The 144179-nt window shown below is 43.3% G+C and overlaps 1 long non-coding RNA gene across 1 annotated transcript; it reads right to left on the reverse strand.

Moving 5' to 3' along the window:
* Positions 1-9988: 9988 nt before the first annotated feature.
* Positions 9989-68505, reverse strand: LOC106037275 (uncharacterized). The gene is made up of 10 exons (XR_001207917.3): positions 67933-68505; positions 60452-60566; positions 59633-59813; positions 54037-54164; positions 47368-47644; positions 40588-40805; positions 38549-38722; positions 28331-28622; positions 26822-28216; positions 9989-14431 (listed from the first exon to the last, which is right to left on the reverse strand). It is a non-coding gene; the product is annotated as an uncharacterized lncRNA (long non-coding RNA).
* Positions 68506-144179: the final 75674 nt, after the last annotated feature.

Raw genomic sequence — 144179 nt, forward strand, 5'->3', positions numbered from 1 at the left:
ACATACATGTTCTAATTAGTGATGAGGAAACCTCAGCAGGTTTTGAGTCTGGCTTCAGTTTAAAAAAGGAAAACTCTGGATGTTTTTTGTAAACCGAATGAGGACAAATACATAGGAAACTGGAAAACTTGTCATAAGAACAAGGTTTCTTGTAAGACCGTTTGCTTGTTTCAGTTTCATTCTGAGACAGAAACCAGAAATGACAGAACCTCCCTGGACATTTCTGAGCCATTATGCAGAGATGGTTCTAAAAGAGAGATCTTAGAACTGAATTGAATACAGATTAAAACTATTCTTTGGTTTTCCTGTTTCCTGGCCTAGACAAAACTCTTCTTGACCTTATCTGTTTATAATACTACTGAAAAATAAATAAATAAATAAATAAATAAATAACAAGAAAAAAAAGAAAAATAAAAGGAAAAACCAAAACAACAAAAAACATTTTCTTGTTGCACTTCTACCACTAGGGCAAATTTTATTTTTCCATGAGAATATTGCTCCAAGTAATACATTATGTGTGTCTATATATATATATATATCTCTACACACACACACACACATAGTGGAAGAAAACGAAAATCTGTCCCAAAAAAAATGTTTTTGTGGATAATTCCATTTTTTGTTTGGGGATAAAAATCAAGCTATTGTGCAAGGTTTTATGTTATTCTCCAGGGAGTGGAAAGATGAATGGCCAACAGCTTTCAAAAAAAAAAAAGGGGGGGGGGGGATTTGCAGCCAGATTCAGGAGAAAATGCAGAAGTTTTACACCTCCTTATAAGCCCGTATCTCTCCGCAAATCCTGGTTCTATGGAGGCAGAAGTAGAGGCTTGGATCTCAGGAAGGAATTCTGGGAAAAGTAGGCACGGGACACGGATGCCGAAGTTTGCTGCATGCCTTTTTCTGGTGGCGCTGGCTGGGAAAGGATGTTGCCCGAGTATCCTGCGTCCTGCAGGCAGGGTGTAAAATTGGCACAGCCACACCAGCCTGCTACCTGCCAAGCCAAACAGATTAGCTTTTGATTTTCCTGAGAAGGGTTTTCTGGAAAGACTATCATATTTAAAAAACAAACAAACAATTGACAAAAAAAAAAACATTGTTTTTTGTTGTCTGTTCCTGTACAGTTGGATTAAAAAAAAAAAAAAGTAAAAAAGTCATTGCCGCTCTCCAACCAGCTCTGCCTGTCCTATTATCCTATGTATACCTGACTGGTTACTTTCTTGCTCCACAGCATCCCACACATTCTCCTTGCCTTCCTCTCTTAAAAGCAGTGTCAAGCCACTGAGACATTGACACCCCCAGCTCCCACCACACCCCCAGCACTCACCACCCCCTCACCAAGTTTCCCAGAAACATGCACAATGTTTATCCCCAGATAATATTTTATTCCTGTCCTACATGAAGAAGCCAGCACGCCATGGCTAGACCAGTCTTCCCTTTCCCTCCTGCTCCTCCTTTTTGCTGGTGGTGTCCAAACACTGTCAGTTGCCTCCTACCCAAAGTCAGAGCACTCAGGGAGGAGGAACCCTCTTTTTACTACATTTTACACCAATTACGGTGAAGTCCTGATTCCTGGCTTGAGCCAGTAGGTGCTGCTATGTTCAAACAATAAACAATAACCATTCTTAACCACAACCATTTAAAAATAATCATGTTTTGGCTCCTGAAGCACTTAGCTGCTTTTATATTTGAATGCTCTCAGTGTAACCCATGTAGGTTTTGCAGTGGTACTTGTTGTTCTGGGTGGTTAAAAACATTTCTTCTGAACAGGAGGATGCCAATCAATGCAGCTACACCACTGAACAAATACAACTCCCTGCTCCGATCCATAATCTGAAGAGTTATTTCTGTATCCACTTACAGAGGAAAGTCATTTTAAAGAAATACCACGGATAACAAACACAGCCTTCGCCAATATTACAATTTTCACACGTGGATGAGTTTGGGTGATTGTTCTTGGGCCATGACACTGGAGGAAAACAGTCAGCATGTGAATTTATGTAGTGTATTCCTTTTATTGCATTTATACGTGGAAAGTGTGTTCATCCAAACAAGCACATCCTCATTGCAGACTCTGCTCTCTGGCTCCCCTTTGCAGATTATCCCTGCAGCTAGCCAAGGAGAAGATACTGAGGAAGCTTCTTAAAAACAAAAATTAGGTAAAACACACCATTGATTCAAACAGGCAAGAGGGAGAGCTCTATCCCTTGGCTTCTGGACCTGTGAGGCCATCAGTGGCTGTTGCTTTTTCCTCCAGGTCTGCTACTGGTCTACGTTGAGACTCAGTGCAGGGGTCTGTTTGTTACCATCTGTTTTCTGGCTCTTAATGATGGGGTCTGTTTTGGTACCATCTCTGTTTTCTGGCTCTTGATGATTTAGGTGGGAGAAAAGGTACCTGCAGCCCACTGCTTCATGTAGCCCATCACCACTGGGACATTTTTCTGCTCTTTCTGGGTCAACCCCTACAGCATTTTGTTGTCCATCTAGCCAAAAGAGCCTCAAAATCTGCTTGCTACCGTGAAATGGAAAGTTTCCCCATCTCAGGTGTGTGCTGTAGTACTGTGGGAGAAGAGCCACCTCCCCATGTGTTTGCACGCACAGGTCTCCAGTCCCTGCCCACCAGGGACTGGTCCCTGCTTGTCCCTGCTCCCAGTGAGCCCAGGCAGGATGGTCACTGCCCTGAAAGTGACTCAGAAAGCACTCAGGCATATAATTGTGCTTATTGCCATGGAAAGAGCGGAAAGCAAGGGTCTCAGATTTCACCACAAGCCTTGTGTTATTAAATGCTTTAACCATGATAGTCTGGTTGCTATGAGAGGATAGTTGGCTGATTTTATTTTTCTCTCAGACCAAAAAAAAAGTTAAAAAATTACAGCAACTTTCCCTTTGAAACAGTGTCATTTCATCAAGGGACTAGACCAAGGCAGAGCTGAAAGAGAGGTGCAGAAATTGCGTTGCCAGTCAGAGATGGCAGGACTCAGATCATCCCCTAACTCCCATGCCACTAGAAAACTGAGTCAACCTTTCTTTAAGGTGGAACATCTGTATTATTTGGTTTTATTGTTACAGAAAAAGGTGCTGTGGGGGGGTGATTCCCAAGGTCTTCTCTTCCAGCCACTCCCTTATGAATCCTTTCCTCCCTCTAATGACTGTCTCAGGAAACTTTGGACATCTGTACCTAATATAAGCATTCAGCTGCTGATATTTAGGTGTTGGAGTGGATTGCCCTTGGAAAAGAGAAAAACACTAGCTCTGAGGGTAGGGAAGCTGCTTAGGATGGGCATGTCCAAAATCCTGCTCCCTGCTCAAAATCCTAGAGAAATGCCCTGGCCACCAGGTTTTGACATATTTTAAGTACAAGTGTGCATTGATCATGTACTTTGAAAACTTCTGTGTCGTTCACAAGTCAGAGTGGTTTTCTGACACCCAATTTCTAACTTATGTCATTGAAGGAAAAAAAATCCATTAATACAGTTGCCAAGCATCATTTCAGAACTCAGAGAACAGAAGGCAGATGACTCTGATAATTGGCTTTTCATGACTTCCAAGGCAATCACAGGATTTTCTGGAATCCATCTAAGTTTTGAGGCATTGGCAGTTCTGTGAAACTGCTCTGTGATAGCCACATGGACAACAGGGGAGATGGTGCCTCTGGATTTTGCTTCAGTATTAAGCAGGTGCAACTTCATTGCTTATGGTGTTGGCTGTTTCATCATTATTCCAGGCTTCTACCAGCTTTGCCTAACTCACCAACCAATGCACTTCACACCTAAATCACCAATAAATACACAATATTCATGGGCATTAATCTTATAAATTGGGCTACAATAAATAGAATACAACTTGGGAAGGGAAGTGAGGTGCAAGTGCTTCACTTTCCTTCTGAAGGGGGGACAGAGAGTGGGTACCCCGGGGGTCTCTCTGCAGCCCCCATGATGGGTACTGGTTGTTCAAATCTGTCTGTATAGCCCCACTGGGACCCGGCTCTGATTCCACAGAAAGCTATACTGCTGTTTTAATTAAGCCACTTCATGCCAACAGCAACAAGTTATCCTAATGAGAGCAGATGTATCCAGTAAACAGTGGCATGTTTTTAGTTTAATCTACTTAAACCTGGATATATACTAATTCCTAAGTAAATACCTTAGTGGCCGGTAAAATGAGGAACAGATGATAAAAGAAGAAGTTTGCTTGTGACCCTTGAGACACGACTATAATGTTTGGCTTGGCATCATTAATCTTATGGTCAAAAGAATACAGCCTCAGCATGTTTAATGTGAGAGAGAGCTGCTCACAATGAAGTTTCTTCTCTACAGTGCCCTCTGCAAACAGTAATTTCCACATTTTTCTCTCTTCCCTCTAATTAGGTTCCCTTTGGCCTGACACACTCTGAAAGCATTGCCAGCTGAAGAGACCTATCCATCTCCTCTCTTGAATAAAAACATGAGCTAATAGAGTTGAAGGTATTTAAGCACAGAGAAATGTATAAGGTATCACATGCCTCAAGATAACTGATTCTTAAAGAACAGCACCTTAAATAAATCCTTTCAAAATGCTCTCTCAGGCTGATGGGTAAATAATTAATTGCTCTCCAGAGTGTCAATAAAAATCCATCCTCTGACATGAGGTTAAATGAATGGGAATTTTGTCACCAGTTTCGGTGGGGGGCCAGCATTTCACTGTACATAACATGGTTAGCTATGATATAGACCAATTTTTTTAATTTTGTAGGAGAAAGACTCCATCTCAATCTGACAAACTTCTGATGTCAGCATCTAACTGAAAAAAAATGAGTTCTATGAAAAACATAGATGGCTTTGATTTCCTCCCTCCTCTGCAACCAGTGAGAAACAGCTCTTGATACTTACTGATCAAAACACTCATTTCAAATAATGCATGTTATGAATTTTGCTCTTTCTATGGTTAGTGAATCATTGGCAAATTGATCCTGATTCCTGGAAATGTCATTCTTAAGCAGACTATGATTAGTGACTAGTATCACACAATATTTTCTCATCAGCTGCCTGTTTGCAAGACTGTAACCTTTAGGTATTCAGTATCCAGATTTTATAATTGGTGACTTCAATCACAAGGCTTATTCTCCCTGATTGGATGATATGCATTTCAAAATAAAGTCTTCCCAAAAGATAAATGAAAACTTCTATCCTACATATAACACTTGCAGGATATTGAGGACACACAAATATCACGACAAATAAACAAAGCTATTTGTACAGAGAACAACTAATTTACATCCCCAACTTTGTCAAGCTGGAGGAAGTACTTTCACTGAAAAACAAAATACACTGTGGTATTTGATTTTTTTAATGTATTTATTTATTTATTTATTTTTGATTCACCCCATTCAGAAACATCCCCATGTCATCATGCTCCATCTACAAATCCCTACTTGGGGTCCAGTGGGACCCAGAATCACGCTTGGGTCTGACACAGATCACAAGCTGCCTTCCCCTTATCTATGCAAAATATCTCATTTAATGGTCCTTCACACCATGCTAAAACTGAAAGGAATTTGACAGTATCACAAGCAGTTGCTGTTATATCAGGAAGAAAAAAAAAAAAAAACTCAAAGTATGACTGTAGTTAATTTCATTAAGTGGTTTCCTATCTCCTGGGCCGACACATGAGGTGACTAAGAATGAATCATGCCAGGTTGCCTATTTATTGATAGATTTGCATAATAGCTGCAGTACAGTGCATTGAGACTGGCCATTTATTGGTTCACCAAAAGTTTGTGACAAGCCGGGGCTTATTCTGTGACTGATCCATTCCCTTGCAGATAGCGCTGTTGTAACTTGCTATGGAGTGACGCTTCCTCTTAGTAATGCTAAGAGGTGAATGTGTGTGAAGCTGCTTACTTAAACAAAAATATTTTTTTCCTTCTACATGACAGGGAACTCAAGATGCTTTTCCAGATTCCAAACGGAAAGTTGAAGACCATAAATCACTCCTTGTGAGGAATCTTTCCTATCTTTTATATGCCCCCCCAGGTTTGGGCTCAGGGAGGAATTTGATGTAACAAACACAAATCCTTGGAGAAAAAGGAAGATAAATCTTTAAAACAGTTGTTGAAAGTTATTCGTACAGAAGTGATTAACAAATAACAGGATTTGTGCTTGTTCTCTTTGCAGACCACTAAAAATTCTCCCCTCACCAGGCTGGCACATTAGCAAATCATGCGATTTGTACCACTTTCTGGGCCTGTTCTAAAGAAATGAAAAAAAGAACAACAGGGAGGCAGAGAAAACAACTGCAAGTGAAAACAGTCATCTTCCCCACTGTACTTTCCATAAAAAGATTTCCTCCCCTCTATTAAGGTGAAGTACCTTGTTAATCCTCATGCAGCCAATGAGTGCTTTTTTCCCCCCTCTTCTTCAAAATGGGATTATTTTTTTTTTCCTTTTTAAATATAGGTTATTAGAAATAGAAGAGCTGCAAAAAACAGTCTCAGACTGAGCCTTGTTCATGTTCACCTCTGCTTTCTGGCCAGCTGCACCATTCTGCAGCCAAACCCCATTCAAGCTGTCCATGAAAGTCGCTGCCTTTAAGCAGACTCCCCCTGACATAACACAACAAAATTACTGCTCCACCAACACAGGTGCATTTACTTTGTCTGCCCTATAAATCTGGCCTAGAGGATGACTTATATAAATAAAGTGAATGATTTTGTACTTGTAAGGACTTGATAGGGGTCAGCGATTTGCTGAACACTAGCAGAATTTCTCAGCTCAGAGTGGGTGAACCAGGAGGGCTTAATGCAAAGTGTTAGATTATCCAGGCGTGATGGCTTAATACGAGTGGGAGTAAGGCATAATACAGGGAATCATTACTCAGACACGTGCATTTATGAAATCATTATTGGGCTAAAGCAGTTCATTTGTCTGCCTTTTTAACTACAGACCTTTGGTTTGAAGAAGACCAACCATGTATCCACTAGTAGGAGCTCTGGGCTGAACCCTGATCACCTGTAAATGAGGATTTTCCATTAACCACTTGATGCCCCGAGCTTGCTCCTTCTGGAAAGGTGCCAGGCTCATTTCTGTCCCTCTCCAGGTGGAGGAGAGATGCCAGAGGCATCTTGTCTTTGTTAGGTTAATTTGGAGAGGCTCTGGGCTCTCAGGAAAGCTAGCTCCTGATTGAACGAGACACCCTTCAATTTTCACTTATTTCTTCTATGCTTACTTTTATTTGAAAAGATTTTGCTGGGCTTATTTGAGGCCTTGTCAATACTCTTTTGTGACCAAAAGATCAGGCCTCCTCTGGCCTTGATTAAAAAGGCATAGAGGCAAGTATTAAAAGGCTTTGTCTTTTCCAGTTCAACAAGCCCGTGGGTCTCATTTTCAGCTGCCTTCCTTCAGCTCTCTCACCACAAAAAGCAGTTTTTGTAGGCAGCCATTTGCATTGGGTGATGTGTGGGAGATGGGAGAGGAGAGCTTTGTCTGTATGAACACCTCTTTGGCCCTTGGCTTCACCTCAGCTCTTCAGGGACATCTCTCCTCCAAGGCACTGCATGGCCTGGAGCAGCACGAAGTAGCGGCGAGGAGAAAACAACCCCAACCCCTTCCCACACACCCCACCCTCCCTCACCTTCAACCATCATTGTGAGGACACGAAGAGGAAACACCAAGCCCAGCCCAAATGAAAACAATCCTTGGCAGTATAAACCGTGTTGGAATGATTTTATATAATACTGCCAACAGAAACACGAACCTTGTCTTCCAATCCTTCTCCTGTTTGTATCCACCACTAGGCCTTCCATTCCAACCCCAGATTTGAAGTCTTTCTTGGAAAACATAGGGGCAGGGTGTTCTCCCCAGGCGACCTTATTTCCAGCTATCTCTTGCCTGTCAACTGTTTCAGCTGAAGTAAGTTTAGAAATGAGTTTGCTGCTTGCAGAGATGAAGGACAGCAGGAAAGGCTCTGCCCAAGTCAGCAGAGCGTCTGTGTTTGAATAAGATCAGGGTCAAGCACTCAGTAACTCTGAATAACACACGTGAAGCACCTGATCATCACCAGAGTTAGCATTTTCTGCTTACGCCTGACCTCTGGCAGGTTTGCTTTTATCCCTACCTTTTCAGTAATATCGTTTCCCAAAAACTGTTGGGCCCAAGATGATATGCTTCCAATCACAGATCAGCCATTACACCAAAAATACAGGGCCTGGTCACAGGAACTTGGAGCAGCCATGATATTCATTTGAATTCTTTAAAGAATTTGCCTCAAACTTGCTGTTTTTGTTTTCCATGTTTTACCAATGTTAGCCAAAAAGCAAATCTATTTCAAACAAATTTTGAATATTTCAGAACACTTTTTCAGATTATCAAAATTCAGATATGGTATTACTCAGAACAGAAAATATATGGTATTACTGGTATTACTCAGACCAGAAATTCAAACTTCAAGAGACACACTCATCTACCAGGGAACAGATCCTACCAGGGAACAGACACACCTAATAAAAATAGCTCAAGTTGCAAACTTTGAATGTGAAATGCTCCCAGCAAATTGCTCTCCAAGAAGCTGCCAGAGAAGAATGATTTCCAGAAGTGATTCAGCAAGCAGCTCAAGAAAATTACAATCTCTTCGTGGACGAGTCACAAATGGAAGATGCAGTTTGTTGAATGATATTCATTACAAACAATTCTTCTGCCTATATTTATCCCTGTGAAAACAGTCAGGGCTCTCAGGTGGGCCCTTTAACATTTACAAAACCTGTAATGCACAATGTCTCCAGGCCAGGCAATTTTATGCAGAACTTTTGCACAAAGTAATAAAAAAATTATGCCTGATGTCTAAAACCAGATATGGTGAAAGATTTTCCTCTTTTTCCTGTTTTTCCTGTTTTTCCTTTCCACACCGTATAGCGATTATTGCACAAAGGGCAGTAATAGTACCTTAGATAATGTAATGTCATCCTGAAGGACTGCATTTTTCAAGCAGTGCCTTTTTTTGGTGGCAAGGGAGTTTTTGCTTCTGTGTGGCAACACTGACAGAAGCTGGACTATGGGGTCATTTCTGTGTGCCTTTGCCAACATGATATGCATCTTTAGCAGTTTCTACCAGAGAAGCATTCTAAGTTTATAAAGCATGTCCGGAAAAAAAAAGTAGGAAAAAATTGATTTTCACATTGTTTTTCTCAATTCCCAAGGGCTGGATTCACTTGCAAAGTAAGAAGTTGGGCCATGAAATCAGTGGGATTTCTTCAGAGCCTCCTTCTCCAGCGTCTGGTGCTGGCCTCACGAGAGCCCAGTGGGACACCAGAGAGAAAGGAGAATCGGGGAAACACAAGAGCTATTTCCTAAAATGCACGTCATTCCTTGGTGCATGCTCCTGTCTTGAAAAAATAAAAATAAATAAAAAAAAATGGAAAGCTTAATATTTTTATTATTACTGTTATTATTTAATGACAGTTTTATGATAACTCGGTTTGTTTACTGTTTCCTTCTTGTGGGAATGTCAGCTGTACTGGAATTATATTTATATCAAAAAGAGGCAAACATTTTCTGCCATTCTCCTGCCTTTTCTGGTTATTCCCTCACTGCTAAATCCCTCGGGAAGCAAACAGAAGCTTCAGGGATTAGCAGCAAGGCCAGCGGAGGCTTCGCTGCTCAGCTGTGTTTGCCCACTGAGTCACAGCTTGGTCTGCCTGGGACAGGCAGAAAGATGGGGCTGGGGAGACCTCTCCCTGCTCCTGCCTGGACCTGCCACCTTGGAACATGTGGTACGTGAGCTCCCGAGCCGAAAACAAGTGGTTTGCCAGGTGCTGGCAATAGCAGCGCTCCTCAGGGTTTGCTCCTAGTCATTTTTTTTTTTTTTTTTTAATTTCCTGGGGTGCAGAAGCCCATGTGCACTTGCACTCGTAAATTCTCCCCTCCCAGTTCACAACCCCCGAGGTGGCCTGAGTACCCTGTGCTCACCGGAGGGCGATTGGCAGCACCACGGCGTGATTCATCACATCGGGAGGAAGACATTGAGACAAAGAGAGTCTTTTATTCAAGGGGGAACTCGAACAGTTGTCAGTGCTACAAAATCAAGAGAAGGTTGATAAACAAAAGTTCAGTTAGGTCTAACAAGGGCTGGGGTACCTCCGTGCTGTCAAAACAGAGACACCACTTCAGCTGCCTCAGAGCACAGAGCATCTTTAGCACAAAACCTGTAGATAACAGAATGACATATATTTTTTCCTTTATTTTTTCAGTGCATTATTTTAATAGCTTTATTATTATTATCATTAAAATACAGATGGTATACCCAAAATACTTTGGAGTATCTTATTCAACTTTTAAAATCTTCCTAGACTCAGCTGGCAGGCTGACACAGGGCACTGACAAATAAGAAAGTTTTCTCCTCTTTTCTTTCCACATTACTTGACACAGCAGTGAGGCTAAAGTAGTGAGGAAGACACAATATCACCCAAAAATGTGTTTCAAAAGAGGTGTCAGAGGGCAGATTAGGGATGAGGCATTGCAATACATTGCAATGACCTGGGAAATGACAGTGAGGAGCTGAAAGCCACCAAGAGCTGTCACTGCAGAAAATCACTGAAACCATGATGTAGGGCAGCTCTGGGGCTGAGCATAGCCTGGCACTCCCCCAGAGTCCCGGTGATGCTTCTTGGTGGTGACTGTGGAAATCTCTAGCACAACCTCGGTCTGAACCAAGACGATCGCCCACATAAGATGACATCAGCCAGCAGACTGGCAGGAAAACTATAATCACGAAAAAGAAGGGACAGAGGGAATGAGGTCCTGGGAAGTAAAAAGTCAGAAAGAACGAGCGTTTAGGATCAAGGAAAGGTCATGTATGGCATAGACTTGAAGGCTGTCTTCCACAGAAGGGTCTCACGTCTGCTTCTGGACTCCACAAGCACTGAAGCATCACAGCCCACAATCCCCTAGATGGTTTCCTGTTTCCATGGGTTTCATCTACCATGGTGTATCAGTCTGCTGTCCCTTATCTTAAACTTTAGATGTACTTTCCCTGAAACTGGTCTTGAACCTGTTATCTGAGGCAACGGCAAAACAAGCGAGGACAGTCAGATTGATTTGGAAGTAAATGAACCCATGCTTCCTCATTGCACTCTCTACAGTCATAAGCCTGCCTTTCCCATGAACATTTGAAACTTGGCAGCTCGGTTTTGCTTTGCTTGTTATTGGGAGTGATTGCCCTGGCAGGGATCCTGAACCAGCACACCACATGCAGTGGGACATTCTCTGCATCTCGTTCAGAGCCTTAGGGAGCCAGGTTTCCACAAAAGAAATTGGGTTTGGAAATTCTTCACCCTCCAGTAGAGTGAATGCATGAATATTTCTCTTCCTGACCTGATTTTCCATCAGTTCCAGGGGTTTTTTCAATTTATTTTTTTTTCTCTTGATTAGTGGAGGAGAGACTGCCTTGCTTTGCTGTTTCTTTTCCAAGTTCACTGGCTAGCTGTTTCTGAATGTCCGGGGTGTTTCCCTGTCCCCTCCCCAGTAACCCTTTCCGGAAGTTTCCTGGTTAGGATTTTGATCCGTTTTGAATAGCCAGTTACTCCCAGCTGGTTTCTCTACCACTCCCTTCTGAGGTCAGCCTGCCAGAAGTCAGAGGAGGTGGAAATCACTCCTTTCAGCTCTCAGATGCTATTCCAAGAAAGATAGAAGCTGACCAGTCACAGACGGTGATGCTTTCTGCTCACACGCCGGATCCACTCAATCACAGCCTTTCCCTGACTCACCGAATTACCTCACCCATCCTTTCCTCAAGTTGGGTCCCTAAATCACTAGGAAGATGACAGACATGCAACTGAGATAAACACCATGTGTCTGTTGGTGAGACGTGCCTACTGCCATGCTCACAGCAGTTCTGCGAGCAAGCTGAGTCAAAGCATCCTCCCCATCCTCAGAGACAAATTTTCTGCCCTTCATGCCCTTCTGTGACTTCCATGGCTTTATGGCAGGGCCTGAGGCAGACTGGGGTCATCTCTTTGCCCTAATGGACAAAGCAAGGTCTGGTTTATATCCAGCTATACACCAGAGCTCACTTCCAAGTCTCACTTGTGTGACAGTCCAGTTTGATCAGTTTGGATGCTGGGTGAGAATTGGCTCAAAGCCGTGTGCAAACTGATGTGAGCCCATACCCAAGAGGTCTTCTGAGCCCAGCCTACCTCCGGACAGTGTGCAAGATCCACCTGGGGTGATAGAAGAGGGGAAGCCACCTTTTGTGGCTGCACTGCCTCACCCCCAGGTTGGGAGCAAGCTCATTGCTTCCCGTACCAGACAAATTTCATCCTGGTTGTGCAATGTTGTCAGAAGCCACAGTGAGGAATGTTTCAGGGAGTTTTGCTTCTTTTGCAACTGGCGGCTGGCTTTCAAGTTACCTCCATGCAGCAAAGCTGTAGTCACTCTGCTAATACCTATCTCCCATGTAAATGCAAGCTGAGTAATTACTGTGTAGCAGGGAAGGTTTTTTCAGTCATTTCTCTGTCCCTGAGATGTATGACTACATCCTGTCAGCAAGTATCACAAGCACATCATTCATGAGTTATTCCAGAAAAAAGGAATAAATTACTTTTTGAGTCCTATAACAAATAATTGTAAAAAACTTCCACCTTGGTGCATTTAATTCCCCCCAAAATTCTTGATTTGCTCGGTCAGTCTCTCCTGGCAATGCAACTTTGTGTATCTGTGATGTGATGTGCGGTATCAGTCTCTCCAGGTTCTTCTCTTTTTTTCTCCTCCCTTTAATGTATAACTTGCTCCTAGCAATCAATCTGAAAATACCAGCTAGTGTGAGGGAGCACACTGTCAGTCCAACAAAGAAATAAAAGCTCTTCTATCAGATCCATGTTTTTCACAAAATTTACAGTTATAAGAAACTGCTTTTTACAATCAGATTATTCAGGTCATGAAGAAATAAGGATGAAAACTGTCCGCTGCATGTTTGAAAAAAAAAAAAAAAAAAGGAAAAAGATTTATCTCTAGTGGTTTCCACCTTATGGTGAAATCCATACCTACAAATTAAAATATTAAGTGATAGTTGGTGTTTTATCAATAGAAACTGATTTAACAGTTGCCTATTACTCTTCCATTACAGGGCATGCACTACGAGGTATAAAATGTTTGACCTTTTATTCATGGGATTACAGCTCTTCTGGGACCATGAAATCCCTGGGAAGGGACCTCTGGCAGTCATCTGGTCCATCACCCTGCTCTCACGCAGGATCAGCTTGACCTGCGCTGTTCCAGGAGGTCATTCTTAAGGACCCCCAGCGGCAGATTCCCTGGCCTCCCCAAGCAATCTCACTTTCACTGAGGACTTCCTCACCCAAAGCATTAGCTGCTTGTTTCTACTAATGAGCTGCACTGGCTGAGGCAGCCTCACACACATCCACTGCCAGATGGGCACGTTCACCACGGGTTATGTGGGTATCTCTTTAGCTGAAATCTCAGGAATCCTCACAGTAAAGAATTTGACAGTAAGGGCTTGACTTAAAAACTATTTATGAAGGAGGGAGCGGTTTAGATGAATACAGATCTATCCATCTCCTATTCATGAGGCTCTTTAGACATGAACCTTGAAATTCAGCTTGCCTGTGTGCTTGATGTTAGATGAATGTTAAAGTACTTTGATGAATTGAGCCCAAACATCCATGTTTCTCTTCCTTAAGTAGCTGAAGCAATATTAGTTAAAGAATTTGGACAGCACAAGAAACCTTAAATTGGTTGGCAATCAGTCACAGTAAAGTTAATCCCTGTGCTCGATTTCCTACCTCTATGTGAGGGTAAGTGCAAATAAAGCATTACCACAAGTGAGTCTGATGCCATCTTCACACCAGTACAAAAAGACAGGCCTTTAACATCAGGCATGTAGTTACCTCTTCCATTTCAGAGTCGGACCATATATTAACCCTTAATTTGCTACCATTGCCTATTATTTCATAAGGATGTCTATCATCAAATGCAATACACAATTCTAGGTTTAAAAAAAATAAATAAATAAATCATGGCAGGCTTCATCTACAACACCATGAAGCAGCCTCAGAAAACTTCCCAGAACAGGAACGCTTTACTTAGATTCTGACAAAAGCGAGGGATGAAAGATCCTGGGAGATTCAGCCACCACAGAGTGGTAATAATGCATTACTAGATATCCCACAATGATTTCAAGTTCTTGGCAAGCTGGTCATGTTTTCTGGGTTAGTGTAAACTTGTCTGTTCTGGAGCTATGAATATCTGCAATACTTCTTCACATAAGAGTAACAAATGGGAAATGTATGCAATTTCAACAGTGACGCTCAGTTACTTTTACTTTTTTAAGGAGAAATTAACTGTCTTATTGCAATCTGCATTATCAGGAACCTGTTGGCAGTCAGGTCTTCCTCGGGAAGCCTTCATGTTTCCTAGCTCCAGAGCTCCGTTGTTCAGAAATTTGACATCTGCAAAGACACATGCAGTTAATTCCTTAAAAGTTTCAGATCATTTGCTGATTTATGCAGTGTTCCAGCCAGCTAAATTTGTCTCAATAATTAATGCATTTACACCAGCAAGCTGCCTTCCTTTTGAACCATCTTCAAAAATTGTCACTAGCCTCTTCACGTATCCTTCAGCAACCAAATAGAAATAAACGTGTATGTTCAGAGTCCATACTGTTGTGGTCCAGGCCAAACTCTAATTAATGAATGGTGTTTCAACGAATTACTTCTGTCTTTCAGTATTGATTAAGGATGATTACTGGCCAGGGGATGCCTTCAAGCAGTTAGCTTTTTGCAGAGAACTGTTTTTTTTTTAACTTTTAAAATTGTGTTCAGATACTGTAGAGCACTATGACGTGAAAAATACAAGGTCAAGTCACTAGCTTGAGACAAAGCAGGATTTTTTATTTTATTATTTTTTTTTTATCCTATGGAATATGTGTGCTATGCACCATTGTTCATGTAAGTCCCAGAAGCTGCTGGCTAGCACAGAGCTGGTAAATTAGCCAGAACAGAACTGCTCCTATAGAGCTGAATTAGCATGGCCACCTCTATTGTACATCCACTGTGATGGATAAAATCCCTTAATCTCTGCCAGAATAAGCACCAAAGCCGTGCCCTTGCTTTTCACCATTCTCCTGCCTTCTCTCTCAAATACCAGCCAAAATCAGTCCATAACTGCAAAACAGTCCAGCAACACAAACCATAGAGGAAAACTGTTCACCAAAATGCCTTCCAAGCAGCTGTGGCTTGAGCAATGGTTTGGCTGGCTTTCCTCCCAACCCTCAAACAGGAGCAAGGCAATTACACTCAAAATATCTCAAAAGGAAAGCTTCTGTAATTGACGATCTGCTTTTCACCAGGATATAGTGACTGGCTGAAAATTCCTTAGATAAGACCGGAGGGCTTGCCAATAGTGACTGCTCTAATTAAAAGCAAAACAATGTTAATTACAGCCACTTTGCTTCACACAACAGCAGCTTCCTGAAACGGTCACCTTGTTAGCCTACGTCTGTCACTGTAAGAGAGGCCTCCATTCTGCAAATGTTGTCTGCTCAGGCAATGCAAACAAATAATCTCTCTAGAAGTTTAGAAGAAAGCTGTAATTCCCCATGACTGAGATGAACACCCACGTTTGGTGTGTGCCAGGTCTCCTCTCTTTCCATGTAACATTCTCCCACCTGTGGTGAAATGAGATTTCAGCCACCAGCTCTGAAACTCCAGCCTGGTTCACAGTCAAGCCATGCTCTTTTTGGCATTGTGCTTCACGACCTCCTGTCCTGACCCAGGTGGGATAGATGATCAGTAGTGAAATGCTGGTAGTGCCTTGACTGTGTATTTTAGGGTAAAGCTTCTGGAACTAGGGCTTATTAATTGCATGACTGCTAGCAGAAAATTTTACTCTTATCTTCCACTGCTTTGTCACTTCTGCAGCCCTCAAGGATTAAGGGAAAAAAGGTTTTGTTTCTGAAGAAGCTGGAAATGGCTGATCCCCCGCAGAGAAAAAATCTGGGGGAACAAAGGACCAGGCTATCACTATTCTCAACACAGAGAATCCAAAGCAGAAAACTGGTTGCATGTATGTGCAGAGGAGAGGATGCTCAGTGTGTGGGTGCCAGGAAATGCAGTTTCTCGGTTCCAAAGCAAAATCAGCTTATATTCGAAGCATGACATGACCGCAGCTCTCACTGAGGGCTAGGTCCTCCACCTGCCATGGGGAAATTACCATGACTCTAAAGCTGACATGATGGCTTGTGCAGCAAAATGCTGCTCTAAGCAGCAGGTGAAGCTAGTCAGCATCTGTAGGCTCAAGAACAAGCAGAAGCTCCTAGTCCCATGCTGCAGAGCACTGGACTTGGGCTGAGAGATACCAGCTACCTTCACTTCCAGTTCACTTTCAGTTCACAGTGTTCATTTAGGATGCTCACTGTTTACATTAAAAAGCAGATGGGGAGCTGGCTCATGGGCCTGAGCCAGCTGCAAAGCAACCACACTACTGTATGGTAGGGTTAATCAGGCAGCATGAACTCATGGATGAAGCAGGGATGAGTTTGAGGGTTGGGTTGGGATTTTACTTTCAAGCAGCTGTGCAGACTTATATTGACCTTAACCAGCCAGGAGAGATCTCGCCCATGCTGGATCCCCAAGCTTGGTGCAGTGTCTGCCAGGAGCAGGCAGAGGGGCCTGGGAGCTTATAGTGTGTCCATCTTCACAAAAGCCATGTTCTTCCTCACCAACTTCTGCAGTGTTCAGCGTGGGGAGGACTCCTGCTCAAAGGTCCCAATTCAACCTCACTCATCAAATGCACCTCGAGTCAAAAAAGTACTAGAAACAATGAAATGAAAACGATTACAGCTTAAATCCCAGCAGTCAGGGAATGAGAGAGGTAAGATTTCAACGGTAAAGTTAGCTCAGCTGTTCTGTCAATAGAAAGTATTTTCCACACTTGCTGTTTCCACTAACCTTTGTAGCAGCACCATACTGATGGCGCCATCAAATACACTTCCAGAAGAGCAGCCAGGTCAGAACAGCAGCATAGGTGATGTTTTCTATCACTCCTTCCCTTTTTCACTGAGTGAACTCAAGCACACGGTCTCGTGTTGCAGTCAGAAGGGCTTGTTTTTCTCATTTTGTCATGGGGAGACCGTTCCTGTAGACAGCTTGGAGAAAGCCTGGTGTAGCTGCTCTCAAAGGGATGCCAAGCTCGTATACTCTGCTCAGGTTCAGGCTAGGTATCAGTGAAGGCACATTCACTGAGCAGATCCCACAATTTCCTCTGGAGATCTGAGGTGTACACATGTGAAGGTTTGCATACTCATCAAATCAAAGGGTTAAATGTGTCCCTGTGGAACAGCTTACCTCCCTTTGGGATGCACAGTGCAGTGCCTTATCAGGATCTCTCAGATCTGCTTGGTGACTGCACTCTCCTTTACAGGGAGAGAAGTTTTCAGCTGTGATATAAAACCTCAAAGCAAGGTATTTTGCATCTTTGCTCCCATTTGTTATTTAAGACACAGGGATCCTCATGCTACATTGACCATATATAACAAATCGTTTCAAAGGTTGTTTTAATATCTGTTCCACAAATCTGCATGGGCAACCTCTCTGACACTTTATTAAAGCCAATAAACACATGCTTACAACCAAGAACTGCTGTAGCAGCACTTGGCTTTTTGACTGGGGTATCAATTCCCCCTTTGTGCACCAGAAAAGGGGGTATTTATTTAGTTGTGCTTACTTCTCCTGGGCTCCACAGTTCATGCCGTTCCCAGTCATGCTCCACGGAACCTGGAGGATGTCAGCTTCACCGCAAATACTGCGGGAGCTGAACCTTGTCGGGATCAGCCAAGGATTTCATCAGTGCAAGGTCAGTGCCGACACCTCCCTCCCTTCCTGTGAGAAAACTCTGCTGCGAAGCAGCTCCCCGGCCCTGCACTCTGCGGCACCGAGAGTGCTTTCTGGAAGCTGCGGATGCCATTTCAGGGCTGGGAGGGCTATCGAGATCAAATCGCAGCCACCTGAGCGTAATGTGGGGAGCACTGCACACCGCTGAGCCAGCAGCGGTGCAAGGAGATGCACACACGGGCTGGGCTGAGGTCTGCGGTGAGCCTCAGCAGCGGCTCTGTGCAAGAGGAGCTGAGCACAGGCAGGCAAAATGAAGGAGAAGAATTACTCCTGGCACTTCTCTTCAGGAGGAACATAGGCACAGGGGTCTGCATCCATGCACAAATGTGTCCCTGTGCACAGGCACGCACACTCAGCAGGCAGGCAAGCACATGAAGATATACATTAACCCAGGCAGCGTCCTGTGCTATTCCTGACCCTCTTTCCGTGTTGCTCTGCATTTTCCTTGGAATTTAGCAGTGTTCAGCTCTGCAAGAACACAGAAAGCCCTTTCAGCTTAGAGGCCTGGGCAGTGTGTTTTACTGCATGTTATTTTCTTTGGGGTTCCTGCTTCCCCAAAAATCCTGCCTGCCACAAGCCAGTAAGAGCAAGTCAGTTTCCCAAAAGGAACAAAGCTTTTGGGGTCCCCACACTTTTATGTTAAACAAACAAAGAAAAAAAAAAGATAAACCCCAAGTGCTTCATTTTTTGGTCAGTAAGATTTGTTTCAGATATGATTCATCAGCAAATGGGACAAAGAAGATAATCATTTTCACAAAGTGGCTTCAGAGGACAGAGCCAGACTTCAAATAAACGGTCATGTTATTTAAAATGTTGCAAAGTATTAGAATCAGAACATGTTCCTCTCTAAGAAAAATAATAGGACAAAAATAGAAGGTAATGAAGGAGGCATTAAGAAAATGTAGCAGCATGAAAGGCACTAAAAGCAGTTACATGGTGCAGATGGATGTATCAGGGGAGTCCTCTCCCGAGTCTAGAAGACTGGGCTCCAGAAGAGCACATGCAAAGAAACAAATCTTTACAAGGATGAATAGGGCAAGGAACTCACAATGAAGTGATTTCTAGGAGGTGGAGTAATCCTGGCTTCCAACTATCCCCTTCAGATAGGAGTTAATGTACAGGTAATTGCTTAGCTTAAACAGTCTGAGTCTGTTGAACTGGTTGCCACTGAGCAATGTTGAAGGTCGGGTCTTAATCTCCAATGTGTCTAAAAGAGACGCTTCCATTTATATATTTGCTCAAATCACTCAGCAATACGGGTCCGATCTAAGATGCTTTTTCTTGCAATTTGCCAGGTTTTCTTTTTATATGATATTTAGAAAATACTACCAAAATGTTTAAAAATAGGATGAAACAAAACTTTTTAGTAATGTTTGGAGAAAATAAAAAAACTTTTCTTCATTTCCTATGCTATGCTCATGCACTGCACCAAAATTAATTAATAGTTTGGAAATCTCAACCTGTATCTCCTAGTCGATGATAGAATGAGGATAATATTTAGCTAGTGATGGCCCTACAGTAGTTCCTAAGTAATGAGAGGGTAAAATCTTTATCAGATGTGTGTTAACAATAACAGCTTTACTATATATGTACCACTGATAATAGACTTACTTTTCTGGGCATTTCTTTTTCAAAGCCCCTTGGAGGTAGGCCTTAGAAGCCCTGGTGTTCATGGGCCACACAGGAAAAAAAGCACCTCCCTCAAATGCGTCACCACTCTCTCTTTTGACTTCGTGGCACCCTAGACTTGTGAGCGTCGCTGAATTTTCATTTTCTCAGAGCCTGACAAGCAGCTCCTAGAGCTGCTGACTGTTAGAGGCACTTCTGCCGAAACACACTCTGCGCGCAGGCACCGCGAGCTGTCAGATCCGGCAAGGACTCCGATGGCGAGCCCTGCCACTCAGGAATGAGTGACTTTCAGGTGCTCGTGATATCATATCTGTTGACAGTCTGTCTGATTTATCCTTACGTTTCTCAGCCCACTTCTAACAGCTAGTCTGCAATAAAGGCAGCCCACATATGCACCAACACTCAGGTGAAGTGGCTGATACAGACCGGGACCTAAGTGTGCAACTCCTGGAAAGCTCCAGCGTGACCAAAAAGACATATCACCAAGCAAAGTGATGATTTTTTTACATGAAACACTTTGGTGCATTTTGAGCTGCACTTATGTTTCCAATTTTGGGTCTTTTTGTATTCCCTTTTTTTTTCTAATTTTAAATCCATAACCCTTATTAATATGAGGCAGTATCTAAGGTACTTTTATTGCAGTTTGAAAGTACCGCAGCCCAGGTTCATGCCACCTAAACTGCACTGAAGTTGCTGTGCTTAAAGTTTTCCATTGCTGATCTGAAGCCTTTAGTTGTTGCCAGCTATTATGTATGAAACTCAAGGCATAGGGACAAATGCTAAAGTACGAATCTAGCTTCAGTTCTCCTCTGGAAGATCACTTCATAATAAAGTTAGCACTAAAAAGAGCTGAAGAGATAGGACAAGTGCCTTTGGACTGATGCAGAAATAAAAAACCTAAAAAAAATAAAAAAATAAAAAACTGTGATTTCCCTCTGCGCAAACATTTCCTCTTAGATAGAGTATAAGCATAGGAATCACAAACCCAAATGGTCTATGCAAAATGTATGATCAATCAAAAAAGGAGGGAAGGAAGGGAGACTACATGGGGTGATGGAAGGCTCAAAACAGAAATTGCTGTTATTTCCACTGTGATACTCTGGATGGTAGCTATAAAAACCACTTACTTCTCTTAAAGTAAGATGCAATTTGTACCTAGCATGGTTGTCGTATCAGCCTGAGGTATCTGCAAACTATTGACTAGAGGACTCTGCATCTGTTACAGTGATTCACTGAGGTTTAACATTTGCCATCCTTTATCATAGTCTCATGCATCTGTATTTCTCCTTTAAAACAGTTATTAGAGCTATTAAACCAAAGGCGCTACATTCTGCACAAATTCAGAGCGTAACTTCTGCTGTAATACACCCGTGCAGTCCCATGACAGATAGTTAGGTAGATAGCTAGATAGACAGACAGACAGATGTCAAAAGACAATGTGAATGCATAATTAGGCAAGCAATGAACCTAGTAGAACAGCTTGGATACCTTACCCTGGGTGTACCTATGCATGTGCATTCAGAGTGTGGATGTGCCTATGTGTGTGTGGATATATGCAAGAAAACACACCCTTTCTAAAATCAAATGCAGTTTAATATCAATTGCATCAAATCCTATCATATATTTCCTCTCAAAACTGTATTAAATGTGACAGGTTGGGCTGTAAAGATAGCAAACCACTATTTTCAGCTTTCTTTGCAACTTCTTAGGTTACCCAAAATGTCTAATTTCTGTGGAAAATCAGATGGGTCTGGAAATTTGCCCAAAACAGTTGCCAACTCAGTATATCTCTAATACTTGGAATCCTCTAAATATAGGCCTTTTATTCTGCAAGAAGCAGGCGCGGAGGACACTACTCTGCTTCCCGGAGCAGTGGTTTCATTTTCCTTCCGAGACCCACAGTTCAAACTGAGGGGGGAACAAAGCAGAGGCTGTTCTCCCTATTCAAATTAATTTATTTAATAAACAACGTAATAATTTCTCCTTTGTTACAGGGATTTTTTTTTAGGGTCTTTATTTTGGAAACGTATTTTCTCCAGAGGAATTGCCAGGGGCCCATCTAGTCCAGTATCCTGTCCCTGACAGTAGCTAATGCCACGGAGAGTTATGGACTAACCTATTTATAAGGGAAGTTTCTTAGCCCTGAGGACTTTGAGGTTGTCTGTGCCTGGAAGCCTGTGAGTTTATAATGCTTATTTTTATCCATCCATACATAACCACAGATGCTCTCGCTAGCCCTCTCCAGCTCTAATCCTTCCTGCTAGACGCCCCGGCTCGGTGATGCCTAATGGCAGTGATTTCCCACAGGTTACTTGTGTGCTGCATTGCCAAGGGATAAATATGCCTTTCAGTGTTACTGGAAGTCCCTGTCTAATGAGGAGGGGGAGTAGCGAAGCCTGATTTGCATTCCCTGTACTATTTGATAGAGGGCGGGTGTGCTTTTGGCAGTCTTTTTTTTTTTTTTTTTTTAATTTTATCGCATTGCCTTCCATTTCTGCCTTCCCACACTTCTAATTTTTCACTGTCTCTTTTCAAAGAGAGCTTGCTGTGTCTTAGCACTTCTGTTATCCCACCTATAGCTCTTTTTCCCCCCCACCCATATCTTCTTAGAAACGTAGGACTGGAAAGACCCAGGAGACTACTCCAAATCCATCCAGCTCCTTCTTAAAACTAGTCTGCAACACTCTCCCTCTCACTCGTGCAGGAGTTCGTGGCTCTGATGGCTGGAAACCCCCACGTGCTAATGTGGAGACTGTTTGCTGTGGCCCAGCTTACACCTTTTTGTCCTTGTGACTGTTCAGGAGGTTTTCCACCCGCCAGATGTGTGTGTGGCTGATGTAGAGGGCACTCACCACCCCTCACATGGTGAACTGAATTGAAAAAGAGATGCTTTTCTCCTCTCTTCCTGAAAGATACCTTCCTCTATCCCCTTGTTCAGGTAGAAATGTCAGTACTGCTGATCTGTGAAATGGTGAAACCTTCTCAAGGTTGTGTGCTAAAGGATTTCTATCCCATTTCCATACATCCTTGAGTTTTATTTGCTCTCCTAGCTGACCCTGCCCAGCATGCAGGGAATATCGCAGCCTTCCACAGGGCAGTGACAGCTGACCATGCACCCAGCAGAGACGTACCCAAACCTACCAGCTGTCTCCACATACAGATCCAACACGGAGAGGCAGAGCAGGATTGATGTCTCAACTTGTATCAGTGGCATGGATGCTCTGCAGATGGTACCCTCACCTCCTTCGGGTTCTGGGAACAGATGGTGCTGGTGCTGGCCAGAACCTGGCTGGGGAGCTGATTGTTCCTAAGAGCAAGAGGGCACCAAGGATGAGACTTTCCCAGCATGTGAAGTGGTGCCTCACCTCTTTTCCTCTTGAAAGGCTGATCCAGGGTCAGCCACTCACTGATAACCCGATTTCTAGTGCTCAAGGATCCATCCTGCTAAGGAAGAGAGCAGGAAGGAGAGAGGGGTGGACAGCCCTCGTGCTCCCTGCAGGGGAGGTTAGACATTTAGAGACCTTCATTAGGCAAAAGACTGACTGGAGATACTGCCTCACAGTCTGAGGCAAGGATGGGAGAGCCGATGTGCTCGGAGGGGACCTGGCAGAGCAGGGTAACCTATGCTCCCTTGGCATCTCCCACGTCCTGCTGGAGCTGCAGCCCTCCATTCTGTGGGGCTGATGGGCATGGGAGGGACGGGTCTGCCACAGGCAGAGCAGGATGGGGAGCATCAGGAGGTGGCAGGAGGTGGCTGCGTGAAAGCAGTGTGTCTGGCCAGGGCAAAACCACAGCTGATGCCACCTGGAGGAGAGGTAAGAGATGGAAGAAGGGGAGCTGCCTACACGGATGCTCTGCTGCGAAGGGCAGGGGTAGGAATGGGCAGGGACAGCTCTGCCAGAGGGGACAGAGAGGGGACATTTGCTTCATCTCACACCATGAGAGAAGTGAAAGCCAGCAAACTGAGGTGCACTTTCATCTTGGTGCTGTGTGCTTTGCTCTTCACCAGTAGGAAGCTCCCACTTCTAAGATTAAAGCTTCAGGAAGGCTCCAGGGTCCCAGCCTTCCTAATGCCTCTGTCCAACTCATGGCAGCAGTAGCCAGAAAGCCAGAAGACTTCAATGACAGCCCCCCAGCTAGAGGGGAAGACCAAAGGCCAAATCAAATACCTTGATTAGCAAATACGTGTAGCCAGAAACAGCTAGATGATGCCTGCAGGGTGGAGAGAGTCCCACAACTGGAGAAGGACTGGAAGGCAGCAAGGAACAACAGCAGCATCAAAGAAGGGTTTTGATGAATAGAGAGGTAAATTTTACGCAGACAAGGGAAAGCACTGAGCTTTCTTACCTGTGCCACTGGGAGAAGGAAAGATATCAAAGGACATCAGGACAGAACTGAATGAAGCAAATAATTAGGCAAATTAAATACTTGTCTTCTTTGCACTCACATGCTGAGGCCATCAGTCACAGAGGGACCTGATAAAAGCCAGCCTGTTCGGGGAATGCAGTCCACTCCTCTCTGCACAGAGCCAGAAGAAAGCAGCCTGAAACAGCTCCACCTGAACCACCCCAAACAGATGTGCGTCTAACCGGGGTTAAAATCCCAGGGCGGGAGAGTCCACCCTCTCCCTAGGCAATCCCTTCTAGCATTCAACAGTTCACTTCCAGAAGATTTTTCCTAACAATTAATCCATGTCTTTCCTTGTTCTAATTTCAGGACCTTGCTTCTTTTCCTATCACCTGCAAAAATGGAGAATGGATTTCTTTCTCTGTCTTTGCAGCCACCTTTTGCATATTTAGAGCCAGTTACTGCATCTGCACTTTCATCACCCTCGCTGTCCAAGGCTCCTGGAAGGACCCCATTAGCACAGAAGCCAACAGTCTCACGTCTCTAATTTTGTCATCCCATAAACAACACCCATTTGTGCGTGGCCAGGCCACTATTCCCAGTTTATGGCCTAAATCCTAATGAGGCTACGTGACTTTCCTGAGGTCAGATGAAAACCCTTGGAGAGAAATAAGCTGAGCCTCCCGCTCTCCCTCACTTCCAAGCCCACCTGCTGGGCTCTCCCCCTCCTGCTCCAGGAAGCAGGGTGAGAAGCGAGTGCTGTAGGCTGCGTTCCTCCAAATGACTCACTTTCTCAGTGTTTTCATAACGTGGCAAAGAAGGTGACTCAGAAACAGCTCCTCAATAAATAAATCATGCATTGTTCACCAGGGGTGAGCTGCAAAAAGGACAGCGAGTCTTTTCAGCGCTGCACAAGCAGCTTGCATTGCACCTCCCGACCACTTCGTGGCTGGAGTCTCTCCAACATCTGCCAGACCGTTTAAGATAATCTGCCTTCTTTATCTTGCGAATGGCGCTGTGAGATTGTCTGGGGGCCCTGTCCAAAAGGCAAGCCCCCCGTTTATAAACAACTACTATTGGGCGGCCTCTCCTCGGCTCCCCCGCGGGGCAGCAGGTCGGAGAGGTGTGATTTTGTAGACAGGGAATGAGGCCCAGGGAGATTTGGTGACGGGCCAAGAATCATACAGGAAAGCCATGTCAGCTCCAGGAATTAAACCCCACTCTGCTGAGCCCCAGCCCGACCGTGCACTTGAGCCCGGCTCCTGACTGTGACCGCAGCAGTGGTTCGTGCTGAGTGTGCACAGCTCCAAAGCTGCCCGTGGATCTCTACCAGAAAGGGGCTCGAGACAAAGTATTTGGAACCACACTCCTGGTTACCTGAATTTAGACATTTGGTTTTTAACCCTTCCACTGAAAAAGAGAGGACTTTCAAAAAGAATGAGTTATTTTCAGAAATCAGAGTTTTCCCACTGAGGGTCAGGGTACTAGAAATAAGGGTGGATGGCTCCAGTCATTGACTTGTTTTTAATTTTTATGCTGTTCACAGGGATCTCCTTGCACTCCACTGTATTTGAATACAGCAGCTCCATAGGGGTACTTCATACACCTCTGCCCTGCATTGCCAGAGTGCCTCAGTATATTAAAAAAGAATGATTCTTTTTTCTAAATTCTTCATGGACTTTTTCGAGGTAAAATATTATAAAATTAAAGCCCTGAATCACCAAAGTCCTCATCAGGATAACCACGCCCTTGCAAAAGAGAGGATGGTGCTCTCAAGGGGCACCATCTCATCATGCTACAGAGGATGAGCACAGGCAGCAGCCAGCCCTGAAGCATCACTTACAGCACTCTGCCCATTTTCCTGCTTGGAAAACTGCCTTCAGGGCTTTTCCAGTCTCCTCTTTGGTCCACTGGGAGCCTGAAAGTCCCTGAACTACCTCCAAAGCTCTGGGGTAATCCAGGGAATTTCAGGTATTTACAAGGTGAGTAATATGGGAACACTTCTCTGTGCAAATGCCCATCCCCAACCTGTCCCAAAGAGAAACCTGGGTGCACACAGTCATCCTTACCAGATGCTTGTTTCCACGGAAGGAAAATCCAGACACGCAGCCAAGATGCATACCTGATCTAGAAAATTAGGAAAGCAGGGCTGTGGGATACTCTTAGCCCAGCGTATAAGTGCAGTCACAGCCTGCACAGGTTTGAAATATGTATATATATATTCCAAAGATAAAAATCTAAAGTTGTCTTGATTTTCACACTGACCTGTCCCACTCATTTACCTCCTACTCCCAATCTGTGGGAAATCTTGAAACGTAACTTTGTTGCATTTCATAATAATACATATTTTTCCTCCCCAAATTCACATTTCTAGTGAGCTCTGCTCATCAGCCCACTAGTACTATGTTAATAAGCAAAGGTTATTTAAGCAGTGTTGCTCTTACACTACCTGATCTTGTATCGGTGTCTTTTAAAGAGAAGTTTAAAGGAAGAAGTCCTTTGAAGTTGTAAAATTCCATTTTGAGTGACCAGGAAAACAGACCTCAATTCACTATAGAAGTGTTTGGTGCATTTTATGTAATCCCAAATTGTAGTATTTTGTGTACCTTATTTACGAGTTCGGAGATTGGTAAACAACCACTGTATGTTTGGAATAGAATATTGATGTGATTTCCCAGGTGACAGGTTTAATACTCGATATATTTGATTCAAGAACTGACAGCTGCAGTTTAGAGCAGGAAAGATTTGATTTAACAAGAGATATATCTAGCAATTGGCAATTTGGTTAACACAGGAAGGATTTGGTGTGCAACTGATCCCTTCCCTTCATAAAAGGTGAATAAGCTTCAGCCAGCAGTGCCTGTGTTTCAGCACCCTGAATTAATTCCTCTCTATGCTCCATTTCAGCACACAAGATATGCATTTCCCAATTAATAAACATCTCATACTTGACTTCTTTGGTGTGTCAAGTACCTGCAGCATTTCCGAATGCAGAGCAGCCTTCCAGCACCTCACCGGCGAGCAGCGGAGTGACCCAAGCACCCGAGGTGGACGCTTCATCATCCAAGCAGGAACCGTGCAGGACCAGGGTCAGAGTGGGAGGCGAGAACTCTTAAATCCTATGCATCTGCAAATAAGAAAGCAAGCAGGGAGGCAGGGCATTTTGGAAAGACAAAGGAAATGAAAATATATCTTCAGGACAGATTTACCACCTCCTGAAGGGAAAAAGAAAAAAAGATCAGAATTCACGGGAGGACAGAACTACTTTAATTTTGAGGCAAGACAGATGAGCTGGGCTGAAGTCACCAAGATGTGGACTCGTACCAGCAGACCTTGAAAAACCACAGCTTCTGTGTCAGTGGAAGGGGAGTGTGAAATCACGTGTAAGGCACATGTTGGGGTATTATTCCCAGAGCTCTCAGCTCTCACCCAGGGCAAACAGGGTGGAGGAGATAGGAGAGTGGGGTCTGGTCCCCGAGCATCTACACAAGAACGGAGAGATGGCTGGTACCAAGCAACGTAGGGAGGAAAAGTTGTACTGCATTTACTTACTTTCCCCAGAATAATCAGAAAAACAAAAACAAAAACAAAACATATGTTTCTCTTTTTCTTCTTTCTTTTCCAATGAAAAATTAGTGGTTTCCGAAAAAGGTGGACATTTGCCTTATTTCTGGAGAATATAAACACATACTGTTTTTTTTTTTCAATAAAAAATATTTGTTTTCACACTTGCCTTTCTTCTCAGTCCCCTTGCCCCCTCCTTCTCCTTCAGGAAATGACACCACATCTTCTCAGAATCACAGAAAAGGAATGTTTATTTTTTAAGTGCAAGTATAGCAAAGATGACTATATATTTATATTTTTCTCCTCTCTTCCTCCGCTAAGGAAGTGCAACGTGACCTTAAAACACCCGTGTGACAAGCCCTGCAGAGGAGAGCCCAGCAGTGAGCAATATCTGAAGGCAAGAGGCTCATGGGGTCCCACATGTGCTGACCCCCCCCCCATAGGGAAGATGGAGAAGGGGGTGTCCATGTCACTCAAAAGGAGAAAAGGGGTGGCAGGTCCTAGAAAATGTGACAGCTCTGCAGCACAAGCAATGGCCGCCGTTGGCTGATGTGACAAGGGCAGCTACTGGATGGCTGTGGATGGCTTCAGCTCCTTGCCTGTCCCCATGTGTAATTTATGCAGGGCACTAAATCCAGCCTCTCACCTGTAGCGATGCCCTGGCTCGTGCACACATGATCTGATTAACTCAAGTGAACATGCAGAGGGTAAGGGGTTAACCTCTTCATTCAGAGTTTGGCTCCACTGCACACATGAGAATTGAGTCCACTGACACTTGCTCTCTCTCCAAATCACATTAGTCCTCTGGGTTCCACCGGGAAGGAAAAAAAAAAAAAAAAAAGAAGAAAAAGAATGAGAAACCCCCAGAGCCTGCTCAGACGGCGCTTACGATCTAGTTAGAAGGGTTTAGAGACTCACCGCTCCTTCGCTGCGAGGCGATACATGGATTTACTCGACTGCAGCAGCTCATCGGACTGTGTCCTGATGACAGACCCCATCCCTGCAATTAGCAGTGCTGTGCCTGGCTGTACTCCCTCCCGGAAAGCTGCAACCCACCGGAACACACCGGGGCTCAGTAGCTCGTCTGCCAGCACAGGGTCAGGGTTGTCCTCAGGGATCAGAGCAGCCCCATCCAGGTGCCAGGGACACGGCCGGGTCCCCGAGGTGTTCAGCCAGAAGGGTTTCATTGCTACTCCTTAACCGCAAGCCCCTTTAAAAACACAGGCACAGTTTTTAATTAAGCCTTCGGTGTCTATTTTCAACACCAGATATCTTAGTGCTGCTGTCCTTTCTTTTTTAATCTAATTTGATTGGGAGTGTATTTGGCCATATCCTATACATGACAAAAGGAGTTTTTTTTTTAACTCATTGCCTCAAATTATTTTTCCAGTCATGTTCTATATACTGTGCACAGGAGTGAATTATAAGGAGTTAGGCAACATACATGGTGCTAATTAGATAGGGGACGTAGAAGGCAATTTTTCCATGACTCCAGGGAAACCTTTCTGTTATGCTTATAAAGCAAATGCAAACGGCCACGCAATACAGAGTGCTTCTTAAAAATCAAGTTACACACCGAAATAAAATACTAAGAGCAAAATTAGTTTCTCCAATTTAATTCAGTAAAACTTTAATAGCATCTGACTGCTCTCTGCAAAAGTCATTAAAAAAATTATAAGGAATTCACAAATGACTGATAATGTAAAAACACGATGGCTCCGATTCTGCGTCTAACAAAGGTCCTGATGCAGCACAGCGCTGGAGCCCACACCTAATCCTGCGCTGCAGGAATGTGCTCACGGGCCAAAGTTAACAGCCAAAGTCGCACTGACTTCAGCAGGAGACTGATGTGGCGCGGAAGGACGTGGGAGCTTTGATCTAGAAGGAAAGGTTCAGGGAACATTCACAACCCAAGCTGAGCCTTACGCACACATCAGTAATTGCATGTGCTAATCAGGTAAACACTTCTGAAAATAGGACAAGCTTGAGCAGGAGAAAGGCAGGCGCAGTGAATTAGGCGAGCCACTGGGTTTCTTTAATCTCCGACGCCACGATAACCAGTGGAGGATGGTGGAAGTTTCGTGGCAGACACAATAAAATACAGATGGAAATTTTCCTAAATGTCATTCAATAACTACAGACAATAGCTCATTCTTATGAAAACTGAACTGTTAGTAGCAGGAAGATGAGAGGAGGCAGAGCTGCCATGCACGCCTTTGCTATGGTGGCTCAGAAGAGCAGAGTGCTATGAAAAATACTCTCTGGAAGTGCAACTTTTCCAGTAGGGATTTACAGAGTTATAACCCACCTACTGTATTTTTTTATTTTCTTTTGTTTTACATGAAAGGCATAATGCATGACTGATCATACACGGAACTTTTCTTTCCTGCTAAGGATTTTTCCACCATTTTTGTGATAATTAACACTCCTTCATTAAAATGCTGGGTCCCCCCTGGCCAGAGCAAAGCTGCGCATGCCTTATACCCTGCTCTTAATAATGTTTCTAAGGTCATAAATCTTATCAATTAATATTTCAGGGTGATTCATACCATTTCTAATATGCAGTAGCTGGGCAGGATCTTGCAGATAAAAATATTTTCTGAACAGATTCAAAATAATTGCTTTTTGAAATTGCTGATGGGGGTTCTGCCGCTCAAGCGGTTAAGCCTGAAAATGTGCTTAAGAGATTAAACAAGGAAAACTGAGCTGGTCTGGAAGCTGGCCCCTTTCCATGTGCTGAAGAGTTGTCACTACTCCAGCTGCAAGGAGATGCGTTAGGATTTGCTTTGGTTCATCCTGCACACAAGAGGTACAAGGTACAGAAGTTGTTGTGTTCAACCAGGCTTTGCACAGCTTTTGCACGCAGCCACTAAGGCACTGAGGGATTCAGCCAAGGCAAATACATGTGCCAGGGAGCGATACGGTACTTGGAAGAGGAAAACTGCTGCCATCGGATCCAAATAGGCAGCGTGCAGCTTCTGCAGCCAGGTTTGCAGGACGATAGCTGCAGCCCCAGCAGGACCAGAGATGTTTCACCACCGTGCATCCAGCAGGAGGGGACCTTTCCTGTCCTTCCCACATGTGAAGTTCCCCAACCTGCTTGTTCAAAAATGCAATTTCTTATCAGGGTGGTACTTTCTGAGGAATTGTGCCCTGTGTTCAGGGCTTGTTTACTACATAAATAAGTGCTGGACCCATCATCAAACTATAATTTAATGTATGTGTGAGTGTATATGTACACACACACACCTCTCTGCTGTTCAATATTGTGTATTTGTACAGTGATATACATGTTTTTATACATTCATTTATAAAAATAAACAGTGAGGATGTCTTTGAAGTTTCTCTGTATGCAAAACAAAAAGCAGATGGATTTTTTCTCTCTCTCTTTTTTATATAAATAGAGTTGAATCACTGCATATTTAACACTCATTTCTTCTAGAAGGAAAGCCTGGTGCTCAGCCTCCCAATGTACTTGTGAAGCCAAAATATCAGGTAATTAGAGGTTTTGGCTGCTCCCATATCAGGTGCCTAAAGACATGTCAAAGCTATTTAATTTCCCTACACTGCTATATCTAATCTTTCATATTCCCTTTTCAGCAATTCTAGGTACTGCAGTATTAAGAGAAGTGAAGTTTCTGGTCTGTCCTTGACATCTGGTTAAATGTCCTCATTTCACAAGCCTAAAAATCCCAAAGTAGCCAGGGAACCTGCATAGCAATGGAGAGGATCTGATCACTTAAACTTTTCTCTTTTTCACTCTTTCTCTCCAAACCCAGTCTGTTTTTCAGGCTGACATTTCCGAGGATGTCTTCCAGAGCTCCATGCTTCATCTCCATGGGAAGTCTATGCAAAGAGTAAAGAAAGGGGGCAGCAAGCAAGTTAATTCACTGTAAGCCATACCACAAGCCTAATTAACCCCCTGTGAAGCTGAAGAGATGTAGCTGAAAAGCTGTAGGTGAAAGCTGAGGGAGGTGCAGGACAAGGAAGCGCATGCAAGCAGGTCTTTGCAAGCCAAGAAGGAAGGCAAGGAAAGTGATGGCCAAGAGGCCCCAGAGGCAGAAGGCAAAGCCCAGAGCTTCATAATAATTAACTCACAGGCTCTCCCCAGAGGCTCCCAACTTTGCATTCGCAGAACTGCCCTACTTTCCGCTCTCAGGTGCTTTTGACTTTGCAGCACAATTTCATTATGTGCTTTCCAGCAAGACGGCTCCATCCCTCCCTGGCGCTGACTTCATGAGCCAGCCACTCTCCTTGCTTTTACACAAGCTAGAAGGACAACACTAAGTCCTTTTTGAGGTAACTTTGTGCCTTCAAATAAATAAATAAATAAATAAATAAAGCATTTCTGAGGAAAACGCCAGCCATACCACACTAGTAGAGATGATGTATCAGGCAAAGGGGAAAGGTGAACAGGGCAATTAGTCGGACAATCTAACGTCTGAGCTACGAGCAGAGGGTTTGTTCTTCTGAAATTAAGCCCTGAATTTTATTCTCCATTAATAATGCAAAATTTGACTGATAAATAAAACATGACCAGTGGTGTGGAACAGAGATAATAACACAGGAATAAACGCTAATAACTATGCCTTGCTGTTATACAGCTGGCCTTCTAAATGCGAAAGGAGGAAAGCTACCTGTGATAATGGTAATGTGCTGAGTTTTGTGAATAGCTGAGTTTTGCTTCTGATCTTGCTGTACCCAGTAGCATCTTCAAATTCTACATGGCATATGTTGTTTTTCTGAACACTAGACAACCACCATACAAAAACGGATCATAAGGATGACACTATAAACATAAAAAATGTACATGCCTCAGTCCTTGAGACAATTTAATGCATGCTGATCTCCTACACTGCATAAATCTGAATTTTTAGAGAAATATATGTGGCAAGAAAAATATCAACTTTTATCTCAAAAAAGTTGGATAATGCTTGAAACATCTCATCTTTGCCTGGATAGTAAATTTGTTCTAATAATACCATTCATCAAAGAAAGATCATACAACCTTTCGTCCCAAAGACCCAGGTACTGCACAGAATAAACTCCAAAAAAACACTACTTCTGATTACTTATTGGTAATTTTAAATTAGGTCAGACAGATTCAAAGAGCCCTATGAAATTCCATTTGAAAATAAGACAATCCAGAAAACATTTCACTGCAATTAATATGTATTTTTATCATAAGTGAATTTTAGGGAATATACAATACTTTTCTCCTCATTTCACGTTGTTTTTCTGTCATCTAGAATCCAAAACTTTCTGAACATAAAGCAGAGACTCAGGAAGTATCTTAGAGGTATCAAACTCACACATCTTGATTAGTAAAGAAGCAAGTGCAAATTCTTAGCTGGGATAGAGTTAATTTTCCTCCCCTAGTAGCTGGTATGGTGTTGTGTTTTGGATTTAGGATGAGAATAGTGCTGATAACACGCTGCTGTTTTAGCTGTTGTAGAGCAGTGCCTACACTAAGTCAAGGACTTCTCAGCTTCTTGTGCTGCCCTGGCAGCGAGGAGGCTGGGGGTGCACATGGAGCTGGGAGGGGGCTCAACCAGGGCAGCTGACCCTAAGTGGACAAAGGGATATCCCATTCCATGTGGTGTCATGCTGAACAATTAATATGGGCTGGCTCTGGACCCTCTCTAACAGGCCTTGTGCCGGGAGGGGTGCAGAGCTGAATTCAGGGCTCCAGGTGGGGTTTCACGAGAGCAGAGTACAGAGGGAGAATCCCCTCCCTCAACCTGCTGGCCATGCTGCTTTTGATACAGACCAGTATATGGTTGGTTTTCTGGGCTGCAAGCACACGTTGCTGGCCCATATTCTTTGGGGTTTTTTTGGTCCACCAGTATGCCCAAGTTCTTCTCCTCTGAGCTGCTCTCAATCCACTCATCACCCAGCCTGTATTCATGCTTAGGATTGCCCTGACCCAGGTGCAGGACCTGTACCTGGAGGACTGCACCCCATCACTGCCCAGGCTCAGGTCATCCTTGTCTGGCTGAGAAATAACTTTTCAGAAAAATCTTTAGTTTTGTGCTTTCTTCATGTCTTCTAAAAAAGGAAAACGCTGAATTTGAAAGACATTTAATTAAAAACGAAAGGGGATTACCACTTGGTTAGCTGGGACTGGTTGAATGAGGGTATCCAAGGTAACGTGTTCTCCACCAGAGCAAAACCCTTTCCTATACAGCTACCCCATCACTTAAGTAGACCAATTCACAAATTATTTCTGAGACCTGACAGACCCCGGTCTAGCAATCCCTTGCATGGAGAAGGGCCTCAAGTCTCCAGTATGAAGGTCAGCAATGCCAGCCACTGAGTGCCCAGAGTGCCAGGCTTCCCCGGTGCTCCTATGGGAAAAGCATCTGTCTCAGGTAGAAGTACTCACACGGGTAATAAACACATCTTGAGGCCTTTCAGCAGGGCACAGCAGAAAGCAGGTTTCCCAGCGCTAACACAAGCAAATCTCACACAAGGAAGCTAGCAAGATTAAGTACAATATTAGGCTGCTGCCATGAATGGCTTTCCAACAGTGGTGCTATACTATGGTTATTTAACTAAATGTGTAGAAGCCAGCTCCAGGGAAACACTTGAGAAGAGTGCTTGAGAAGAGAAAAGTACTTGGGAATTGGAACAAGGCCAGAAATTGCTGACTTTAGTTTTTCTCTCTTGCTCTGTTAAGTGTTGGACAGAGGTGTTGGGTACACTGTAGGCACACGAGACAAGATCTAACAACAACCAAAACGAGGCATCCCCATGCACACCTTCACCCACCACAGTCCTAACTTTGTGCTAAATCCAATGCCCATCAGATCCCCTCGTGAGCTGACTTGACTCACTAAAATGGAAGGAGAAACTTAGTCAGAAAAAGCTCTAATTCACAGATCTACACAAACCCCCAGATCAGCACCAGCAGCGCTGTCAAGCTGGGAGAAACTGGGAAGAAGAGAAAGAGGGAGAGACACATGGAGTCACTCCTGTCACCACACCTTTTGTCATCAGCTGTTGGCCCATGGCCATACACAGCTGCCAGATGGGGGGGCAGCATGAGAATATACTGCTGATCTTTGTCTCATGAAAGTGTTCATAAAGCCCTACCAAAATAACAAGGGTGCATAAATCAGGCAATCAGTGCACTTTCCTTATGGAGTGGAAAGAAGAAGGCTGGTCTGAGCCAAAATCCGTAAAAATCCAGGATCTCTTTCAGCTATTACCCCAGGCTTGTGTTGGAAAGGTTTAAATCCTTCCTGAGTGCGGAAGAGGGGAGAGTGAATTGAAATGGGGTCCAGCCGAGGACATGGCTTTCGGCACAAGGCCTCAAGTTCCCCGGTGGGCAGCCGCCCCAAACCTCCTCTGCTCAGCTCTGTTTACCTTGCTGTCCTCTCCATGGGGCTTCCACCCATGCAGGGCAGGAGGAGAAAGAAAGCAGAAGGGTTTCTGCTGAAAACTGCAAAGTTGCAAAGTGCGGAGCATTTCACAGACTGAAGAAAACACAGTCTCTCGGATGCAAATTGCAGCATTGCAGAATTTCCACAGGGGATTTGGAAAGGTGTGAAGGGCAGCAAACCAACAGCAGGCAGTAGATTTATTTGAACAAGTTTCAGGTGGCAGTTTAAGTCTGTATTTTATTATAGACTCTGTGTTTTAGCTGCCATTTTCTCCCTCTTTCTGAGAGGCTGACACTGTTTTGATAACCTTTCTTCCAGGAGCCTGCTGAGCCACCTAAGTGACACATCAAAAAGAGCTCAAATGTCAAGATCTGGGTGCTCTCTGCACTGTGCTGAGCCCTGTGGACCACTCGTAACACCAATCACCTCTGCCCAGGTGGCCTGGCTTTCCTTTTGGTTGCTCTGCCCTATTTGTTCCCAGATAGGATCCCCACTTGAAAATCTTTTCTTGCTTGCTCAAGCTTTTATGCACGGGTCCCCCGCATTCAGATCTGCCAGTGCAATAGCTGGTCTCACAGCCATTTTCTGTCTTGTCACTGCCTTCTTCCTCCAAAAAACCTTTATCCCGGAGCTGCAAAGGAAAATTTGTCCATAAAAAGGCAAGCTTCTCAGCTTAACTCCCATCTCTGCTGGAGCCGAAGGGAAATTTGCCAACGACTTGAACAACACCAGGAGATAACGCTCTTCCTTTATCTGCACATTAATGGTCTTCTGCTGCCAATCTCCCCAGCGAGACAGTCTTGTCAGTCCCGACACAGTGCACAAAGGCACTATTACTTATGTCTCTAACACAAGATAGGCCCATTAGACATTTTTCCGTTGCCTTGGATGGAGTTACTGTGTGCTAATACACATGTAATTTGAACATCTGCTTTGGTTTCACAAAAAGACAATAGCTTTTTGAATGGAGGGAAAAAAAATAAGGAAACCGTAGAAGCAAGCATCCTTGCACTAAATAGGGTGACCAAGGACAGCCTTCACCCCAGGCTAAGGTGTGCAGCTGTATTGCAGAACATCTCTTCTGCCTTGGACCACACAACCAGACATGGGGCTGAGGAACCCAGCTCCAACTTCCTACACATTTATCACTGCATGGGGAGAGAACAGCCTGCCAGGACGGCAGCCTGGGAGAGGGAAGCAGGGGGAACTGGGGACAAGATGGCATGCGGAGGATTTTGACCATCCCCATATTTCAATAATCCTCATTCACGCTACATATGAGGAAGTTATTCCGTGATGCATGAGATGATGAACACATTTGTTTGCAGGGCCAAATCTGAGACCTTAGTGCAAGCCAAATTCCAGGTAACACTCAGTGACCAAAAAGTTATTTTCAAGACTTTTCTTCATTATTAGTGCGGAGAACCAATAAGCCAAATATACATATACAAATATATACATTTGAGAATATATATATACAATATATATATTTGAGAAAAAGCAAACAGATGGATTACAGACATTGGTTGCCTATTATTTCATGCTTAAAAGACAAGCAAGATCTTCAGAAAATATGCATGGTTATTTCAGAAATAAAATTAGAATTAAGTAACACAATCTTTATGGGTTTTACTGTTGGCTGCATATAGCATGTCCAAAGCTGTGGAAACAGAAATAGCCTACCTTACTACTTTAATTATTTCAATATGTAGCGATGTTAGGCTTCGGCAAGCTATAAATACACACATGTATACAGGCACTGGGAGTGTTGCACACCTGGATGCATATGTACTATTTATCCCAGATCTGTTTGGGATAAAATAAAATAAAATAAAATAAAAAATAAATTATAAAATAAGATTAAAATAAAATAAAATAAAATAAAATAAAATAAAATAAAATAAAATAAAATAAAATAAAATAAAATAAAATAAAATAAAATAGAGGGATATATATCAGAGTCATTGGTTATAGAGGATTTCCACGTTGTGTTTACCCAGTCACTGTACCAGTATTATCTCTCCCTTCGCACAATGTCCCCTTAAACTTTAAAGCATCCTTCCCAAATGTGTCCCAGAAGCTTGAGATCTTCCTTTTGATCCAGGTTTGGCCTCAGGTGAATATGATTTGTCAAAGGAGCTATGCCAAGCATCAGCCCCCTAGTCTGCATGTCTACCCACACCTACATGTGGCAGAGAGAGGTGTTACCACTTACTACTAAATCGCTTTACACTGCCTACACGCAATACAACCCTGCTCTCAATTGCTGCAAATTTTGCTAAATACTAACTAAAGGAGATAAAGTTTCCTATGAGGGTGTTCTCTTTCAGTTGAATTTTGCAATCCTCACCTAGGGGAGAAAAAGCAGGATTTTTTTATTTTTTTTTTTCACCTATATTTCAAAATCCTGAGGAAATCCTTGTTTGGAGCTTACGTTTTGGGGCAGGAGCTCGGCAGCAGTAGCTGGAGGGATGGGGTTTAATCAAGGACATGTTTCCCACACCCCCACTAGATTAAAAAACCTTGCCCATATTTAGCCAAGTTTATGCTTGAAAGATAACCCGTTCCAGAGGCTCACGCTAGCTTTTCAGAGCCTGCCCTCCTTGCCTGGTGAACCGGGTGTGAAGCAGTTTTATGCAACCCCTGTAGCTGCTTCCTGGGTCTATACCTGTGCTGAAAGCAAGGACATTGTTTGTCCCCCTCATTCTCTCATCTGCATTTTTATGAGTAAATTAAGCAGCGCCGAGGCCCGTAGCACAGTCTATAGCGTTCAATTATTAGCATGCTCCCTGGCACGGTTTTGGCTTGTCCTAGGGAGTACTCTCAGATACCATGTCTGGGCAGGGTTCAGAGAGCAGCACTTGCCAAGGGCTGTTCCCAGTAGGCAAAAAGGATAAAGCCATACTGTTATGGGAGGAAGAGAGTTTAGATGTATGGACGTGAGCCAGACTGTGCCACTTGCTTTTAGTGCCAGAGAATGGGCTCTGGCCCAGTTTAATTACAATGAAGACATATAATCAGCAACTCCTTCTCTGTCAGGCGTTGGCACCGAGGAAGGGGGAAAAATCAAACTGCGGAGATGGAAAAGCTGAAGGCACTGGAGGGGGAGGGATGGTAGAGGGAGAGGGTAAACTGAGAGCTGGAGTTTGGGGTAGGAGAAGATGGGAGTGGGAGCTGGTGAAAGGGAGAAGGTAGGAATGGATGGGAAGAGAGAGGTGGGAGGTCGTGAAGAAGGACTTGGAAGGTGATGGGAATTGCTGTTTATTAAGTGGAAAAAAAAGAGGTTGCTGGTCAAAAATGGAGAAAGAGATGAGAGAAAAAAAAAAAAAGATGAGGGAAAAATGAGATGGTGGGACCTGATGGCTCAGAAGGATGAGGCAAAAAATCAATCAGGCCCAAGCAGAGGCTGAGAACAGTGAGAACTTCTGTACTCCAGAACACACGGCTGGTTCTAGAAGAGAGCCCAAGCTTCATCATATTTTGTGTATTGCACACACATTTCTGAATCTCTATCTTTGGCTTTCACCTGTGTCTGATCTCATTCTTACAGGAGTAACTTAATCCTCCCATCTCGGCAGCCTCATGGTCAGACAGAAGAAATGTCAGAAACAGTTAAGGTAACCAGCCTGTGTGTAGCCCTGAGAGAAAACATGGAGCAGCAATTTCCATCAATAACTCCCCACGGAGGTTTGGAATGGCTCCCTGTTCCCTTAAAGGTATCCTTGAAGAATCATTTTAATTAACCATTTACCTGCTGTACGTTGCCTGAGGCTTTCAGCAGCTAACACTGCAGTCACTTTAGCATCAGCTTGTCACTAGTCATATGAGCAGTCTAGGCAGGACGCACTTGCAGTCTTTGATTTCTGTCAAGAGAAGTACAAGCTCCACTAGGGTAAAAATCCATACTGGGAACCATTCAAGCCACCTGAAATTTGAGACACAAGGGGAGACCTCAGATTTCCCTCTCACTGCTACTGTTACATAAATATATCTTTTCTCTTTTTTTTTTTTGTGTGTGTGTCTTTTTTTTTTTTTCCTTTGTAACAGAATATTTTACTGACCCTGGAAAAGAGAAAGTCTCTTACCATGATCACTAACGAACAAAAAAGCAGAAAGCTCCCACTGCTATTGTGCTTGGAATATAATAGTCAAGGTTAGCACATAATAGCTAAACAATATGCATTTGAAAGCCGTCAAGAGAATAGCGCTTTGTTCTAATGAAAAGGATTGAAATGTTTTCTACTGTCTGCCTTGACACCTCATGTTACAGTACTTGGAATTACTTCAGTCAGGGAAACTGTCACATCACTCATAAAGTGCCTATAGAGCAGCAGCACCACAGCAGCAGCACCGAGCCAGGGCAGTGCACCCACAAACAGGGGATCATTTGTGTCTTGTTACTGCCAGAACCGCGTTTGCTTGGTGAACACCAGAAGAAAGTGTTTTTGGGCTGCGCTGGTATTTTGTTTGTTTGTTTGTTTGTTTTATTTTTGGTTGCTCCTTTGGCACCACACCAGTGTATCTTGTGGGCCAAGACTCAGCACTTGGCAAGTTCAGTGGGAGCATCGCCCATGTCGGTGTTTGCTTATTCACAGCCCTGTCCATTTCTAGCCTGCCTGCATGGATTTTGCCAGTTATTTCAAGAAATAAACCAAAGGATAGAAATTCTGGTTCTGACCATATCAGGAGGGCAGGCAATTCCAGCTACAGGCTCTTCCTGGGTTGTTATCAGGCAGGTGTCCTAAGACGGGGCTAAATAAGGAACTCCCCTAACTGTGGCAAGCCCAGTTTTGTAGAGGGAGGAGGTGTATTATGAAGCTGGATGAGATGCTGTTGGGTTTTGGAAATATATAAGCTCAGAGTCAGGAAGCAATTACCCTTTCAGGTGTAAACCAGTTCCAGAAGGACATTCTGGCTTGTGGAAACAGCTCTGAGCAAAAACCTGCTTGGTTTGGAGGGTAATTAGTGAGATCGGCAATTAAAGGAGCACTGAAGTCATTCCTCCTGCCCTCCTCCCCCACCAGTAAAGGACAGCCATGAACATAGTCTCATAGGATTAATTCATTCACAGTAATTGCACGAAATTGTGTAATGGGAAAGTATAAAAGCAAAGCTCTCTAAACCAAAATGAAAAAGAAAAAAGAAGGCAATGACACACAAAAATATTTAGCTAGTTCTTCTGGGGTGAGGCTCAGTTTCAACTTTGTTAGTTTCGTTCATACAAAGGTAGAGCTGCAGTCTCGTGCTAAACATTGCCAGGGAACCTAAACTGCATCCTTCTCACCACACAGTACCAAGGCAGGGCAGCCCAGGGCACACAGAAGCAGTGAACTAGAAATGTAGAGACCTCTGATGTCAAAGACAGACAGATACTGAACCCTGACACACGCTCTCAGCTGGTTGATGTTACAGTTTTGGCCTGCAGGACCTAATTTTACCTCTCTCCTGCTCTGGGTACTTAAATCCTCATCTGGAACAAGCCTTAGACTAAACACCCACTTCCCTGGAGCAAAGCATCCCTCCCATTTTCATTTCTACCTGGGAACCATCCACCCCCTCTCCCTATCTAGCCTGGAACTAATCAGCCCCACATGTCTTTGCTATGCAGTAGTAATTACCCTCAACCTCAAGGCAGGGTTTTCACGCCTAAGCCAAGCATAAGTCAACAGAAAAACCTTTGCATCTATGAGCAGCAGGCATTCTCACTACTGGCTAGCAGGTCAAAGCTCCAGGGGAAATCTGGTAGCCAAAAGAGAGACACAGTTACACGGTCATTAAATGGTTCCTTACCGTGCTTTGGCACGTCTCTTTCATGTGCTTCCATCCAGCCCACTGGATATCCCCCAACCATCTGAATGCTATTTTCAGTACCTCCCTGTGTTGACTTTAGGTGTTTTCCCAGCAAACAATCCAGCACCGATATCCTGAAGAGTTGACAGGGAGGTCTGTCAGGGGGCAATTACTGAACTCCATTCTTCAAAATTGAACAGCCTTCAGGACAAGGTAGCCTGTGACAACAGGGAAAAAAAATCCAGTGTGTGCTCCACTTTAAGTAGCTCTTAGAAATGCACAGTTTTAAGAACAAAACACTCCTCACTCATCTAAGAAAATGAAACTTTACTCCTCAGCTCAGTGAAATAATATTTTTATTTTTTTTTCAATGCTGAGGATACAGTTGGCATTAATTAAAAAAAAAAACTGTTCATGGTAATATTTTAAATGATCTTTCTTTAATTTAGCTGAAATAAGGCAGTTAATTAAGGGATAATATTCACGGTGCCAGAGTATATCAGGCAATAAATGGTTTTTGCAGGTAATTAAGAACCGAGTCTTTCTGATAACCACACAAGTGTATTGCAAGCTTATATTCCAATGCAATGAATATAACTCCTATTTTTAACTATGTAAAATATGATGATGAAGGAAGGAACAATCTTAAAAATACAGTACAAACTACATTGCTCTTCATTCTTCACCAGAAGAAGGCTCGTCCTGTGAGAAATGCCAAAATATTCATGAATTCTGTAACATTTAGATTCAGGAATTTTAGTAGGGTAGGGTAGGGTAGGGTAGGGTAGGGTAGGGTAGGGTAGGGTAGGGTAGGGTAGGGTAGGGTAGGGTAGGGTAGGGTAGGATAGGATAGGATAGGATAGGATAGCATAGCATAGCATAGCATAGCATAGCATAGCATAGCATAGCATAGCATAGCATAGCATAGCATAGCATAGCATAGCATAGCATAGCATAGCACAGCTCAGTGGAAAGGGACCTTCAAAGATCATCTAGTCCAACTGCCTGGCCTCTTCAGGGCTAACCAAGAGTTAGAGCAAGTTGTTGAGATCATTATCCAAATGTCTCTTGAACACTGACAGGCACGGAGCATTGACCACCTCTCTAGGAAGCCTGTTCCAGTGTTTAACTGCCCTTGCGGTAAAGAATTTTTTCCTTATATCTAGTCTGAACCTCCTCTGGCACAGCTTTATGCCATTCCTGTGTGTCCTGTCATCAGTTACCTGGGAGAAGAGATGGGCACCTCCCTCTCTGCTTCCTCTGCTCAGGAAGTTGTAGAGAGAGGAAGCTGTATTTTGAAATATTTTGTTACCAAAGATAACCAATAAATTAGCTATTAAATTCAGTGGCAATAACAAGTATTGAAAATTGTGAAAAAGTAATTCTGACATGAAGAAAATACTATCAGAAAAGTAAATAGTGTTTTTTTTTGTTGTTGTTGTTGTTTTGTTTTTTGATGCTGTTGCTTTTTCTCCAGGAGTTCACAGGCAAAAACTGGATTTTTAGGATGTTGCCATTTTATTGACCACATAGTATCTGAGAGGGCACTGCTCACCAGGCCAGAGACTCTGGGTTCAGTTTCTACCTCTGTTCTTCTATGGATTGTTTATATCACCTCAGGCAAACCATTTAGCATCTCCAAGCCTTGATTTGATCTCAGTAGTCAAAGTAATATTTATTTTCCCCTGTCTTTGCCTTGTTTGGTTAGCCCGTGTGCTCATTGAAGAAAGACCTGCCTTTTCCTCATTTAAATAGCACCTCCCAAGAGGGCAAAGAGGAATAGCTTCATCTTGGTTATACGTACAAATAATGAATGACATTCACCTGAATGGGTTTGCAGTCACCTCCAGTACTTTGCTGATGTGATCCTGTGCTGTGGAAGCAACTGCATCCCTCATGAAACTGTGCACTGCACTCTCCCAGCCCAATCTTTTCCCTGTTTCGATAAAGCAGTTTTGACAAATGGGATCTTACTAGCAAAACTAGCAGGAGCAAAATGAAAAATAATGAGGCTAGGAAGCAGCGAGAAGCACAGGAACTAGAGTCTGAACGAAGGCATGGTGCTGCACGCCAAGGGCAATGCCTTTCTGATGTTAGCCCTAAGCTGCCAGCGTTGCTGAGCAGCCATTAAGCAAGGCTTACAGCCGGTCCGTAGGGATGGCACAGACACTGCTCCTGCTGTGAAGCATGCAGGACAGCAGATGCAAAAGTGGGATACCACTTCATCACACCCTCTTCCAGGCCAAATAAAACCAATTGAAATCCATAATGATAGTACTATTGTCTTTGGATAGAGCATGTGGGAGAATGGTGCAGCCCTCAGCAAGGCCGCTGACAGCCATAACCACTGCAGGCGTCAGAGGAGTTGCACGTCAGTGTCTGAGCTTTCAACCTTAGCTCATTGTTTTAACAGAAAGTTTAGCTAAATTTGGCTTATTTTGCTGACAGTAAATGGGGGTAGAGGGACAGTGAGGAAGATCTCTGCTGTACCTCAGAGTTGTGGCAGGACAACAGGAAAAAGTCATGAGCTGTCCTTCACCAGTTCTCCAAAAAAGGTATTATTGTTTTGGAGATAAAATGTCATAGCTTGGATGAAAGAAATCACTTTTTAACATCTAAAAGTATGAAAATCCCTCCTTCAGCAGAGCCAAGTTCCAGGGGCAGGGTTGGGTAGGGAGATGCATATAACAAAGTCAAGAACGATGGGTCTCTGGGATGGTCCTTCCCTTCAACTGAAGTTTGTTTGAGGATCCTGGGTCTTCCTCACATCTCCCTCCACAGCACAAACTGGTCTGTCACCCAGAGCAGCCTCCTGAGCTAGAGCCAGCTGAAGTGGCATTAATACCAAATCCACAGCACAGTGAGGGATTCACAGCAATACTCCCAGGGTACACGTCTGGTCAAGGCCAAAAACAGACACTGTGGCAGGAGCTTGCTTCACGGTGACTGATCAGAGGATTTTTCCATCTCAAGTGATGGCCAAATCAGACAATGAACCACTCAATAAAAACAGCTTAAAGGAAGCAGAGACACTAAGTGCAGGTGAGCCTCCAGTATCCAGACCAGAGCTCTGCTTAAAAACAGAGCCAAATTTTATTCAAAATTGAGATAAAGATCTCATTCTAAATGTCTAAGTTCAAAAACTTTGTCACATGTCCAGCTGCAGGAAAAATAACCCTTATTCTTGGGGCAGTACAGTTTAGGTACTTACCAAGGGGAAGTTGCATCCACACCATCAGACTTAAAAACTGCCAATGGGACAATCAAAAATCATTTTAACTTTCAAAAGCAATGGATTGTCCAACAGCTATAGAGTCTACCCTCTACCTTCTTCTTAATGTTAAACCAGTGTAACTTCATACACCTTAACAGAGGTGCTTTTGTGCTGGGTTTTGTTTAAGCTGGTGTGGCTTAATTCACCAGCCCCTCAAACAGCTGCCCTTAAAACTTGTCCTTTCTCCTGACCCCCTTCACCCTTTCTAAGACAACACCAGAGGTTTTTCAACATGCATTTCCTGAATGCTGTCCATCAAACTTGTCCCATTCATTTTCTTCATTTGGCTCAGCTCTGCTTTCCTGTGGATGTGCACAAGCTACCTTTAAGAAGCTAGAGAAGGGCTGAAAGAAATAACACACAGTCAAAGGAAGTCAAAAAATGATATTTTTTTTTTTTGGTTTGATTATTCAAATGTTCACAAGTTGTCAGGAAACTGGACAGGTAATACCTGGTCTAAACAGAGTCCTTAATTGTAAAAAATACTAAAAGCTCAGCATTTCACTCCACTGAGATATGCCTCTGGCCACCCTTTTTTTTTTCATGCTGTGTTTTCTGAAACATTACATTCAAGAGAATATATTCCCTTCAAATCATGTACACATGCATGTTTATTAAGTCATTACCATAGCCTTAAGTCCATAAAATCACTGTGGACTGCAATACCACATGTGCATCCAGCAATTAGATGAATAAATTAACCCTGAAAATTTTCTGCTTGGGGTGGAACAGAACAAGCTGTACTGTGAAAGTTGAAATAACACTCCAGAATGGAGAAATCATTTTGTATTTAAAAGACTGGTACCTGAACTAAAGCTCAGTGGAAAAAAAAAAAAAGGGGGAAAAAAAAAACCCCACACCACCTAATCATGCTGATGATTACCGATAGCTTGAAATTTCTGAAGTAAAAGGAGGAAAAAATAGTAAACACGGAGCTGGCAGAGCACGCAGTTCCAAAATGCATTACTTCGTCAGTGTCATTTTCTATGCGGCAGTGTTCTTTCAATTATTTTTTCCCCTCTCTTCCTCTCTGGAAAGAAAATTGGCAGAAAAAGTTGCCTGCAGGATCAGAGAGGGGTATTTTTATCAACCTACGACTAGATTAAAAATCCTTTATCTGAAATGCAGCAGAGGACTGGCCTAAATTAAATCCCATCTCCCTTTGCTTCTAGGCTGCGAAGGAGTATCACACAAAGGGCATTTTGCTTAATTCATATTATTTTTTAATTTCTCTTGTTTTTACTTCGCGCTTGCAGAAGTTACCCATGCAAAAAGGAGCAAGGGGGGGAGCAGAGAGCTACATGGTGAATGTCCAAGGGGGGATGCCAGGTGGGGGCTGCTTGCAAATACACCTGGTGGGCCCAGCAGCTGAGGGCACAGGGGTACGTCGAGCCCAAAGCTCTGAGGGGCAACTTGTAGCCAGCACATCATTAGCCCGGACATCAGCTTTCTACACTTGCTGTCATGCCCTCTTTATCTCCGCAGAGACTGTTCACATGGCAGAGCATTTGCAGAACCTGAGCTTGCATGAATTTTTAATGGTATTAATAATCACTGTTTGCAGTTTTGCACTGCAGCGTGACTACCAGAGAGCCTTTCAGTAACTGGGTCAACAGAAATGCCCTTTGTCACCATGCCCACCATGTTACTGACATAATCACCAGGTGTTAATTGTACCCACACACATGTGCTCGCTTAATTACGCCCATTTGATGCAAGCCTCTTTCACCTGCACAGCCCCAATGCCCAGGGGTGTTGATGTTGCAACAGAGATACAGTTGGATAAAAATGGGGAAGAAGACAATAAACAAAGTCAGGAAATGGAGGCAGGAAAAAGGAGGTCCCAAGAAGGTGAAGGTGTCATCACCACCTAACTTGTTACCTTCTGTGTGTGAATCCCTGAGCTTTTCCAGGAAGGGCTGCAAACATCTGGATCTCTTCCCTTCTATATCTCTAAAGGACTCCACCACTGACAACAGGACTGGGTGAAGGAAGAATCAACAGATATCCTGGCCAGGATATTTGTGGGTGGTTGTGCCAATTTCTGTGCTGCTGGCTTCGCTGTCTCCATCTCATGTCAGAGTGTACAGGAGCAAACAGCTATTAATTTGGCTCAGCAGCGATTGCTGTGCACAGTGGCCTGGGCAGAGATTTTTCATTTCATTTTCATACATCATTTACAGCTTGCTGCAGCCATTCCAGAAAGTCAGCACCAATCTCCATAAGTTAACATGGAACAAACAGGAAAGGAGATAGAATTCTTCTGTTGTTATTTAAAAGTCTTGTCATGTCTGGGCACATTTGGTGCTACCACTGATTTCATTTTCAATATACTTCACTGATATAACAAAGTCATTTCCTTGAGAATACACAGGGGAGGCCTGGACAGCATTAATGTAGGGAAAAAAAAAAAAGGCAAACAAACAGCCAATTTGCTCATAAGAAACCTATTGTCTGTATTGCCCTTTGCTTGTTGTTGGGTACTTTTTCCTCACATTTTATGTTAATGTGATGGGCCAGATTCTTATTTTCAACATTCCTGTAAACCCCTTGTGTGTCCTCAAGGAGCAAATAGAATTTCTCCAGATTTATAAGTGTAACAAAGATGAGGATAAGGCCCTGGAGCTTTTCTAAAAGTAGCTCACAAAATTTCTCCTGCTTATTCCTCAGTCGAGACTGCTAAAAAAAAAACAGGTGAAGGGTGCTCCAGAAATGTCCAAAAGTCCTTCTGCACCCAAGTTCAGACAATCATTATATCTGTTTTCTTTAATCATTTATCCTCTCTGCTTCAGTTGCACACTCTTGAAGAGAAGTATAATAATAATTCCTTTGCAGCCTCCAGTGGCTATAAGGAGGATTAATTAGTTAATGTTTGCACAGTACAGAGGCCAGACCCTGTGCTGATTTATGCTTGGTGTGTGTCAGCTGGGGTGGATTAAGATGTGAGCCAACACAGAATTGAGCCTCTCACAAAGAGCACACCAGGTCCAATGCTACTAATTTGCCATTTGCTGATTTTTTTTTTCTGTCTTTATGATGGTTTCATGGAACTGGCATGGTACCTCTAGTACCTCTAGTGAGCTCTGTGCCTCAGCAGCTGGGTATTGGGACCCAGCCTCGTGGTGGTCTTCAGAGAACATCTGAGTCTGCAGAGGTGAAGTTATAATAAGCGAATCCCCAGAACAAGGAGTGGTGGCACAGAGCTCTGATTCTATGAACAAGAGAAGAAGCAGACTTTGCTTTAAAAGAAACTCAGGCAGTGGAGAAACTTATTTAAGGAGGAAAGTGTTTCCTGTATCTCCTAGATCTCTGATTTGCACAGGTGCAATCAGTACACTTTGGTACTTTAGTGATACTGGTGAAGAAGCAATGGTGTATATCCCCAGAGTAATGCAAAGCAAGCAAAAATTACTCTTTTTTTTTTTTTTTCCAAATGCAAAGGCTTCTAGGCAGTGATCGCATTTTACTGCATCAGAGCATATGGCACTATTACTTGATCCACTTACCAAGGGCAACATTAATGATTTTCCCTTAACCCAGCAGTGTAGTCTGTTGAATGGTTAAAAGGATGTTCCAGTAAACAAAATGCTCAAAAGCCGGAGTCGGCTCTGTTATCCTTCTCCCCTTTGCCCTTTGAAACCAGGCCAGGAACATCTCATGTATCATATGAAAGGGCTGTCGTAGTAAGAGCGCAGTGAGGGTCGTACTGATAGCAGCTGCAGCAGTGAGCAGCGGTGTGCAGAGCAGATCTGCTGCTGAGCTCGATTTAGTGCCTGCCTGTTCCTGGAATCATGAGAAAAGACAAAAATACAGTATTATTCCCCCCATGCAAACTCAGTCCCAGTGTAATTTTTCCAGGAGCTGCACCCAATAGATTTTCTACAATATTCAAAGAATAATATTTGGATGAGCTTTCAAGGAAACAGGCCAGATTAATTTCTGTGAAGGAATAAGAAGCTTTGACGCTTAATGTTGCCATCTATGTTAGCTGCCCAAAACCAGACAGTGTAAATAGCACTTGTGAAATAATTGTAGTACTGAAATCAACTTAACGTGCGGTATACAGTAATAATCCTGATCATCCAAACATCCTGACAGATACTAAACTTCAGAATGTATAAAGCAAAAACATGCCAGAGAAAAGAGGGGAATAGAATAAAAAACCCCTCTGTATTTAAGACCACCATGACTTACGCAGTACCTTTTGTCGGGATCAGCTCTCAGGATGTCTGCTAATGGAAGAATCTTGCCAGGGAGGGTTCTTTGCCTTGCTGAAGTTAACTATTAACTGAATTCAATGGAATAAAATTCCTTCCTCCCTGTGTGCTCAGTAGAATACTGCACTTGTTTAGTCCCTTGTACTTGGTCCTACTGCCCTCTGCTACATGAAACATTACTGCATTCCCAGATAATTTTTTCTCTTTTTGTTGCCTCAGTCATCGGCCCATAAAAACAGCTTCAATTGATAGAATTGTTAATTACAGGAATGGGGAAATAGATCTGCCATCAATGTTAATGTTCTTTGATAAGTAGCTGTCTAGAAATCACTTCAAAGTAAAGGAGAGACATTGAAGTAATTTCCATCGAGAACAGTGCTTGATAGACAGACACATGAGCAGGTAAATAGAACCCTAAGTTAGCAGGATGGCACATACATATTTATATATAAATGCATACTGATGTAAAAGGGCGCTTTCAACAGATACAAAGAGATGCGAAATATTTTGGTGAGTCACTCTATTAAGCAGGCTCAAGAGCCATTAAACGAGTCAGGAATTGGTAGGCTAGAAGAAGACAACAAGCTCCTGGTGACCCTCTCACAGGAAAAAAAATGAGGGAGTATTTCCTGAAATTGCAAGGACAAATGAAAGGACAAAACAACTATGACAAAGAGTCAGAACAAGAGTGACAGCCTGAGAAAGGTAGCTTGAAATACTGAAGTAGACATGAAGAATTCCAGTCATGGCTTTGAGGAGACTCTGAAACAATCAGTCACAGACTGGCATAGAGTGAAAGTGAAGAAGATTAAAAGGATTTAAAATAGAATGTGTTAATAAAAAGAATAGGAAGTCTGAGTAGTGAATAAACAGGAAGGAATTTAAAAGTATTTGTTAAAGTAAATGTATCTGTGAGTAAAAATAAATAAATAAATGAATAAATCAACTTTTTATGAGCCTTAATTGAAGATGCTCCAAAAGCAGACTGATGTAGGGGCAATGATGAAAGATTTTTAGGGACAAAAACTCCAAAAACAAATCCAAAGGAAGAAGGAAGCTTGGAAAATATCCAAAGGGGATTATCACATAAGAGATAAAGTAGGAACACTGCTTCTTTATTTTCCTCTTCACATTAAACTGCTAGTAAGCCGATGTTTTTCAAAGCAACCACAAAAAATTGATCATCAGAATGATGTGCATATGACCAGTCTGGAAGCGTCAAAGTAGGAGTTCACCAGTATGATCTGTGTGCAGTTAAAAAAAGGATCATTCATCGCAGTATTACAGTGGTGTCTAGGGGCCAGGCTATGATCTCTTTGTTCTAGGCTCTGAACAAACAGTGCAGAGAGAATTTGCTGGAGAAACTAATGACCTTAATAGACAAGACAAAAGGTTGGGGAATGAAAAAATCCAAGAAAAATGGACTACTCTCCCCACATGTGCCAAGACAGGTCTACATCCTTGTATCAGCTAGGGCCAGCTCCCAAGAGCAGGGTAGAAGACCCCAGTCCTTTGAACATACAACCATTACTTGAGCATGTTTGTCAATGGCACATTGCCATTTACCTTTGATTTGGGGGCAGGGGGGCATAAGACAAAACTTAGACCTCCTAGGAAGCTGCAGGACAAAAAAATGTAGCTTGTGCTTTTTGTAGCTGTGAGGAGGCCGAATGCAGCATATGTGAAAGATTAAAAGAACATCAGGCAGCTGTTAGAGGTTTGCAAGTTATGAACTCAGCTTTGGCAACATCTTCTGTGAACAGAGAGGTAGACAGAACTGGATAAAATTTGGTAGCAGATCCAGCGGTCTTGGTGGATTCACGGGATTTCTGCCCCTAAGAATGCCATTGCATAGCTACGCCATACATGAGACCATTATTCTGGCCGTATTTATTAACCAATCACATTTTCTTAACCGTTTGACCTCACCCACCTTTATTCCTTAGACAACACTGAGCAGAGGTCTGTGCTTCCCTGGCATTTCTCTCTGTGACCTGCTGCTTACCAGAGCCCAGAGAAAGAACTGAGTCCACTTCCAAATGAAAAGGTACCTGGAAATTAAACAGAAATGGCAAGCACATACTGTGCAGAGCTGAGTGTTATCCTGGCCTTTATAAGTATCCAAAAGAAGGAAAACCAAATATAAATTACTGTTATCTTCCTGTGTTACCTCTGCCCATGACCTGGGAATCATTTTGGAGGCACTGTAAGCTGTAGTACACTAAAGTCCTTGGTTTGTCACTGGACATGGGGTCACAGAAGCAGCCCTATAGACTACAAGTCCATCTTGCCTCAAACAATGGCCAAAGGCAGATGTCTCAGGCAGGACATCAGAGAAAGCCAGCAGTGACATTTCCTTAGAATAAACACTTCGCCTTCAACAGCTGAGTCAGAGGTGCTGTCAGTAGTCTTCACTAGCTGTTTTCTTCCATCAATCTCTCTGTTTTTGGGGTTGTTTTGTTATTGTTGTTGTGAGATTTTGTGTATCTGTTTTTCTTTTGGTTTTGTATTTGTTTTTAATCTATATAAACAAGCATAGCAACATGTGGCAAGAAGAAATTTCACACAGCTACGTGCTGTGTGAAACAAAGCATTTCTTTCTGCCTGCTTTGAACAAACTATCTGCCAGTTTCTCCTGATAACCTCTTCCATTCCCTTAAATGGGAGAGGATAATGAACAATTCTTCCTTATTTACCATCTTTATGATATTCTATGCATCAGTATAGGTACCGTCATTTATCCCTTCTCCAGCTTAAAGACTTTTATTCAGGTCAGTTTTTCCTCAGACAGAAGCTCTTCCACATTCTGTTCTTGCTGCCCATCTCTGAACCTTTTCCATTTGTGCTGTATCCTTTATGAGATGGGATGTACCAGAAATGCACACAGCAATAAAGAGTTGCAAAGTGACACAAAACTGCTCCGTATTGTGTTCTCTCTTCCTCTCTAGATTTTTTAACATTTGATTCGTTTCTTTATCAATATCACTGATGATGTACCAAGTCATTAAGGAAGGAAATTTGAGAGAAATAAATACAGTTTCATAGATACAGAAGCTACTACTTGCAGCATGGCCAAACAGACTTAGATGTAATTGCCAACAAATTAATTCACCAAAGAGTGCTGAACCACTGATGCTATTTTAGGCTTCGTTTTGGTAAATAGCAAGCACATTGCAGGAGAAGCGATCAAAGAAAATAACCTTTGACTGAGCAATCACAAGTTGATTCAGTTTAAATTAAATGGAAGAGTAAACAAAAATAGGTCTGTAATTAAGGTTCTACATTTCAAATGGGCAGAATTTGAGAAATTAAGCGAACTAATTAGTGAACTCAACTGGACTAAAGAACTGAAAGTCCTGAATGTGGGAAAGGCCTGAGATTCCTTTCAGCCAAAAGTATAGAAACTACCTCCAGCATATCTCCCAAGCCAGGGAAAAACAAAGCCTGTAAAAATTACTCTAAATTTAAGTGAATGAGTAAGCCACCTCAACAAAGGATAATAGCAATCAACCAAGAGCCAGCAAAGAATGGAAAAAAAAGACAGCTCAGCAAAGTGAAGGTACTTTAGAGGTCAAGAAGCTTGAGAATAAAATGAGAAATGCCAGAAGTTAAGCAGAATGAGGCCTTGCAAGGGGTAGATTTAAACAGAAACATACCTTTCAGCCCTATGAATAAAATAAACAGTGGGAAAAGGAGTGGGGTAGCTAGGCAGAACTTAAAAACATGAAGGTCCCTGCCCCAAAATTAAATGGATACCTTACACTGATTTTTCAGCAAAGATAACAGTGATAAAGAATAGTAGGATGGCTGATGATGATAACAAAAAGATGACAAGGACCAAATCTGAGAGAGAAGCTGAGCTCAGACAGCTCAGTGTCATCAGTAGCGTCTCTGTCTTCTCAGGGTTGCAGCTACCAGTGTGAGCCAGCATACTGAATCAGAGAGTTGGTAGGTGGCAGAGTGCAGAGAAAGGGAAGAGAAAAGGAAAGGGAATGGGAGATGAGGGGAATGACGTGAGCTAAGAAAGGAGTGTGTAAGATGAACTGAGTGTGAAGTACTGTTGAATTGTCCCCAGGCACTTGTCCTCGCAACTCCAGAGGCAGTGAAGACCCCAGTGGGACAATAGGCATTTTCACCCCCTATACCTGTGCTTGCCTTCTTTGAGAGCAGATGCTCAGCTCCAAAAGCTTCCTTCACTTCATTCCTTCTTATGGGAGAGCTGCAAATTTGAAAAATCTTCCAAACAATCTTGAGAAGAGCTGGAGTGGGCTAATGTAATTCTCCTATATAAATACTGGCTATTGGTTAGTCTCCAAAAATCCTTGGAACAAATGGGATGACCTTTTTGTTTGGGAGAGCTTAAAATGTGAATCTCCCTGCAGGGAAAATGCAAGAGAAAAGCCTCTAGGCAATTTCTCACTGCTGAATTTCTGTGTTAATACCATTCTAAATTTGAGCAAAATTAAGTAAATTTTGTTCTGCATGGGGAGGGCTTACAGGTGGGGATCTAGTCTACCAGAGCTACTAAGTGAGACAATAACTCACTTAAAGAATTATTTAGGTATCAGCTGGGAAACACATCACTCTCATTTGGCAGGGCATGCACAACTCGCAAGACATTAATCAGGTATCCATTGGAGAAGAAAATAGTGATACTTTTACAATAGACTGTAATTTCAAGGGTGGTTAATAAGTGAATAAATAAAACAGCCATCAGTACCAGTAGGTGCATTTTTTTTTCTCTAGAGTTCCATTAAAAGAGTCACACAGCACTTCCATCACATTGAAGTCAGACTGAAATATCCCCCTGACCCCAGCTGCACTGTGTAGCCTTCCATCTTGCACCATATTCTTCAAAGAGCCTCACAATGAAGAGCTTTGTCACCTTTTCTTGCTGTACTCAGGACTTTCACATGCAGCATCTGTCCTACCAAATATCCCCATCACGGAGTCCAAGCCGTGCTCAGCGTCTGCTCTGGAAAATACGCTGAAATCAGCAGCAGCTGGAAGTCCAAAGTCCTTTGAAAATTATGGTCTCAGTCACATTGCAGAGCATCAGCCATAGGGCTGCCATATTTCTGTCCCAGGTTTTCAGGAAGCATCGGACATCCTATGCCTACATTTCACAGATGGTCTGTGCATGGAAACACATGGCATTTATTGTGCATATATAGACCATCTGTCCAGTGTAGAAACCAAAGGCCCATGGCTCCTGCAAGTGCTGGACACACCTCATGTGCTCTATAACTTATCTGGGCACATGCAGGGAACGTAGCTGAAGTTTTTTACTCTGCCTGAGCAGTCAGAGCCTCTGAAATCCCAGTCAGAGGTAAACTGCTTAACTTCAAATTCCTTGGGGAAGAGGGTGCATGTTCACAGTGTACAGTTACCACACTCACTGCCATAGGGATCAACTGGGGCTGCTGCCACATGTATCCCAGGGTCAATGTTCCTGGAATGAAGGAGCATAAAGATCTAACGGTTTCCCCTACGGTCAAGTTCCCCAGCCACCTCTTCCCACAGCTCTCTCAGAAAGGTGTTGCAAGAAGCATGCACGACTACCACGCACAAGCTGGTAAAGCTTAGAAGAAGGCACAGCTTCTCTGGGGTCACTCTAAGTCAGTGCCATCAAACCTTCTGGGAGGGTGGCAGGTCCCTTCAAAAATTTCAAGCTGTAATGCTGTCATTTATTCAGAAATACAAGTCTTCTCTTTACTGGCTAGGCAATCTCAAATGTATGAATACCACACTGAGCTGCAAGGCATTCCTGGACCTCCTGTAAAGGCAAAAAGTTGCACAGGATCTGCTCCAGCACCAGGGAGATACACCCACCTTTCAGGAGTCACACATACATGTGCAAATTGCTGCTCCTGGTGGGAAGCAGTACACCCACGTGTGATTATAATATACCCCCTAATAGAAAGCAAGTTGTATAGAGCTGATCGGTATATTTGATACCTGGATATTTCAGGCAGCCCTGCCCTGAGGTTCTTCTCTGAATCGTCCGATCCCATGTCACCTCAGCTGTAGCTCGGTGGGTGGAGAGGAAGAGTGATGATAGCGTATGACTTCTCCAAAGGTTACACCTGCCAGACGGAAAGGCCTCCTGAAGATGCAGTAGCAGCTAGAGGTTACTCAGCTGCTCGCCACCTCTCACTTTCTGTTCTCCACATAAAGGGCAGCCGAGCAATTACTGAAGGAAAGGAATGAGCCACCTACGCCTGCACACGTGAGGATCCCATCACACAAGCATAAATCCTGAGTCGATGGCATTAAAATGCAGCCTGAAAAACACCGGCTTTGACAAAGCTCGACTAGCACTGTTTAATCACAGAAAGGTCCCTGGGTGCTGACCAGATCGGGAATACCTATGTGCCGCCACCACTAGCTAAATAAAACCATGGAGACCTGCCAGGCAGAGCAGGAGCTGCAGGCAGGGACACCGCTGCGATAACAATGTGCCCAGCAGGAGACAGCCTCATGTGCTTTCAGCAAATACCCCCTCACCCTCCTCAGACACCCTGCCCAGCACGTGCCCCTTGGGGCAGCAGGGAGGTGGAAAGCAGCCCTGGATGGAGGACGCCGGAGTGGGAGGCCTGTTGCAGAGCCTGGGACAGCGCGGCCTGCGTCCTGAGGGAAGACTGGTGGAAGGGCCTCACGTCCTGAGGGCTGGGCTCACCCACACCCACAGAGCACGGTCAGAAAACCACCAGATCTTGTGAACCATAAGGAAAAGAGGCATCTGCTCAGCTAAACGAGGAGCTAGCAAGGCGGGGACCCACCAGTGCTGCGTGAGGAAGAGGAAGGCAGCGTGGCAGGACAGCCTGCTCGCCAGCTGGGAGGAAGAGGAGAGCCATGAAGGTGAGCCTGGGAGAGGGGAAATGAGTCAGGGCTCGAAGCGTCAGGCAAATGGGAGGCATAAATAAGAACAGACACCCAGATGCTTAGAGCCGGGCGGCCACAGGAGATAGCCAGATTAGAAAAGGCAAATAAATGTGTGTGGGAGTGGATATGAGATCAGAGAAGCAGGGTCAGGCGAGTTCAAAAACAAGCTCTGGAAGTCCTTTGCATGCTACTGAGCTCGATGGTGAGGAAAAGAAGCCTTTGAAAGTGGTGAAGGGACAGGGTGATATAATACCACAGCCTGCGTGAAGAGAATAGCATGGCTTCGGCATAATGAAAATCTCAGTGCACTATTCTTCTCTCGCTTAGCCTCGTTTAAATCATGAATAATGACATGGCAAACTACAACAGGTTAAATTCGGTGGGAGGGAGAGAAGAATCACATCCCTTTTGTTTAGAAGGGACTCACAGAAAAAAAAAAAAAAAAAGCAGTAGGAGATTTACAGCAGTCAAGAGGAAAACCATGATGGATGACATGAATAGGCATTGAATCAGTGGAGCTGTGACTGTGTAAGGTCTGGAGGAGGAAGCAGAGTAGACTGCAGGTGCTGGAGGCAAAGCAAAATTAGGGGCAAGCAAAATTCAGTATAGTTTCAGTTAGAGATATAGCTTTGTCACATGCCCCATAACAAGGCTTCCTTTTCTAACTACAGATGTGAAGCAAGGAATGATGGTGCTAGCACATATGGATCCACGCTAATCTCTTCAGAGGACTTGATAAGGGAGGCCAGTGCTTCCGCCACCTCCTTTTCTAGAGGCTGAACTACTTGAAAAAGACTGCTAAAAATATACACGGAACCAGCCATTACTTTGCCATGAAATCGGTTGTTCTGGCTCCCACATGACAGCTGTGCAGCTGTGGATGTCGGAGAGCAAGCTGAGTCGGAGGGGTGCGGGGACCCTATCTCTGCTTTTGAAACATGGTCCTCACATGAGAAAGGAATTACACATTGAGAGCCCTTGCTTTGAACGTGACTTGCTCCCAAGTCACCAGCTAGACACCCTATTTTGCAGCCACACACTTACCAGAGAGCTCCAAACATTCTGGTGCCTGCGACAGTGTGTGTTAAACCAGAGGTAGGCTGCAACTCAGTTTATCATGCAGAGAAAGCTCTCCGGAGATGTTGTCATTTTAGATGGAGTTTGCAGGGCAAGAGGTTACATGAGATACCTTTTAAGACAGATAATAATTGCTTCATTCGTCACAAGGAAAGAAAAATGAGTTTGAGACTCCATAAAAGAATAGTTTGGGGGTCATAATTTTGTGTTTACACACTTCTGATGTAAAAACAGAATTTCTAATGAAGAATGAATATGAAAAATCCTTGGGGATTGTAAGTGAATCTCCATACTTTAAACTGGCCCTTGTACATAGTCTTGCTGTGCACCATCAAATGCATAATATACATCCCACTACCAATGTCTTATCAAAAATGACAAATACTGCCTAGCCATGTAGTTTCTGCAAGAGATGCAGGCTTCTGTTTATTTCTCATTTGGAAAAAAATGTCACTGATAGCAAGCAAGAGATTAGCGTGTGTTCCTGGATACGAAGAATAGCAGTAGTGGAAAATATCCCCTATTCCCAAATGATAGGGATGAGTATATCTAATTAAAAAGTAATCTTTTATTGTCTGCCAACTCAATCTAAGTTTCAATATACAAACCAGCAATTACAGGAAGTAGATAATCAGTTATGCATTTAAAAGACTTTCTGCTGAATTACATGTCCTTTAATTAGATGTACATTTTTAAAAAAATGTATTTTGGGGAAGTGAAGGAGAAACAGTAGCTGTACTAGGAATGGACTTACTCTATCCATGGCCAACAGAAACTATCTGGAGTAACAAAAATGAATCATCTTATTTTAGATGATTTTTATGTGTCACAAATACCACCAAGAGCTAACTTTCAGTGCCCTAAGGCACCTTGTATATCTATGTCATCCTTCCAGGTTTTGAAGCACAAACATCGCTGAATTTTAAGATATGAAAATGAATGCTAAATGCTTTAAAGTTGTGTCTGGCACATGCATCTATGCAATGGTGGTACTAGTTGCATCCACATTTTTCTCTCATATACATGCTTAATACACAACAACCGCTACAGAGATTACGGTGCAGTGGTGCATCCTTTTCAAACTATGTTCAGGATGCCAAACCTTCTGCAGATAGTAAGACAGAGAATGTGAATGTCAGGCTTAAAATATTCTGGGTTATAAGCTGATGCAGGCATCCTCTTACTGTAAGCAAGACCCAGGAGTGACTGTCATTTCAGCAGCACGTTTCTGCCATCATCACCACCCCAGTGCTCATTAAAGCCTGCTCAAGTGTTCCTCACAAAAGACAGTGGAGGGTGTGCTGGTTTGGAGACACACTACAGGTATGAAGGGGCAAGGGGAAAAAGTGATGGGGTCTTACAAATTGTTTCACAATTACTGATACCTTTTGGTATTTTCATCTTTCAAGATGCACTGCTGAGCACTGCTAGATCCCCCACATCTTCTCTGTTTGCTAGTGTGTGCTACTGCTGTTTGTCCTATCACACAATTCCCTCCAGAAAAACTTGTAGCCCGCTCCTTTAAATGTGACCTTTTAACAGTGACGGGTATCATTACAACTTCCTCATAACAAATTTTTGCTACAGGCACAAGCTCTTCCTCCGCACCTGGCAGTCCATGGCACTGGGTAGCTATAAATCTAGCTGTAATATCTATGGAGTTAAACATCTGATTGGGTCTCCTCTTTTTAGAATTCTGGGGGTGTTTTGTTTTGTTTTAACGCAAAATAACCCGTACAAGTGCAAGCACCACTGGAATGATCCCTAGGCATGCAGGGGTGACTCTCCCAGTCTTAGCTTAGATGAAGCTTGCTTTTCCATCAGCTCACCAGCATGCTCAGAAAGCGTGCTCCCTTCCTGCAGTGTTCAGGACTGAGCACATTCCTGCTCTCCAATACAGGCTGTAAACTGCAGGTAGTGAGGCTTCTTCAGTGGCCTAAAAAGACACAGGAGTGACAAGATCCTGGAGAAGAACTACTTTGGCACAGGAACTGCAGGCAGGGCTGCAGGCCTTCCTCCCACATCCACCGGTGAAGAAGATGGGGGCAAAGTGCAGACTCTGGGCCACAGGGTTAAGCTAACAAAGTTTAAGCTGATTGATAGTTCTAGAAGGAGGAGAGGAATCTGTCTGCTTCATCTCCCTGTTCTCCACCTTTGAGCAATCACTCCAACTCAGATGTGAGCAGCTGCCAAAAAAATTCAAAACCATTTCTTTTGAATTGCAGGGTAAGGGACTACCAATTTCCCAGTCATACTTATAAGCAGATTTATGTTCATCCCAGATTGCTAGAGGAAAAAATGTCACTGGCATCCCACTGCAGCTGTGTCTGTCCCACTCAAGTGTGAGATACCAGATTGACACCAGCCCACTTATCCTGACTAATTGGATAAAATTATTGACTTCCTGCAATTTAGTGTTTTATCGGGATTTTGTTTGCAAGGGAACCTTGGAATTGCCAGGTTTTAGCTGGTAGTGCTGTTATGCTTTGGTGTGCCTAGACAGCTGCTAGGTAGCAATGCTCTTATCAGTCTTTGCATGACTATTTTGTGAAGGTGAAGAGATTCAAAGGACATGTCTAAGAAGGGCTTCATTTTCAGCTGTTGCTGATGCATCTTATTTACATGGGTTCACTGTTTAATAGGAGGGCCATTAGTATTTGGCCTTTATTTACTGGCTATTAATACCTCGTACATTAAAATTATCACCCAGATGTATTTTAATATACAAAAATCTCATTCTCTCAAGCCAATATCTATTCTTTAAGCCTCACTCCTCTTAGCTTTTCAGAAGGTATTGATTATAACACCTTTCACCTCTGAAGTACGCCTATATATTGCATTCTATGTATAGCTGCAACAGCCATTTTAAGGCGACAAACAGAAAAGTTAAACCTTACCTCAACAGATTTTATTCCAATCAAAAAAAAAACAAAACAAAACAAAAAAAAAACAGTTGTTTTTACCTTAAGGTTCTTTAGGCTTATTTTCTAAGAAATTAGAAATTTCCAGAAAAGTGCTGGTATGCGTTAATGAAAATGGCTTTGTTGATCTCTGTTAAGGCCCCTTTCCCAACCCTCTGCTTAGGAAGTACTGTCCTCCTTCTCGAAGAGTTTCCCCATTGTCCCCAGTCATCGTGCAAAATCCTAAAATATGCAATTAGCTAAGCAGGTCACAGATAGAAAAAGGACATTCCAGTTTCAAAAGGAATTTTTGGCAACACAATGCTCAAGTAGTTTGCAAGCAGACTGAAGCTGTGCTCGGAGCCAAGGGAAGCTATGTGGACAGCACTGGCAAGTTTGGCCGGCGCTGTTGCATCCTCTCTCCCAGAGAAGCTTATTAGTTCCAGCTCAGCACCACGTTCACATGGCTTCAGTGACAAGGAACATGGGCAGACCACACTCATCTCTGCCTGCCTGATGTCTTGCAGACACTAACAAATCCTCCATTATCCCCCTTTGGATTAGGAACAGCACTCAACAATGCCTCTGAAAAAATCAAATTATTTTTTCTCCTGGACAACCACCCCTAGCAGGAAGAAGCAACATATCCCTTTGCCAGTGTTCAGTTCAGCAAGGGACATTTAATTCCTTACTGTGCAATTTCTCCTTCTGTCCGCTGACTTCTTCATGAAGAGAAGTTCATTTCACTCCAACCAGATGCCTGAGCACACACCATTGTATCAGTTCTGGAGAGGACTGCTGAGGTATCTGGTGTTAGCCAGTGCTACCTGCACAGCCAGCTGGATGGACCTGGAGGAAATTCAAAGACTGAAACTGGAAAAGAGATGAGAGAGAAAATAAATTTTCAGCACGCATAAAAGCAATATAAGAAACACACGTTCCTTGAATAATAACTAGTTAAAATGCAGTTTCCAAAGAACAAGTTTCTTTAAATACCATATAGACAAGTTGCTTGGTCACACTGCTTGGCCTCAGCTATGCAAGAGGTCAGGCTTGAAGCTCATAATGGTCCCTACTGGCTGTGAAGTTCCATGAGTAAATGTTCATTTGCAGTTTCACATTTTCTGAAAAAATTATTCCGGCCTCTACTTTATATCTAGATAACATGGCTGATAATGAGTAAAAAAAGGCCTTCAAGGAACAGAGTAAATCAATAACACAGTTGATGCAGAAGGGTTTTCTCTGAGTACCAAGATATACCTCCCACAAAGGAGACAATAACCTGGTAGTTTTCCCTAGGGTTCCTCAATTAATAAATGTGTTTTCATTATGGTGATGATGACGGTATATGGTAAAGTTGTATAAGAAGCAGGACAAACAGCAAGAAGGAAATACGTTTCACCACACACCACATAATGCCTTTTAGGATTAAGCAGTCATTTCAGGCCTGCACTAAGGATGTGCAATGGAGAAGCACAAACTGGTGTCTCCTAAAAGAAAACAAGACCTACAAGAGCTACAGAAAGCTGCAGTGCTGGCTTTCCTCACCACCATTCTCACATCCCAGCAACCAGTCAGGACAATGGCTGTGTCCTCCTTGGGTGAGCCTTGGCTGGCCCCTCATCCCTGTAAGGGAAAAACAATGAAGATGAAGAATATTTTCCTCCCCTTCTGACTCCCATGAAATTCTCAGTCTAATCTGAAGCCATTTAATCTGTGAAATGATCCAGAATCACTGATGTGAGTCACACTGGTTGCTGACAGAAGCTTTAACTTTCCTAATCATGCTGGGCCTCTCATGTAACTGATCAACACATGGGGAAATGATTATACCTTTTCTCCTGACCCTAAATATATCCTTAGCAGGAATGATGTATATTTGCTTTGTTCACCTGAGCTCCTCAAGGCTCAATAGCTTGCAAGTCTCGATTGCAATCCTGACCTATGTCTATCATGGTTATTATTCCTTTCACTCCAACATGCCTGGGTCTGTGTGACTCAGAACTAGTTTTTTAGAACAAGACAGGAAATTTGTCTGCCCAAGGTTATTAGTTCACCCTTCTTCCACCCTGCACTGACCCACCAAATCTTCTGCTGCAGCTGTGTCATCCTGTATTTAGCTTAGGGTCACTTTAAAGTACAAGTTGTTTGGGGCAGAAACCACACAGTCCCAGCTGAGAAGGATTTTAACCCTTGTACCTATAGATATTAGCCAAGAAATTCCCATGAAATCAAAGGGAAATAATTTATTCCACATACATCTACCCTAGGGCACTGTCACCGTCATCCAAAGTATTGTTTTCAAAGATAGGCCACTGGCTGAATAGGACTGTGGTGGCAAACCAGTCTTGCAGTTCTGAGGTTTCTTAAAGCACAATCTTCATTTATGGTGGCTGCCAAATCGTGAATAATTTACCACCTTATGTCAGAGTGGTTGGATGTATGCACCATAATTGCAGATGATGTCAGCTCAGGGATTTGTCCTGAGAGGCTAAAAGCCACTGCAGAGCCATTGTCTCTTGTGGCCGGTTTTTCAGCTCCTAAAGCAACAAGTAATTCAGAAGTATAGGTCTGAAAAAAGACAACCTATAATTAATATCCCACACACAGTTAAAATGCTGTTGAGAGGGATGGAGAGCAGCTGATTTACAGTCACTGAAGTGTGATCTCAGCAGCAGTTCTGATCAGCTGCAGCGAGTGAAGAATTTCACTAGTGGTGACAAAGGCACCTGGTCTGAGTGACAGGACACACAAGAATGGCAGCACTGTATATTACTAAGACAGACCACTGTCACCGAGAAACTCTTCACCCAAGCAGATACCTGTTTCTGGTTTGGAAATCTGTCTGTGTTGTACATGAACAGTGGGATGCAGAGCCCAGTCCAGTGCAAGGGGCACTGCAGACTCCTGAGTCCCCTTTCTGCAGCATTCTGGAAATGCTGGCAGCCAGAACATGCATGCAGTGCTTGTAGAGTGCCCAGGAGCAAAGGGAAGAGGACAATCTCTCATATCCATTTTACCTTCCCTTTCTGAGTTGTGGAGCCAGACTGTAATGCTAATACTGAACTAGGGAGTAGAGGGAGGAGGTGGAGGGACTGGAGAGACAGGAGAACACTCAGGCACAACTGGACTCAACCACTGGCTGGTGAAGACTTATAGCTAGGACAATATTCCTCTTTGTGCCTAACACGCAATTACCTTTATTTTGTCATTTATAGGGTTCCAATCATTTTTACTCAATTGCTTAACTTGAAGTTGTGCTTATGCACACAGCACAATCAGTACAAAGCTAAGATAAAGCCTCTGACTTGCACTTTTTGTTTTTCCAGAGGAATTACAAGGATGTCACCACCCTGCAGGTTCTGACATGACAGATCTTCCCCAGAACTGCAACACAGAACAACAGACTGAGTCATGCCTGAGAGTGCTACCCACGGAAATTTCCCAGCAGGCTGGGCTGGCTGGTCTCACCTCCTGAGCCTGACGTTGCTAAAGAGCAGCCTGATGTGTGATAATTAATCAAGTAGCTCTTATGGAGCCAGGCACAGTCCATGTATGCAGTAAAACAAAGGGATGGTTCAACTCCATCCAGAACACAAGGGCCCAGCCTGGAGCTGGCATTCATCATTAAGCTGTAACTTGTTTGCAGGATGTGAGGATTTGGCTCACCTCACGTAACCATAGATTTACCTGTTGCCTCGAGCAGCTTTCAGGGAAAATAGACAAAAATCTAACATCACAAAGGGGAAAGAAGAAAGTCTTGGGAGGTCTGAATGGGTCTCTGACAGATGCAGAACTGTGACCCATTACCATGGTCTCCAGGTCTCCCCAGGGCTCTGGGACAGGGTGTCTGCTCAGGGGGAAGATAACTCCAAAGCCACCTTGTCTTTCCCATGAAGTTACTCTGGGCACAGATAGGTGGTTTCTATACAGCTTTACATTTACTAGTAATCAAATAGCAGACCCTGCTGATTACCTGACCCCATACAAAGAAAGTTTTAAGGCTACAGGTATGCTCTAGCTGCTATGCTAAAGTTTACAAGGTTTTATTGCAATGCAGATCCCGGGACTGGCATTCTGGCACTGCAGGTAATTCCCATATGGCAACTGTAAAGTACTTAGAAATATCCAAGGGAAATACTAACATAGTAAAAGGGGGAATATGTTTCTTGCACAGCCTTGAGCCATTTTTTCTTGACATGGAAGATGGGGAGATGGGGGATCAGGATGTCCTATGCTGCAGCTATTCTTGACTCCCAGCAGTGCAGGGGAGGAAGCCCTTTAAGTCAGTGTTTCAAAGCCCCTTGCATATCATTTGAACAACAGAAACAGCGTAGATTGAAGTCTCAGAGGGAGTAAAAGAGCTGGGGCTAAAGTTAAACGGTGCAAGAGAAATGCAGCTAGGAATGAAGCCCAAGAGCAAGCCTCCTCTGGGAATGCTGCCCTTGGGCTCTTGACAGACTGGAGGAGCTGCAAGAAATAAGGGACAGCTTTACCATGGAGAAGGTGGCCCCTGATGGAGCGGAACCTGACTCATCTGACAGAACAATTCAGGAATATCTGATAATATCCCGACAAGGAACTTGACAGAGACCTCCCTCTTACACAGCTTTTCCAGGGAACAGTCATTTTCAGGAAAGTCCTTTGCCTTTGCTTTGTTCTCGTCCACATAACCAAAGGTGAAGTGATCATAACCAGAAGTTACTGGACCATAAACCAGAGGCTATTCTTGCTACCACCATTCACTTATCAGTTTGGAATATGTCTCCCCAGGGTGATCCTGTAGCAAGGGTGAATGCTATTGCAGCTCCTAGCTTAATTCTGCAGCAGATACTATAAAAGTATTTTCAGTTCTAGGAATTCCCTATGTATAGTAGGAATGAGAGTGAACAAAGGGGCAAGGAAGGGTTGTTTGCTTGCTTGTTTTCATTGAAACTTTAATCGTCTATGGAACGTTGTCTTTTCATGCATTTTCTAGAATGAGTGAAAAATGACACTCCCCAATGAAAATCATTACTTTTTGTCGAAAAAAAAAAAAAACAAAAAACACTCCAAACCAAGCACCTAGGAACCAGTAAAGAGAGCCAGATTTTGCCTGAAAAGAGTAACTTTGAATATATTCTGGCATTTCAAGGAGAGATATTTCATAGTTCAGAAATGTGAGTAGTCCATCTCAAGCCATCATCATGCCCCATTGGGAACTATAGTTCCTCAGAGCTGCCCTGACTATACTGTACCCTCCTGGAGGTCTTGCAGCCTCCCAGCAAGGCAATGCAATGAGACACTTACTTAGAAGGCAAAAAAACAGAGATCAGGGACCTGGGAGACAAAACTGTAACTCCCATCAGCCACTGTGCAAGCAGGACCTCTCCACTGGGATGCCAAAGTACATCATTTTGGCTCGGATTGGCTCCTCCCCAAATGTGCTGTCTGGATTTTGTTTTCCCAAGGGGCACTTTGATTTTCAGGAAAAAAAAAAAAAAAGCCTGAGGTTTTCAATAGACAATATTCTTCCATGGCAAAATTTAAAGAAAAATGTCTTTTCCTCTTCATTTACATTTTCATCATGATAGATAAACGGATATATAGATAAATATATATAATCTTATGAGCCCTGTGATGTATAACTCCATAATCCATGCTGAACTCCAAAAGACGTGTAAGAGCAGTAATACTATTTGCCCAAAGTCCAAGTCACAAAGGATGATCATCTGCGAGAGGAGAATATGATTAGTGGAAATGATAGAAAATGGGGCTGAAAGCAACTTCAAGAGACCATTCTTGCCAATCACGACACCAATCTAAACCACCTTTAACAGCTACTGCTTTAGCCTAGTATGGAAAACCTTCAATGAGCCTCCACACCTAACCCAGACAATATCACCCAGTCCTTAACTACCCTTACAACAGGAAGTTTTCCCTAATGCTTTAATGAAGTTTCCCTTTCTGAACTTTAAGCCCATTACTTCTTCTTCTGTCCATTGTGGAGACCAGATTGCCCGTTCTGCTCTGCAATAGCCTGTTGCACATCTGAAGATCACCAAATGACACACCAGTCTGCTCTTTTCTAGACTAAACATCCCCAGTTTTTTCAGACCCATGTTTTCAGTTCTCCTCCGAACTACCGTCTTTCTGTTTACCTACATTTTTCAAGGAGCTCAGTGTCCAAAAGCAGACACGATATCCCAGCTGGGGTTTAAACACAGCTATGTAAAGCAGAAGGATGCTTTCACACGTCTCGTCTCTGTTAGTTTTCAAGTAAATTCTTGTTTCAGTCCCTAATGTTAGCCAAGGCCTCATTAATTCTTTGTCTTCATGAGATAGATCTTAAAGAAATTCCACAGTTTCAGCTGGTGTGACCCTAATCAATGAAACTGTGCCTTGTCTTTCTAACAGAGTACCACAAAATGGTTGAAACCTTTTAATATTCAAGACTTGACAGCCTGTTTATGTTCTAGGATTGGGATATTTTCCTTTGACAGTAAGAAGAGCAAATTTGCAGCTTGTGATACTGTGAGGAGCCTGGAAACCCTTTGGCACTTTTAAACATCAAGATTTACTTAGAAGAGCAGTGGGTTTTTTAAACCATCTAAATATATCCTCTTAATTATTAGTTTGACTGTAACGTGCCTCAGAATGTAAAGGCTTAAATCCTCATGTCTAATTAAAGCTACGTATGGAGACAGAGCCAGCGGATTAGGAAGGAGCAGTCTGTCTGTGCAGCAGCTAGCAAGTTGCCGTTTTATCTATTTTGAACCAAACACAGTAGCCTTTTAAAGATGAAGAACAGGACAACAAGTGCAATATGTACCAGCCCTACCACTCACTGGTGAAACTAATTACAGAAGAAAGCAAAACCAGACAAGCAATACAGCACTACGCTTCCAATCAAGAGAAATGTGACAAACATTTACTGTGATCAAACCAATAACTTAAAGTGCACATTACAAATATTTCTTATTCATCTCTAATTCCGGAAGCCCTTCTTTCCCCCTGTTGTGCTAATTGTCTTATATCCAAGGCTTCTGACTCCCGGCCAGAGATTTGCTGTTCTCTGAAAGACTTCTCTATTCTGGAAGATAAATGCCAACCCAGCATGGAAATGATTTAGCAGCCAAAGAACTGACGGATTTCCAGTTTTGATTCACTCTACTCCAGGACCACTGTAGCTCTAAATACTGTCTGTCTCTTAGTAATAGGTGTTGTCATTTTTTTAACACCACTGATGTTTGGTGGCAGTATCAATAGGAACATCAAAAGAATTTTAAATAGAATATTCAGACATGGAAAGAATGTTTTTTGGTACTTTGAAAACAAACACCACTTTCAGATCAAAGTTCCCAAACAAGGGCTTAGCTGAAAGATTAAAATAAATGAACCCTAACTAAATAAATTAGGTGTTGGGTTTTTTTAAATGTCATCTGCAAAACAGTGCAGCACAACATTGACTTCGAGCCTCGTAAGTTCAAGCATGTTACATATCTAATATTTAGCTGAAGTAAATCAGGAAGAAACTTGTCCCTGTTCTTTTCTCTGTTTATAGGGATGGAAATGGTCCTGCTGGATTTATGCCTAGGCCAAGGCAACAGCACAGTCAGGATCTGAAACCCTCCTTCAAAAAATGGTAGAGGAAGAACTGAGATGGACACATGGCCTACCACCTTGAGCTCTCAGCCACATTGGGTTCACTGCAGGATCTCTTGCCCACAGTCCATCTCCCTCTGTGCACCAGCCACCTCCCCCAAGGGAAGATGGCCAAGGCAGCAGCTTTAAGGCATCAAGCCACCCAGAGAAGACATACTTTTCAATAAAGTATTCATTGGCCCCATGGAGCCCACAAGTTTCCAACCTGATGCTGACCCAAGGAATACAAGGGACATGGGAACACGACTTTCTGGTATTAAATCTCAGGGGTCTGGGAATTAAACTTTCTGCTTCTTTAGTGCAGCATACGCTGGACTTCATCTTGACTGAACAATTCAGAAAGGAAAAAAAAATCATAATAATATCAAATGTCCTTTTCGTCAGTAGTCTCTACCACAGTTTCATTGCAACTCAGGGAATGAACTGAGCTCTAGTTGCAAACATCTGCCCATGTATGTATTTTGGGGCTCTTTTACCTTATTATTTGAGCTTCTATCCTCTACTGAGTGATAATGAACTAACACTCATTGACTGTATGCCAATGAGGACATATTCACATCTCTCTGCAAACAGGCAATTGTGCACCATCAGCATTACATGTCATTATGATGCAGCTACAGTACTTCAGCCCTTTCCTGTACTTTGATCAGCAAAGATTAATTACCCTCAACTGAATTATTAGTGGTGATTAAACCTAACAGAAAATAAATGGGACTGCAATAGTACTGGCTTATAATTTTGCCAGTGTGGTCATTTGCAAGCAATTTCCTTGTGCGCAAATTTTTCTTAATCATTATTCTCTACAAGTTTTTTATCATGTATTAATTAGGAGGAGACAGCTCAAACACAATACCATGCTGTCCATTACATGACATATGCAAATCATGCACAAAGCCCACATGGAGCTATATGTGCAAAGCTCAAGTTGACTTGGGCAAAATTTTAATTGAAGTCACAGGAGACTTGCTTGTGGTAGAGCATAAACTTTGTACATGCAGCTGTACGTGAGCTTTGCATATGATTTCCATATGCCATGTCATCTTGACCCAAGATTTGATCAGTTGGTTTACAGGGTCAATTTCCTTCAAAACTACAACTTAGAGTGATTTGCTATGAATTCTGAATGTAATAAATATTACACGAGGGACTTTCTTCAATCACAGCACAGCGAGGCGGTAGCATTAGATGACTCTTCCTCAGACAGTATATGCCCTGTACTCAAAAATCTCTCCCACGTTATTCAGAACACATACTAAAAGGCCTGCAGATGCAGACCCATGAATGTGAACAGGGATGTATCGCACCCTGGGCCATCCTTTGAGAGTGCTGACATCACTGTCAACCTTACCTTCCTCCCTGTGTAGTTCAGTTCGTAGAGCATCATGAGATACAACCCTCCTGCCTTTCTCTTTGGCTCCTCAGTAGAACCAGATCTCCTCAGATGTTTTCTCAGCAGAACAGATCAGTACCACCTCTCTCGCAAAGGCATCTAGGACTTAAAAATCATTCTCAGGGACAGCACATCATCATATTTCTTTTCCCTCCAACACACCAATTCTACAGCAGCAAAAATAATAATAATAATGATCCTTTCTTGCATGCCCCCTCCACCCCATATCAGTCCAAGAAAGAGATGTATTTTTCACCCCAGGCTTTTCATTTCGCAGCCAGAAGGCTCTGGAAAGAGAAGCAATTGCTGGAACAAGTCTTCTTTCATATAATGACAGCCCACAATCCTGCAGTCTGTGCAAGTCTTGGTCTTGGCTTGAGCCATAAGGTCACACAGTAATTAGTCCAATCCCCCTCTCGGGTCAGAGTTTTTCTTGTTCGCAACAACTGGTTGCTCAAATGTTTTTGCTGCCTTATTCTCAAGCAGTTCTGATGGCAGGCGGCGAATACCACGGCGAGCACCATGGTTTTAAACTACTCTAACGTAACTCAAGCCTGGAAGTGCCCTCTTCATCTCGCAGAATACCACTTAATGGTCTCCCGCAGACCGTGCCATTACCTGGGAGGCCTCAGAGCTCCTGCAGCGGGGTTGGCTCCAGCGCCAGAAATAACCAGCAAAGATTTTTCGCTGAGCAGAAAATCTCTGCTCTAAACCAGAAAACAACTTGCTTTTTATAAGAATGTAATAAGGTCAATAAGAGGTCTTCCAGGCCAATACTCTGTCTCCCGCAGTGACCAGTAGTAAACACGCAGGGAAGAGAGTGGGCTTGGGCTTTGTGATTTTTAACTCTTCATTGGCAGAAAAGAAAAAAAATCATTCTTAATATCTGAACTAGTGCAAACATTTTATTTACAATTCTGGCTCAAGCTGTACAACATGCAGTCAATAGGAATTACTTGGTTTGTCCAACCTCTGCAGACACCGAAAGATCTACACCTCTATGAATGACTTTGTTAAGTCTTTTGTTTTTCCATCGCTTGGCTCCCAAACCAGATCTCATTTCTGGACAGGCATCACGCACAACATGCATCCAACCACCCTGGGCCTTGCAAAGTGCTGAATCCTACAGCCCAGCTGAAAAGTTTTGCCATATAACCCATCAATCTTTGGGAAACAAACCACAGGACTGGCTTTTCTTCAGCAAAATCTGCACGACAGCCTTATAATTTCACAGTGCCACATGAAAGAAAATGTTTTGTATAACTGCAGGGGACTACAGATGCCGAAAGGGAACCTCTGCACTTGATACTGGAGTATGTACATCAGCCCTGTATTTGTTTAAATGTTCAGATAAGCCACTCACGACTGAGCCGAAATGATAGAGCTGAGATTGTGTATAAATATACATGTATGCACTCGTGCGCACTACAGATCAAAAAGGCACCTGGCTGTCAAACATGGGAAAGAAACAAAAGGTGTAATTGTCGGCTGTCTCCCTTGCACACCTGGTGCTACAGCCAATGCAAGCACTTCCCAAAGGGCAGCTCCCAGCACTTGCCATGGCTATGGCTTTTGCATGAGGCAGACCCTTCCTCCAAAGGCAGCTAAAAGCCCACTGAGTTTGACTTGATTTCTCTCCCCTTTTGTGAGCCCCACGGCAAACAGATGCAGACAGTGCAGCTTGTTTTCTCACTTTAGGGAATGTTTGTTTTTCTACAGCTCAGAGGGTTTTCTAATGGCTTCAGCCACCATTCCCCTTTTGCTTTATGCGTTAGATGTGCACATCTGCAGTTCATAGAGACGTGATTTCACACCAGCCCTTCTTTTTTTCCTAGCAATCCTGTTGAAATACATGTATACACACAAACACACACGTGAGTGTCTCTGCATGGCTGGCTCTGAGAAGCAATCCCTGCCCTTGCTGCCTCCTGCAGCAGTCACCTCTCACCAGATGGTGCTTTGCCTGTGCGGACCAGCACGTGCACAGCCCAAGGCCAGCTCTTCCTGCAGCAAATCCCTCTGGATCCGGCCGCCCGTCTGCAGCAGCTCTGCTTATGGGCGCAGCTGCCATCGCGGCACCTTGCTGGGTGTCGGAGGAGGCAGGCAAGCAGCTGCTTCGGAGGCGCTGCCGGCTCCAATGGAGGAGACGCCAGCAGGCAGTGCTGAAGCTACTGCACAGCCTGCACGCTGCTGCTGAGAGCTCATACGTGCCTCTGCCAGTCTGTCCTGCTCTTCTCTTCGACTAGTCCTGGACTTGGGCACTCTCTGAGCCCACTGATCCCTTTAGATTAAGCAGCAAATCCCCCTGCTGTTGTGCAGGGCCAGCCAAGAAAGAGCTGTGTTACGCTTCACCCAGATTTTGTCCCTTTTGAATTGGTGGCATCTCCCCGCCTGGAGCTGGCAGGCAAGGGGAACAGCCTGCGGACGGGCAGCAGCAGATCAGTAACAGCAGCAGCACATCCCAGGGCTCACCCCCTCGGGGGACATGGCTCTTTGCCACACAGTGTGCATGCAATCGCTCTCCTCATGCCGCCTGAGGACTGGCACACGGGTCACCCTCCCCATCCTGGGGGGCTTGCCAGCCAGGACACGACATGGAACACAGATGTACTTTTCCTGTATGAGGCAGGATTTTCATCTAGGGGACTTTCCTTATCTTGTGAGACAGCCTTAGAAACCTACACCCCCTCAGGCATGTTGCTGCAATGTCCTCTTACTATTAAAAGTATCATTTTCTCCTTTAGCCTCAGGTATTAAACCTAGTGCTAGCAAAGAGGTTTTGTGAAGGCACTGCAAATCAATTACATCAGAACTGGGTTATACACTAGCACAGAAATGCAAATCAAGTTACGTATTTCTAGCATCAGTACCCTGAATTCAGGGTTCAGTACCCCAAACCATCTTTTTGGGGTATTACAAGCTCAGCTTAATTGTACAAGTTCCTTTGAATTGGTAGAGTTATGCACATGCACAGTAAATGGGTGTCTGGATCTTAAAGAGAAAATAATACAGCATAATCCTACCTGGCCCTTAACTGATTGGAAGGAGGAAGGAAGAGCAGATGCCAAGGGGAATCTCTGAGTGCTATTGACTCCCAGGCACAGGAAGCAGAGCAATTTCCAGCAGATTTGGAAGTCCCACTTGTTTTATTTTGCAGGGAGATCCCCATCCCATCTGCGGTGCCAGAACACATGCTGGGAACATTTTAACTGGAACTGGCACGTAGACCTTGAAGAAGCTGCTAATTCCCACTGCATATAAGCAGCTACAGCCGCTCTGTGTCATGGTCGTGTGAAATAGAGAGACAACCTTATTCCCTAGAGGGTGTTATTATCCCCCCAATATTATTATTCTCCAAATTCTATAATATTCCAGATATTATTATTCCTCCAAAGCCTTGTCAGCATGAGACTGCTTGTAATCCCATCCCCACCGCACGGCAGCCGAAGACAGAGCCACCCTGTGAGGCATTTGGCTCATCTCTCGCTGACTCGAGCCCTGATGGATCCAAAGGGGCTTTAAACACCCTCTGCTCCCCGCAGCACCACCCAGCCACACGTGCACACCACCGCCTGCTTCCTGGGGCTAGAACAAAGGGGCACAGCAGCAGAGATGCATGTGACGGGCATCAAAGCCCCCAGTCACAGCGTTGGGTTAATCCTGCTGCGCCTGGTGAATGGGAAAGCCCAGGATGCTGCCCGTTCCGGTCACTTGCGGCCTTTGATCACGAAGCTGATGCAGATTGTATAAAAAGGCAGCAATCCTCGCAGGCGCCCCGCTCATCCCCCTTCTCCCAAAGCCAGGCTGCTCGCTCCAGGATGCGAGAGGCAAAACTTGAGAGTGGATTCACCTCTCCTGCGCATCCAGAGTGATTGCACTAGTGTTTGCGGGGTGGTTTCAGGTTTGGGCTTGTGTAAAAAGAGATCAGCTCCTCATTGAAAACTTCTTGCTCAGGGCAACATTTAATTTTGTTCTCAGTGCTTGCATTGGAATACCTGGATCACATTCACACTACCTCTTACACAGTCAAGCAGGAACGATGTTGTTTGACAATGTATCTTAAGCAGCTAATTCAGCAGGAGAAAGGAGACTGGGTTGGGGTAGGGAAAATCAAGACTATTTCTAAATTTGCTCCAAGCAAAGGAGGAAAAAAATGACAACTGAGGGCAGAGAGGCAAAGAAAGATTAGGATGTTCATATCCCACCTAAGCACACTGTCTGTCCTTCAGTCATTAACAACAAGAAACTGCTTTAACAGCAAAGCCATAAAATCTCATATTTTAAAAAGCAGCCTTTCTTAGAAATATTGACTTTTGCTTATTCAAACTCAACCTATATTCATCCGTTATAAAAGAAAGAAAAAAAATCTGCCATTTCTCCCACTTTATTTTCTTCAGATTCAGTCCAGTGGAAATTCAGCAGCCCAGAATTACTCGAGCATTTTGAAGTCAGGCTGTGGTTCCTGCTACCTGATCCCACTCGTCTGGCATCTGGCACAGTCCTGCTTTTGTTTCCTATGACTTCAGCATCAGGCTTTACTGATGTGTGGCCATATTTTGTTCAGCCCTGCGGGTCAAGTGAATTCCACGTCTGTATTGGTTCCCAAGGGGCCAAGAAGGCGGTCGGGTATAAGCTCTCACATAACCTCTTCTTCTGCAGCCAACTTTCCAAACGGCTCTTATTGCTCTTCATGTTCACTGAGGGGCTTTTATTTAACTTGGCAACTGCTGTCACTTTTCATGTCCATTTCCGCTCCTTCCTTTTGATGTGTAAATTATCCATGGATGTTGGCAAACAGGACAATTTGGGTATTGCTGAGGGCCCCCAGCCTGACTTCCCCCCCACCTTCTACAATCATACAGGCCTCATTGAGTGTCTTTCTTCCACCTCCCACTTTTAATTTGTTCAAGTAGCCTGAGCATATATGGTCAGTAATTTGTCATAAATGGTAAATGGTCATGTATAATAGGACACTGCAGCTTTCTGTACCCTGGTTCCTTTCTGAGTTAACGCATGTGCAGATTGGCTGCAGTGCCAGAGAGGTCCTCATCCAGCAAAGAGTTTCAGTATATGTGCGTCAGGAAAGAGCAGAGCTCTATGCTGAGGAGGGACCGAACTCCCCAGCTACCTTCTGAAGCTAAGAGAAGGCTGAGACACAACATATTTCTTGACCCCTGGGCTTTGTATCCACTGGCGCAGCAGTCCTGCAGGCTCATACTGTCCACCCAGCGTCTGGAATGAGCCAGGTTCAAGGTGTGGGTGAGTCCATAGCCCACGCAAGCAGACCGGGCCTAACCCAGCCAAACCACACAGGCAGGAGCTAGGCCCTCACAGTGATACCAACACAAAGTAGAGGTTGCCTTCCTCAGCACAAGAAAAGGTGTTTTCAAGAAGGATAATGGTCTTCAAATGAGGTCAAATCTATGCTCGCCTTAGTTGAGCTTCTACTGCCTTGGTAGGGATGGTTGCCATATCAAATGCCTTTGTGCTGTAACTCTTGGGACAGACACAGTGTGTGTGACAGCACCCAAGCAAGAAGATCCCATAACATTAGATCTCTGTTTTAAGTCTTGATGGCACAGGTCCTTCCAGCACCACCATCTCCAACTCCTCTACCCATGTACACTGTACAAAAGCTGTGTCTCTGTGATGGCCCAGCATGTCGTGTCCCAGCCTCTCCTTTCCATACTCTTGCTGTACCAGAAACTTTAGCATGAGTCAAACCACAGAGAACTACCCCTGAACCATCTGTACCTTATAAAATAAACAAGGCGTAGCCCAGCTCTCACCTCACTCCCCAAACATACTGAAATAAAGTTCAGAGAAGCTGGCCAAAGCAACAGCTACGGCTGGCTGATAGGAGTAGTGTGGGCTAGTCTATACCATAAAGGACCCCAGGAGCCTAAACCAGGTACCACTGAAGGGGTTCTCCTAGAGAACAAAAATTACTCTCCTTGGGGCTGTTGATCAGCAGTGGAAAGGAGAAGGATGCTGAGGCTGGTTAGCTATGGGAGAGAGGGGCTTATTTCCTCTTTGCTTTGCTTGAATGGCTTTCAGGAAAGGGGAACAGCTGTCAGTTGGTTATAGTGGCACATGCTTTTTCTGTATTTGCATTTCAACTCAAGGGCATCGAGAGCAGCTGGAGAGCAGCTATTTTGTCCTGTTTAAATAAATAATGTGTGTGTGGTGGGTTAGTGTTCTCACCATATCCAGCCTTTGCTGTAATATCAGCTGTGGGAGATGCTTATGGCTTGACACTTGCAAAATCCTGGGAGCATGTAAGAGCTTTCTGACTGATTCTCTGAAGGTTGACCAACAGGTCCAAAGAAACCCCTTTCTGCACAGGCTCATGCAGTTAAATATATGCTTTGTGCTTTTCAGAGCAGGGTTAGGTAAGTTATGGGTTGTCCCAGCCATCAAGAGATGGCCCCCATCTCCTTCAATCCTAAGAGATGAGCCACCCCAAAGAGTGGCCAGGCTGAGTCAGGGACTGCAGTGTCCAACAAAACATCTCTGGGTGTGGGAGATGGTGAGGCAGTATCATTAAATACAACATCCCACCTAAGTGTGGGAATAAACTGAGTGCAAGGTACTATCATTTGAATAGATTCACACAAAACACACTCTCAAGCCCTTTAGTTGTTCTAGGCTAAAGCAATGGCACCAATCATGTTTTCCTGGGACTGTTAACACCTGAAAAGCCAGGAGTTCATCTCAGTCACTTTGAAGCAGTAAAACCTTGAAGATATAATGTGGTTTAAACACATGGAAATTCCTCCAGGCCTTAATTAATTTAGTATTCTTCCACAGAAAGACTGTTGGCATTGTAAATTATTCATAAGATATTATAGACTCACTGATCTCAAATTTCATACAAAATTACAGCAAAGCTTTCAAAATGTGAAGAAAAAAAAAACAGCTCTCAAATTAACCCCTTGCATAATGTGTTTCTAAAATTACATCCATAGGGGGTGGTTTTTGTGCTTTTTTTTTTTCCTCATATGACTATTGTTATTGCTAATACATATAATTGCCTTTTGTTTAATGAGATACTCTACCAATTTCATATGAAAAACAGCAGCTACTACTACCAAAGCCCAGGAGCTCATTTTATGGAAAACTGAGACATATTCATCACTAGTGCTGAAGTTCATTCACTCTGGGTTTAGTAAACTCAGCCAGTGGACGGAGCATGCCAAAGAGCAGTTGCTGGTCTCAAACTGCATTTCACTTTGCCTGCATAATTCTCTTGATCAAACCACATCATGCTACAAAATAAATAAATAAACAGAGCATAGCATAATGATAGCTTTTTCCAAACTAAAATGACACCCAGTTTGGTGCTCTCTTACAGTACAATTTTGCAAATATTCCTTTCCTGAAGCACCAAGAATATAAACAAAACACTGAATCATTGCTTTGAATTGTTGCAGAGGGTTCAAAATGCTGGCAAGTTAGTTCCACTGCACACTACAAAATGTTCCAAGAGCTGCATTTGTTTACTGCAAAGCGGTGAAATTTTCAAAATTTCTTCTCTAGAGGAGCACGCTGGGTAATGGGAGCTTCTATTAAGAATTTTCTCACAAAGAATAAATCTAATTTTCAGAAAGAGACAGTTCATATATATGCAGCGACAGTAAAAATTGTTTGAATTCATATTAACGCAGCCAAACAAACCACTTATTGTTAAAAGTACTCTGTGATTTTGTTTAGTTAATAAGATGTTAGAAAGTACTGTGTGCAACCAAAGCCACAATATTATTCAATAGGGAAATCAAGATGCTCAATGCAATTGCTCTGGACTAAGATTAGATAGACCATCGTCAAACACTCAATAATCAGTTGTCTAACTACTTGTTGTCACCCACTGAGTAGCTGGGATACAAAATGCACAAACAGAATTGCAAATACATCTCACCTTTTCTCTGTGCCTTAAGGCCTACATAAGACTGGAGTTCAAACTGAGAAATGTTGAAATACAGTGTATCTAGTGAAAACAAGCTTAAAAATTTATTCCCTAGGCAGTGGAACTAGCCTCGTTCCTTACTGATTTGTCTTTAACATCCCCCTTTCACGCACAGCCCTACAAGCCCACCTTCCCCACTGTGTCCCCTTCACCACACGCACAACAAATCCTAGCCCTCCCCATGTTTCCTAACCTTCACATATCCTCCTTTTCTCCTCCCCACACCTCCAGACAGGTGCCCCCATGTCCCAGCCCCATGCGGTGGCTGACCTGGAACTAGCCCCACACCAACCCGCTGGCTGGTCAGGGGGTGCTGCTGCCAGCAGGCATCCCAGTCGTTCCCTTAGGGGGATTTCTAGTAGTCTTTCTCCTTGACCTAGCTGTTGATTTGCACAAAATGGGTAGGAATGCAATATCTGAGAGGTGGCTATCCCATGTCAAAGGTGGCTGAGGCCAGCCAGTGGATTCAAAAGTTATTAAGAAATTGAGTGGCAGGCAGAATAAGAACATAAGTCTCATTTGCTTAGGAAACCAGAACAGAAGGGACCAGATTTTTTTTTCTTTAATCCAGCCACAATGAACTCAAGAAATATCTATTATTCAAGTGTAGGGTAACCCAGAATCGTGAGGTTCCAGGAAAAAAATCATAGCAATTTTATTTATCTTAACTTTACAGCATATTCAGAATTTTGCAATGACATTTTTTAATATATTAAAATATTTTTTAAACTAAGCCTACAATTTTAGCCTAATTAAATATGGTCAGAAGTTAAATGCTACAGAAGCACACCAAATAGCATGCAGTTAGCCAGAAAGACATGAGAAACTGAGTTGCCAACCTGGATAAAGCTTGACATAACTGAACGTTAAGACTCAGTTTTAACATAGTCAGAGAAAGCTATTGACTGCATAAATGCAAACGTGTATTTTGTTCCTGTGTAAGAATTTTGCACAGATCTTTTCTGTCTTTAGGAAAATGAGGATTAGCGATTGGAGATCAGCCTGCAATCTGTCAGAGAGATACATAAACCTTACACATGAATTTCAAAAATGAAATAAATGAAATCTTTGTGCAATATTTCTCGCCATAAAGAGTCTTAAGGAAAGAAAGTAATCATGCCAAAAGTTTCCTGTGTGCGGTTCAGACACTGCAAGCAGAGATTCTTGAAAATTTTTGGCCGAAAGAAAGGTCATCAAAATGGTTTGCTGAGCTGAAAAATTTATTAAAAAAAAAAAAAAGTCTTGACAAATGTTGACCTAATCCACAGCAGCCTCTTGAGCGAACCTTAAGATTCCTTATAGCTCTGCTGTCTTGGCTAGCTAGGTGTACTAGTCCCAGAGCAGACATACTTGGCAGATATTCTCCAAGATCTGAACTCAGGAGCTTTTAACCCCTCAGCTGCTCACGAACTTAGCAATCCTTCCACCTTTAAACCCAAATCAAATTTTAAAAAGAATCTTCAGCAAACTGGAAATCTTTCTTTTCCAGCCAACTTTCCTGCATGTATTTGTCTTTGTAAATTGGAACGCCATATCTCTGTCTCCAAGCTTCCTGACCTGGTTAAACTCCCATTTTCTAAATGTGCTGCTCTTAGTAAAAGGAACATCAAATCCCACTTCAGCCTATCCCCTTGGAGGGGAGGCCACCTCTGCCAGACAGCCGTATAAAAAATGGAACGTTTGCCATAGGTCTGCTCCTCGACCCTCTGGACAGCAAAGCACGTATGTGGTTCACACATAGGTGTTCAGCCCTTTTTAGATGCTGCAGGGAATCCTCTTTGGCTGCTAGCTTTGGGCTGCTTTGTCTCCAGACAAACATGGGTACTGTGTAAGTCCTATGTTATCTCTGCAGCCCCTTACAGGACGTCTCAGACACTCTTGCACATCTCACATGGCCTTACATAATGCCTGAGGAACTGGATCTCACCCAGCAGGTCAAAGGAATCTTGTGCAAACAGACGTTCATTCATCTTGCCCACACACCAAAATAACTAGACACAACCTAGCTCTAATCCAAAAGCCACATCATCATATCAACACAACACTGAGCTTACACTAATCAACCCAGACTCACAGTTCATCTCTGCTTGCAAAAGACCATGTAAACATAACCCTTCCCAGAAAGAAACTTCTTCCAAAAAGCAGAAAGAAAGAATAAACAGGAGCACGTTCCCACAGTTATTTCTATTCCTACTGATGTAGTACACAAGCTTCTAAGCTTTCCTTATCACTATGTAGGACATCTCTGTTTTGTTGGATAGGCCTAATGTAGTTCACCATAAGATGCACAGGTGGGGCAATTATTTATTCATAAGATAATTGTGATGTTTAAAGCTGGCAGCAATGTCTTACCGAGTGACTCACTTCTTTCTGCACCATGACATACCATCCTCCACTTTGTACTGGAGTTGCACAATGCTCCCAGTGTGAGCCATCAACGGCTCAAGAATTTTACAGAAAAGGCTAAATGACGTGGGAGAAAAAAATAAAAAATAAAAAAATGAAGTCTTCAGGGAACCAGAAGGAGGAGGGGAAATGACAACAAAGTATCTGTCCACCTGAGACACATACACACAAATCTGGGAAACATCTGCATATTGCATGCGACAGGTTGCATCACTTAACAATGTTTTTCTTCTTAACTGCTCATTTCAAGCTCTTCCACAAAAGAAATCAATTACTAATGACACACAGCCCTACTTTTCTTCCTGAACCTATAATTGCTTCCAATTTTAAGCTAAAATTAGCCATTCATGCTATCCAAATGAGCATGGTTTAGTGCTGATGTACGTAAGAGATGCTTTAGATTGTTGAGCGGAGCTGATCTTTGACAGTTTCTTCTTATAAATAACAGTTTCCTCTTTACACTGAGAACTTTTCAGAGGCGACAGATGTTTGAAAGATGGGACTGAATTAGTTGAATAGCCTGTAAGTCCCCCCAGCCTGAGATTTGCAAACATGAAAGCTCAGAATTCTTACAAAGGCAGCTTGCAAGAAGCATAAATCACATCTGCATAAATGCCTCTCTTTCAGCCTATATCTTTTGCGTGTCACATTGTCAGCATTTAGTGCATAATAACTAATAAACAACAGTAATAGTTTAAAGTGCTGACACAGATAGGCTACGTTGCACAGAAGACAGCACCAGGAATCCATTAAATGAAATAAAAAGTAATAATAACAATAGTATTATCAAAACTTTTTCATTGTTCAACAAGCTAGAACACATATACTTTGTATATGCGCACTGACTGGATATGCAGCTGCATCCAGCCCTTGCTATCAAACTTGGAACAAATTCTACAAGTTCTCTGAAATAAGAGGTTCCAGCTCTGCCAAGGTGTCAGCCACAGGTTGAATAGAGGACGGTGTTTTACCCGTGCTGTGTACTTTCTTAAAACTGTATCATTACAAGTGTGAGATGTTGCAGTCTCCAAAGCTTTGTCTGAGCTCCTGGTACAGCAATTGCTTTAGTGCCTAAGGCTGTACAGCCAGTTTCCTCATGTCCCCCGTTCCACACTGCACTGACCCCCAGTTTCTGAAGCTGGTCACATCATCAGTATTTAATAGAAAGCCAACCACAGATAAATGCTGCCCAGAGAATAAGTTATGTAACCGAAGTCCTAAGCCACACTTTGCATTACAGAAGGGATTTGTGTCACCCAAAACAGGCTTCCTCTAAAGCTGGACTCCCTTCACAGCTGGGGCAGAGAGATGGAACACGCATCAGAGATGGGTGTTAAAAAGCAGGACCCAGACCACCATCAGAAGAAACTGTCCCTTCTGTGTATGGAGCTTCGAGAGATTTAACAGAAATCTCTCTGTAGACAGGTGCTCGTGCCAGACAGGGTCACTAACTGTTGGCAGAAAATGCTGTGCTTCTGTGCAAAACTCAGAATCAAGATCTGAATCAGGCCTCCAAGACCAGAGTGCTCACCAAACGGGCTGAAGTTAGATTCACAGTCCCACCCTTACTGTGATGGTCACCATCACCAGAGTAACCAAATTCCCATGGAGTGCAAGAGAGAACTGAACTGTGTGTCACAATGATGTTCTGCATGAAAAAGTGATGATTGGTTTGCTTGCTCATTTTTTGTTCAGTTTTTTGGACCATGAGTTTTCTTCACAGGACCAGGGCCCAAGAAAAGCAGTTTCTAAGAAGGAGACTGTTTAATCATTTTCCTCAAATTCTTTTTGTTTCTGTTTAATAATAATAATAATAATAACTTTTTAGAAGCAGCAAATAAGAACTGGGTCAAAAAATCCTATCCTCCATCATGAGTTTATGGTCCCATGCTGAACAGAGGATATTGGAGGAGGCAGCTTCTGCTTACTTCTTAACTCAGCAAACAATATAAAGATGAAAGTCATCCTTGTGGGAAAGCATTACGTTGACATTTCATTCTTTTCTTTTTTCTTTTTTTTTTTTTTAAATCTTTTGTACCTTGCTCCACGTTGAAGGAAACAAGCATGTTCCAGCAGTACTTCAAATGACATGATGCGCAGTTGTCATGCACGTAATCTGTTCTCTCAGCAGGCAGAGCGGGGAGTCTTTAAGTGATAGACATTTTGTTTTTATTTACACAAACATATGCAAGTACATGTGTATGCTTGAGGAGACAAAACCAAAGAAACGTGCTTGGCGCTTGGAGAGCTTCACAGTGGTGCCTTTGTTTGGGGGGAAAAGAGAGGGACTCAAACCACAACCTCACAGCATCCCCCACATCTTCTCTGTTCTCCACTCCTTCTCAACGTAGATAGGATTGTGGAAGGGAGCACACAATCTTCTCCATCTGAAGGGCCACCCAGTAGGTTTTTTCACCTGTTAAATCCCTCCAGAGTCATTACAACAGGGACTACCCAGCACACAAGTTAATATTCCAGCACTACTAAGAGACAAATTCACCCCTTGACAATTTGGTTCTCGAAATTCTGTTTTCAACGTGATTTATATCAGTAAACAAAGCAGCCAGTTCCAACCACAGTTATTACATAAACTTCACACTCTGATTAGCTATTCCGTATGGAAAATTCATGCACCAGTCCCAAACTAAATGCACGTTCTCTGTTCAAGACATTTTCTGCACTCCGTGCTTCTTAAAGAAAATGGCTTCAGATTAGTAAAAATTGCAATGGCTGTTTTATTATGCTCTCTCTCAGCAACCCAGTATGTGCTTTGCAAAAGTCTCCCACAAGAAATAAGATAAATAGCACCATCCCACTGCTTCCTAAGGTAGCAGGCAAAAACAAATTACCTAGCTAACACACAAAGTATACTACCAAAAAAAAGTATGTGTTATTAGCTCTAAATTTATACACCAATTAAGTTGTCTGTCTCTTTGAAATCAGATATATTACCTAACTACTTTCAGGCTTGTGAATAGCAGCTGTGAACATTAAAAAGCAGGGGTACTAGGACAGCTTTCATTTTTCACACTGTCATTTCAGGAACAATGTTTTAAAGGTAATAACAGTCCACAGGCTTCAGGTGACTGGTGCAAGTCCAGTCCCACCCTAGCATCAGTCACCACCTCTTTGCAAACATTCATCCAGTTAATAGTCCCTCGAGTTACAAAGTAAAGCATTAAATGAATGCCCTGTATAGAGTGACCCGAGAGAGGCTGCTGTAACCAAACCCAAAGGAGAAGGCCTTAAATAACCACCTCTAATTCACTCCATCCTTCTTGTGTGACCTCAGCCATTGAGACCGCACCTTCTCCATGCTGAAACATCTCTCAATAAACCCCATTTGTTCTGATGGCTTTTATGAATTTTGCTGATTTAGACAGAAAATTCCTTCTGGTTGTTCCTTTTTTTCTGGCTCAGCTAACAGGATATGTGTTTCTTCAAGCAGGAATTGTCCCTTATTCCATAACTAGAAATAACAAAGCATTACTGAGTACTCCCACTAAGAAATAATAATTCAATGCATAACGGAAAGGCATTCATCACAGAAATTCTGATGCCTTTCTTGACCAATTCCGTCTGTATTACAGTGAGATTACAGCATTGAATAAGCTGCAGAAGCAGGAGAGCAACCTTCCAGACACAGTAAGCTGGGTGGATATTGCAAATAAAATAATATAAACACCCTCTTGGAAATAACAATTTAACAGCAGACATACAAAAAACAAACAATGAAAAAAATCCTCCTGCATATGCTATTATGGCATCATGCTTCAGCAGATTTTGCCAGTTGTATTCATAATGTCAGAGAATGACGTATTTGGAGATTCCTAGTAGAGTAAGAACTAATTGCAGGTTTCAAGGACACATAAAAGGAATTAAAAGGTAGTTTATTTGTTTAGGTTAGAAGGGTCCCACTAGCTTACTCTCTATTAGAGCACTCATTCCACAAAATGAAATAAATTGCAACTCTCTTTGAGGTCATCTTATAGTTTCTTCTCTTTCAGATATTTTCTAGCTGCTAATCTACGTAGAGACTCAGACAGAAAGGCAGTATGCGATCATGTAATTAAAGATCATATCTGCAAGCAGATGCCTGAAAGTCAAATTAAGTCTGAACAGGCCACTATTCCTGTCACTGAACACACAAGTTTTAGTATGATTTCATAAAGTCGTAAAGTGGCTTGGGTTGGAAGAGACCTTTAAGATCATCTAGTTCCAACCCCCTGCCACAGGCAGGGATGTCACCCACCAGACCAGGATGCCCAGGGCCCCATCCAACCTGGTCTTGAGCACCTACGGGGATGGGGCATCCACGGCCTTTCTGGGCAGCCTGTGCCAGTGCCTCACCACTCTCAAAGTGAAGAATTTCGTCCTAACCTCTAATTTAAATTTTTCCTCTTTTAGTTTAAAACGATTCCCCCTTGTCCTCTCACTATCTGCCCGAGCAAAGAGTTGTTCTCCATCTTTTTTATAAACTCCTGTTAAGTACTGGAAAGCCACAATGAGGTCTCCCTGGAGCCTTCTGTTCTCCATGTTGAACATCCCCAGCTCTCTCAGCCTGTGTCCACAGGAGACGTGCTCCAGCCCTGTGACCATCTTCGTGTCATCCTCTGTACCCACTCTAACAGATCTACATCGTCCTTGTGCTGGGGGCCCCTAAGCCTGGATGCAGGACTCCAGGTGGGGACTCAGAGGGGACAGACACAGTACTCAAGTGGGACAGAGCATGGGGGGAACAATCGTGTTGTACTGGCTATGTCTGGCCGCATTCATGCAGCCCAGTTACAGATTTCCAGCTCAGATTTCCAGGAGTTTCACCTTCTGCAAGACTGGAGAGATCACCCAAATCCTTTGGACAGAATAGCAGAATTCAGAATTCAAATACTCACCACCACCACCCCCAAAACAAACAAGCAAACAAACAAAAAAAAGATCCCATATAAATGATTAATAAACTTGCCAGTCAAAATCCTGCTGTATGTGCAATCAATGTCTGGGCATCTATTTTCAGGATCTAGGTTTACCTGCAGAGCAAGGTTTAGCACTTCAAGACTACTTAAATAATTACAAAATCAAAGATATCTTCCCAGAAAAAAAAAAAAAAAAGGCAAGAAATGTTAACCCCTTACACTCATGAATCTGAATCTTTCACTTATTTCCAGATTTCTGTAAAAAGACACAAAAAAAGTATGAAAATCTAGGGTATCAGGTTGTAGCTCCCATTCTGTATAAGACTGCACTGTATAATTGCACAGCAAATGGACATACGTATCAGGAAACAAAGCAGAAACAGGAATTAACATACTTGTATTCCTACAGTTTCATACTGGTACTGGTACACAGCCTTACCCGGTTTGCACAGCAGAAAAAGTAGCAGAGCGATACAGAATGTTCTGCTCATAAAACAGATCCTCCTCCTCATTTAGAGATTAGCAAATTTTCACTACTTACCCGCCATGTTCACACTTTGCATAATTAACCTATTTCATTAAAAGAAGGAGTGTTTTTCTTATGTGAGATACTTAGGTGCTGTGCATTACAAAGCTTTCCTCGGAAAATCCTATTTTTAAATACTGCTCAGGTGCATTTTCTAGACTAAAAACAGTAATATCACTGATTGAGACAAAATGACAAGGTGGGAAGAGGAGTGAAAATACTAAGAATCAAGGACATCACAAAAATGAATAATGTTTAATCCGCCTTAATGCTGCCAGGAAAATTAAGTTTAAGCTGCACACTTAATTAGTCTGCTAATGCTGTTTGATGGGCCCCCTCGTAATGCTGAGACCACTGGGATCTTCTGCGTGTCCCCAAGAAACCTGAGATTTTTCATTATGTCTGCATCTATAGCAGATACGACTTAGTTATCTCTTCTCTTGGGCTTCGAGTCTACCAGTGTTTACACATAATTCATGTCTCTTTTGCTTATGCGTTCGCAGGAAGATGGCGCATGCTGCTCACAAAGAGTTTTCGTACTGCTACAGCTGTGGATGTGAAAATCTCACCTACTGCACAGAGCGAGTCAAGTGTCTTTAGGCTCTAAAACGCTGAATGCGCGTGTCAGGTGTAGAGGTGCCTGCTAGCAGAATTGTGTATCACTGCAGTCTTAAAAATAATGTTGTAGGAAAGTGGCCCCTGAGCAAGATGCACGAAACACAGCTCAGGGGGTTATCAGCCTTTGTGTTAAGAACAGTAGAAAATCATTCCCCTTATAGCGTTGGATTAAAACCGCTAAAGAGTAGGAAGATATAAAGACCTCAAAGTTGCTCTGTTTCATTGATTAGCTTAAAGAATTTGTTTGTTAGAGATTGGATAAGGTCAGGAAGTCCAAAGGCTCCTTAAGTCTCTTTTTGGTTAATGGATTTTGAACAGCACCGCAGCACTTTAACCTTTCATCCCAGAGCTGGAGGCCAAAAGAAGCTCTCCAGTTTTAATTACTGAAGGTCAGATTTACTCCTAGCAACAGGATCCACAAACCAGCAGGTCAAATGCCATGTTTCGGATTAAAAAAAAAAAAAAAATCTTAAATGAACATACAATACCAGTCTGATCCTTCTGAGCATGTTGGACACTGGCTCCAGGGACATTAATTAGTGCTATAAGGAAACACTCAGGGATATTCAGCCACACCTGACTGCAGCACCATCTCTCTGTCAAATGCAAACCAGCTACTGGTAGTAACAGGCTTATGCTCCATCCTCACGGTACTGTTTAGCCCCCACTCTGATTCTAGTCTGATCTCCGAGAAAATGTTTTAATACAGTATAACAAAACCTGACAGCCTATATTTCAAGCTGAGTCAAGGAAGACAGTTGGGGATTACATACATATTGAGCCGAGTTAGTCAGATTTTTCCTCCTCCCTTTTTGACTGATAATGGTGGCTTTTGGATATCAGTTTGGTGGCAATTTTTTTTTTCTCCAAAAGAGGGATACCTAAGAATTTAGGAGAGATACTTGATAGAAACAGTGCTTTTCCTTAAATTATGCAAAGACACACTTGCATATGCATGCATTAAAGTTATATGTAAATATGCATCTGTGACCAGGATCATCAATACAGACAAGGTTATTTTTATCAGCTGCCCTGTACACCTTCAGCATTTCCATATGTGATCTGCAGCACCTATTTGTGACTTCTGCAACACCTTTTGCTCTTTGATACATCACATAAATACCCTTTGTATCCAGTAGTGGGAAATACTTCAGTACATGCGTTCTTGATTTATATGTTTAATTAGCAACTTTTATGCTTTATACTGAAATACCTTGAGAACAGTTTGACTTGTCTGAGCATAAACAGCAAAATTAGAATTCCAAACAGATCTTCCCTGTATCTTCATGCGATTGCCCATGATTTCTTCAGCAACCTACAAGCAGAGCATTGCAAGGCACACAACAAAGAACTGGCATCACAGCCCCTGTTCTTACCTTTCAATTCATCTAGATACTTCAGCATGTGCCAAATAATATGCAGAAAAGGAGTTTCTCTGAAGGTGACAAGGAAAAATGTGTAAAAACTGTGATAGGGCAGGACCTGACCACAGCTCCTGTAGTCTTTCACAGATGGCACTGCCTTGAACCCCACAAATGTAACATATTAACATGCAAACCATTCACTGATTTTAATGGTGTCAAGTAACAAGCACAGGTCTTGGAGATGAGTGTTCAGCAAGTGAAATAACAGCACATAGCACTTTTGGAATGACGCAAAACCTGAGGTTAATAAAACATTATCTTTACCTTACAGTTAAAGAAATCAAGGCACAAATTTGGAGTGATCTTCATCATTAATGGGAAAGCCAGGGATACAATTACTATTCTTGTGACTGTTCATCCCCTCTCTTGCCCATTACTTTATCAGAGGGTTCACAAAAACAATAGCTCCCAGCCAAGTTTGAAGGCATAAAGGAGGAACAAGAGGATTCTGTGTTTAAATCTCCAGAATTAGGGCTTAGAGCAGCAAAATTGAGATTTTAGCTCTGCTACAAGCTCACTGAAAGATACTGAATGGTTCATTTAGTCCTATCATATTCGAGGTCACCAGCTGTAAAACAAGATTAAATATGTTTTATTTCTTGCAAATGCGGAGCATCTTTCTGTCTCCTCAGTAGAGGAGACATACGTATTCAGTTTGGCAAAAATACTTTTTGCTTAAAAGATACTGCTCAAAAAAAATATTCAGCCTGCCCTAAACAGGACAGGAACTTTCTCATTATGTAATTTTATCAAAGTGTGGAAAGGTCTTGGTCTTTTCTGAGGCATCTGCACAATACTGTAGCACAAACAAATTGTAATCCTGGTACAGTACAGAATAATCTCATTCAGAGCATCAGTGGAATAGGCTCATTACCTTAAGACACAAAGCATTACTTCTAAACACAATCTCATGCTTAGACACAGTAATAAGTTAGAAATGGCTGTGGCCAGAAATTCAGAAGAAAGCACATCCCAAAAACTATTTACACTCTGAGCAATGTGACCAAGACATTAAAGAAAAGGCTCAAGGTAGGCACAGGAATAAGGATAATGCTCCAGAAATCCTCCAACTATGACAACAGGATTTCCACCTGCTTTATTTCACCAAATACATCAACAACAACTGCACCCCTGGGTATTTTTGCCCAGAGAAGGGCGTGCCAGCACCTTTAACAACATGCATTCTGGAAGGACTGAGGACTTTGGGAACAGATGAAGATGGAGGGAATAGAAAAATGTAAAACTGTTTGATAATTTTCCTACATTCATCTTGTAGTCCTCCCCACATCGCTTTAACATAGGAAACCGAGCATAAAATAAATTTAGCACAAAGATGTCCCGACCAGCTCTGGCGCTGTCCCCATCACACACTGACATGGTGCCTCTTCCCAGAGCCTCTGTGCTGATGCTGTAGCAGAGGAGAATCCCTTTGCCTCTGAAGAAGGACAAAGGGCATGAACTGCACCAGCATCACAGTAGCAACAAGCACTGGGGAAGAGGAAAATCCAGATCTGAACTCCCCTCAAAGAGCCAGGACTCTGAGTCCAGCATAATCCATGGTTTTACCAGATAACTTTGATAAGGTAGCTAATTATTGGATGAGTAACCCCTTGCTAGCCCTAAAATCAATTACCCCTCCTTCTACATTGATTTAAACTACCTGATGCTATTTTCTCACGATCCTGGCTGTCAGCAGCCCTGTTAGATGCTCTTTCTGTGAGCAGACTATTCTCCCCCGGCTTTTGCAAGTGCAACTCATCTGCAGAGGATCAGGCAGTGGGAAGATTTTTTTCTTCTCCTTTTCTCCCCACATCTTCCACTCATTGAAGTTATTTACTGACACACCAAACTGAAACTATCTTAACTCCATACATTTAACACATTAATGATCTGGAAGCTATAATGTAGCATTTTCTCATTTAAAACATGCACCCTGGTGTGTTATACCCTTTATTTGTAAGTCAACGAATTAATTATTGAGCCAATAAGCCCTGCTTCGTAACAGTGACTGGATCGTGCCCATGGAAACAAAAGTAGACAGCATCTCTTTACTCCTCTACAGTACTTCTCTGAAAAAACTTTTGAGGTTTCATGTTCTATTATAGTGTTTGCAAAGCTTTCACCCACCAACAGAGCTAGGATATGCAGTGCTTGGACCACAAGCTTTATATCTTTGTATTCTCCCTTTGCATGCTACATTTTGGTAGGATAAGGAAAAAAAAAAAAAAAAAGAAAAAAAAAAGACCTTTCCAAAGATCAGACCCAGAAATACATACAAAAACAGTAGTAGTTGTGACACAAACACACCAACTGTTGCATGGGTTACCAAATTGCAGACAATATTTTGGGGACATCCAACTCCTGCATATACCTAGCAGGTCTTAAAGCACCAGAACACAGAAAGAGGGGGAGGGAGAGAGAGGCATAAGGAATAGCAATATTTTGCTCACAGCTAACCCAGAAAAGCACTGTCAGAGCCAGGAGTAAGGTCTCTCCCAGTCTCTACAGTGTTAACTGTGACCCCCACAGACGTGAACTTGCTGCAAGTCAGGCTTGGTGACTAAAACTAATCCTACCCATGGCTCTGATTTTGAGGATTTTGAAACAAGGAAAAAGAAAGATTGAAGCATAACCCTGCTACTATACACTGTCTATCCTTAAATCACCTTTAAACAACTTTTACATATCCCAAACTCGTAGAATTGTCCCTTCAGTGTTAGATATCATAAAGCTGAAGCTGAGGGGCATGTTGATGCAAACAAAAGGCTGAGAAGTAGGCGTGTGTCTGGATTGCCTTAATTTTGTGGTTTTATGTCAAATGCTGAATCCTACTCTAAATGCTCTTGCATATTTAATTTCCCTTGTTCTTTTCAAACACTAACAAATGTGACTGCTTGCAGTGCCAAGACGCTGCAAATTAAAACAATATCCACAGTCAAAATGTGATATTGAACTATTGCTAGAGCACAGCCCTGCTCATACAAGACACTCCAGCAAGCACGTTCCTCTCGCAGTGTAGTCCCATCTCATGGTACATTATGAATTATTCCAACATGATAGTCTTACAACGCAAAGTCCATTGAAATCGTGGCATAGTCCAAACTTCCTATTCATTGCAATGGGAGTTTTTCTAGTAAAAATAATTAGACCTGCAGGGAACTGTTCCAGAGTCTTGCCAACACCAGTGAACAAAACCCTCAAAACTTACCAGTTTTAGCTCAGAAGTTCACTGACGTTCTCCCAGTAGGATCACTCTTCATCATGAAAGCTGAATGTAACATTGATATTTTGTGTGATGAAGACCAAGGCCTAATGAAAGGCATTTAAATCTGTGCCAGTGAAGGGGAAATTCAGACTTCTGAAAAGCTAAGAGATGTCAGAGCAGCTGGAAATATTCAGTATGATCCTCCAGCTGAATACAACTGTGCTGGCAGGCAGGAAGAAAAGGCAGGAAGAAAGCAGGGCTTGCTCTTACACACCATCCCATCAACTACCCTCTTAAGGGCTTCCCCCTGCCAAAAAAAATAGGAGAGGAGACAGGAGGGAGAGATCAAGAGCACCACATGAGAGAAACAAGCCTAAAGCAAAGTCTCTGCATTAGCCATAGTCCAACACAAATGAAATACAGAAGGTTTTGCTACAGCAGGACATATAGCTGGTGTCCTTCACCAATCTTTGTAACAAAAGGACTAAATTATTCAGCTAACTTCTGCATATAGAAGTAGGAAGAATAGGGATACATGATACACAGTACACATGAGGAGAGTGGTAATGCTGGCCCAGAGACTCCATATAGCAAACGCACTTAGTTAAATCAAGAAGATATAGCCACTAGAGATGGGAAAGGGTTCTTGTTTTGTGTCTGTGTTAGCACAGCTGACTTCAGAACTGGTTAAGAAATGAAGATCAGTCAGGATGAAGAACCAGTTTTACAAGAGAAGACAAACGAGACTCGGCTTGTTTAGACTAGCAAAATAGCTGGTGAAAGGGGGAAGACTCTTCTCTACAAATCTATCCTGAGGATAAACACCAGAAGACAAAAGAACTACTTAAGTTAATGGCCAACGCTGGCACAAGAACAAATGAATATAAATTGGCCATGAATACATTTAGGTTGGAAATTAAAAGAGGGTTTCTAACCACCACAGCAATTAGGGTTTGAAAGAGCCCGCCAGTGGGAACACCAGAATAAAATAAATCCAACTGCTGTTAAGCTCAGACTCACTACCTTTATGAAGAGCATAGAGTGTGGTGCCTCTAACAGCCTGGGAGTTGGGAACATTAATTCCATGGACTTCTCCACAAAGCTACTTCTCAAAGCAGAACACCTTGGTCTATGGTTTTTCACAGTCTTAACAGTAGGTCCTTCACATCCAACCTGCCCACAGGCCCTGAGTTATTCCTTTAGAATTTCCTCCAGAATTTGATCCCTGGTGGGGGCCTTGATCCACAAAGGCATTTAAGGTACCAGATTCCCACTAACCGCAGTAAGACGTATTCACCCTGAATGCCTTTGCAAGGCTGGCACTTGTACAAGGAAGGGGAATTTCACCCACTGTCCTTATCCATTTGTCTCATGTAATGCAGTAGCATTACAAGTGCAGTCATTATCACCCATCAGGGCCTCTGAGCTTCTCACTGGAGCATGAGAAACTGCCAAAGGCCAGAGAGAGACCAGACCGATTTTCTACATGATAGAGTGTACTGCCTATCTGGCAGTTCCCAGCTTCTAACATCAGAAAAACAACGGGTTATAGATAGGTATCTCCATAATTGTATAGTACCTCACTGAAAGCAGTGAGGGAGTAGTACTCCCAGTAGTACTGGGAGAAACTTTTTCTCCCTGAGGTTGATGGTAGCTTTGCCATTGACTGCAGTAAGACTGGGACTGAGCGTGGCTGTCTCATGCTGAGTTGAGCAGCCCAGGAACAGAGAAGTGACAGGTTGTAATTCGATTAAATGCACTGGTATGAGCTGAACAGAAGCCAGCATAACCAGAACAGAACTAATAGGAAGGAACAGCTGGTGGCTACTGCTCCTGTCTGAAGAGTACTCTATCGAGTCAAAGACCATCCTAGGACCAGGACAGATGATTACTTATCCTCTGGCAGATGTATCCAGGATTAGGCAACAGGTTGTGAATCCCTGAGTATCCAGACACAAGGCAGGAGACTGTATGCAGGAATTACTGGGAGGTGATCATCACGCAAGCAGTCAGAATATAAAATCATGTGGCTCTAACTGGCCTGTTCATTCCATGGAACAAAATGTTTGCCTATATGTTTTTTTTTTAAAGTTTCTTTCAATTTTAAATGGCTTCACAGCCATATAGATAATATATTCCTAATTGAAAACCATTTAAATCTCTCTCCTCCAGTGATATGCGGAACAATTACCACAGCAAATGCATCTGTAGATTTTGTTTTCTTATTATCAGTGGTTGAGTGGATTTGTATTGTTTACTTGGAATTTAAATGCTGTTTTTCAGTATACTATGGGAGACCACAGATTGCAGGTTAACCTGTCTTGTTTAAAATAAATTGAAAGTCTGAATTTCACCCAATCAATCCCTAATTAGTTAAGCAAGACAGATGGGTCAACCCAGCCTTTCCTGCCAAGAGAATGGAGGGATATCATTAACTCTGATAGCCTGGGAGGAGGAAACCACGTAAGCATGGAGCATACCTCAACCAACGTCATGAGGCTTTGAATATCAGAAGGGCCCGTGTAGTCAGACCCCCTTTCTTTCTACCAGAAAAGATGAAAAGTTAAAGAAACACCAATGAGTCTTGATCAGAGAGCTGTAGGAAGCCAGAAGCCTAAGCTTCACTTATCAGAAATCCTTAGGTTGACTTTTTACTAGCTTACTCTTGACAGTGAAACCAGATTCAAATGTCACTATCCCTCACCTGTGTAGGAGGTGAAGTTAAGAAAGCCAGGATTGTTTAGTCCAGACAAGAGAAGGTTGAGGAGGATCTTATCAGTGTGTAGAAATATCTTACAGAGAGAAATAAAGATAATGGAGCCAGATAAATCTTAGTGTTGCCCAGTGAAAGGACAACAAGTAATGGGCAAAACATTATGTACAGGAAACTATACATAAACGTAAGGAAAAAATTAATTGCAAGGGTAGTCAAATACTAGAACTGGTTGCTCAGTGAGGTTGTGGACTCTGCATTCCTGGAGTTATTCAAACATGACTGGACATGACCATTCTATGATTCTATGATTTTTGACTCATACTAGGTCATCCATCTATTTTCTACTGTTTTCAAAAAAGACAGTACCTTCAACACAACTGAGGGGGGTCTATAAAACCTATGTGACAAAAGCAGAAGGCAGGAACAATAGGCCAGTAATGAGACTGGGTAAGTGAGGAGAGCCTCTTCACACAGCTTTGTCAGACTGGAAAAGGCCTCATGGGAAGATCATTCTTATTTCTACATCTTCCAAGGCATTGAGGTGCTGTAATCATCTCACTGCAATGTCAAAAGTACACAAACAGGTTTGATACTCCACTTCTACTTGATTTCAGTGTAGAAACAACAGTATCTTGGTGCCTTACATTATTAGGGCACTTCTGAGACTCTAATTAGGTAATTATCAGCCTCAAAAAGTAGTTAGAAAGCTTGGACATGGTCCTTCATCTCTCTCTACTTCAATTGTTTCCCTGTAGAATGGGAATTCTGCATTGTCTACCACAGCAGCTTTTGAAGACAAGCCTACCATTTGCTATACAAGCTAACCAGAATGGACATAATGTTGAGGAACTGCTGAAAGCAAAAACTTTTTTTCCTCCTTCCTGAGCAAACACACTGACTGACTTCAATGGCTGATGACTCAGGATAAGTTTATTCATGACTGCAGAAAAAACTTGCCAATGTTTCATATTAAAAGAAACCCATGAGACCTGAATAATTAATAACCTTACCAGTGAAAAATTGGCCCTAATTACCAAAGCAATCCTGAAAAAAAAAAAGTTAATTGCTTGGCCTATGTTCTTCCCTCAATGGGTAGCTATATTGACAAACCTCATATAGCAAGAGAAATCTGGTGACCATGAAATACACTTGTTACAAATTGATCAATGGCAATTATGAGGTTTTGTTGCATTTCTGAAACAGCTTCAGGATTCAATCTGCCTTAAGGTAATATTATACAGTTTTATTAAGGTGGGGTTTCTCTCTTTTTTTTTTTTTTTTTTTTCCTTTCTTCAACTGACAAAGATTCACATTTTGCAGGGGGACAGAATTAAATAAATATGATGAAAACTTAAATGGTTTTAACAAAGCAAGTCATTATCAAGCATTGGCAAAAGCATTCAGTTAAATTGCACTCGTGGTTGAAATTAATTTTCTGAAGTAAACTCGGAAAGGGGTAGAAGCCAACAATCAATAATCTCTTAATGAGGTGCAAGAAAAACATGTGTAGACATGACAGGTTTTGATGGCTAATGAGCTTCAGAGGAAGAACATTGTTCAGAGGAAAACTCTGAAAGGCACTGAAAATTGATTAATTGCCAGCCCAAGATATTGCAGGAAAGTATTTTGAAATTCATCAGCCCCCAGACCTCATATCATTTACACCTCCAATGCGACATGTTAACTTTAGGAAACCTTATAGCTGAAGGGTGTTGTTTTTCCTCCTTCTCTCTCCCTGGTAGCTAACTCGTGATCAATCTGCTTGCTGTGATTTTTTGCTTCAGAAGCAAAGTTACCTGATAAAACTTTCCTATATTGTTTACTGGAATGAATAACAAAATGTAAAAGACAGACCACAGGGGGTCCTGTTTCTCTTTTGTGTTAATAGCTGCTTTGCTGCATGTAAGACATAACTAGGCTAACAGACATTTTGGTCTTCTGTCACATTCACAAGTGTCAGCAATACAACATAAAAGAGTTCTCATTTACCAAGAAAATGATCAAAAGATCATGACCTATTTTCCTTCAGTTAAACACCTTCAGATGCAGAACTAACCTCTGTTCTACTTCCTGTCAGCAGCTCATCCAAACGGGAACGTGGGAGCTGAGCCTGGGAAACTTGATGCTCCCTTTGCTTGGGTCTTGAGTAAGACTGGTCTTGATGAACCCCAGGTCCATGAGCCCAGCAGAAAAGTCTGACGCAAGAAAGATTCGTCTTCTGTAGAGAAGGGCCAGTTTAGGGGATGTTTAAACAAACCGGACAAAAAAAAGTCCATGGGATATGATGGGATTCATCCATGAATGCTAGGGGGAGGTGGCCAATGTCACTGCAAGGAGGTGGGGAAGGTTCCTCTGGACTGGACAGAAGTAAGTGCTGCTCTTATCTTCAAAAATGACAAGGAGGAGGATCTAGAGAACTACAGGCACATCAGACTCACCCTGATCCCTAGGAAGTTGATGGATCAAGTCATCCTAGAAACCATTTCTAAATACACAAAGGACAAGAAGGTGACTGCAAGTAGGCAGCATGGATTTAAAAAGGGCAAAGCATTCCTGTCCAACCTGATAGTCCTTTACAATGAGATAGCTGGCTTTGTAGGTGAGGCATGGGCAGTGGATGTTGCTTATTTTAACCTCAGTAAGGCTTTTGATACTGTCTCTCATAACATCTTCATAGACAAAGTGATGAAGTACAGACTGGACAAATGGACTGTGAGGTGGACAGAAAACTGCCTGAGCTGTTGTTCTCAAAGTGTTGTGATCACTGGCACAAAGTCCAGATGAAGGCCACTAGTGGTGTGCCCCAGGGCTCGGTACTGGTGCTAATATGTAATCTTCAGTAATGACCTGGGCACTGACACAGAGTACGAGTTTGCAGTGATACAAAACTGGGAAGAGTGTTTGATACATCAGATGGTTTTGTCATTAGGAGGCACATTGATAGGCTGGAGAAAGGAACGAACAGGGATCTCATGAAGGTCAACGAATGGAAATGCAAAGTCCTATATGTGGGGAGGGAAAAGTTCATTTGCCAGTACAGGCTGAGGACCTACCATCTGGAAGGGCATGGGGTTCTGGTGGAAAATAAATTGATCGTGAGTTAACAATATGCCCATGAAACAAGGCCAACAACATAATGCATAGAATTAGGAGGAACATTCCCAGCAGGTCAAAGAAGGTGATTCTTCCCCTTTTCTCAGTGGTGCTCAGTGAAAGGAAAAGAGCCAGTGGGAACAGACTGAAATACAGAAAATTCCATATAAATTTTTTTTTTTTTTTTTTTTTTTTTTTACTGTGAGGGTCGTCAAGCACTGGAACAGGTTGCCGAGAGAGGCTGTGGAGTCTCAATCCTTAGAGGCAGTCAAAACCCAACACAGTCCTAAGCAGACCCTGCTTTGAGCAAGGGAGCTGAACTAGACAATCTTGGTTTCTTCCAACGTCAACCATCCTGTACTTCTGGGAGACAGACTCACTCACAGGGATGCAAGTGAAAATTAAATCTAAGAACAAATTCTCATTAATATGAAGACACTGCTAGAGAGGACCATGGCTGGAGCTTCACAGCAGGATCTAAAGGGACTGTACAAAAGACCTTCTCACTGTTAGAGCTTCAAATTCTCATCATTACAAGTGTGTGAAACTGGTCGTTATACCAGCTGAGTTAAGGTAGCCCACTTTCTCTCCTGCCTTCTACCACACCACAGCAAAAGATTTTCACTTTCAGATGTAGTAAGGACTATGTCCAATGTCCCCTTTTCCATTTCAGCACAGCCTGCATTTGGATTTTGCTGCCATTAATACTGCCAACATTAATTTTCTACGCAAGAAATGCTTCTTAATTGTATACTCAAAATTTTACATATTCATGAAGTTTATTTAAGGTTTTGCTCAGCAGCTTCTTCCTTGTTTTTTACAGTAAGTAGCTGGAGATACAAGCCACTGCTCCTGCTCTCATTCTCCACTAAAGATTTCACAGAACAAAAGCAGGGAAGATAATGGCAGTGGACAACTCAGGAATGATTCTGGAAGGCAGGGGAGTGCCACAGACTAAACTTCAGCTGGAACTCAGAAGAGGTCCCTCAGGGGGTAGCCTGGCTGCAGTATCCACTTCCCTCTTAAGGGAAGTGTTATATTAGTGGGTAACACCCAGCAGAACTCTATCCAGCCACTGGAGAGGAAACAAGGCCTATAAACCAGACAATCCTTCTGTCCAGTTTTGTTTTCCTAACCTGAGGTGTGGCATCCTTAGCCAGAATCAGGAGACAAGGAAATGGCCTATTTGTTTTCCCATGTGTAGAACATAATATATTTCTGCACAGAATGTACAAGAAATATCTTTTCTACAATCAATAAACATACCTCATTAAGGACTAAAACACTCAAAAACCTTGAGGCTCCACCAGCCTTTTTTTTTTTTTTTTTTTAATTCTACAAAGGAATCATTCAATTAAGAAGACATATGAGAAGTGAAGCAAAGGACAGACCTGCACCAGCTCCTGAGCAAAACATGTAAGGCTGTCCAGTTTTAACTTCTGGCCTAGTGATAAGCGTGTTTGGCTGGAATATGGGAAGTCAGGGTTCAAATTAACCCTCCTTTCCCAGAGGCTGAGCTTCTTCTCAAGTCTCTTACTGAAGCTGTTCAAAGCTGTTCCATATCAGATACAGAAATACAGCAACACAGCTTGCAACTCATATTGTCTTCATCTAAATGTGCAGACATGCAGCAGGGCCATCTGTCCACGGAACAGGTCAGACCACAAGAAAGAACAGTTTCGTTGGCCCAGCTGGAAGCAGGCAAACTTCACATACTCTCACTTGTCCTCAGGGCCATGACAGAAGAAGAGAGGGCAACGCTGGAATTCAGCCAAAGCCTCACATAAAAAAACTGCTACTCAGTTTATCAAGCAGTCTTGTCTATAAAAGTGGTTATAGGCCTATGAGTGTCCTAACCAAAATCTTCAGAATGGCTCGCTATGACAATGTAATTATTCCCATGCAAAAGAGAAGAGCTCTAAGAGAAAGTGCCAAGTATCCCGTCTTAGAAGAACCCCCATCCTAGCTAATTCTGTTTCCCTGTCCCTCAGGCAGAGGGATGATTTAAATCATATCTCAGTCCCAGGCCCTAAGACAGTTATCTAAACAGGGAGCTGGGTGGGGGGCAGAAGGGAATGGCATATCTTCTGATGGCTGCTTTGTGAGAACAGAACCTTTCCCCAACTCCAGGAGAGAGTTCATGACAGCAAGCCCCAGCCGGGGAAGCGTCACTGAAATTTAGGAACCACCACGCAGAGTCCTTCCGCTCATCAAACCTTCAGAGCTTGATTCAAGGCTCACCAGGTCAATATAGAGTCACACGGATTCCAGTGAGCTAATTAAGTTCTGAGTACCCATAAGCTTTACTGTGACCTAATCCCCATTAGAGCTGTAATTGTATAAATTGATTTATCATTTGATACTGAAATTGGTTACTCTCCAAGCAATAAACTCTTTCTGACAATTTTCTTTTTCTTTCTTTTTTTTTTCCTTTGGATCGAAAAATCCACAAAAATCAAGCTTTGTGACAAAATTCTACCAATTTTTTTTTCTGGGGAAAGCTATTTCAATGGCATTTTGACTGTCAAAACATGTCAGAATGAAAGTTTCGCATTTTTTTCTTTTACTTAGAAAGCACTGTGAAGTTAAAATAAAAATTAAAATAGTCTGATATAAGTATGGAAGAAGGGCATTACTCTTGCTTATCCAGTTTGCCACCCCTCCACCCTCAAATTTACAGCATCTTCACAGAAATTGTAATCTGTCCCCTGACAGCCCTACTCCCAGGAGCTCTCACATTTGCCCCTGGGTTCCATGTTCTCTTCCCCACCCAATCCCTGGAGGAGTAGAGCCTGCTGAAGTTGCCAAAAACGAGCTTTTGCCAGAAGACCCACATCCTCAAAAGTTGTTCCATAAGCAGCGGAACTGTTGAAACTTTTTTTTTTTTTTTTGATGTGTTGCAGCCATAATCTCCAGTGTCTAACAAGGTACTAGACCTTCCCTTCCAAGGTCTTCCTGTAGCTAGAGCGTTATTGTAGTCTGTGCCCATGTGGATTCCTTCACATCTAACAAGAGATGGACTCAAACTGCCTGTCCCTCCCCATCCACCCTTGCAAACTTCCATCTCTCTGTCAAACCTGGCTGGAACAGACCAGTAGATTTAGAAGTAGTGAGGATGGTGAACAGGCAGACAGGTATATACACACACACAAATATACCCCATTTGCTCACAAGCCTGGTTTCCTAAGGAAACCAGCCTAAAAATAACTATGTTTGGGTTATGAACAGCTACAGTTTTAATATAAGTCTCGTCCCTGCTCCTTGTCAGTATGCATTAGAGAAGTTTTTAATTACACATTTCCACGGCCTGTCTCAAAAGATGATCTGTTATTTCTCCTATGATCTTCTCCTAGCTTCTTGATATTTTTACCACCATGTATTGATGCTGTTTTCCTTGTCAGAACAGCCCCAGGAAGACTGCCTGTCTTCTATAGGCATAGACATTCTGCGTGAAACTCCTTTGCAATAAGTATTTTATAAGACATGAATTTTAATAGTTAGAACAGTACATTTTGTTTTCAACCTGCAGCATAGCCCACTTTATATGCAAGTCAGGCAGAAAGCTACAAAAAGTAATTTAGCAGTTAACTGACAATCTATATATGCCAGCAAAAATGCACCGTCACTCAAAACCGCTATATTCAGTAGGAATGTAGCATAAGGAGTTAACAGAGGTCTTTTTTCCTCTTCGCAGAAACTATTTCTGTAGATTCAGTCTGATGCATGCAGAGTAACACATGCTAAAGGCTTCTGCACAAGTATACCTCTGGTCTTAAAAAAAAAAAAAAAAAAAGGTTCATATGGCAGTATTTGAGATCTGCTGGATTTGATGTATGCTCTTGCCTTTAAAACCACACTCAAAAGTTTGTACTTGCTTTTTCTCCACTGTCTGCTTCTAACTGACCACCATACTTTCCTCTCTTCAGCGTTGTCTTTTGTCTTATATGTGTTTTTTTGAAAGCATGAGCCTCACAAAATTGCCCTTTTTTTTTTGTCTTTCCTTAAAATAATAGTTCTTCATCTTCACAGAGTCTCCAGAAATCCATTATAAGCTACTTATTTTCAACACATTCTGTAACAGAGCCTCCGCTCCCAAGACAGACTTCTGGAAAAATAATAATCCTGTATAATACATCTAAATCCCTCCTGATCAGTGGTATATTCCCAAATCATTTTCTCAATTCAGCCAAGTTTCCATTCAGAGGCACAAAAATTTGGAGGGGGAAAGCTGAGCCGTCCAGGTGGCACAGACAGGATTTCATACCATTCCAGCAGCTCAGGAGCTCCAGCCTCTCCTCACAGTCCCACCGTTGTCTCTGATGGGGAGAGTTCAGGGGAGGGACACAGACAGAAGCAGAAGAAAGAACTGCAGTGTTTGCCAAGCATCAGATCTCCTTACAGCAGAGCAGAGCCCCAAAGATTTCATGAATCATGAGGAAAGGCTCAAACAAATACAGAGCACCAAGAAGGAAAATGGTGCAGTTAGCACCAAAGCACACTGTTTTTGTTTATGTTTGCCAGAGCTTTCAACTGTTTATCAGAATGGCAACAGATGGCACAAGGCAAACGCACACACTTTTTCACAGTTTCCTACAAAACGAACAGATGTCTTCATTACATGCTACATGACCGCGTTTAACAAAATGTGACAAGAAGCAGAGGTAGAGAGAAATGGCATCTCCCTTTCCTAACCTGAATCGTCTCTTGGCACAGATTTCTGTTGTGCCTGAGCATGGTACTGAATGCACAAGAGGAGGGAATTGAGGGAATTTTTCATCTGTACCTGCTCCACCATATCCAGTAAGCATGGAAAACTGGAGCAGGACTTTGAGGTGGTTTCATCTCTAGGAAAACACTGTGACTCTCTGGACTGGCCAAGATGGAGGCAGGAGATGTCACTATCTCTTCTTAGGATTGTTTTCAGAGTATGACTGTACTCACCTGGGTGGTGGAGAGCCCCACCAAAAGAAACCTTGTGTTCCTAGTCACCTTTTGGCTCTGCTGAAGATATGTTACTCACAGTCCACCACTGATGGAGCCACAGACAGCCTTTGTATTGGCCAGGCTCTGCCAGAGCCTGAACAAGAGCAGAGTAGCAAGAAGATTCAGCAAACATGAATGGCCTCTAATGCGTGGGATTTCTCTAGTGATGCAAGTCGCTAGAGACCCATCAACAAAATCTCTCTCATGAAAACCAAGCCTGGGATGGGTTAAATACTGCCTTGCCTTTCTCTGCTCATCTTAGTGGCTCAGTGTTTTTCTACGGGAGGCAGGATGAGGCCAGTTCCACGCCAGAGAGCTGGGCTTTTCAACCCTCATTTTTGCTAATAGCTGCTGTAGAAATCAGACAGGCTAACAGCAAATAATCCCCTTTATTTTCAAATCAACTAAAGAAGAAACGGAGAGAAGTATTCAGGTTTGGTGGGTAATGGCCACTTGACGTCCATTCATTCAGGTGTTTTGTAATTAGCTACTATTCTTAGCACAGAATGGATCAGAGACAGCTCAGAGCAAATTTACAGTTGAGGGGAATTTTTTACAGCACAGCAACAGACATTTTAATTCCAAATCATACGTTCCATTTTGTTTCTGCTGAAGGGAACAAAGCTAGCCATTTGAGACAACTCCCCCAGTTAGACCACAGACAAAAATTGCTTACATTTCTGTACTTGTGGACTGTGAGAATAGAGATGCAGGGAGAAAGGGTTGTAGCAAAGCACAGCCTTGGACATATTTTTTCCAGCTGGAAGCTCTGAATTGCTTCAGTACGGAACCATACTCAAGCCTCTCAAGGAAAACTTCAGACTCTTCGTAACACAGCCAGAATCCATTTCCAAGTCTGCCTGTCACAACACAGCAGGAGGACAAAGCCATGGCAAATGAGACAGAACAGACTTTGCAGGCAGTCCTCTTTTGTCCATAATATACACAGTTACAAAGGAAGAGAGACTTAATGATGTCCCTTACCAGAACATCTCCAAATAGGTCAACACAGGCAAACCTTTCAGATTTTCACATGCTAGTTCTGATAGCACAGGGTTTTGTCGGGCACCAGCTGTGCCAGTGAGACAAAGTCTCTTTCCAGCAGCATCAGCCTCTCCTGCTCCTGAAGGGTACACCTTGGGACTGGCTGTCTCTCTACCTCTAGATTCTAAGGGCTGTATAACCCCTGAGAGGGGCTTTATTCAGTCAAGGGTAATAGCATATAAAACGCAGGCAGACCCCCTTTTTGGAAGGTGTTATCTGCCAGCCCGAGCAACAGAGGCCCAGACTCTTCTCCAACTGGTACCAACCCACTTCAAAGGCACTGAGCTACCTGCAGATTTGCTCATAAAAACACCGGCTGCCAGTTATTTATCAACACCTATTGGCACTGAAGAGGTCGGTGGTCCTGCACAGACACGACAGCATCCCTGAGCTGTGCGGGGCTCTCCTCGCTCACTCACGGACAGGGCTGGTGTCTGCACATTGCAGTGTCCTGCCACAAAGACCCCAACAGCTTCTAAATCCCTGGACTCTGCAGAACAGCCATCTGCTTATTGTTTCTGCACTTTAACATGTTAGAGGCAAAACTGTCTGCACTTCTCAAAGGGAAAATAGTCTCCCCTGCGGTCTCAAAGAGAGTTTTATGCAGTGCAGTCCTCTTCTACACACCCATGGCTGGCTGTCCTCTTTGGGATTAGGAGCTCAAGACAACAGAGGCAGTCTTGCTGCTAGTAAAATTCTTCCAAGTAAAACGAAATATGTAAAAAATATCTAAAATCAGGAAAACTAACCCAAGTAAATCCTTTGGCTTTCAGATAACTTGTGTTCAATCTAACCAGCTGAGTTTTGTTAGGAAGATGCCAATCAGGTTTCTGTTGCGGAATACCATTTCCAATGCTCAATCCCACATTGATGGGAGGGCACAGGAGCTTTACCACAGATCCTAGCAGTCACAGAGACAGGACCTCTGGTACCACCAAAAGCAGCAGTAAGAACAGAAAGGCTCTGCAGGATGCCTACACTCCCCTGAGGAGAAGAGAAATGTCAGGATGCAGTAGAGCAGGAGTTCCCCCAAGCAGCAAAACAGAAAGTGTTCATTGCATTTTAAGGGAGGAGCACTCTTGCCATTCTTTTGGCCTTCAAATGACTTTAATGACTGGCTTCTCTCATTGTCTTAGCAGCTCACAGAATTTTCTCCTTTCTTCTCATCTCCACCTCCCATATTTCCATATTTGCTTTGAAGATGTCATCTGCAACTGCTCATAGTGGTGTTGTCCATCTGGAAAACAGTGTGTGCTAAACCCAAAGCTTCTTGCAGAACTACCATTCTCAGCAAACAGCTTCTCACAAGCCTTACGTTCCTCACCAGCTCTCTCGGCCCCTTCCCAGTGGACATGGGCAGCCCCTACAGCGCTAAGCAATCTTGTAGGGCCTAATTAGCAGTGCAAGGCACTCCACAGCAGGGGCTCTCTGAACCAGATGCTGTGATGTCCTGAGTATTTATTTCCTGAAGGAAAGACTAAAAATACAGGCAATGGTGACACAGAACACTTGTCTATGTGATTCTAAAGTCCAAGGCAATATTCTCCCTTATTACACAAAAAGGCTGAAACCTAAGCTAATCCTGTGCAATCCTCAAGACTGTTCATAATGCATGCACCACTGTACAGGAAGTTCAGCTATTTCTACACCATGCAAAGACTAAAAGCTAAAAGTAAGACAGGCCTCAGGTATCTAAATTGAGACTAAAATGGCTAAATCCTGTGTGTTTCTAAAGCTGTGATTTGGATGTCCTTTCCACTTAGCCCAGAAGTCATTTGGCACCTCCTTATTCAAGTCAAAACTTCCATTGAAGTCTTTTTCTTGGTGTTAGCTTCTTAAAAGAGGGTCAAATAAGGATATAATCATTGCAATTCTCATGTTTTTCAAGTAAAAGCTACTGATTAAAATATTCACTATGGAAAATATTCACCATGGCATCTTCGTTTCAGATTCTCTACAACCTGAGAGTACACATTCAATTCCTCATTTTACCTTATATGAGTCTCCTTTTCAGTAGGCTTGTGTCTTATCCTGCTGGAGCCATCTGCGTCTTACCCATTTTGCCAGAACTCATGAGAATAATAGGCAGGACCAATCTACAGTCAGCTAGCAAAAAGAGCTGGCAAAAAGAGGCCCTGCCATCCCTGACATCATTCACACCATCTGCAAAAAAGCCATCTGATGCTCAGATTATACCTCTGTATCAGTAGGAACTGGCTTTGTTGTTGTTTTAAAACTATTCAGCTGTATAACTCCACACTCTTATGGCTCTGTTGAAGAAAATGCATGTGAAATGGCTTTTGCTTCACCTGCTGGTAACAGAATATTGCCCAGTACACAGGAAGGTACGGGTCTCTGACATTGACTTCTCATTGGTAGAAAGATCAGAAGGCTAAATACTTTGAATTATTCAGACTATGACACACACTCAGAAGCAAGACCATCACAAGAATCTTCGATGTTTCTCCTCCCAAAATACCACCCTAAATTCAAATTCTGTCATCCCAAAAGAGGCTATGTTGTATAAATTTTCATCAGCCATCAAGAACATGAAGAGAGCATTCACAATTTACTACAAATCAGCTCAAAGATCACTACATAATGAAAAGAGAGACCAAATCAAACAGCAGGTCTTCCATAGACTGAACATTTGCTTACAAACCAGAAAAGGAACTCCTAAGACTATGTTTAACACCATCTGGGGATCCTTCCATACAATATTACCATCAATAATAACAGAAGCCTAGCTACAGATTGTTACGCTCTGTGACAGCTAAATATATCAGACCTAATTAGATAACACAGGAACAAAAATCAAAAATCAGCAAACACAAGGGAATGCTACCACGAGGACCAGGAAGAGGGAGGGGGGAGGGGGAACCTGCAAATTAAGAGTAGGGATGAACCTGGCTTGAAATCACCCATCTAAACACCATAATTGAAATTTAGGAAAGGTCAGCTCTAAATAGGGAGCCTGGTTTGAACTGCACAGCTGGGTTCTCTCAGTGACTCAAACCAGAGCTCAGGCTCCAAACACTCGTGAGAGCTAGGAAGAATGCACTGGGGAATTTACCTCAGCTGGTATATATCAGCCTAGCTCCATTGACTTCAATTAGCATGATGTTAAATCTTCAGCATTGACTTCAATGGGATTACAGTGATTTACATCAGCTGAGGAGCTAACATTTCACTTTTAGGCAGACTCTTCTGTAGCATCTTCATTAGCAGAAATTCTATATAAAGAAAAGAAAAGCAGATATACTCTGTTCTCAAGGCCCCAGTTACCTACTGTAATGGGTATCTCATAAATGCAAGAGATAGACTAGTAGCCAAATATAATTAGCTTCACTTTCCTGCAGTTCAATCTATGGTTACAATTACCCTTTCTTTGCTATAAACATCCAGCTAAGAATTGCTGGAGCTATTCCTTCCACTTCCTGCCTCTCCCCCTTATTTAACAGCTCTAAATGCAGGTTTTCACAAAGGAGCAAGGTTCTTGCCCTTTCCTGCACATGCACAGCTGGCAATTACTGCTAGCAGTCAGCCTTCCCACTTCCTAGCTCTCTCTTCCTGTCTGTTTTCCCTAACTCTGTAAACAGAAGGGTAACTATCGTTTCACTGGATATTACACGTGTATCCTAGGTCTGAGTACTCTAAGATGTTTAAGTTCAGTAAACTGTGAAGCATGCAACAAGACACCGTGGTCCTCCCACAGGTTGCACTGCCAGATGTTGCTGGAGAATAAAAGTGCTGGTACCTCCTGGATTCTAGCTGAGCTGCCACCCTGCGCCTGTTAAACACTGAAAATATCATCTCAAACTCCCAAATATGGTCCTTTGAGGAATCCACGGAAAGCATCCATACCTCCTACTTCTGGGTGTCCAGTCTGAGTGCCTTGCTTAGGCTACTTCGTAGTCAATGGAGATGTCAGAGATTATTTAAGACCTAAACTAGGAGTTTACCTCTCTCCATGGAGTATATAACCTGCCTAGGCTCCTAAATGAGGTACCTTTATTAGATGCCTAAAGAGGTCATTAATATTCTCAAAATACCTATATGTCACATTTCCCTCCTGAAACCTTTAATCATATGAATCAGAGAAAGAGTGGAAGTTTGTCTGGTCCAGGGTTCTCTTAAAATGTTAAGACCTTGAGATTTATACACCTGTGAAACATCAGGTCCCGCTGCTTAGTACCAAAGCTGCATTTTGGGTGGAATTATGTAAACGACTGACAATGCATTTCCTGGTCAAACTGCAGTGGTTTCAGGCTGACTTTAAATGTAAGTGTTTGAATGTCTCAGTGAAATGAGTTATATAAAATATCACTACGTTCAACACAATTCTTACAGCCTGAAATGAAGTATTTCTTTCCAGAGTCACTTTAAATTTAAATTTTGCTACCATTTACCACAAGACATCACTGCAAATCAGAATGTTTACAGATTTAACTTAAAAAATCAAGTCTTAACATTTAATTAAGAAGAGTTCTCTTCTCATTTCTTTTTGATCTGAAAGTGTAAGAGACCAAATCCAGTGCTGATGGACAAGCCAAGCCAGTTTCCTCAAAATTTCCTTTTCAGTAAATAAATTGTTTAAATGAAAAAAACATCCAGTTCTGGTATGAGACTTAGTTAAAAGCACACACATAGCAGTACCGAAGCACTGTCCTTAAGTAGTGGACAAACACGGCAGGTTCCCAGCCCTTTAAGGACTACTTTGAAGAACAAAGTTCCTCTATGACCCAGACACTCTTCAGAAGAAAGATAGGTTTGTTGCAGAGAATATCAAAAATCCTATTCCATCACTATTTTGCAGCCTTTTTGTATTCTTCAGTGATCTAAGAACAGAAAAGAAAGTCACGTGTAAGCTCTAGAATAAAAATACCTGTTTTACTGGGACTGGCTATAACTCGGCTACAGGAAAGATGCAATAATTTCTCCTTGCACACACACTTTACAAGCTAGGATGCCTCACATTCTCCTGTTTCCTTGTTTCCTCTTCTATCTTCCTACCCTCAAGGGCCTAATACCCAGCCGTGCTTTCTTGGCAAACAACAAGAATCATTCTCTCCATGGAGACAAAACTCTCCTTTCTGGTAATTAAACAATATTGTCAACTTAATGGAATGTCAAGGACGGATTCAGACTGACTGGGGAAGGAAATCAAAGTGCACACACCGTATAAAAGCTTTGAAAAGTAGTCATCTATAGGAAAAAAGTCATATTCCCTTGGAAGAAGTTTATTCTTTCCTTGTGTGTATTGTACAGCAGTTTCATTTCACAGCATGGGGGTTAAGATTCTTGCTTCCCCACATTTGGTCGTCATCTCCTATACAGTTACTAAGCCCAAGAAAATGCCTTTTTATGTCATGAATTACTCAGGAAACACTCTAACAAAAGTGTTTTTATAGATAGCTGAATTCACTATTACTAGCAAAATGTCACCGAAATCTCAAAGACGCACTGCCCACTTTGATTTTTATTGTTTCATAGTTACTATATATTTATGGATTTCCTCTACAAGCCTCCAGTTTTCAGGACTTTTCCTTCTCCCATCTTCCTCCCACAACCTCCCCAGCCTTTCCCTCTGGTGTTGCATCATGCCACTTCCCAGTCGTGGTTTGCAGAACAAACTCCAACTCCGCTGTGTTTCTAAGCCTCAAGATAAAGGAAAAATTGCTGCCACTTCTGCAAAGTTCAGCTTTAGCCATACAATCAAATTCATCTCTTCTGAAGGTGTTTATTTTATACTGAAATGAGATGGGACACTTTGGTCTTCTTTCAAAAGCCAGTCAGCTGCAAAGCACATCAAGTACTAACAGTCAGCAGGTAGCTCAGGAAAAAAGACTGTGAAATTATTGATAACTTTGTCAGAAACCAGGGCGAGAGGAGGCATGGATGATGGCCGGATAGCTCTCACTTTATTGAAAATCCCAAAGGAAAAAGACTGACAGGAGAGGATGGGGAAGTTCTGGTTAGCTGCTCTGAAGTGAGATACTAACCTACAAGAGCAGCTTGAAAATCATGCAGATTGTATGAAGTAACACCCTTCTAGTTCCTCTTCCATGTCTTTTGAGCAACTGCATACAAATCACATTTCCAGCTTGATTTCTCACCTTAAAAAGGTCCAGATTATGCTTTTATTATGCTATTATTAAGGTCCCATCTTTTTCTGGATCTTATATCTCCTCTCTGTTGTCTCCTCCTTCCTTAATTTCTTTGTTTCTTCCTCTTTCTCAGTGGTCTCTCTCCAGATTCAAACATGATGCTCTCCCTGCATCAACCTGTTGCCCTGTGTCCCAGCCAGGGATGCTGAGGACGTTTCCCACTGTCATCACCAGAGGTTTCCAACAATTGCATCACAGCCCCGTGGCCGTACCCTTACCCTTCCACCCCTCGTAATAAACCTTAATTACCTGCTGTGCTTACTTTGACAGAAAAATAAAGAATCTACATCATTAGGCAGGTTTGTTTTTTTTTTTTCAAATATCAGCTGCATTTTTACCACCTTACAGAGAGTTTTACCTTTATGTGACAGTTCTTGTTTGCCTGTGTTTTTCCGTATACCACAATGACACAAGAAATTAAGACAAAGTCTGTTTTCTAAGGTCACATACTGAACATTTACCTAGGAGCTGGAGAATGGCAATCCAATGAGTTGCATAAAAGCAGTAACAACAATATGATTTTGTAAGCGTCTTAGACATATCTCTGTCAAGTCAATGTTTTAAAAATCTTGATCATAATCAACTTTTTGTGGAAAAAAAAAGTCCATTCAAAAATCTTTCCCCTTTATTTAATCTTTGCCTCTGTGTTTCTTACTCAACATTTTAATGGCCATTTTTCTAATACCACATTCACCTCGAGTGACATTAAGCTGATGTAATAGAACCATTTTAATCAGTAACAATCAATTTTATTACTACGAAAACCTTAGGGACAGAACATTAAATACATACCATGTAATTAGTTTTGATAAAACAAGCTTTCATCTTAGCAAATCAAATATAATGAAAAGGAAATTTAATAGCTATAAAAATCTACAGCATAAAGAAGGTGTGAATATGCATTCCGTATATGCAACAGTATATAATCACATTTCATTTCATCCACACGCATAATCCAAGTAAGGGCAAAGAACAATTCTGGAAAGTCTTAGGACTTTCCTGTAGGGGTGCCCAAAATATTCTTTTGTGGAGAACAATCTACTTTATATGCTGACTTTGTAAGCTACATTAGTAGCTACATCTTAGAAGATAACTGAGATTGCAAGGAATCTGCAAAATCTCTTAATGAATGCCCTTACTGATGCAACGAAACCAAGGTGAAAAGCGGTACTGAGAAAAGTAAATATCCACTACCTAGCTACTGATAAAAATAGACTTTCTATCCCTATATTTATTCACAGTGCAATTAATATCTGACATGGTTCTGCATCCTCTATGCCACCAAGGCTAGAAGTGTTTACAAACAACTGTTAGTGCAGTGTTGAAAGTGCAGGCTGGGCACATAACAGCCTCCCCCATAGGCACAGACCAATATTTCTCCAGCAACCAAGAATTCCCACTGAGGTCACTAGCAGCATGCAGGCACTTTATTCTGTTTCTTGCAAGGACCACATCCTTGTACAGATCATGATATTCCTTGAGCAGGAACACTTAACAGGACTGAAGGGATTTGGTGATGAATTTTTCTTTTTCATTAGCCAGGGGTTGTTTTGTTTGAAATTATTTGGAAAACATAAATAATGTTTCCACACTTACTAATCATCCACTGGGGGCATATTTAAGTTGCAATTCATCAGCGTGGAGTTTTGCCACATAGAGCATAACAGCAAGCTACAAAAACACTCTTGGAGACACCACCTTCCCAGGCAGGAATCAGCAGAGTCCCCTGCTCCAGCCTCCACTCCTGCCCTTGGTTTCTTGGCCAGGTGACCTCCTGCTTTGGGGGGTAATTCTCACTTCATTTTTCAGATAACCATTAAGATTACTTAGTACTATTCTCCCCCAGGGAAACTGAAGGGCTTCCCCAAAATCCAGAAAAATTGGCTTTTTTTTTTTTCTCTCAACAGAAAATCAGATTTTCTACTTAGCTTAAAATCTCTTCAAAGAAAATAGATTATTTCAGAAAGTCTTCTAATTTTAAACCAGTTTTCCCAAAGCAGATTTTGATTCAACATTTTCAGGGGGGATGGTTCAAAACAAACAAAGCTTCAAAAAAAAAAAAAGTCCTGATGCTCTCCTAAGAAAAATTCTCCGTTAAGTTACACCTATGAAAATTAAAGGTATATACTAGTTTCCTCTGATTTTGCCACAAGAAAACAAAGCATTTTCTGATAACTTCTAGACAAGCATTCAGTCATCACAAGTCCTCATTTGTCTCTCACTCTTCCTCAGGTAAATCAGGATCCACATCATAGCCAAGAGGCCGTGCTGCTATCTGATGGAGCCCTACACATTTTGTCAAAACCAAGTTTGCATAAATAATCCATCACAGAAACCAAGAAACTCGATGCTGTGGAAACCCCATGGCCCCAGAGCTGGGGAAATCCACACGAGATTTGGAAATGACTCCTAAGTTTGGTTGTGTCGGGCTTAAGGAGATGGGGTTTCTTGAGTCTTTAGCCCTGGGCATGCCATCAAGCATGTCACTGAAGGACAGAAGAGCCTTGACCTCCATGTTGTGGACATGGGGTGGGACTTGGGGCCCAAGCGGACCCACCTCTGTTGTAGAGTTGGGACAGCAAAAGCAGGAGCAGCGCTGGCTCTAGCCCAGCCACAAGTCCTGAGACACAAGCAGCTGCTACCAGCAGCAGGACTGACAAGATCATCTATTTCTCTGAGAAGCTGCAGCATCTGGGGAACATATTTCATTTCAGAAACCCTGCGCATTGATGTGTCTGAAACAGACTTTTCTTAGGATTGCTATTTCATGTGAAGTATTGAGGAAGGCTTGCTTTCGTCTGGAAAAAGAAAAAAAAAAAAAAAAAAGTTTTCCACCACCTGGAAACACTGGGGTTTTAGCTGTCTCTATTTGCAATAGTCTATATCTGAGTGTCTGAGGTAGGAAAAGAGTCAGGCCAAGAATCCCCCAGGATCAACCCGACCCATCCATTCAATTTTCCTTATTATCCTTTCAGCTGAGGCTGCTCAGAGCCCTGCATAGGCTTCATCAGCTCCAGCAAGTGGGAAGTACAGGCACGTACAGCCTTATGCTTCTCTGAACTGAGGTGGCTTGTGCACATGGATAAAATTCTCCCAAGTCATTGCAAGTCTCACAAGCCGAAGATAAGTGTTTGAAAGAAACATTTAACACTCTAACCTGAATCCTTAATTCAAGGTGACCTTGGAATTTTTATTAATGCTTTGATCACCTCCATGTCTATGAAATGACATGATTCGATTACCATGTGTTACATCCTTGCATTTACTTATACCTCAGAGGGCCTAATTTGTGCCTCTGATGTATTTCTGAAGTGATTTCTATGGAAAGATAGTTTTTAAATTCCTTTAAGTGTTTAAATTGTATTATTAATTCAACATACTACTTTTGCTCCATTGTTCTTTTTTTTCCTGCTGTTAGAATACGTGAGAGGAAATTTAAGTTGATGAGATATTAGAAATGCATCACCTCTGTACATCACAGACGGAAACATTTTGCTTCCATTCTTGTCCGTGTAGAGATAGGTGCTTAAATTCCTGCACAGATGGATACTTCGAGATGAAAACCTGTGATCCACCAAAGTCAGTAGCAAAATTCTTACTGATTTAAATAAGGTAGAATTAAACCTACAGAGCGACAACAAGGCATCTCTGTTCAGCATGTTGGTCCCTCCTGTTATCTGTGCAACACATGGAGGTTGTTGATATCTTAATATGAATAAAATATTCATTGACATGTTTTATGTGTGTCTGCATATGCACTGCAGCTGGATGTACAAGTCATCATTCCAAAATCTTAACCCTTTTGTCTGATCACAAATTACAAGCCAAGGCAGTGATTTTCATCATTTTTATTCTATTTTCTTTAAGCATGCAATGGATCCATTTAGAAATGCAAGCTGTATTTTATGACTTGCTCACAAATAGTCTCTTCATGTCTGCCTTGATTCAAGAAAGAACCTAAATGCATCCACAGAAGGAGCTGCACAACATTTTTAGTATTTCTTTGTCCAGTGACTGGTGTCAGCATGAGCCTCAGATTTTGAGAAACAGAGGTGCCTCACTGGTGGTTAATGACTCCACATGGAAACGTTTTCCAAGAACTCATCTGGTCTCCCCTTAAGTTCATACAAACTTTCAGCTTCTACATCACCCTGCAGCAAGGAACTCCACAGCTTCATTTCATGTTATATGAAAAAACATTGACTTGCTTTACACCCTCCACCCAAAGGGGATAAGAACTGATAAAAGAGTTTTGGTAAATATTTAAGACTCTTGAATGGATAACAATATTCTTTTTCCATCGGAGAAGAAGAAATAATACATTGTCAAACAATGGTCAAATACAATGGCCAGCTCCTTACTCTCACTGTTTCTTTCTATACTCTCTGCATTACAAGGAAATTTCAAAAAAGGCCACAGCATCATTTGTAGTACAAACATTCTCATGTATAATTATTTACTGCATATTTGCTACAAATCCTGCTTTCTGCAAAAATTATGGAGGGATAAAACCTCTCTTGCTCAGCTGTTCACAAATAAGCCAATAAGCCAGGATGCAATTGCATACACTAGAAAATCAATCATTGAAACTTCAGTTGTTTTAGCTCATTTGGAAAGACATACACAAATATATTGGTGCGGTATTTGCTTAATTCCAATATGGGTTCACGTGCCTGTATACATTTCCATGTCAAGATACAGTAATTAGATCTATGAAATACAAACAGCTCAGATTTTTACACCATTCTCCCTCCCCTCCTCCCCAGTGTTCCTATATTAGTAACTAGAAAGAGCAACATGAGGAAATGGGGGAAGGGAAGGCTTAAAAAATGATCTGCTGATTTCTGCGTTGAGGGGCTGGTAGCCACAAAACCTTCTTAGGGAAAACTTACTACGCAGCTCAGTGTACCAAGGAGACTTGACAGTCTACTCTTCAATTACCAGCACTTGATGTGACATGTCACAGCACAGCTGTGGTGGCACTGCAATGCACATCTGGCTCCAGACAACACCACCTTGAAAGAGCAGTTTTCACGATGTATGTTACCTCCCTCTAAAAACAGGAACTAAAGGAACAATGGTTATGTCTTTGTACTGTGCAGGACAGAGAGGTGCAAAGGGAGAGGCTAATACCAACACAGCAACTTCATTTTGTGGGCTGTGGGTGAGACTAAGACACTTCTGATAACTGAAATGCTTGGGATTTCAAGTTAGCCATGTTTGTTTTAAAAAGGTCTTCAGAGAAATCAGGATGAATTCCCTTCTCCTGATGAGAATCCAGTGTCATTCATTTTCCCTTAAAACAAGGACATACTGCCGGACAGGCGGTAACAGGTATAAGTGTGTCCAAAACCCAAGAGCATCTGCATGTGTGTGTCTGTGTGTGTATATGCAGACAAGGGAATTATCATTGGAAAACAGCTCTTGCTTTTTAAATGAAATCTGGCTTGTGAACCCCTCCACCAGGAATCAATATGCAAATGGCAATACAGATGTTACCTAAGGTGCAAGCAAGATCAAAGTGGTGCTTGCAAAGCTTGACTTCATTTCTTGGCAAAGGTGCTGATGGTGAAGAGGGATTAAAAATAAGTAGGGCATAATAGCTCCAGCATGAAACTCCACTCCTTGCAGGTAATGCAGCAACCTACACAGGAGATTGCTGAAATGCTGAAACCAGCTAGACTGGCAGGCCTGATAGGGAAATGGAGTCCATCACACTTGAACTTCAAACAGGGTCAGGTAGCACAGTCATCTGCATGCCAGGAGCTGTGAAGGTAAAAGGAGAGCAGCAGATCTGATACCAGGGAATTCATACCTGGCTTGCTGCCAGCTGAAGGGTCAGAGGCAGAGAAGGGCGCAGTGAAGGAGAGGGAAAGCATTTTGCAGCAGGAAAATGCATTACTCAGGTTGTTTCAGTGCTCTGAAGGATGTCATTCAAGCTACTTTAATATCTGCAGAGTACAAAAACATGCATTACCAGTGATTTTAGCTATCTTGCCTGTTTAGCTTTAGTTAAGGTTTCATTGCTTGCTATTTAGTAAGTCTTGCTGGTCTGAATCACCAGTGCTTTTATCATAGACCAGATAACTACACACAAACTGTCTCTAAGAAGAGCTATACCATCCGCTTTCACCAGAAGATCATTTGCATCCCACCAGACTCCAGACTCTTAGCTAAAAGATGGAGATGGAAGCATTCCCACCACTAAAAGTATCCCAAATAGAGCTTTTCTTGGTGAAGCCTCAGAGGTCTGAGAACGAGAGGCAGGTTTGGAGGAAGAGATGGAGGAAGAGAGGAAGATACACACACAGATGCATCTGGAAAAGGCTCCACAGAAAGAGCAAAGGAGGCTCTTCTTTATGTCAGAGACAGAAGCAAAAACTTCAAGCTAAAGAGATTCCGAAAACAAATGTTCTGAGATTCACTTAATTGTGGGAATCACCTTGTCACCCACTCTCTGATAAATGCATGCCAGTACTCATTGCTGCCTGAACGACAAGCTAAATTAAAAGGCCTAAGGTGAGAAAAATTTAGAGAGTATTAAAAGAAAGATATTAGACTATTCTCCTTTTATTGGAGGTCTCTTACACCAAAATGCCCCCAGCAACTCTTAAAGTGAATAAGAATCAGGCCCATTGTCTTTTAAACAAAGTGTCAGGAAATAAATGTGTATTGCACCTTTTACATTTCTTCTCTCATTGTTCATATAATAATGAGCAAACCCTGTCACAGGACCCAGAAGATTACATTTCCCATCTGTTACAGACAGCACAGAGCAATGGTTTTACATTACCATGTAGGGTTCAGGAGCTGTGTTCAGAAAAGTCTATTAGGAATGCACACTGACAGGCAATTCCAATTAGGCAGCAGAGGAAAGCAAAAAAAAAAAAAATGAAGAGAGATTGCATTAAAAAGTTTGGCTCTGAGTCTAAATTTCCTGGAAGACTATAATGTTTTGGGCTAGCTCTTCTCCAGGTAAATAATCAAAGCTCTTTGCACAGTAAGGACAGCATCAAGACTGGCCATGCACCACCCATTGTTCAATGTAAGAAATGCAAATCAGCCTTGTGCATGGTTTTGCACAGAAGAGTCAATGAAATGTATTGACTAGTTTAATTCAACTAAAGAGGAAGGTCAGGGACTCTGCTGGAAGAAAGAGGAGTTTAGACTGCGCCCGGTAAACAGGAAGGGCAGGGACCAAAGGGACGAGTCCCAGATGGGCGCGCTGAAAGTTGGCGAGCAAAACAGCCACAGGATGGGTCTGTCACCACTTCACAGACTACATTAGCTGATGCTAGTCCCAGGAGGACAGGTGACTTGAAAAGCATGAACTCCACCACACAGCTTGTGATATTCATCGCCTCCCTTAGTCTCTGGTCCACCATAAGAAGGCTGACCCTTTCTCCTGAACTTGAAAGGAAACTGGCTAGGGAAGGGCCTTTGACATTAGCTCTCAGCTTTGACTTGAATCACAAACATTGGCTAAAGATCAATACTCCCCCTTCTTATTCCTTATTTGTGCATCTTCTTTTCCACTTTTGATGTATTTTCTGTCCTTTTCTTTTTTCTATGTTCTTTTTAGCAAAGAAAACAAAAACCTTTTAGTTTAGGTGGCCAGCACTGATCTTTCTCCAAAGCTACTGTGACCAGAGAGATGGATAAGAACATCTAGTAAAATCAGCAATTGCTCTACTGCTGGCGGAAGCACCAGACTGAGAGAAGCCCATAGTCTCATTTCCTACCTGCCTGACTTCCTGGGCTCAGACTTCAAGCCATGGACACTGAGCCAAGCTTAGGTTACCTGTGGGTCAACTCATCCACTCATGAAGGGAATTTGCCCATCTACCAAGTCATAAGCTCTTGGCCTCAAGATGTGGTGCCCAGCCCAGACCTGATCTGTGCTTGCACAAAGCCAGAATGGAAGGTTGGCACATACAAGCTTGTCTACCAATGTCGGGCAGACCTACAACTGAAAGTCCATAGCAGTTGGCAACAGAAATGGAAATAGCAGTCTCCTCATGGGTGCTTTTTTCCCGTTTGCTTTTTGAACATGCTAGTCTCGAAGAGACCACGATCAGGCTCCCAGAACAAGAGAAGGTCTAGTCCAGCTCAGCTTACCTCCTCCCCCAGAAGGAGGTTGTTATCCTCTTTCATGTCATCAAAAAGACAAGCAGTTGAGGAGGTGGGTCTTCCTAAACAATTCTCTGCTACCAAAAGGATACCACAGGTACTGTTGGAATACCATATTTTTATATTCTTTATATTTTATATAGCAAATATTTGTGGGATTTTTTTCCTGTACCTTTAAGAAAAAGATTAAGAGGTTTTAATAGGGCAGCTGTTTGTGCCAGAACTCAGCAACGTGAAGCCTTCGCCCTCAAAGCCTGTACCCGGTGTAGCTGTTTAATATTGCACAAGTCACAGAATTCACATTGACACCTTTGAGACCCCAGGTCCTTTCAGTACCTTTAAATTAATCACACCACACTCTGGTGCACCCCCAGTGAACCATGGCTGAGACAGAAACCCTCTGCACGGCTGGTACTGCCAACACTTTGTGTCCAACCACTAGCAGGCACAGCTCTAGGAGTTTCTCTCTGGAAGAGCTTTGTTTTTCAGGACACATGAAAGCTGTGTCCCCAGGGCGGTGTTGGACTGAGCAGCCCCAGGTCCCTCTGCTCTGCAAACACAGCCATGGCCCGGGGCATGCCAGTAGAACAGCGTGCAAGTTAGGACCTCCTGCAGCACAGAAATGGCCAAGAGCTCTCTGTGTCTTGTCCCTGTCAGTCTGGAGCACATACCAACCCCTGAGCCATGGATGTCCCAGGAGCAATGCAATGATGTTAGCTTTTACCCTCCTGCCATCGTGTGAGGCAGAGGGTCTAAACATAGAAAAGATTTCACAGCTTTTATAGCATCCTCCCTGAAGCCTCACCTGGTTGGCAATACATGATGGTGCTTACACAGTCAAAGAAGCTACAGCAGAGCAACCGAGGGAGGCAGCTGTGATTCCAGACACGAACGCTGCCGCAGAGCAGGCTCTGTGCTCAGAGCCCTGTGCCAGCCCACGGACAGCTCTTGCAGGGGAGGCTCGCAGGTCCCATGGGTATAAAACTTTAAACCACTATTTGATCACGCACTCCATCTGCATGCAAACCTGTTCCAGGCTTCAAAGCAAGCGTTACACATGGCCTTGCTACACAAGCAAGCTTTGTACACAAAAGCTGAGTTAAAAATTAACCGGGATGGAAAGGAGGAGAGAAAGGGGGTCACCTGGCCAAGCCGTGAGCATAAGAGCAAAACACTCCAAGTAAACTTATTACACGTAATGTGGTCACATATGTTCACTAACTGGACCGGTCCCCTGCCCTCCTAGCAAATCAGAACAGATGTCTCTGAAATCAGATCACCTAAATGCCCTCTATTTTTGGGCATCACCTTTTTTTCCCTTGCTGCCAGATTTGAAAGTCCAATTTGCCAGGATAATATCCCCTGCATGCATGGAGGCTTTCAAAGTTGAAGCATCCGTCTCTTAGCAACTGGAGCAGCTTGAAGGAACCTTTTCTTTTTTCCCTGGTACCCACTGAGACATGTCAATCTCCCCAGATAAAGATACAGGACTAGATGTCCTCTTCCCTTCTGCCCCCGCCACAGCCACATAGAAAAATTGCAATCCACATAGAGGGTAAAAAAAATCATTTACTTGGCAAAGGAAGAATGGGGCAGTCAGGCTGTTGCATCCTTCTGTCCATTGACGCCGGGGCAAGAGTTACGTGTAGATGCTCGGTCTTGTAATAGAAGTGACAATGCCAGGAGGGAAGGCAGGAACCACAGGCCTGTCAGCCTGACCTTGGTGCCAGGGAAGGTTATGGAACAGATCATCTTGAGTACAATCACACAGCATGTGCAAGACAACCAGGGGATCAGGCCCAGCCAGCATGAGATCGTGAAAGGCAAGTCTTGCCTGACCAATCTCATCTTCTATGACCAGCTGACCCACCTGGTAGATAAGGGAAAGGCTGTTGACATAGTCAACCTAGCCTTCACCAAAGCCTTTGACATGGTCTCCCACAGTATTCTCCTGGAGAAGCTGGCAGCCCATGGCTTGGACAGGTACACGCTTTGCTGGGTTAAAAACTGGCTGGATGGCCAGGCACAGAGAGTGGTGGTGAACGGAGTGACATCCATCTGGTGACTGGTCACAAGTGGTGTTCCCCAGGGGTCGGTGTTGGGGCCCATCCTCTTTAATATCTCTATTGATGATTTAGATGAGGGAATTGAGTGCACCCTCAGTAAGTTTGCAGATAACACCAAATTAGGGGGAAGTGTCGATCTGCCGGAGGGAAGGAAGGCCTTGCAGAGGTGCCTGGACATGTTGGATCAATAGGCAGAGGCCAATGGGATGAGGCTCAACATGGCTAAATGCCGGGTCGTGCACTTTGGCCACAACAACCCCATGCAGTGCTACAGGCTGGGGGCAGAGTGGCTGGAAAGCTGTGCAGAGGAAAAGGATCTGGGGGTGCTGGTTGATGCTCGCCTGGACACAAGCCAGCAGTGTGCCCAGGTAGCCAAGAAGGCCAACGGCATCCTGGCTTGTGTCAGGAATAGTGTAGCCAGCAGGACCAGGGAGGTGATCGCCAGGGGAGGTTCAGGTTGGAAATGAGGAGACATTTCTTGTCAGAAAGAGTGGTCAGGCATTGGAACGGGTTGCCCAGGGAGACGGTGGCATCACCGTCCATGGGGGTGTTCAAGGAAAGGTTGGACGTGATGCTTAGGGACATGGTTTTGTGGGTGATGTTGGTGGCAGGTGGACAGTTGGACCAGATAATCTTGGAGGTCTTTTCCAACCTTATGGATTCTATGATAAACCCATAGACTAGCATACGGTACATCAGACACCATAAAGACAATTAAACTTGTCAGCAAAATTTCAAGAGCACTGCAGAGATCTTTAGTGTAAATAGCAGGGATCTCCAGTGTAAACAGCGGGACAATAGAACCTGAGGGGACTGAGACAAGTTTGGGATGAGGCAGGATTCAACACTCAGTAACAGAAAATTGAGACACTGCCTCCTCTACCTCACCCTCAGTTGTGCTTTTAGGCATCTCGGAAAGCAGGGATCAAAGGGGCCACATTTCTGGCTGGATTCCCAGCTCTAATCCAAACGCAACACTGTCCGCTACACAGATTTTTAACAGAGCAAAATACACTTGAAATAATTTGTACTGTAATTAGAAACCTTGCCTGCAATTTTAATTGAAAAAAGTATCTCCAATAAACAGAATCTATTAAATACTCACCACTACACTGAGGTGTTTATTATACCATCTTTACAAGTTTCCGTTCAACCTTTGGAAGGTTTAACAGGCATGAAAATACGTGATACAAAAATAAATCTATATCTACCTATGCCCTTCTTTACACACACACAAGCACAGTAAAATGCAACTAACCTAAGCAACCAAACCTGCATTAACATCTCCCTGTAATAAAGAGAGTGAAAACCCAACAAACATTCACAGACACAGGAAGTATATTACATTTCTAGAGATACCTGTCTGAAAGCAATGGGCTGATCATTACAATTTCATATATTAAGTTAGGAGATGATAGATAATTTTGTGGAAACAGGAGTCTCCTTTGCAACATCTACATCTCCTGCTAACCCAACATGCAGATGTGAGCATATTTGCTGATAGAATATCCCTGAGAATGTGGGTGTGAGAAGAGGTAAGGCCAGTACTAAGTGCTTTAAAAACCCACTCGTGTCGAGTGATCCGGTCAGCTATACTTACTCAGCCAGCAGACAGGACACCGAGTAATCGCAATGAGATTATAACGGTTCAGGCCAGCAAGCAATGAAGTTGCTGAATTCTGAACAAGCTGCAAATGGACAGGGTAGTCCCAACAACAAGAACCCTACAGAGAGCAACAGGTTCAGCCTAATGCATCTCTCTGCTTTTAGCAGTAAGGGCTGTTCCTACAAGGTCACCTTGGACCTCAAGGAGCACTTAATGGAAGCAGCTGTCTCAGAAAGCTCTTCTCACATGTCCTAACCCTTATCTTACAGCTGGGAAGCAGCACATAGGACCATCAACCCACGCCCAAAAGAATAGTTCTGCAATTTTGGAGTACTGCTGCGAGTGAGCAGCACCCCAGATGCCTTTGCAGGGCCTGCCCTCTGACTGAATGTGAGCTGGGGCTGAGGAATTTGGAGGAAAGTTCTTGAGCTGCTTTTGCCCAAGGATTTCTTCCTGCTTTACCCCTTCTCTAGGCTGAACCCTCAGCTGTACACATGGGAAAGTCCACTTCATGGACGTACAGGAGGGCAGGATGAAAACTTAACCATGCATCAAGACTTGTTATGAAGTGAAATAGCTTATATTTTGGATTTAGAAAACAGACCAAAATATGAGATCCAGTAAGAGTACACAGGGTAGCTCTGGTCTACTGCAATATGTGAAAAAACAAGGCACAAAAAAACTGTCTGTCTAGTGATTGTGTCCCATCAAAAATTCAAAGGCAAAAGTTCCAGTCATTGCCTGCCCTTTATTAAATTACTTTTGTCCCTATTCAAAATGATGCTACTGCAACTTTGTTATTGTTTACACCAGCTGCTGATAAATTACCATTTTTGGACTTGTAATTATTTGCAAAACTCAAAGAATATCAGCAGTGAGAAGGATGGCATTGTTTTGAGGTTATTTTTATTATTTCCTCAAAGGAACATAGCCCACTAAGACTGTTTAGTTTGCATAAACCTTGTAATCTTTTCTAACAAATCACATACAGAAATATTTCCCAGTGTCTGTTGAACATCGTGATAGCAAATACATGTAGGCACAGCATGTAATTTAGAGAATATTTTTGTTTTATTTATAACATGGAAGTGAACAGGATGGTCTGTTTGCAGTTGCCATGGAAATTGCTGGCGTTAGCTTACTTCTTACCAAAGAAGAAGCAAAGAGCTTTTCACTTTCTACTATTTAACCTCTTTTAATATTAAAACCCTATATACTGCAGTGGTATAACTCTCTCCTCTTTGGAAGGTCAAGGGCATTCTAGAGATATCATAGCTAAAAATAAATTAGCTAAAAAGAAATTTTGAGTACTGTGCATATGCTTTGTGAACATGATATTTCTTGAAACAGATTGAGCTCATCTGCTTAGAAGCATTTCTTTTTTTTGCTTTTTTTAATATTTAAGACAAACCTTTGGATTGTGAAAGCAACAAAAACTACGGCAAAAGATGGGCTAAGGAAGTTAATGCAAAGCACCTCCACATAACTTCTTCCTACCACATTGCTGCTCTGAGTTGTAATCCCAAGGGATGGAGAGTCACACCAATGACAAATATCTACTGCACTGACATCCTTCTCCACTCTTAATGTTCAAACTACAAAAGCAATACAAAATCCCTTCTCCCTTGCAGAATTACAACCTTGAAGAGGGAGAAGTGACTCCATGAATCCTCATGGCATTTCTCTTTACCTTTGCAGCTAATGGCAACTAAAATTTTCTGGTTGATAATCGTCAGGTAACAGCATAAAACTCCTCATGGATATGACAGCAAAATCCGGTTTCAGTGACACTGAATCTGCCAGAATCTGTACAACCACAAAACAGCTATAAGGAATCTAACACAACTCCATTCTGTCGAGGCTGTGTCCTCCAGAGCAAGGAGAGAAGGATCTACCTGGTCTCAATCACCAGTGGTTTACAGTGTTATCAAAGATTAAGAAGCCCAGAGGATCCACTTCTGCCTCTAACTCTGACCACTGTTTGAAAATATATATATATTTACTTAAACTAGAATATATCTTTAAAGAGAAGATTTGAAAGTTTCTGGTAACGGAAAATTCACTAACCCTTTGGGAAAGGGGTTAATCCCTCCATTTGGAGTAGATATGTTAAATAAGCCTATCTGGTTCAGGGAGGAAACAGGTCAGCCTAGGAAAGGTGGGAAGGAAATTTTTTTGCAAACCCCAGGAACGTGCAGGGAATAACATGCTCCTCTGCTTCCTCTATGCCCCAAATATCAAGGATGTAAAATTTTACAGCTGTAAAGAAAAAGGAATAGGAAAAAAATATCAACAACTTCTTTCCCAAAACATAGTCTTCTTTTTCGAGCCAATCACAGAAATTGAAAATATTTTAAATTCGGGGGGAGGGGGGGGAGGAGAAAAAAAACAAAAGAATGTCTAAATATTTTAAATACAGGGAAAAAAAAGGAATGTCTAAATGCTAGAAGTAAAGCAGTCCTTCATCCACCTTGTTTTTAACTAGATTGTGCACAATATCCCATTTCAACAGTCTCATGCACCTCTTTTGCCTGCAAGGCCCCCTGGTACTCATTTTTTGGTTGGCACTTGGCAGTTTCCTGCAGCCTTTCAGTGTTGCTGGTACCACAATGTGGTGCATGGTGTGTGATGATTTCTCATCTACGCGTCTGCTGATGCAGGCTGTGTGCAGGCTTAGCTTCATAGTGCAGGGTACAGAAACTGCTGCATTTAGCCACAGAGGATCTCCTGCATCCAGTTTTGTGGAACACAGGGGTTATCAGCCAGCAGAGCAGGCAGGACCTGGCAGACATAGTCGATATCAAGTCAGGTTTTTACTATTAGCTGAGGAAATTAAGAAGATACAGGAAAAAAAATAGGCTGGACTGATGCCACCCTGTTTAGAGGTGAGCTGCAGACAGTCTGTTAGTAATGTGGGTGATGTGCAGCTAGGTGCCAAGTGCCCTTCCTATCATCATTACACAGGGCAGTCAGCACCTAGCCAGGCTCTCATCTCGCTTCTCAAAGCACGCGCGTGTGTTTGTGGATAAAAAAGTGCAGTTCATCTTTAACAGGGAGCTCTTCAAGTCAATATATTGCTTAACTGGCAAATAACACAGAGCTTTGGACAGAGGTGAAATGTGGAGATCATCTCTCTATTACGAGAGCCTGGCAGCAGCATTCAGCACCAGCTGGAAATTGTACGGGGCCTTATCGGGCCAGGCTGTCAGGAGGGAGTCACAATAATCTAATCTTGATGTGAGAAATGCACGGGTAACCAATTCAAGGTCGGGACAGCTACAGACCATAGATATTTGTTAAAAGATAAGGCAGCCTCCGAAATAACTTTCAGGATCTTGATTTGCTGAGGTAGACAAAATTAAAAAAAAAAAAAAAATCTGCTTTCCGGTGAGGGAAAGTGCAGGTAGCAGTGATGGACAAAAAGCGTTTCACCTCAGACAGAGCTGCCTTTCAGCACTGTTTCAGACGGTGATCCATCTGCATCATTTGTAAGGAACAGTAATAGGCTGCCAATATTTTAATAAGAAGCTGCCACAAAATTCCCTCTCAGCTGTGATAAATCTACAGGCTCCAGGGAAGGGTTGTTTGTGGAAGGAGTGGGCAAGAAATTAGAAAACTATCCATTTTTCTTGCCCTTCCCACTGAAACATGCACTTCTGTAAAGCAGACCAAGGGAAGGAGACACTGATACGGTGAGGTGCAGCTCTCCACCCACGCTCTGTGCTGGCAAGCCACGAGCTTCCTCCAGACCTATTTAGACTCATTAGTGCACACTGAGCCCGTGCTAATGAGTCCTGTCTCTCAGCAGGGCTCACCCCCGTGCAGGGTGTTTGAACAGGAGTGAGCTGACGCCTGTCTGGCTCTGAGGGGCAGAAGTAATCCGCACACCAGCACCCGACTGTGCTGCCAACACCCAAGAGACCAAAACAGAACTGTAGAGCCAGGGGGCGAGGGGGCTGGGGCAGTAGGATGAGGTAGACAGAGGGGAGAGCAGGATGCCAATCAAAAAGGCAGGGCTGAAAGGTTTCAGGATGCTAATCATGTACCGGCGCACCCTGCAGCATCAACGTTGATCTGGTTTTGCTCCTGTACATTCATCCTACCTCCCAGCCCACACCAACGCACACCGAAAAGCAAGCTCTGCCCTGGGTTCACAGCACAGCTGTGCACCAGACGCTGTGGAAGGGGTTCACCCAGCAGCAGTACCTTTGAACAGAAGTGTGATTTTTTCAGCTTGTTTGGCCCGTGCCCATCTGAAAAGCAGCAGTCTTGGCTTTCCAGTTGCTTACGAATATGTGGAGTTTATAAAATGGGCAAGACTTCGTTGGGTAGAGTTCAAAGTCACAGCAATTGGTGCTAAGGAAGACATGGGCAGAGCTGAGAAAGTCAAAGGACTAATTCAAACCCAGACACCTGGAGTAGGATATAAAAGCAATTTTTGGCAGCTGGCTAAATACAGAGACAAGACAGGCCTCAAACAGACAATTAGATACTACCATGCTGCTGTTGCTGACTGCTCCCTCCTTGTCCCTGGTTCCAGTGTACTACCACTGCCTGCTATTATTACTGAACTTCTGCAATCAAATGCATGCTAATATTTTACTTCTGAGTGACAATCAGCTGTTATGACGACAGTGCATAACCCTACAAAATGCACTGCTGATCAAACACAACAGCTGATGCACAGCACATAGCTAAGGGCTTCTTTTTTTCTTTTCTTTTTTTAAGGAATCATTGTTGGCATTTCTTTCTTCTTTTTTTTTTTCTCAATTATGCAGTAAAAATTCTGGTATAATGGACAAGTTAGTGACTTGTTGGCTTTGTTTGTTTTGTAAACATTATCCAAGATAATTTTTTAACAGAATGATCCTATTTTGCCAGCTTTTCAGTTGTTAATCTAATACAAGGAGTAAAGTCATTGCAGTCCTTTGAATTCTTTTACTTTGGTCAAACAAATTTCTATAGAGGATGTTTTTCTTTCTAGCTATTGTAATGAAACACATTTGTTGACTTCACTCCAGAGATTGTAAATAGGTATCTATCCTTGTTTAATTTCACAGTAAATAAGGTTTTCTATACAGCTGAAATGGTTTAAGCTAGATTTATTTCCATTTCTAGTTCTTATGGCTTTGTAAATACTAATAGAAAACTATGCTGAACTGCTGCAAGGTAATCAGATCTCTGGTGGTAAAGCAAAAAAAAAAGGCACCGAATACATACTCTGAAGTAAAATGAAACAGCTATCTAGAGAGAACTGAAAATGTATTAATTTTGTCACCTCTCCCTAGCCCCCTTTGGCACCCCAGGGAATATAGAGCTGGTGAAGACTAGCATTCTTCAGAAAATGATAGAAAAAGACAATTTCCTGTATTCCCATACGCTGCTGCTGCCAAGTGGAAGAGGGGAAAGTGGCAGAATATAAGAGGAGGAGCAGCACCTTCCCCTCATTGCCACTACTTCACTGTGAAAACAGAGAAAAGGCTGATGGAGAAGGCCAGTAGCATCTGATCCAAGGCTACGACTGACGTTGGGAAGGAATTGCTCTTCCTGTTTCATATTCTACCATTGCAGTTCTCTATGTACTTCTAGAAAAGGTAATGATGCTTTATTAGGTTTCCAGAGAGTCTCTTTCCATTCTGCGGTCAGTTCTGTTGTATAACTTCTATTTTTCCATTATTTCCCTCCCCTTCCACTTAATTTGTAATTGCCGTTTTCCCCCTCCAAAGCTCCTGCCAGTCAACCATCACATTGGTGATTTAGACTGAGGTAGTGCTGAGTAAGCTTTATGGCAGACCAGGGACCCCGCTGTGCTAGGTAGGCTGCAGACACAGGAAGAAAGAGTCTTTTGCCGCAGAGGGTTTGCATTCCCGGCCCCTTCAGTCTGTACAGCTTTGTCTTCTGAGTCTTAATACCTTATTTAACAGCATCCAGCCAATGTATCGCTGAGGGCTGTGCAGCCCTCCACACACACACGCTCCTCAGGAGACCTGCATTGTAGGGGATACTTCCAAACCAATAACGGCGCGGCCTCAAAGTCTTCATTCAGCAGCTTTTTTCATTCCTCCTTCTCTGATTGTATACCCAGGCTCCCAGGGCTCATTGCCGTGGCTGTCTTACAGACTGGTGGAACAACCTCCTCTCTGAAGCCTCCCAGCACTACCTTGGCCTAGCCGGGCCCTGCTGCAACAACAGCCTCCTTGTTCTCCTCCAGGAGAACCTTTCCATGTAGCACCTCACACAGGGAGCCTGCAGCCTGGGCTCGCTTCCTGCCAGTGTGTTGGCCAAATTCAAAGCCATTAAACTTGAATCCTGAGCTCCCCTGGATGCCCAGCACAGCTCCAGTGCTTTGAGCATGAATAGCACAATTCGGGGCTTTATCCAGCTCCAGCCGAGAGGTGGATGCAAGGGACTTTTGAGCACACTGAGCTTACTCACTGCAGACTTACAAAGCAACCAGGGTCACCTCAACAATACGCTGAAAGAGGAGAACCTTCCCCCTCCACACACAGAAATTGGCTTTGCTAGTAGGGGGACGCCAGCTCTGAAGGCTCCCTGTGTTTCATCATACACGTGGGGTTAACAATCTAAACACCCGGATAAGAAATGATGGAAAGTCTCTTTCCAAAGACGAAAGTGAAAATGCCGTTGGATATCATTATACCAAGAGGAAGCTTATCATTCCTGGGGTACGACAGGAGAGAGAGACCAAAGGTGATAGGGCTTAATGGCTTCTGAGGCTGCAAGGCAAGCTCTAGGAGCTGTGTATCATTTTTCAGTCACTAACATTAAACCACAGTGACCACAAAGATAAATACAAGTGCCCACACAGGATCCAAATTAAATAGAGTCAGGAAGGGCACCATGAATACAGAGAATTAATCAATAAGCTTTGCTATCAGCAGAGCTGGGACAAGACTGGATTATTTTTTATTTTTATTTTTTATCAGAATGATCACCTCAAAATGAAATATTTTGGTGGGCTTTGGTTTGCCCCAGTTTTCAGTTTTCTGTTAAGATGCTATCTTATGATGATAAATTCTTCCCTTCATATCATTATCTCCTTCCAAGTAAACTGGGGTTTATCCATTGTCCTTCGATTGGTCCTCATCATACGAAGGCAAGCAGATGGCAAAAACTTTCAGACACAATAACATTTCAGAAATAAAATTTGCAGTATTCTCAGTTTCACTGCTCCCTATCCATAGAACCAGTGGATTGTACCAGAGTACAATCTGAAGGAGACTAATAATCTGTGAAAGACTGTAATTACCAGCAACAGCCAGCTATACCAATACTACGCTTCAGGGAAAGGACAGATAGCCCAACATTATTAAGACAGGGAAGGAAAGCATAGAAAAAAAAAATGCTTTCCAAAGGAAAAGATGACTATTAGTCTTATACTAAAATCTGTTTTATGAGAATTTATATTAAACACTCCTTATTCTAAAACTAATACAAGTAAACATTGCTCATGCTTGTATTGAAAGCTATATATTCAGAAGGCAAAATATATATTGCTTATACATTCAGGGCAAAAAATCAGAGTTGTTCCATATTTTGAAAATAATAATGTTGGTACTAATTCCATAACCAATAAAATAGGAAGAAGCCTTTCCAAGCACTTTAGTATGTCTCAGAGCAAAACTTCCATAGCTAACTAACAGATACTGAATGACCTGACTTTCCTAGTACAACTTCAGGGTGACCAAGAGCAAGGACACATCATCTGAGAACATTAAACCAAGCAGGGCACCCAGCAGCTTACAAAGGCAGTGAAATATACTGATATATACTGAAAGATACTGATTTTTCAAAAGACATGGAATTAATAGTTCACTGCAAGCCTACAGGCTTCCAGTAGAACAGGAAAAATCACCTGGTCCAGCTCACCTAGCACCAGCCTAAAAAATTCCAGATGAAAATGAGAACGAACTAGCACAACAAGGCCAAAGGGTAAAAGAAAGACACAATTCTATTCAGAACTGGTCATAACTTAGTATTTCCCTGCTACTGGGAATTCAAACTTTTCACAGATTTTATTGAGAGTATGTATGAAAACATAAAAACTCCTGTAGGAAACAACAGATTTTAATTAATTTTTTCTGAAATAATTTTTTTCTATTTTTTTTTTCCAAATGAGCTGCTGAAATTGGTAGTCCTGGCTCCAAGAAATCCTCCAAGCAGCCACAAAGTTGAGGGAAAACTAAATTGTCTCCTGGAATCAAAAGAGCTCCCACTGTGAAACAGAAGATTCTTTGTCACAGCTCAACCTCCGGGTCTCCAGCTGGTGGTGCCAAGGCAGCTCTGCGTATTGGTACTGCTTCTATTAACCTTAGTGCTCTAAAGAAACCTCCCACCAGCCTACATCTGGAGTTCCTGCCCAAGACAACTTCATCTATGTTTCAATGAAGTCCACTGAAAAACAGAAGCAGTCAATAGGCTTCTCAGGACAACAGGAGTTTTCCTAGACCCTAAATTTCTCATTAAAAAAAAAAAAAAAAAAAAAGAGGGAAAGACATATAAAAAGCCCCAAAAGTAATGCAAATGATACTACTCCAGTACCTTCCTCTTCCTAAAATCTTAGAAAACTAGATTACCATACTGGGATGTTCCTTCAAAACCCAATCTTCCCTACCTACAAGCAATTATTTAAACACAAGGGATCCAATGCAAGGATTCAAATGTACAAACTTTACTGGCAAGGAGCAAAGTGTGAGCAGTCCTGCCCAAAGGTCTAGGCTTGCAGCCAGTAGACATGATGATGAACACCCACAGCGAATTCACAGCCTTCTATTACTGGGCAAGTTAGGAGCAACTGTAGGTGCTGCCCTAAAGAAAGTTAGTGTTCACAGCAGCTGTTTACAGAAGAAAACACTCCCTGAACAACCACAGCCCACATAAAAGACTTTAACTTAGCCTCAGGTGAACAGAATGAAGGTCCAAAGCCAATTGCCCTTGGTTCATTGCAGCTCTAAATTAGTGGGTCTTAACTTTCTGTTAGAGGATGGGGATGGTACCCTAGAAATGTCAGAGGAGGGAGGGAACCGGTGGGAAGCATTATCATAGAATCATAGAATATCCCGAGTTGGAAGTGACCCATAAGGATCATCAAGTCCAACTCCTGGCACCGCACAGGTCTACCCAAAAGTTTAGACCATGTGACTAAGTGCACAGTCCAAACACTTCTTAAATTCAGACAGGCTTTGCACAGTGACTACTTCACTGGGGAGCCTGTTCCAGTGCGCGCCCACCCTCTCAGTGAAGAACCTCTTCCTGATGTCCAGCCTAAACTTCCCCTGCCTCAGCTTGACACCATTCCCGTGGGTCCTATCACTGGTGATTACGGAGAATAGGTCCCCTGCCCCTCCACTCCCCCTCGCAAGGAAGTTGTAGACTGCGATGAGGTCCCCCCTCAGCCTCCGCTTCTCCAGGCTGAACAGGCCCAGTGACCTCAGCCGCTCCTCATACGTCTTCCCCTCTAGGCCCTTCACCATCTTCGTCGTCCTCCTCTGGACACTCTCCAACAGTTTCATGTCCTTCTTGTACTGTGGTGCCCAGAACTGCACACAGTACTCGAGGAGAGGCCGCACCAGCGCAGAGCAGAGCGGGACAATCACTTCCCTCGACCGACTAGCGATGCCGTGCTTGATGCACCCCAGGATACGGTTGGCCCTCCTGGCTGCCAGGGCACACTGCTGGCTCATATTCAACTTGCTGTCAACCACGACCCCCAGATCCCTCTCTGTGGGGCTGCTCTCCAGCATTTTGTTGCCCAGTCTGTACGTATAGCCAGGGCTGCCCCGTCCCAGGTGCAGGACCCATTGTCTCTACAGTCTTGCATTCCCTCCAACCTTTGTAGTCCATGCCTTGCCCCAACTATTAAGTTCATACCTCTTCATGAGAGGTAGGTGAGCTGTCTCCAAGTGCCTTATGCCTCAATACTTTCTACAGAGAGACATATGCATCTATCTCACAGTTGCCAAAACATAGGTTTGCTCTTCTCCTTGTTTACAGAGAGAGGATAGCAGTGAGCTTCCAAATTTCCTGGACTTCACACTAACATGCTCCTCATTCTTCCAGGAGCTGCACTGTGCACAATGGTTGTTGGCCAGGCTGCCTTTAGCAAGAGACTGGAAGATATAAGCCAGCTCTGATCCAGGAGCCGGCTAGCGCCAAACTGGTGGCATGCACCAAACTTCCAAACTGCTTTCTCCTTGTTTCTGAAGCAGACCCTTTATCAGGGCAAGCATAGCATCTTCAGGCAAGCCTGGCTGCTCACAGTTAAAAAAAGAGGCCCTGAAGGAGACAAAGGAAAAGCATGCAAGCCCTTTCCAGCAATGCTTTTAATTACTGCTGTAACAGGCTGCCTTCTTTCAAAGACAGTAATAGCAAATTCCCTCCCACCTCTTTAACTAAAAATTAAGATTATAAATGAGATGGCGTATTTTAAAAGAAATCTATTTTGATTTTAGAATCCCACACTTATCTTTACACACAGTGTCAGGATGCCTTAAAGTGTTAAATAATTCCCTGCCATCCTCCTCTTTGCAGAAATGTCATTCCTCTATTGCTCCCTCCTCCTCCTTTGACATTAATAATTATAATTGACATTATTGCGCTGGCCTAGAACTCAGACTGTCTTGTGCTAGGTCTTAGCTCTGCCACAGCATTCTTGTATGACCTTGGAAAAGTCATTTCATACCCATGTTTTGGTTTCCATGTGGCCAGATGAAGAAAATTTTACTTTATATCCTTCTTCCCCTCTTTGGCTCATGGGATGCGTAGTGCTTCACAGAATATGTCCCCGTTTTAGGTTATCACCAGTAGCCATTACTGCTAAATAAATCCTACTATGCTGCTGTGCATCTTTCCCACAAGCACTGCCAAAAACACAACACAAAAACCGATGAGGCATAACCTGAGCCTTCTGGTGGGAGAGACAAGGATGATTTTAGGACTCAGCTTCAAAGGATAATGTTTCCATTGTAAAAGAGCTCCATATTCAGGATTACAAAATCTAATCAGGACATCCTCCAACAGATCACAGCTACAATCAGTCAAAAAATAGCACCTAAAGTAGCAGAACAGCCAAATGCTACTGAACATCAGTGGGATCTCGGTGCCCAATTCCCTTCCTGCTGCTTTGAAAGGCTGGGATGGAAGAACAGTTGATAACTTTTGGAGCTTCCATTATCCCTGCTCCCCATCGCGCTTCTCTCTGTACACTGGGCCCTTGTCAGTGATATCCATTTAAGAGCACTCTCCTCAGCAGAGGCCAATAGCTGCACCTAAAATAAATTGCTCTGCTAATCAGCAAAAGCTGAAGTTAAAGGGCTGAGTGGCTCTGTGAATATCAAGAGTGGCATTCCATCTGTGGGATGCCATCTGTGGCTTAGGTTCAACCAGAGAGCCTATGTTTAATTAATGTGGCTGTAATTTGCTCTGATCTTAATAGATCATGGACCGTTCCACTTAATCACAACACGCAGTTTGGCATATCTGAGCCATCCCGCATCGTGCTCTGTGGGCTGAGCAAACACAGAGGCTGAACTACCTCTCACCCTCTGTAAAAAAAGTTCAGGTCACTGCAGAGGTCAGTGCTGTGTGAAGCAGCATGGCAAATCTCACATTGCCATTGCCTGGCCGGTACCTGACCTGGAAATAAACACAGGATTGATGTGCCTAGCTTTGCCAGTGCCTTCTGCAAAAGCAGAGGTCTCTCACTTGAAACGCACGAGCAAATCCTGTAAGCAAAGTGAGGAAGAGCAGCCAAAGGCCAGAAGCAGAGAGAAGTCACGGGTAAACTCCTGCTGGGCTCTGGAGTAGCAACTACAAGTGGTGTTAGCAGCAGGGAAGACAGGAGCACAGCTTGAAGGAGGTTGTGGCCGAACAGAGGTTGCTGAGATGCATGGGATACGTGTGGGGAGGAAGGAGAGGGGTATTTTTCACAGTGCCCTTCTTACTTTTTCATTCAGTGTTAGGCTTGAGTGTATATCATCATACACATATTTAAAAAATCAAAAAATAGGCAGCTACTGACATCAGGTCAGACATCATCATTGCTTATTAGCCAAGACATGTGTTTAACGCTGCCAAGGAGCTGAAAAATAGATACAAATAAATAAATAGAAATAAAAAATAAAAATAAAAAAGAAAGAGCTGTTTCCTGAGCTGTTAACATTCCTTGACCTAATCCTTATTAATAAGGTCCCACTTTAAAAACAAGATGATTGGCCCACCTTAACCCTTACCCCATATCTCCATTCCTTCCCCAGAGCCAGCAGCCCACCATTCATTTCCTGCTGTTCTCCCTTCAGCCACACATTATTCACTGCCAAAGTTTAGCGACTGGTTAAGTGAACATGTGCAGGCACTGAAGCTCGAGGTCTGAGCAACCCAAAGCTGAGGATTAGCTGTTGTGATGGTTTGTCCGTTACATAGTAGGTTCTCAGGGCTGACACAGAAGAGAGCTGAACAAACAAGCTACTCTGATTTATCCTCTCCTGAGTAACAAGCATACAAAGGCTTCCGAAGTAGAGGGCTTTCTCCATGTGCATGTCCAAATTGTTTGTCAGCCACCTCTTAAACGCTTAGGCTATAAGGACCATATGACTGCAAGTGCATAAGTGCACACACAGACAGAAGGAGGGGGACCAACGGACAAGAAGGTCCCATTATGGTGTTTCCCCATTAGCATGGGAGCGCTGGGGCTGCTAAACAGAATGGGACAAGGAAATACAAATGCTTTGAGCATTTCTTCTTCATTTTTTGTTATAATACAAGCATGAACTGCAGCAAATGATTGCATTTCATCCTCTCAACAATAATGAAGAGGTGCCAGTTCGTGTAAACACCGGATGTTTGGTTTCCTTAATGAAGCTTGATGAAAGCTGAGGACGTGCAGCAGAGAGGAGCCGGGGATGCTCGGCTCAGAAGAGCCAGTGGGGACCTGTATTTCATGGCATCTAGCTGACGAGCCTCCAACACGATCCAGCGGAGGGGAGCTGGAGAAAGACAGATTCTGCTGGAACATAGGCACTGATCTGTCCTTTGTTGCTGCTGTTTCTTACAGAACTAACTGATCTACAAGAGATGTGGGAGATCTGCCATCATCTGCAGTCCAAACGCTTCTCCAGAGTGCTGTTTCTGAGGCAGCTTCTCAGATCGTGGCATCTGTACCACTGGTAGGAAGTGACCCAGCACAGAAGCAGAAGGCAGTGTCACCAAAAGCTGTGCCATCTGCTGGCCATGGCATCCTCTGTGTCACCTCTCCAGACCGCCAGCTCTATGCAGCAAAAGCCTGAGCACAAAGGCTTGTAAATTGCTCTGGAAGGCAGAAAGACTCTCAAAAACACACCTCGAACACCGCCTTACTCAGCCAGCATTAAATCAGTCTCTCTGGCATCTCTAGCATGTAGCCATGGATCACCCTGAAATATCAGCACAAGTGTTTCCCAGCAGTAGTAATCCATCAGTTCTGCACATATCATGCCTGAGCTGCAGCCGTTTCAGCCTGCTATGGCTGTTGTACTCGACACTTTCTCAGGCCATACGACTCAGTGCCCCATTTCACCATTCTTCCTGGAACTTGGAGATGTTTCCCATTACCCTGAGCAAGTGTTTTCCTAAATAACAGCACCTCCCAGCTGCTGGGACACCCTTCATAGCAGTGCTGCTGTTTGCAGCTATTGTTTCCAATCTCAGACACCAACAGCATCATCCTCACAAAGTCCTGGCAGCACGCATGGCTTCAGCTGCCTGCGCTTTACCTGGTACTTTATACACAAACAAATTGCCACTGATGTGCTGCTTTTCAGCAGGCCACAACTCATGCCATGCCAGTGATGCTTCACCAAACCACAGCCAGGCCAGAGCCTCAGCCTGGAGACCTGTTTAGCAGATAACTTACAGGACTGGCATTGCTTCCCTTCAGCCCACGGAACTACAGATAATTGGAATTAGCAGCAATATGCACTCACTTCAAAATGCTTAAATTTACGCCATGAAATTCTGGATTGCTGTCAGACTTAATATATCCATGCAGAATGGATGTGACAGGTCTCATCCCAGGCTTTCCTGATGTAGGAGGACAGCAGGACAGTGCTATCAATCCAGTGTGGTCCCACTGCACGTCCAGCCCAGTGGGTCTCTTTCTGTGGTATGTCACTTTGAACATCCCTCTCCTTTCCAGGTTTCCTTCCTTATAGTTTTCTGGATTTCTGTATGCTTTCTGCATATTTCAGTTTAGGCTTGATAACTTCATTGTCTTGGCAAATACTAATTTTTGCAGTTTCATTCTTTTTCAGTTATCTTTGCCCCATGTCATGGTTATGAATACAGTGAGGATCTCAGGAACCTAAATCCTGCCACTAAACCAGTTCAGTCCCAGATTAGTACCCGATCCGCCATAAACTCCAGTTCTACTTAAATTTCAGTATTTCATCTTTGTGCTCCTGAGCTACAGAAAAACTAGTAAAAACAGCAGGGGAAAAAAAAAAAAAATGTGTAATTGAAATCAGGCTGCCTTCTGCCACATGCCAGTTTGGGAGCACTTGTACCTTGCAGACACAGTGTAAAATATTGGGGATACATCTCCCCACCCCCCAGATAGCTCGTATTTTTAAAAATGTTTTGCTCTATCAGAACTGTTACTTGTTTTGTTTTTCCACTCAGCATACTTTCATGTTCCTTGGGCTTTTTTTTTTTTTTTTTTTTAATCTTCTGGACCCCCATGTTGTTCAGAAATCACTCAAAGCCAAAGCACTTCAGAGTGGTTTGATTTGAAATATTTCATCTCCGAGATGCAGTTCCTTGTGACTCTGACCCTTTGGGGCATCAACATATGCTAAGGAAGGGCAGCGATTTAAATACAAATGGCTGGAAAAAAAATTTGTCAGAGCCATAGCAGTACACCAAGTATGAGCATCGGTTAGGAAGAGGGCGGGGGGTAGGATGGAAAAATACCAGCATTTAACAACAGAATTGTAATCTGCTAACAAAACAATCAGAAAAAGAAACAGCATCTCTCCGGCACACAGAGAGGAGATGTGGGGAGGGAGACCCTTAGAGTGCCAGAGATAAGAAAATCACATCTGCTGTGCTCTCCTGATGGGGCTGGCCCTCAGCCCTTTATGATCCCTAGCAAAGCCACATTTATGCCCCTGAACCAGAGTCTGCAGTTTACCAGCTGGAGCAACGGGCACCAAAGTTCCAATCCAGCCAATTTTTTCGTGAAAAATCATCATGAAATTGTTCGTGTCTGGTCATTAAAATGATTTCAGCCCAAGCAGATGGACTTTAAAGATTTAACAAATGGTCAATATAGCACAAAAAAAAGCCACCGGTGTTTCTGTTCCTGAACACAAAGCCCTGGTGGTAGCTGTGCCCGTGCCTGAGTTTGCCATAAGGGGAGGGGAGGCTTTGCCCCCTCCCTCAAGCCTGCCTTTTGCTGTGAACCAAAGGCAGAGGGCGGGCAAGGAGAGGCACAGGGTATGAGTCCAAGGGTGCCTGGCTAATGACAGATGTCTGCAGTGATCACGCCACATGCTGCCCAAAAGGGAGTGACTCCAGTACACAGAACAAGGTGGCAAAGCCAACAAACCTGTCAGTGTTGCACTATGAGAATGAAGAGGAGAGCAGGGCTTTGAGAAAGGGTTAAAAAAGCATTAAACCAAGCACAGAGTTGGAAGGGATGCACAGAGGGAAAAGTGGAGTGGAAAAGGCAAACCAGGAACCAAGAAGATGCCTAATTTGTAGCAGCCAGAGAGCACCACTCCCACCCCTTTAGCAGCTGGAGCATCGGGCAGCCGAACTCTAATGGAGTCAATTTGCTGCTGGAAATAATGACTAAATTACTCCCATTTGCCCAGTGAAGAGGCTGAAGTCTAAGTAGATGAACATCGGGAGGTAACAAACTGTTAGGAGCAGAATGATGTGTTGTGAGGCCTTTGGTGCTTGCGAAAGGGAGCTGACACCCCCCAGCACCCTTCAGTATCCCTGGGCTCCCGTTACTACTGCAGAGCCCTTCCACCAAGTTAAACAAGTTTCTCGCTCAGTTCCTGCCAAGCCCCAAGGAAAGAGAGCTTGGCCGAAATGTCAGCTAATAAACGGAAGGGTTTATTTGAGGAATAAACAAGGGACAAGGCTTTTGGCAGCAGCACTTTCCACCCTGTGCTGCACAACCCTCACAGAGCTGGGGGAGAGGATCAGGATGCTGACGAGAAGTGGGAAGGGCTGGTTATTTGCCACTTCTGGCGGGCAGCAGCAGAGCGGAGCTATTTGCTCTCATGGCAAGGGGGGATTTGATGGCTCCTGGGACTCTGACGGCAGACTGGGACAGCTCCCTGCAAAGACCTTTGGGGTTCCTTCAGGGTTAACATCTCAGCCCCACAGGATGCTCACACTAAATACTGAATTGCAGCACAGACACCAGGCACCTCGTACTTAGATATTGTGATATCTGGCTTTTAGGATCTCATATTCTTTGGATCTTTTCCTAAAGGCCATTGGGATGTTTATCTCCCCGTCCCATCCAGTCAATTACTCAATTGCTGTTCCCAGGATAACACCAGGAGTAAGTCCCTGACTTTACAAGCCCCAAGTGTGACAAGCCCTGGGGAGCCCTGTCAAAGGGGAAGCGAGGCTGCAGGAGGCAGCATCCCCCCCTTCAGTGCCAGCCGATGATTCATGTGCTCCCTGTCACTCAATCAGGGAAATATATTGCAACACTCCTTCAGCATCACCCAGCCCTGATCCACGCAGACATCCCTCAGCCAGGCAAACTTCAGAGTTAAAAGCAGCAGCAAGGGAGGACACCAGGCTATTCCACAGTGAACCTGGTGCACCTGAGGATTTCTGTGAATACGTTCCTGCGATCATGCGGCAGTTCAGCAGAATCCACTCTGTGAATCCACTTCCCTCCCTGGTTCCTGCCACCTCTGTCACTCCATCCTCCCAGTGCAGCTGTGAAGGATCCCTGCGAATCCCTGTTAGCACTGACTTTGGCTGTTTGGCATTTTGGGAGCACACGTTCATTCTATTTCTTAAAGGAGGATGGCAGTTCTGGGCCCTCCTAGTGCCTGGGTAGGTCTGACGTGTTGCAGAAGGAGTCAGGGTGACTTCCCTCAATGCCCCGCTCCTGGATTTGATGAGAAGCACCTCCGCTCACCTTGCAATGGACAGCCACGAGCCACTTCAAGCTGCACGCGCATGACCAGCACCCCCACGGGCTGCATTTACAGGATGCCTGTCAGATGGCAGGACTGGCTCCTCCAAATAAAGCTCTGCCTTGAGAAGGGAGGGGATCGACCAGCCCATTACAGGCTCTTAAAATAGCTGCATTTTCAAACATGCTTCAGCTGTCAGCTGCAGCAATCCCTCCCCAACCCGAGCCTCCCAGACACATGCCATGAGCCAGAACCACAGCGCAGGCATGAGGCGGTGATCCTGTCCCCAGTGCTGTCCCAGTGTTTCAGCGGATGTGCTAGCAGAGATGCCCAGAGCACTTGGACTGCCACCTCATCGCTGGCTCCCAGCTTCAGCCTCAGGGCAGCAGGACAGGGCTCGGTCTGCTGGTAAGCAGATCTCTCGCCATCATCCCTCTGGCATGGGCCTGCTGTGTGAGTCATGCATTTAAGCAGATTAGGGCTACAGATAAGGTGCTCTGCGCATTAGCCGTGACAGTGAAGCAGGTAGTGAATGAGCAGAGCTGTTTCAGTTGTATTCCTAACAGGAATGATCTTTCGCTCTTCATTAGCCAGCTTACTGCATCGCAGCATTAGCATGCATGTCCCGGTGACTCTCCGGGTGAGTCACCAAATGTAACATATTACAGTGCAACTGAAGCTCTAATAAACAGGGCTCTTGTTTTTTTTAACATGATCTCTATTTCCATAATAAAAGCTTTCTGTTATTATCTGTGCATGTACTTGTCAAATCAGAATATTCACAGGGATATTCTCAATTCCCAATCACTCGATAACTTATAAGGAATGCAGAGCAGACACAAAACCCAGGACACCTGGGTCCTGCATCTTGGAGAACAAACAGAGCAACGCAACCCTGAGTGAATGTACTGCATATCTGCCTGGGAAGACTTCCCAGCATGCGTCAGACCAGAGAAGGAGCAACAGCATCGTCTTCTGAAACAGAAAACCCTCCAGTCAAGCTTTGTGGAAAGGGACTCTGGTAGACACCTACCTCTATCTCCCGAGGGACGTAGCATAGTGCCTGCAACCCAGCCATGAGGAGGATTTCCACACTAAGCTGTCTTAGAGAGCGTCCTGTCCTGCAGTGTCTTGTGCTTAGCTTAGGCACTGAAGTCTTCCCAGAGTCTTGAATAAGGACCTCAGACATCCCTACTATGTGACAAAATGCCTGCATGGTCCATGGCATTTTCAGTGCTGAGATATTTACATCCTTTCATGGCTTACAGACCTTACAGGATACATCCAATTTGTGGTGTGGTTTTTTGTTGATTTTTTTTGTTTTGTTTTTAATAACTCTTTTCCAGCACTTCCTCCTAATGAAGGATCATCTTCATCCTACATTTGTACTCAGTCCACACGCTGTATCATCCAGGGTTTCCATGACCCACTTTTAACAAACAAATATGTTCTTCAGACGAGTTTCTGTTGAGGAATGCACAGCTTCAGCACCCTACACATGCACTGAAGATTTGTGTTAATTACTGTGTCACTTGCAGCACATCTACCATGTCACACACCGCTGTAGGTGGCCAGGCTGTGCCACCTTTGTGGTTGAGCAGTGACCATGGTGGTCTGGACTTCTCAACACACTACTGATTTAGGTGTTACAGCATTGCTTCTAGCTGTGGTCAATCATAACAGCTCCTAAAGCAATAACTTTCTGCTGTCTCCTCTTGCCTCCAACCGTTCATTCAGCGTGGGCTGGCTCACCTTGGCTCAGAGACAGACAAAAATCAATACTTGACCTATCTTTTGGTGGCACACCTGACATATCTCTCTTCAACGCTTCTATCGTATTTGTTTACCTACAATGAAGTAATGTTTTCAAGATTTTCTAATCGATATCACACAGGGCATTAAGAAGGTGCTGAGCAAGATTATTTAAAAATAATCTAAATGAATCAATGAAGACAGCTAGACCATCAACAAAGTTATTACTGTCATCGTATTGGAAAGACGGAGGGGGCTGCTGGGTCAGGCTGATGTCTGTGAGTTTGCTCTGAGACTCTGTGATAGAAGTCCTTGGGCTGGGCTTCAGTAACACCATTATAAACTCATAAAGAGAGTAATCGTGGAAAGATACGGTAAGCAGCAGACTCAGAAGAACAGATCTACAGGTAGAGCTGGTTTGAAGACTGGCTTCAGGAAGTGTTGGAAAAGCAGGGAAGTGAAGGGACTGGAGGGGCTGACACTGAGATTTGTGCTGGAGGCGCAGGGAGGGAGCAGAAAGGGGCGAGGAGAAAGGGGGACAGGAAGACATGGGCAATCCAGGGTGAAACCTAGACCATCGTGGGGTACTCCTGTTGCCTACCTTCAGACATCCACATTTGGTTCCTGAGGACTTTGGTCCACCCAGGTGCCCAGCAAGGATGGCAGAGGGGGCCTGCTGGAGCAGGGCAGGGTCTGAGGGGCTTCTTCATCCAGTCCCTCAAATTAGGCAATTAAATTAATTGAATTGCCTCCTGGCAGCAAGCCATGACAGAAGGCATCTGGGCTGCAGCTGTGCCCTTAGAGCTATGGCAGCCTGGTCCTGCCCCTGCTGCAGCCACAGGAGAGGGCAGGGTGCTGTGCAGGGGACAGTGTGGTGGCACAGGGACAGCGGGGTACTCACACCACCACCATGCATCTGCGTGGAGACAGGGTGGGGGGGGGGTTCTGCACAGCCAGAGGCTTTAAGAACATGCTTTTGTTTCCTCTCAAAGGAAGCAGAGTGCATTCAGACCCTGCTGATTAGTTTTTTGCAAGTGCATCCTTTCTAAGGAGAGGTCCACATGGGGTCTGCCTAGCTCTCCTGCAGCCAAGTGTGCTGTCACACAGAACTTAGTTTCTCCCTCTGGCCCCAGTCCTTCTGCCATAATCCCATGTATGAGCCCAACTTTGAAACTCTTCCTTTGAACTGTTTTTTTCTTTCCACAGTCAAAACTGCATGAGCTTAACCTCAGTGCAGCATCACAAGGGGCACTATGCAGGGGAACTCACCCCTGGGACATCTCTCTCTGTTGTGTCATGGCCCTTTGCACCTGTCTCCTCCCCACCGGCAGAGAGGCAGGGTCTCTCCTTCACCCAGGCAGTACATGGCTTAAATTAAACTTTGTGCCCAAGGGAAATTTTTGCCCCAGGTTAAAACTGGCCACAGCCACCCGGTCAGGAGTCTCGGTGACCTGACCCAAAGCTCACTCCAGCTGTGCTGGGTGCACTCTTCCGCCTTGCAGAAGGCCAGCAGCAAGGGAATTGCAGTCAGTTCAGATGGCAAAGGCCTATAGATTAACATATAAGCCTCTGAGACATCCTAAATCCTGGGAGCTAAGGCTACATGAGAAAGCGAGGGTTTCAGGCTCAGACTTCGCCATCCAGCAAATCCCAAAACAAGAGCTGATAAATACAGGCTTGGGGAAGCAATACAGGAGCAAACTGTACCAGTCGGGGAGTCAGGAAAGGAAACAGTCAAGGAAAGGATAGGTAATGGGTACTGCAGGTCTGGAGCTCAGAGGAGATAAGCAAACAGCCTATAGGGACACTATAGTGACTGCCTGGAGGGGACAGCTCCCTGGGTGAAATATCTCCAGAACAATACCTGGATTTAGACCCAAAGGAAAATAGCTGATTTCCTCCAAGGGACTTTTCCAGACTAAAGCAACATCTGTAGAGCACTGGCAATAAAGGTGCATGGGGGTGGGAGCAAACCAGGACACTGGTTTATTTGGCAGTGCAGGAACACCCCCAAAAGTACAGGTCAGTTGTGGAAAAGGCAGGTGCTTCTTAGGGGAGAAAGAAGTGGAGGACATAGCCTTTGAGATATATGGAAAGGTCCTGCCTTGACCAGGCTGGCCTCAAGGTCCCCACAAGAAATAACAAATCTGAATTTCCTTCTGCTGTACCAAAGGGAAGGCCTTTCACCTTTTTTTGGATCCAGCTTCAGCATCTTTGCAGGACAGCATGACGCACTGACAAGATGTTCTCAGAGAGGCTTTTTGTGCCCCTACTAATTACCTATATTTTTAATTGCAGGAAGGGAATTTTGAAAGCCACACAAAGAAAAATCTAAAAGCAGATTAGTTAAGATGAAATAAAAAAGTCCTGAAAGTATATGTTCAGGTAGCAATAAAAGGACTTTTTATCGTTGCTTAGAGGCATACAATAAAAGTATATTTTCAGTGCTTGCCTGCCACAAATAACTGAACTACAATTAGATGTGTGTATTATAAAATTGTGTGGGTGTGGTAATTATCACCCTCTGCAGCAGAATATATTTATACAGATCCTAAATTACAGCACAAAGAAACATCATTTGAGAAGGCTGGAAAAAAATGGGGGGGGAGGGGATTAAACTTTCCATTTTATTTTTGGGAAATATTCTATGAAAAAAGTAGGATGCATCACTTATGGTGTCGGCCTCTAAAAGCATAACTAAACATCAGACTTGGGGCTGGGAGAGGCAGCCTGCATACGTTTCTCTTCATTCATCACAGGAGTGTGTGAGGGCGTGTGTATGCATGCACACACACCAGGCAGGACCTTTACACAGATATTTTTAGAGCCGCACGCAGTGTGAGCTCCTCCTCACCACTAGCTGTGCCCAGCATAGCAATCCAGACCTGATTTTGGATGTACAGTCGTACAGTGCTGGGGTGAACTCATACTTGCAGAACTAAGGTGAGAATCAGCCCTGCTCTGCTGAACCTTTTTGGTACAACTGCACCTGCAGCACTTCTTCGGCACACAGAAAGTCATGGGTACAGCTGTGGGAAGCAGCTGGACCCAACACCCACAGGTTAACGTCTCTGAGGATCTTCCCTGCTTCCTCATCTCTTCAGCTGTAACCTTGCATTTGACTTCCAAATGCAAGAAGTCCTTGATCCTATAATCTGCTCACCATATAGCCTCAGAATTAATTGCCCCTTATGCTGCAGTTCATACAGTAGCCTCAGATGAATCCATCACAGGCTTCTGCTTTGCCTCTACTGTGGTTTTGGGGAGATTCTCTTTGTCCTAAGAAATGTTTCTACTGCATGTGGATCCGTCATGTTTATCTCTTGTATAAGATTGTTTAAGCACTTGCTTGCAACCTCTTAGCATCTGCCTAAAGCCACTACAGCTCTTTGCAATGAGATGGGGCTTGACTGGGAGCTTTTTATTATTTTGAATCCAATATTCGCAGCTTGCATATTATATTCACAGAAGCCTTGTGAAGCTTTATAAAAATTCTGTCACATATTCTGATAGGGCTATTTTCATTGTGTTTCCACCTCTATTATTTAAGACTTTTCTAGCTTGCTCTCCCAAATGCCATTTTCATGCAATTTCTTCTCCTAATTTGATGAGCATCTACTATGTCTCTCTTGCTTGTTATATAGCTCTGTTGAAATTTCCTAAAAGGTCAACTTAGAGGGCAGGACATTTTCACTGTAACTGCTGTATTCTGGATTTTCTTAGCTGTGTAAATGAAATTAATGTTATCCTTAAGCAATACTGTATTGACTCTCCTTCTGTAGAAGTTTTATTTGGTCACACTATTGTTTGCATGAATAGGGGGCCAGAGGTTAGTAAGGTCACAGCTTTACTACAATAGTATCGTCTTCATGTGCCTCGTTTCCTCCCTTGCACATCGGTGTTTTCAAAGGACCAGCAGAGCCAGCCTGATGAAACACTGCTGCCTGCAAATTCAGCATGGAGCAAGACACAGAACTGCCTGGTCTTTGTGCTGGTACCACACTGCAGGATGTTGCCAGGGAGGGAAGTTTTCTTAGTGTGTCCTTGAACTAATTCACAAAGCTATTATTCCCTGCTCCCTCAAGTGCTTTCTCAAGACACGCTTTATATGATACCTACAGCAATGCACCATATTAAAAACGCCAAGCTGTTGTGACCAGTGCACACCTATGACAGACACAGCCTGAGCAGAAGCCAGTGCTACACCAGCCCCCAGCTTCCAGGGAGTGGGAGGAGGCTGAGGTAGCACATGGATAGCATGAGGAATCTCCTTGTTCTTCCAGTCTTTCTCATGTTACTGGCCCTGTGTGACACCTGGGACAGACCTGGCTGACCGGGTTTCAAGTCAGGCATCTGGACTGCAGGTGCCACCTAGAACGTTAAATCAGTGTCCCCTGCAGCACTTGTGACAAGCAATCTGGCAAGGCAGCTTTTCCAGTTTGCATAGGGAAAAAAAAATCCTACTGTACATCTGGTGAAAGCCAAGTTTCTTACAGTGACATTGATAGGGCTGGTGGGGGCCTGGCCAATACTGCCCATGCGTGACTGCGGTCAGATCCAGCAAGTGTACAGATTTTTTTTTTGTGAAACATGTAATGGAAGAACCAGTACTGCTGTGAAAACAGGGTGAATGCTGAAGACGCAAGGATAGAAAGGAAACTGAATGATATCATGAGCCTAAAGATCTCCAGCTCGCACAACAAAAACAGCCATAACAACGAAGTCTCAGTCTACAGAGTGATGCCAGAGTGAAACAGCACTTCCAGACCTATCAGAAAAGTTGCACCTGTTGATCAGACAGTATTCAGAATGAACAAACAGCCGAATATGCCAATAACAAAACACCAGCATTTCCTGACACAACTCTAAATTCAGATTTCAGTGTTTGTTTACCAATCATGATATTCTCCTACACAGCAATGCAACAGAGAACTGCTAAAGTAGGAGAAAAGACAACATTTCAAGTGCAAAATGTTAGCAGCAGCTACCACTCCATCATTCATTAAAACTTCACTGGAAATATTTTTTTGTTTACCTTAAAACTCTAAAGAAAAAAATACACTTTGGCATACTGTAGTTAAAGGAACTGTAGTTTGTTTCTTGGATTCTCCTTTCCACAGTGCCCAGTCCTCAAATGTCTGTATTTTCCTTAATGTATCCAGGAGAAAGTAAGCGATAGAACTGAAGTACGATCAAAGAGGAGGGGGCACATCTGAGGAGCACAGAATGGGGGCACAAGGGTCACTTAAAAGTCGATCAAAAAAACACTTTTTTTATTATTATTTAAAGGTTTATTAAAGGCATAAAAATTTCTATTACCAACAGTTTCAAGAACATTTTTTGCTGAGCCATTCTTAAAGCCAGCTTTCCAAGAAAGATGCCCAGTAGTCTTAAGAGAAATTGCCCATATTAACCCTATTTCTGGTTAGCCAACAGTTCCATCCCTTGCCAGCTTTTTGTAGCACCTTATCCTGAAGGGTTACATGTCATAACATTAAACTGAACATAAGAGTTCAACAGTGAAGTCCTGACTAGCTGAACGGAGGCACAGACTGAGCAGTCCGAGACCCTATAGCAGCTCTCAGAGTGCCAAACCCCAAGCATTACCCACTGACTGCATATGGCGATACAGAAAGTCCAGTTAGGACCAGCACAGTCCTACGACCAGCAGACGGCTCAGCTGCTCACAGATGGCCATCCTGCTCCCTCTAACCATAAGCCACTCCCTTGGACAGAAAAATTTCTTCACAATGCAAAGACTTCATTTTCGCAGGCTCTGTGCTCAATGAGTCCCCCAGGCTGCTCCCTCCTAGATACCTCCAGCTTTGCCAATTTGCAGCCTACTCCATGCAGTCCCAAAGGGCTAATCTTTGCTCTTTCAAGGATTTAAGGTCAGAAGCTCAGCAAGTTTGCTACACTGGTTACCACAAACCAAAGAGTCACCACCACTGGCCAGGTTTAGCCTACAACTGTTTTTTGAGCTAGCTTCTTTCTGACTGACCACAAGTATCAGAACACTCATCCCAACCATCGAAAGGCCCAGGTGTGGAGCAACACAGCACATAGCATTCTGATGACGGACAAAAAGGAGCTTAAAGCCATGTCTGCACCACCCCAGGTCCCTCCTGATGCATGAACCATCACTACCCTGCTCTACATCCACTCTGGTGGCAATGCGGTTTTATCTCATCTCAAGGTTCCCTGAGTGTCTGCAGTTATTTCAGAGCCAGCGAAGATCTTTTCCCCTGTGATGTGACAGTAAGATTTATAACAAGACACTCTTCTGGAATATATTTACCCTTTTCTCCCAGCCAAAAATAATAAAAAAAATCAGTAATATGCTCTACAAATAACTGTGTAAATAAATGACATTTGAAAATGTGCAGAAGTTTTATCACAGAAGTTTTCCCCTTTCTGCTTGTACT

The sequence above is a fragment of the Anser cygnoides genome, chromosome 5, assembly GCF_040182565.1.
Source record: "Anser cygnoides isolate HZ-2024a breed goose chromosome 5, Taihu_goose_T2T_genome, whole genome shotgun sequence".
Taxonomy (NCBI): domain Eukaryota; kingdom Metazoa; phylum Chordata; class Aves; order Anseriformes; family Anatidae; genus Anser; species Anser cygnoides.